The sequence below is a fragment of the Phocoena phocoena genome, chromosome 8 (genome assembly GCF_963924675.1).
Source record: "Phocoena phocoena chromosome 8, mPhoPho1.1, whole genome shotgun sequence".
NCBI lineage: Eukaryota > Metazoa > Chordata > Mammalia > Artiodactyla > Phocoenidae > Phocoena > Phocoena phocoena.
Genome location: NC_089226.1, coordinates 58,446,597 through 58,590,775, shown reverse-complemented (window position 1 = coordinate 58,590,775; position 144,179 = coordinate 58,446,597). Strand labels below are relative to the sequence as shown.

The following is a 144,179-nucleotide window of genomic DNA, read 5'->3' as shown; positions in this document are numbered from 1 at the left end:
CCTGCATCGGCAGGTGGACTCTCAACCTCTGCGCCACCAGGGAAGCCCCAGGGAAGCCCCGAGGTTGCTTCTTTTTATGTAGGTCCAGAATGTGTAATATCTGACACATTGCTGGAACTCTCCTCTCCCCACACTCTAACCCCCACAAATAATAAAGTCTCCTCTAAGATGTGCCGGAGAATGAATCACTCCACTTGCTACTAAGAGATAATCTCTCTCACAATAGAAGAGAACAACTGCTTCTACTGCTGTTTATGTAAAGAACAGAGCATCTTAGGAAAGAAAAATGAGACCAATACTGTTTGCACTGAAATGCCAACAGACTGTACAGCCAAATTGTAACTTGCCTAAGATGCTAAGAGAAACCATCTATTCGTGAACATTTCTTCAGATTTTTGAATTTTAAATAAAACTCAAAAGATATCGAAATCATTATGGTAGCTTATAGCTGAAACTATCCAGTGAGATAATAAGCTGCAACACCATTCAGAAAAATTGAACAAACTTCCAGTATTAGGATGGTAGTTTAAAGGAGTTTCTGCCTCCTTCCTTTTCTGAAATTGTTCCAAAACAAGAAGAAAAAGTAAAAACGCAAACTCTGGCTGTGACATCTCTAACCCAGACCCATAATATTTTAAGTTGGGAGACAAAGAAAGAGCAATGGTAACTGACTAAACAGAGGATAGAAAGTGCTTTCTGAAGGGGAAAGCAACAAGAAGCAAGTCAATCAGCCAAGCTGAACCCCAGAAAGGATCAGGAATGTGAAATACCAGGTACCACAGAAGGTAGGGAAGAGAAACGGGGCCCAAAACAAGGGAATTGTATCAAAGACGATAAAAACAGTAGTTATAAACCTATCCCCATCTATGGAGGAATGGCACATAAGAGGCTCTAGGCTCATAAACCAGGCATAGTAGACTACTAGGGTGAGGTGCTGTCCGAAGATATGGGGATTGATAACCAATGGTCTCTCTCCAAGCACCTTTCATAACACTGGCAGCATCTTATAAGACTGAAAAAGAGATGGAAAGATCCTTCTGTATATAAGCTGAAACATCCCAGAGAAAGGACCTGTAAGTTCTGAATATAGAGGTAACTTCAATAAAAAAGCCAGTTCACCACCAAATCATCTATAGTGAACCCTTCTAATCAAGAAATTCTACCCCTCACGTTGAGCTTCCAATTACTTTGATGCTTCTCTTAAATCTGAACAAACTGTAAAAGTTTACCATATATTTGATAAAATCTCCAATATGAAATAAAGAAAAATAAAACAAATAAGCCAGCAAAAAGAAAGAAAGATAGATAGATAGAAAGGAAAGAAAGTCTATGATAAAAGCTATTGCATTTTTCATTTTATTTATTTATTTATTTATTTTTGGCTACATTAGATCTTTGATGATGCATGCAGGCTTTCTCTAGTTGGGGAGAGTAGGGGCTACTCTTTGTTGTGGTGTGTGGGCTTCTCATTACAGTGGCTTCTCTTGTTGTGGAGCATGGGTTCTAGGCATGCGGGCTTCAGTAGTTGTGGCTTGCAGGCTCTAGTGCACAGGCTCAGTAGTTGTGACACATGGGCTTAGTTGCTCCACAGCACGTGGGATCTTCCTGGACCAGGGCTTGCACCCATGTCCCTTGCATTGGCAGGCGGATTCTTAACCACTGTGCCACCAGGGAAGTCCCACTATTGCATTTTTTTTTTTTTTTTTTTTTTTTTTTTGCGGTACGCGGGCCTCTCACTGTTGTGGCCTCTCCCGTTGCGGAGCACAGGCTCCGGACGCGCAGGCTCAGTGGCTATGGCTCACGGGCCCAGCCACTCCGCGGCACGTGGGATCTTCCCGGACCGGGGCACGAACCCGCGTCCCCTGCATCGGCAGGCGGACTCTCAACCACTGCGCCACCATGGAAGCCCGGCACTATTGCATTTTTGAAGGAAGAGCAAGATCCTATTTTTAAAAAAGGAACACTGTTTCAAAACAGGTTTTCTTGGAAATTAAAATTATGATAGCCAAAGTTTAAAAATAAAATAAAATAATTGAAAGACAACATTAAGGAAATATTCCAGAAAGCATAGCAAAAAGCTAAGAGATGAACACTAGATAATTTGAGGAGTATCTAAGATTAATCCAGGAGACTCAGCATGCAAATAATAGAAATTATATGGAGCGAGAACAAAGAAAACTTTAATGCAGAGATTATTATAAAATAAATTATATAAAATAAGTTCCCACACCTAGGAGACATGAGTTTCCAAATTGAAAGTGTATGTCAGGACTTCCCTGGTGGCTCAGTGGTTAAGAATCCACCTGCCAATGCAGGGGACACGGGTTCAAGCCCTGGTCCAGGAGATGCCACATGCCGCAGAACAACTAAGCTCGTGCGCCACAACTACTGAGCCTGTGCTCTAGAGCCCGCGAGGCACACCTACTGAGCCTGCGAGCCACAACTACTGAAGCCCACACATCTAGAGCCCATGCTCCACAACAAAAGAAGCCACCACAGTGGGAAGCCCACGCACCTCAATGAAGAGTAGCCCCCACTCTCTACAACTAGAGAAAGCCCACGTGCAGCAACAAAGACCCTGTGCAGCCAAACATAAATAAATTAAATTAATTAATTAAAAAAATCATAGATTCCATTGTAAAAAAAAAAGAAGAAGAAGAAAGTGTATATCAGAGGCCCAGCAAAAATAAAAGAAAATCCTTTCAGTTCACATCATCATGAAATTCCACATCAGAGACAAAAGAAGATCTTAAAAGTTCCCAGAAATTAAAACAGGACATATCAAAAGGATTAAAAAATAGAAAAGGGAGACTTCCCTGGTGGTCCAGTGGTGAAGAGTCCGTCTTCCGATGCAGGGGATGAGGGTTCGATCCCTGGTTGGGGAACTGGGATCCCCCATGCCTCGGGGTAACTAAACCTGCGTGTCACAACTGCTGAGCTTGGGCACCTCAAGTAGAGAGCCCACGTGCTGCAAACTACAGAGCCCACGTGCTCTGGAGCCCTTGCAACACAACTAGAGAGAGAAAACTGCATGCCTCAACGAAGATCCCACATGATGCAACTAACACGTGGCACGGTCAAAAATATAAAATAAATTAAATGGCATCAATGTTCTCAATAATAACATTGGAAATTGGGGAAAAAAACAAAGAAACTTCTAAGTGAAAAGATTTTCAAACTAGAATTCTATTCCCAGGCAAACTATCATTTAAATGTGCAGGTAGAGTAAAATATTTCCAGATATACAATGTCTCAAAAATTCACTCTTTTCCAAAAAGCTATTGAAGAAGCCAAACAAGGAGTTAAACCAAAGAGAAGGAAGTTATAGATCTAGAAATAGTAGATCTTACACAGGAAAGAAGTAAAAGGTATTCCTAGGAAAAGCAATAAAAGTCTAGAGAGTAACCAACCCAGACAGAGCAGAAGAATGTAGTTAAATTTAACCATACAGAAAATTGAGTTGAAGGAAAACTTGCCAACAAGTGCAAAAAAACTAGGCAAATGAAAAATAGCATTTTAGTACTATTAGACTTTTTAAAGCTATGCATATATACACTTGAATTAAACGTAATTGAATTTTATAAATGGTGTTGGGAAAACTGGACAGTCACATGCAAAAAAATGAAACTAGACCACTATCCCACACCATACACAAAAATCAACTCAAAATGGATTAAAGACTTGAATGTAAGGCCTGAAACAATAAAAATCCTAGAAGAAAACATAGGTAGTACTTTCTTTGACATTTGTCTTAGCAATATCTTTCTAGATGAGTCTATTCAGGCAAGGGAAACAAAAAAATAAACAAATGGGACTACATCAAACTAAAACGCTTCTGCACAGCAAAAGAAACTATCAACAAAACAAAATGACAGGGACTTCCCTGGTGGCGCAGTGGTTAAGAATCTGCCTGCTAATGCAGGGGACACAGGTTCAATCCCTGGTCCAGGAAGATCCCACATGCCGCAGAGCAACTAAGCCTGGGCACCACAACTACTAAGCCTGTGCTCTAGAGCTCGCGAGCCACAACTACTGAGCCCGTGTGCTGCAACTACAGAAGCCCACGCACTCTAGTGCCCATGTGCTGCAACTACTGATCCCGCATGCTGCAACTACTAAATCTGCATACCTAGAGCCTGTGTTCCGCAACAAGAGAAGCCTCCACAATGAGAAGCCCACGCACCGTAACAAAGAGTAGTGCCCGCTCGCTGCAACTAGAGAAAGCCTGCATGCAGCAACGAAGACCCAACTCCGCCAAAACAAAACAAAACAAACACAAAATGACAACCTACTGAATAGGAGAAGATATTTGCAAATGAAATATTCGATAAGGGCTTTATACCCAAAATATATAAAGAACTTATACAATTCAACAACAAAAAAACAAGCAACCCAATTTAAAAATGGGCAGAGGAGCTGAATAGACATTTTTCCAGAGAAGACAAACAAATGGCCAACTGGCACAGGAAAAGATGTTCAACAGTACTAATTATTAGGGAAATGCAAATGAAAACTACAATGAGATATCACCTCACAACTGTTAGAATGACTATTATCAAAAAGGCAAGATAGGGGCTTCCCTGGTGGCGCAGTGGTTGAGAGTCCTCCTGCCGAGGCAGGGGACACGGGTTCGTGCCCTGGTCTGGGAAGATCCCACATGCCGCGGAGCGACTAGGCACGTGAGCCATGGCCGCTGGGCCTGCGCGTCCGGAGCCTGTGCACCGCAACGGGAGAGGCCACAGCAGTGAGAGGCCCGCGTAACGCAAAAAAAAAAAAAAAAAAAAAAAAAAAAAAAGGCAAGATATAGCAAGTGTTGGTGAGGATGTGGAGAAATGGGAACCCTTGTGCACAGTTGGGGGTAATGTAAATTGGTGCAGCTACTGTGGAAAACAGTATGGAGATTCCTCAAAAAATTAAGAATACAACTACCATATGATCCAACTATCCCACCTCTGGGTATTTATCCAAAGAACATGAAAACACTAATTCAAAAAGATATATGCACCTCTTTGTTCATTGCAGCATTATTTACAACAGCCAAGGTATGGAACCAAGCTAAGTGCCCATCAATGGATGAATGGATAAAGAAGATGTAAGATAAATATATATATTCATATATATGTATATATATGAATACTACTCAACCATAAAAAAGATGAAATCTTGCCATTTGTGACAACATGGATGGACCTTGAGGGTATTATGCTAAGTGATATAAGTCACATGGAGAAAGACAAATACTGTATGATTTCACTCATATATAGAATATTTGTTAAAAACTCAAAACAAAATAAATGAACAAACCAAAGCAGACAAAAACAAAGTCATAGATATAGAGAACAGAGTAGGGGTTACCAAAGGGGAAGGGGCAGAGGGCAAATGGATAAAGGGAATCACCTTCTATGGTGACAGAAGGAAGTGCTCTGAGCATGCTGTGAGGTATACAGAAATAGAAATGTAATGCTGTACACTTGAAATTTATTTATTTATTTTTAAATTTTTATTGGAGTATAGTTGCTTTACAACCATTGTGTTAGTTTCTACTGTACAGCAAGGTGAATCAGCTATATGTATACATATATCCCCTCTTTTTTGGATTTCCTCGTTCCTTCTTTTTTGGATTTGAAATTTATATAATGTTATAAACCAATGTTCCCTCAATAAAAAATAAATCTAGGCCTGGTAGCGCAGTGGTTAATAATCCACCTGCCAATGCAGGGGACACAGGTTCGAGCCCCGGTGGGGGAAGATCCCACATGCCACAGAGCACCTAAGCCCGTGCACCACAACTACTGAACCTGTGCCCCAGAGCCCGCGAACCACAACTACTGAGCCTGTGTGCCACAACTACTGAAGCCTGCATGCCTAGAGCCCATGCTCCGCAGCAAGAGAAGCCACCACAATGAGAAACCTGTGCACCACAATGAAGAGTAGCCCCGCTTGCCACAACTAGAAAAGCCCGCGCAGCAACAAAGACCCAACACAGCCAAAAATAGATAAAATTTTTAAAAAATCTAAAAAACCCTCAAAATTTAAAAATGTAATTGAATTTTTTAAAGTACTGAGATGCTTCATGCCAGACCACAATGATCTTTCCTCCTCCATGACTCCTTTAATTCTTATAGTTTGCACCAGTCCTTCCTTCATTAAGCTTTAACCATATGCTACCTTCTATTGTTATTAAACTTCTTTTAGAAAACTAAATATTTTTGAGTATTTATTAAACACCCTAATTTATTTATACTTCATAATAATGCTATGAAGTAGATATTATTATCTTCATTTAAAGTATAAGGAATAAGGGAATCAATCATAGAGCCAACAAGAGATGGGAATCACTTAAATCAGGATATTTACTGTTATCCTTGACCTTTTCTTCTTCCACATCATTCATATGCAATCAGTCACGAAACCCTGTGAAAGCTATCTCTTTAAAATCTGTCTGTTACAATTAGCTCCATTTTCACTGTTACCACTATTAAGATAATCTGAATGAATATATGCCTTTATACTCCTACCACAGGCCCATTTCAGCATGGCACCACAGTCCAAAGAAACACAAAATTGTCACTCTCTCCACTCCACAATGTTCTCCAATAGAGAGTCTCATCACACCTACAGTCAAAATCAATCTGAGGAATTTGTCAAAAATAAAGATTATGGGGCTTCCCTGGTGGCTCAGTGGTTGAGAGTCCGCCTGCCGATACAGGGGACATGGGTTTGTGCCCCGGTCCGGCAAGATCCCACATGCCGCAGAAGGGCTGGGCCCGTGAGCCATGGTCGCTGAGCCTGCGTGTCCGGAGCCTGTGCTCCACAACGGGAGAGGCCACAACAGTGAGAGGCCCATGTACCAAAAAATAAATAAATAAAAATAAAAAATAAAGATTATGGAACCTCAAGCTGAAACTACTGAGTCAAAATCTCTGAAGGTATGGCCTAGGAAACTGATTTTTTTTTTTTTTTTTTTTGCGGTACGTGGGCCTCTCACTGTTGTGGCCTCTCCCGTTGTGGAGCACAGGCTCCGGATGCGCAGGCTCAGCGGCCATGGCTCACAGGCCCAGCCGCTCTGCAGCATGTGGGATCTTCCCAGACCGGGGTACGAACCCGTGTCCCCTGCATCGGCAGGCGGACTCTCAACCACTGCACCACCAGGGAAGCCCAGGAAACTGATTTTTAACAGGTGTAACAAGTGGACTTTTATGCACCCTAAGTTTGAGCATCAGTATGCTACTCCATACTTTTTCTGTGTCCTAGTTTGTCAATTAGATCATAAGCTATGCAAGGTAGGGTCGTACCTTATGTGTATAACGTACCTCCAGGGTCTTATAGGTATTTGATGCTCAGAAATATAGGTATTTTGGTACATCAGAATTACATCATGGTGCATTGTATTTATGACAAGTGTGAAATCTCAGCTGCATCTTGCCATACAGGCAGAATTTGAATAGATGGAAAAGGAGGAGAAAAAGGTAAAAGTACTGAAACTTGTATAAATAGTATCATAATAACTACAAAGAACCAGCATCAATATATATCTTAAAGTCTCCTGAATATAATTACCATTAGAATTCTCCCCTGGGGCTAAATAGTGCCAGCGTTGAGTGGTAGAATCAGCCTGAAAATTCTCATTATTTTCATCAGTAGAAGCAAGAAGTTTCCATATAGCCCTGACCCTAAAATATGTCTTCCTGGCTTCACCTGACATGCCTATTATTGTTTCTGTTGCCTAGATCTGAGACTATCAAGGTTAGTGTGCAAAGGGTCTTTTTCAGAGGAGGTTTATAAGAACATCTACGTTACAGCTGGAGTCCAACACAGACAACAGACATGACAACAGGGTCGACATGTGCTCTTTGTCCACACTCCACTGTAGTCTAATAAGGAAAAAAAACCCACATAGGTTGTTTGCTATGTTATCTGTTTACTAAAATTATTGGTTAAGATTCTTTCAACTAGGAGAAATAGAAAACTCAACTCTAAATAGTTTAAATAGTAGGGCAAGTCACATAATGAAGTCCCAAATTAAGGCACCTTCAGAGTTGGTTAATTTCCATCCAGCAATGTCGGCAGAGACCACCTTCTTCTGTCTTTCTGTTCTGCTTTCCTCGGTTTATTCACTTTGCCCTTAGATACTAGCATCCCCAGTATTCACAAGATGGCTGTCATAGTTCAAGTTGACACTTCTAGACACTATAAAGTCCAAAGAAAGAAGATGCCTCGCTGCAACTCTTTTTTTCTTTTTTGGCCCTGCCGTGTGGCTTGTGGGATCTTAGTTCCCTGACCAGGGATTGAACCTGGGCCCTGGGCAGTGAGAGTGCAGAGTCCTAACCACTGGGCCAATAGGGAATTCCCCGATGTATCTCTATTTATAAGTGAAAAACTTTCCCCAGAATCTCCCCAGCAGACTCTCCATTACATCTTTCTTTCTTTTTTTTTTAACATCTTTATTGGAGTATTCTTGCTTTACAATGGTGTGTTGGTTTCTGCTTTATAACAAAGTGAATCAGCTATGCATATACATATATCCCCATATGTCTTCCCTCTTGCGTCTCCCTCCCTGACACCCTCCCTATCCCACCCCTCTAGATGGTCACAAGGCACCGAGCTGATCTCCCTGTGCTATGAGGCTGCTTCCCATGAGCTATCGGTTTTACCTTTGGTAGTGTATATATGTACATGCCACCCTCTCACTTCGTCCCAGCTTACCCTTCCCCCTCCCCATGTCCTCAAGTCCATTCCCTGGTAGGTCTACGTCTTTATTCCCATCCTGCCCCTAGGTTCTTCACGACCAGTTTTTTTGTTTTTTTAGATTCCATATATATGTGTTAGCATACGGTATTTGTTTTTCTTTTTCTGACTTACTTCACTCTGTATGACAGACTCTAGGTCCATCCACCCTCACTACAAATAACTCAATTTCATTTCTTTTTATAGCTGAGTAATATTCCATTGTATATATGTGCCACATCTTCTTTATCCATTCATCTGTTAATGGACACTTAGGTTGCCTCCATGTCCTGGCTATTGTAAATAGAGCTGCAATGAACATTGTGGTACATGACTCTTTTTGAATTATGGTTTTCTCAGGATATATGCCCAGTAGTGGGATTGCTGGGTTGTATGGTAGTTCTATTTTTAGTTTTTTAAGGAACCTCCATACTGTTCTCCATAGTGGCTGTATCAATTTACATTCCCACCAACAGGGCAAGAGGGCTCCCTTTTCTCCACACTCTCTCCAGCATTTATTGTTTGTAGATTTTTTTTTTTTTCGGTACGCGGGCCTCTCACTGTTGTGGCCTTTCCCGTTGCAGAGCACAGCCTCCGGATGCGCAGGCCCAGCGGCCATGGCTCACGGGCCTAGCCGCTCCGCGGCATGTAGGATCTTCCCGGACCGGGGCACGAACCCGCGTCCCCTGCATCAGCAGGCAGACTCTCAACCACTGTGCCACCAGGGAAGCCCTGTTTGTAGATTTTTTGATGATGGTCATTCTGACTGGTGTGAGATGATATCTCATTGTAGTTTTGATTTGCATTTCTCTAATGATTAATGGTGTTGAACACTCTTTCAGGAGTTTGTTGGCAATCTGTATATCTTCTTTGCCCATTACATCTTACTGGCAAGAATTTCTTCATATAGCCGTCCTATATCTGTCACTGGCATGAGAAATAGGATTTCTATGATAAATACAAAAGTGTATTGCTATGTGGAGGGAGATGGGTTATTACAAAAAAAGTTACAATTTTGTAATAAGGAAGAAAAGATGGAAAATGACATTTGGTAGTCCACCACCAATGTACACTACACTAACACACCAGTTCAGTTTCAAGTATGTTCTGCCCTGATACATTCATTTATTCATTCTACAATACTTTTACCTACTTTATACCAAGCACTGTGCTTTCTTACTGGAAAGACAAAACAGAAAAAGATATGGTCCCTGCTCTTGAGTTTATATCAATCTCCTGGTGAGACACATATGTAAAAATTTAAGCTAGAATGAAGTAATAGAGTTGCAGGTACATTAAAATTCTATTTTACTTACAAGATCTGACAAGAAGAGTATATTATTGTCTATAGACTTCAGCGATCATATGTATATTTCGTATTTCATCTAGCACTTTGATACTTAATACAATATAGGTGAATCTTAATTTCCTCCTCAAAGAGGAACAGGATTTAACTGCTAATTTGATGAGTTTTCTGTTTGCATTTTATTATAGCGAGAGCACAAGAGAAGAACCACTGTTGATGATAAGTAGTTTTACTATACTATACTATACCAGACTGGAGCTCAGGGCACAAGTCTGAGCTGGAAATAGAAATTTTTGAGTCATCGGCTTACAGATGGCAGTTGTAGCCATGAAGATGAATGTAATCACTTAAGTAGGTGTAGGCTGAAAGGCCAGGACAGAACTCAGTGGAACAGCAATAGTTAAAGTAAGGCACGGGGACTTCCCTGGTGGCGCAGTGGTTAAGAATCCACCTGCCAATGCAGGGGACACGGGTTTGATCCCTGGTCCGGGAAGATCCCACATGTCATGGAGCAGCTAAGCCCGTGTGCCACAACTACTGAGCCTGCGCTCTAGAGCCCAGGAGCCACAACTACTGAGCCCGCATGCCACAACTACTGAAGCCCGCGTGCCTAGAGCTGGTGCTCCGCAGCAAGAGAAGCCACCATGATGAGAAGCCCGCAAACCGCAGCGAAGAGTAGCCCCCACTCACCACAACTAGAGAAAGCCCGCACGCAGCAACAAAGACCCAATGCAGATATAAATAAATAAGTAAATAAATAAATAAATTTTAAGTAAGGCAGGGACTTCCCACGTCGTCCAGTGCCTAAGACTCCACGCTCTCAATGCAGGGGGTTGGGGTTCAATCCCTGGTCGGGGAAACAGATCCCTCATACCGTGACAAAGATCCCTCACGCGGCAAGGAAGATCCCGCGTGCCGCAACTAAGACCCGGTGCAACCAAATACATAAATAAATAAATAAATATTTTTTAAAATAATAAAGCCTGGCAGAGAAAGTAATCTGTGAAGAATTATCAAAAAGTTAGGAGAGAAAAAAAAAAAGTTAGGAGAGAAACCAGGAGAAAGTGATGGCCAGAAAGAAGGGAAGAAAAAGTTTCAAAAGGAAAGGTATGGTCAGTAGGGCCAAATGTATTCAGAGCAGTTAGGTAAGTTGTGGTCTGAAAATCATTCATTGAATCTGTTCTCAAAAGGTGAGTGACTGCAAATGGGCACAGGGCTCTTTTCAAGGCAATAGAAATGTTTTCAGATTTGATTGTGGTGATGATTGTACAATGTTGTAAATTTAATAAAAATCACTGACTTATAATTAAGCCACTTAAAATGAGTGACTTTATCATATGTAAATTATATTTCAATAAAATTTTCCTTTTTTAAAATGTCACTGTCCTGAGTCAAAGAAGTTTCAATGGAGAGAGGAGGAGAGAAGCCACACTTGGGTTTAACAGGAAATGGGAGACTAAGAAATGGAGGGGAAAAAAAGAAATGGAGGCAAGAAGTGAAGACTCTTTCATCTAAGGAATTTTGTTCTGAAGAGAAGGAAAGAAAAAAGAAGGTAGCAAATAAAGAAGTGGGGCATACAAGGTCAAGAAAGGCAGGAAGATAGTGAGTTTAGTTTTACACATATTTCATTGAAGTAAGAATCCAATAGCTAGAGGTAGATAATTATTATTTATTGTTTTAGAAGTAGCAATTGCCATGCAACTTTCCACAATAGGTGGACATAGGATTGAAGCTGGAAAGGGAACAATACACCTCCGATACAAGTCCCCTCTCTGGTCTCCAGGCAAAGTCCTTTTCCCATAATTACTGAGCTCAGAGAAGATCTGTAGTGCTTATTCATCTCTATTGGCTTCTAGGCATATAAACATCAACTGATCCTTTAGTATACTATATAGTGAAGAAAATCTCTCCACTCTCTCCATTCCAGTTCTTCATTATCAGGAAGTTTTTCCTTGTATTTAACTCAGATCTCTCTTTTAAAAATTGAGTGTTTTAAAACACTTCATTTAAGAAAAATGTTGCATGCAGTTGTGCTTTCTGTTGTTAGTGTTTACAAGATCACCAGATATCCTAAAAAAATATTGGGTCACATCTCCAACCTCTCTAGCCTTGGTTTCTCTATCAGAATTAAATTAAATGATGTCTGTAAAGCATGTAGCATAGTGCCTGCACAGAGAAAGAACTCAATAAATAGTTATCATTTGGAGGGAAAGATGCAAAAAAAATGTTTATATAGAGATGTTACTCTTTTCCCCTTGGGATAACATCCCTTTTGTATTATTTGATAGAAAACTTAACATTAGTATCTGAACTATTAACCCATTTTACTTATAAACTCATAAATTAGAGAATGAAATTACTTACATTGCAAAACAATTCATCCATTGCAAAGGTGTCATAGGCTTCCTTTAAGTACCATCTTCTTAAGTGTTTGTTTAGAGTCATTAAATTCCATTAAATTCTTAACAGAAGGCAAACCCAAAAGTTCAAAGTATAACAAACTACTACTGATTAAATATCAATCACAAATTAAGATAAAGCAAGCTTGAAATTATAATGAAAAAAGAGCATTTAAGTGTCTAGGTTTCTAATTTTTCACTTTGCTGTATAGACAGTTAAAATATTGAACAGTCCTGTTCAATACCAGGTATTTATGCTTTGGTAGTAATGAACAGGCAAAAGTCATGCTAATTCCAAGACAGAGCTTTACTACAGGGGAGGGACTCTGTTCTTCAAATACAAATACCTGAAAGGGACCAATACTCAACATTCAAAGAAACAAACTACAGAGAGACTGACAGGCAGCTCTATATAGTAACATTACTATACATGTAGTTTTCGTTTGTTTACATGTAATTTCAGTGCTTTGCCTTATATCTTCCAATATTATAAATTCTTTGAGGACACACATTTTACCTTCGGTTTGACCTACAAAGCCTAGCCCAGTGTTTTACTCTAGGGGTGTTCAATAAAAACATATTAAGTTGAAATAATGAATGCATAATATTGGTGTATTAATTAGATTGGGTTGCCAGATAAAATACTGGATACCAAATTAAATTAGAATTTAAAATTCTATATTCAAATTTAACTGGGCATCCTTATTTTTGTTTGCTAAATCTTGCAACTCTAATTATAGTAACCTCTAGTAAGAAATCCGACCTTGCAGCCCCACAGACTGGCTAAGGGTTTCTTTCTTTAGCAGTGAGACTGCCCTAATCCAAAGTTTAGAACCAAGCAATCTCACATGCTCAACAGAGAGACTGAACTAGAAAACACATACTATAATTTTCTGATTTTTATAGAGGATAGAGTAAAATACTCACTGTAATTCCTAGTTGCAGAAAATTTGGGAAGGAGCAAAGGAGATTATTATGCCTTTTATATGTTCTTGAGAAGAGATATGCTCTGCAGGTACAAAAATCATATTTAGATACACTTTTCTTTCAGGTCTGTTTATTTTTTTATTTTATTTTATTTTTTGCGGTACGCGGGCCTCTCACTGTTGTGGCCTCTCCCGTTGCAGAGCACAGGCTCCGGATGCGCACGCTCAGCGGCCATGGCTCACGGGCCCAGCCGCTCCGCGGCATGTGGGATCTTCCCGGACCAGGGCACGAACCCGTGTCCCCTGCATTGGCAGGCAGACTCTCAACCATTGCGCCACCAGGAAAGCCCAGGTCTGTTTATTTTTAAAGGCAATTCTGATAGAAGATTGGCTCAAGGGGTGGGAAGGTTTGTGGAAAGGTTTGAAAGAGAGAACATTATAATTGGCAATTTCTGGGACTTCCCTGGTGGTCAAGTGGGTAAGACTCCATGCTCCCAATACAGGGGACCTGGGTTCGATCCCTTGTCGGGAAACTAGATTCCACATGCATGCCGCAATTAAGTGTCCTCATGCTGCAACCAAAGAAGCCCGCAGGCCAGAACTAATAGCCTGTATGCCACAACTAAAGATCCTGCATGCTGCAAGGAAGATCCCGCGTGTTGCAGCTAAGACATTGTGCAGCCAAAATAAATAAATAAATAATTTTTTTTTTTTTTTGCGGTACGCGGGCCTCTCACTGTTGTGGCCTCTCCCGTTGTGGAGCACAGGCTCCGGACGCGCAGACTCAGTGGCCAAGGCCCACGGGCCCAGCCGCTCCGCGGCATGTAGGATCTTCCCGGACCGGGGCACAAACCCATGTCCCCTGCATCGGCAGGCGTACTCTCAACCACTGTGCCACCAGGGAAGCCCAATAAAATGTTTTTAATTGGCAATTTCTTCACTTATAGAATTGACTGCTTAGTGAATGCAGCTTCTATTTTGGACAGATTCTTTTTTTTTAATTTCCAAAAGTAAAAACTTTCATATTTTTTTTAAAGCACAACATAATATGGGCAGATGGAATTGGACCCTCTGGCTTTGGTGTGGTCATGTTTCTCCAGTATTATCTCAATGAGCAGGGAGACCGGATCTATTCACTGAAGAAGCTTGACCCTATGAGACAACAGACCTGCATGGCCCATCCTGCTCAGTTCTCCCAGGCGACAAATACTCTTCACATCATATTACCATCAAGGCATGCTTTAAGGTGCTCATGACCCAGCAATTGCACCCCGTCCTCTGAGGATCTCTTAAAATTTCAGGTCTCTTCTGCTGTCTGCTCGCCCTCAAGAGACTTTCTGAATCCAAGCTCTTCAATCTGTGAGCCTTGAAGCTTTCCTACGACCCTTGCTCTTTGGAATCCAGTCTCATGATTGCCTTGGATCATGCTTGTTGTGAGGCAATCATGGTAGCATCCCCTTTAAAGGGAAGACGTTTGAATCTTCTTATACTTTGAATCACTGCCAGGTTATTAAAATGATTTGAAGAAAAAAAAACATAATATGACCCCACCAACATTACCACCTACTCCAATTAGCACAGGGTCTAAAAATCTTCCTATCCTTGTGATTTCTAATTGCTCTCTATCCCAAAACGTATAGTCTTGAAGGAAAAAAAATATGCTACTTAAAGATATCCAGAAATGAATGTGATGGGGAAGCATTGGCACTACATATACGCCACATTTCATCTTGACTTGGACACATGCTGGAAGGACTAGCCTCATTCAAGCCTTAATAGAGAGCACCATGTAAGTCTCAGAGAAAGAGAAATTCATAATATTTACTTTACAAATTAATGAACAAAATAAGAATAAAGATGGTAACAGACCTAAAGTTCTCTGTAGATATTTGTTGAATAAAATGATTTTAAACTTCAGACATATGTGCCCAATTTTTTTTTAAGTCAAATTTTGCAAGGGCATTTCTATTAATGTACACTGGTAGAAAAAAATTTTAAGCGAAATTGACATTTTGGCTCTTAGCCTGAACAGGGAGCCCTTCATGTAACTCAGCCAGTAAAGATTTAGATTTCTAAAATCTTGGTATCCCAGGCCATGAATTAAAGACCCGTTCTATAAACTTTATGTCCTGAAGTAAGCCAGGGGCCTGCTTGTTGATCCTGCTTATTTATGTTAAATAAATAAATAAAATAAAAAATGGAAAATAACAAGTTTTTGTGAGGATGTAGAGAAATTGGAACCCTTATCCATTCTAAAAAAATTTTTATTTATTTTTTGGCTGCATTAAGTCTTTGTTGCTGTGTGCAGGCTTTCTCTAGTTGCAGCGAGTGGGAGCCATTCTTCGTTGTGGTAAGCAGGCTTCTCGTTGCGGTGGCTTCTCTTGTTGCAGAGCAGGGCTCTAGGTGCTCGGGCTTCAGTAGTTGTGGCACGCGGGCTCACTACTTGTGGCACAGGGGCTTAGTTGCTCAGAAGCATGTGGGATCTTCCTGGACCAGGGATTGAACTCATGCCCGTGCACTGGCAGGCGGATTCTTAACCACTGCACCACCATGGAAGTTCCCCCTTAACTGTTTTTGATGGGAGTGTAAAATGGTACAGCTGCTGTGGAAAACAGTATGACAGGTTAAAAGTTAAAACAAAAAGTTAAAACATAGAATTACCATATGACCCAACAATCCTACTCCTAAGTATATACTCAAAAGAACTGAAAACAGGGAATCAAACAAAATACTTGTACAGGAGTTTTCATAGCAGCATTATTTGCAATAGCCAAAAGGTAGAAACAACCCAAGTGTCCATCAGCTAGCTAATAAATGCAAAAACAAATTGTGATATAACCATACAATGGAATTTTATTCAGCCATAAAATGGAATGAAGTACTGATACATGCTACAATATGGATGAAACTTGAAAACATTATACTGAGGAAGTAAGTCAGACATAAAAGGACAAATATTGCATGATTCCACTTATGGGAATTATCTAGTAAAGGCAAATTCAAAGAGACTACCAGGGGCTGGTGAAATGGGGTAATGGGGAGTTATTACCAAATGGTAGAGTTTCTATTTTAGGTGATAAAAAATTTTGGAAACAGATAATGGTGACAGTTGCACTACACTCTGAATGTAATTAATGCCGCTTAAAAATGATTAAGAAGGATTTGCAACAACATGGCTGGAGCTAGAGGGTATTATGCTTAGTGAAATAAATCAAATACTGTGTTTTCACTTATATGTGGAAACTAAAACATAAGCAAATGAATATAACAAGAAACAGAAACAGACACAGATATAGAGAACAAACTAGTGGTCACCGTTGTGGAGAGGGGTGGGGGAGGGACAAGATAGGTTAAGGGGATTAAGAGACACGAAGTAGAAGATATAAAATGAATAAGATAAAAGCATCTAATGTAGAGCCAATGTTATAACATTAAACGGAGAATAATCTATAAAAATATATAATTACTACATTGTAAACCTGAAACCAATATAACCCTGTAAATCAACTACAGTAAAATAAAAAAATAAAAATGATTAAAATGGAAGTGTTCCGTACATACACTTCAGCGTGCGCGCGCACGTGCACACACGCACACACAAACAAAAACCTGGGCCTAAGACTTGATCTGGAGTAGGGTGGCTCTAAATTCCAGAACAGTCCACATATATGACTGTTGGGCCAATGGTAATTAATAGTATCACCTTAGGCTTTCAAATCTGTGCCAGTTTTAACAATAAATTATATGGTCACCCTGCCTCTAAGGATCTGATTTTAAGTGGTTCTGAGATCCTAACCACAGGGCATTAGGACCTTGGAAAGATTTTGTGATAACATCTCCTTTTGAAAACTAAAACCCGCAGGTCTCCTGGGAACTGGAGGCAGTGAAGGAAACCTCTGCACTTCACACGAACGCCCTGCTACCAACTGGCAAACAGCCCTTTCCTCTGGGTCCTGATAACCCGAGACTAAAGAGAAACACTGGGAGGATAAAAGCGGAGGCCAAAGAGCAAAGTGCTCCCCCAGCCCGTCTCGGTCCCGCCACACTCAGTATGGCTGCTCCTGTCGGAAGTGGGGGAGGGATGCACCACCTCTCGTACGCCCCCAGAGGGGCGGGCACTAGGAGCCAAATGAGCTTCAGCGGACCAATGGGGAAAGGCAAGGGGCGGGAACTCGCCAGGGGCGTGGGCCAGAGGGCCGCCGGCTCGTCTTGGGTGAGACGGGCCTTGCTCGCATATTGTGATTGCCACGTTATTCCCAGTTCTTGTGGCTGGATTTTGCCCTGTCGTGTGCTACCGTCAGCGCTTCCGGGTTGAACTCGAACTGAGCTGATCAGCCCTCACCCTATCCAGTGCTTGTCCCTCCCCTTCAAAGCCAGCCCTTGTCAATGCCCAGCTGGCCCCTCCCTCGCCGTTGAGATGACTCATCTCTGTATCCCAACAATAAATTGGCGGCGCCAGGTGTGACCTAACACGTTTGAACTTAAAACATTTTTTTTCTGATTATAAAAATATATGCATAATTTAGGAAATTTGGGAAAGCATAATGAAAATAAAAATGCTGATATCCCACCGGCCAGAAATAATCATGACTGATTTTTGTCATTCTTCCTTTTTTTTTCCTGTGTATCTATTTTAACACAATTGGGGTAATGCTATGTAAAGTCATGTATTCTTTGTTACAAAGTAAGTATTTTTCTTCGTCATTTTAATTGAATATATAGTATAAAGTATTCCATGGATGAACGTGCCATAATTTTTGTATTTCTCCAATGGGCGATTAAATACTTGGAGATTTAAGTGAATAGCAGGTTAGGGGTGGGGCAGGTAGAGAAGGAGAGACAGCTAAGAACTGGCTACTCCACAACTTGATCTTCCCTTTGTAAAGTTGTTCCACAAGAATTACAAGATTTTAGAGCCTTTAGACACTTTACAGTCTTAGGATTCTAGAGTATTACACTCTTGAGAAACTCAGAATCATAATATCTTGGGGTGGTAAGGATCTCTGAAGAAACAAAACCAAACTTTCACCAAACGTAGGAGTATCTAATAATCAGAGCCTTCTCAAAAGTACCCTTTTCGGACTTCCCTGGTGGCGCAGTGGTTAAGAATCCACCTGCCAATGCAGGGAACACGGATTCGATCCCTGGTCCGGCAAGATCCCACATGTTGCAGAGCAACCAAACCCCTGCGCCACAACTACTGAGCCTGTGCTCGAGAACCTGCGAGCCACAACTACTGAAGTCCTCATGTCTAGAGCCCGGGCTCCACAACAAGAGAAGCCGCTGCAATGAGAAGCCCTTGTACTGCATCGAAGAGTAGCCCCCACTCGCCACAACTAGAGAAAGGCTGCATGCAGCAACGAAGACCCAATGCAGCCAAATAAATAAACACATACGTTAAAAAAAAAAAAAAGTTGGGTCCTTTACATTTAAGATGTCACCTCTTACTAGATGTACTCAATCTTTCTCCTGTGTTAAAATGGCTGTAACAACGCTTCACAGCCTGGTCAAGAAATATGTTAGATCTTCCAGCCCCAACTTCTGGTAGGAGCTTTCTTAGTTATCTAAATGTTGTCTTGCACTACAGTTTCTAATTAGGCAGATAAGCAGGATAGAGAAGGGGGAGTTTTCCATGATTTTATTCACTTATTTATTTACTTGACAGGAGAGAAATAAGTTTTGATCTGTTTTGTTCCCTCCCATGGGACTTTCCATGGGAGTAAAGGGACTGACTGCTCAGGGGGCCTGTAATAATGATAAATTGGCCTGAATGTGGGTCTCCAAGTAACAATGATCAAATGAGATAATGTTGAGAGGTAGAGGCTGGATGAAAAGAGCATTGGGCTAGGAGGCTAAAACCTGAGTCCACTTTCTAGCGGTGTGATGTTGAGCAAGTCACTTCAATCTTCTGAGTCTTAATTTCCTCATCTTGCGATGAGGATGTAAGTCCCTCTGTACTTTCTTTATAAGATTGTGGTGAAGAATATTTGAGAAAATGTCTGTGAAGGTGTTTCAGGAAAAAGAAAGCACTGTGTTGCTGTTATTATTAGATGGCATAAACATTTTTTAAAGAAAGTTTTGAAACTTTTGAAGAATCATAATCCAGAAAAATTGGGGGAGAAGATATGGCAAAGGTCAAGTGGCATAGTAACTCCCCTAGGCCTATATGACTGTGCATGTAGGGGAGTCCTTCATGAGGTCAGTGACCACTTCTTACTTCATGACAGCATTATCAACAAAGGGTGACTTCTGTTTTACTCAGAAGAATTTACCTCTTTGGCTTGGAAGGAACAGGGTTACCTCAAGTGATTTAGGGTGGAGATTTGTTGAGCATTTCATGGTAGGGATACACTTGCTGGAGGACCCTGAAATGCTGAGCAGTCCAGTCTCAGGAAGAGTTGGAATTCAGGAAGAGAGGGTGGTTCTAGATTTGAGAAGGGGCTAGGGCCCACAATAGAGTAGGAAGGTCCTCTTAGCCAGACTTGAAGAATAATCTGTTCACTTGGATTGAGTTTTAGTTTCCTCATCTATAAAGTGGAAAGAATAATGAACTGCCTATGTATGGCAGAATAATGGAATCCAAGACCATTAAAGATGGAGGGCCTTCAGAATTGTATATACGTATAATGGATTAAAAGGGAGCTGTTCTAATTAAAGAAGAAGGCAGGAGTTTTGGAGGGTAGCCCTATCTACTTGGCCTTTCCCTTGATCTTAGAGCTCCTAGGGTATCATCCTTATTGTACAGTTTTGGATATTGAAGTCTGGAGAGAAGTGACTTGCTCGGGGTCACATAAGGGTAGTGCTGGGACTTGAAAACAGGTTTCTTGAACCCCAGCATGATTTTCTTTCCCTGAATATAAGCTGCTTCCTAAAACATGATAAGAGTATGTATAAAAGGCTGAGATTGACAGGAATAAAAGTATTAAGACTCCAAAGGATAAATGGGTAACCAGCAATTCGCAAAGGAAATAAAATTATATAACAAAGCATGGGAAAGGTTCAATCATACTAACAACAGAAAATGAAAACTATGCAATTTATACTCTATCAAATTTGAAAAGATTTTTGATATGAAATTTTTTACTTAACAAAATTTGGAAAGTTTTCAAATATATTAATATTCAGTGTTTCTGGAGGTGTGGTAAAACAGGAAATATGGAGAAATAAAGTGATAGCAATTTGACAAACTATATCAAAAGCCTCAAAATGAATCTATCTGGAAGTAATTCTGCTTCTCATGATAGCTATCATTAGGAAGTAATTTTAACATGAAAATTTAGTATAATCTATAATATTAAAAGTAGACAATTTAGGATCCAATGATACATTTTTGTAATAGAATATTATTCAGCTACAATATGATATTTGCAATGAGTTTTTTTAGTAAATTAGGGTATAGATTATGTTATAATATACTGGAAACAAAACTACCTTGGATGCAGACCATATTAAAATTATTTTTTAAATACATGGATAAAAGAGAAATATAATGAAATGTTACCATACAGGCTGTCTTTGGGTAGCGTTGATTTTGTTTATTTTTTTAAATAAATTTATTTATTTTATTTATATTTATTTTTGGCTGCGTTGGGTCTTCGTTGCTGTGCGCAGGCTTTCTCTAGTTGCGGCGAGCGGGGGCTACTCTTCTTTGCAGCACGTGGGCTTCTCATTGCAGCAGCTTCTCTTGCTGTGGAGCACAGGCTCTAGGAGTGTGGGCTCCAGTAGCTGTGGCTTGGGGGCTCTAGAGCGTAGCCTCAGTAGTTGTGGTGCATGGGCTTAGTTGCTCCGCGGCATGTGGGATCTTCCTGGACCAGGGCTTGCACCCATGTCCCTTGCATTGACAGGCGGATTCTTAACCACTGTGCCACCAGGGAAGCCCTATTTGTTTATAATTTTCTATCTTCTCCAAATGTTTTGCAGTAAGTATGCCCTCCCCCCCATTTTTAAGAAACAGTCCTCAGAGACTCAAATAGGAGTAGCATATCATGAGAACTATTTATATTTAGATTAGGAAACTTGGGGGCAAAGATGTTAGTACTCATCAGCAAGCCCAGTGTTTGTCCACAGATATTTTCTGGTGCCTCCAATATGTACATGCAATAAAGATGCTGAGAGAAACACAATGCTGAATCATACAGGGATTCTAAAATCAAAGAGCATCATCTGGGGGTCAGACAAACACATCTGTAAAGAACTATAATACAAGTGGTAAAGTCCAAAAGGGAAGTATAGGAAAATAGGTTGAACGGAGTTATCAGTGTAATAGAAGCAATGGGTATATAAATAGGAGTGGTTGGAATGGTAAATTAGAGATAGATTATGAGAGTTATGAATTCCAAGGAAAGGAGTATGTTGTTAAATTGGAAGGCTATAAGTAGCTATTGAAGGTTTTGGTTTGTTTTTTAATGTTTTTTTTTTTAATGTTGTTTTTTAAATCATGATCTCCATGATATATACTTCAGGAAGGCAGCTTTTGGGAATAAACTGGAGTGGGGATGAGACTGAAGGCTGTAGATCAATTAGAAGCCAGCACAATAGTTCAGGTGAGAGACAGTGAAAGTGGATCTTGGGAAGTAGATGTGGAGGTAAAGAGGAGGAGGCATTCAAATAAAGTCAGATAATTGGAGGATAGGATAATTGGAGATGAAGGTTAGAAGCTCCTATCTCAGTAGGTCAAGAAAGTATTCCCATCTTCTGAGGAATTTATTTCAAAATCAGCCTCCACATCATGTTTTTGTAAAATCTGCACTTGTGTCTCCTATGCCAAGCTGCCAGGGAGGAAAATTACACTAGCAACTATGAGTAGGTTGCTAGAGTGAAATTACGGCTTTCCTGTTTCTGTTTTTTAGTACACATGTGATATCTGGGGCTTGAGCAGCAGCAGCACAAAGGATTCTTCCTAGTCCATAAGAAGAGTTTTTCATATGTCGAGTAATGGTGTACATTAAAAAGGTGGTTTAGTGCAGGCCAACCTGAAAGGGATGGGAGGAGGTGGGAGAGGATGGCCTCTCAGGTATCCAAGTACCCCAGTATCCCTATGCTGGAGGAGCTTCGTGCTGCAGGTATCCCTGTGCTGGAGCCCAGGCTGGACCAACCTGAACACAGGTTCTGGGCTTTTAGAAAGATTCTCAACTAAGTTGAACATGTAGCTTGCTTGCTGAGAGGTTCTTTGCACCCTCTCCCTCTCTTCTTATGGGCTTCTAAGATCTCATTAACCACTTGAGCTTCCCTCTTGCAGCCTCTTCCATCATCCTTTCTCCCTCTTTCCGGAGTTAGGTAATCCCCACTCACTCGGCCCAGCCCTGCACAAGCAGAAAATTCCTGGTAAAGTACAGGCTGGGGAGTCAGCACCATTTCTTTCTGGCTTTTTTTAGGTAGCCAGCTCTCTTCCGCCTCTGGCCTTCTTCTTTTTTTTTTTTTTTCCCCGTTCAAGTATGATTTTCTTTGTACCAAAACTATACCAAAAAATAGAAGCAGAAGAGTCCTACTTGAAGCTAAAATAGTTTTCAGTTGGAGGTAGCTTAATGCATATATTTTCACTTAAGCCAAAAATTAGAGCTATTTGACACCCTTGGGAAACTTTTTATAATAGGTACCACAGAATTATTACTTTAAAGGAAGTTTAACCTGAGATCAAACATATTCTTTTAAAGGGTCTCCCTTTATTCTCTCTTGTTCCCTAAAGCTTTCTCAGATGTGGTTGTGCTGTGGGCTGGAACAGATATTTTTAAAAGCTTTTAAAGACAACTGGCTTGTAAAAATAAAGCCAGAAAGGCAAAAGTTTCTCCATGCTTTTGTGTGTGTGTGTGTGGTGCAAGATCTGGAAAAAAAAATCTAAAATCCATAATTATATCTAGGAACCTATAAATATTCACTCATTCATTATTCCTTTTACCATTTAAGGAACCTCATTGTGTTCTACAAACTGTGCCAAATGCTGGGGTTACAAAGAAAAATGAAGAATATTCCTTTAAGAATGTGCTACACAGGACAAAATATAACATTAAGTGGACAAAGATTGGGAGACATGGGCTTCCCTGGTGGCACAGTGGTTGAGAGTCCGCCTGCCAATGCAGGGGACACGGGTTCGTGCCCCGGTCCGGGAAGATCCCACATGCCGCTAAGCGGCTGGTCCCGTGAGCCATGGCCGCTGAGCCTGCGCGTCCGGAGCCTGTGCTCCGCAACGGAGAGGCCACAGCAGTGAGAGGCCCGCGTACCGCAAAAAAAAAAAAAAAAGACTGGGAGACATCTGTCTTGAGGGGGAGGAGAAATTTACAAAGCTGAAGAAGTTGGTGCTTCAGTGCATTTAGCTTCCATTCTTATCTGGGAAAAGACTGACCTCATTGTTAGCTCCTCAGTTAAGTTGCTTGGGGCCCAAATTCATGTGTGTTGTGTAAATGCCAATTCACCAAGTGTTGGTTTGAGATTTAGGATTGGCAATGGAAGGATCTCAGAGCCTCCAGTTTGCTTTTTGCTGTTGTTGACCATAAGAATGGACTTCCAAAGCTAATAAAATCTATTGTCATTACCCTGTTTTTGTCATGTACAAGGTGTTTAAGCTTAGGCAAGCCACCTATCTTCTTCCCTTAGTTTTGTCATCTGCAAAGTGAAAAAACATACCTATCATCCTGCCTTTGATAAAACTGCATAATGTTCATGTAGGTGGTTTGATTATCTGTGAGGTGGAATCAAAAAGAATGCTCTTTAAAAATTGCTCACAATTGGGACTTCCCTGGTGGTCCAGTGGCTAAGATTCTGAGCTCCCAATACAGGGGGCCTGGGTTCGATACCAGGTCAGGGAACTAGATTCCACATGCCACAACTAAGAACCCACACGCCGCAACTGAAGATCCCACACTCGGCAATGAAGATCCTGCATGCCGCAACTAAGACCCAGCACAGCCAAATAAATAAATAAATAATGCCCACAATCTAGTGGGAAAGATATACAAGTGAGCAAATAGTTACAATATGCTGTGTTGAGGACATGAAAAATAGGCCAGAGAAGTATAGTGGAGGGACCATACCTTCCTGTGAAATGCGTGCAAGAGGCTAAATAGGAAAGGTAACATTCAACTTGTGTCTTTTAAAGAGAAGTAGGAGTTTTCCAGGTGGATGAGTAAAGAAAGGTCACTTCAGCAGAGAAAATTGCAGGTACAAAGGCAGGGAGGTGTGAGAGAGTATATCATGGTTGCAGAATTACAGGAATTTATGTTGACTGGGGAGTAATGTTTGTGTTGAAAAGGGTGGCAAATGAGGCTAGATAGGTAGACAAGTTCTAGAGAGTGAAGGACTTGGTATGTTGTATCCAGGAGTTTGGACTTAATACTATAGGCTACTCTAGGGAGCCACTAGCCATATGTTGCTATTTACATTTTAATTAAAATTAAATTAAAATCCAGTTTCTAGGCTGCACTAGTCACATTTCAAGTACTCAATTGCCATAGGTGGTTGGTAGCTACCATACTGGACAGAGCAGATAATAGAACATTTACATATTTGCAGAAAGTTCTGTTGGGCAGCACTGCTACAGGTAGTGTGTGGGGAGCATTAAACGTCCTTGGGCAGGGAAGTGACATGGTCATATTTGTTATATTTGTGATTAGAAATATCACTCTGATGGCAGCATTAAGAATGGCTTGGAGGAGAGGGAGAGAGGGATTTGTCAAATCATTTTAAAAGTGAAGTGATCATAAGTTACTATTTGGTTACCTCTTCCTTAGCCCTACTGTCTTAGCTGCCTCCCCTCCAGTATCCCCACATCATGAAGGCAAAACTATCCAGAATTTAGGCCGAAAGGATTTACTTCAGGCAGCCCTTACAGGTGGCATTCAAATGTTTCATCCCTTTTCTTCTATTTCTCCCAATGGGGAGGTCACAAGGGATTTGTTGAGCCTCAATCTATTTCCTACTCTAGGCTGATGGCCCAAGAGGCTTTTAGAAAATAAAGAGAGGGGAAGCAGCATATCATATGCCTGGGAGAATGGGAAACTGGCTTCTCTGCCACCTATTTGTAGACGGGTACTCAGTACTCATCCCAGGATATAACTCAGAATGTCCCTTACTGCCCACATCTAATCAGGCACCGTTCCTGGTCATTATACCTCCTTAACATCACTTATATTAATTCCTCTCCATCTCTATCAGTGCCTTAATTTAGGCCTTCCTTCTTCTCTCTTATATTACTCCCTTAGGGAGCTTGCAGGTTGATGAGCACCTGAAGATTTGGGGAGAGTGGTATGCTCAGAGAAAGTATGGAAGCTCCTCCTCCTTTCCCCATACTTTGCCCTATGCATCTCTTCCATCTGGGTGTTCATCTATAGTCTTTATCATATCCTTTTATAATAAACTGGGAATCCAGTTTAAAAAATTCCTCCCTTAGTCTTCTGGCTGGACTCGCTGGCTCCATTCTCTCCCCCACTATTCCACTCTTCACTGGTTCCTGACTGGTCAAAGCTTCCCCAACCCTTTAGCCTAGGATTTAATGATGTGACTCTGTTCTTCCTCTCTAGTCTCCTCTGATCTTCCTCTCACCATTTTTTCTCTATGTCTACATTTCAGCCAAACTTGAAGTTCCCCAGACATTCACCACTCCCTCTTTTTCAAAACCACATAGTGAGTAAATGGCTGAAGCAGGATTGGATTCAATACATATTCTCCCATCCTTATGTCTGCTTATGTCTCTACTATGCCACTTGTGAAAGTGCAGACAGAAATGCCATTGTAGAGATGGGTTAGAGGTAGGAGAAAAAAGAGCTAGAAGAAGAGGAAGATTTCAATCAGTTCACCAGATGCATATTACCATGGTTCAGGCCCTGGAGTAGATAATGGAGATACAAAGACAAGTCTATAGAAGGATGAAGCAAGAAGGTAGGAGCCTTAGTACCTGGAAAGTAGCCTGTGTTGAGGTACGTCTTGGTATCCCCAAGAGAGTTTTAGTTTTTAGAGTCTGGAGACAAAATAAGTCAGAGAAGTTACAAAATAATGGATAGGGAAGGATATCTGATATTTGTATGAAAGTGTCCTTCTGGGAAGTTCAGTAAGCTCATATACCTTCATAACTCATGACATAATCAACAAAGCTTGGCAACAAAAATATAGATTCCAATACATTAATAGATATTGCTAAGGTATCTTTACATCCATGTATGCTGATTTCACCTCCCTTTTGGGTCCTTGATTTCTGACCTTTTAAAGTATTCTAGCGTAAAAGGGAAGCCTTTTACTTCGATACATAGAACTAATTGTCCCCTTCTTTTTACCTCTTCCCTTCAGCTTCCTCCCTCCTCAGAGTGTAGGAACAACACAAAGATGGATTTGTATCTTACCAGATAGCATTTACCTGGACTAGACAAGGAAAAAACTCTCTGGCTTAGCCAACCTTCCCTTTTGGAAACCTGTATTTGCAGTCCTATGGAGCCGAAGGAGCACAGGTGTTGAAATTAGCCAGTTCATCGCTTACAGTGTGCCTTACTTTAGGTAACTTCTTTGTGCCTCTGTTCCTCATCTATGAAATAAGTATAATGATCCCCAGCTTCACAGGGTTATTGGGAGAATAACCTGAAAAGATCTGACCTGACACACTAAGAACTTGAAGTGTTTTGTTTTTTCGATTTAAAAATTCACTTCTGGGACTTCCCTGCTGGCACAGCGGTTAAGAATCCGCCTGCCAATGCAGGGGACACTGATTTGATCCCTGGTCCGGGAAGACCCCACATACTGCAGAGCAACAAAGCCCGTGCGCCACAACTACTGAGCCCACATGCCACAACTACTGAAGCCCGTGCGCCTAGAGCCCATGCTCCGCAACGAGAAGCCACCACAATGAGAAGCCCGCACACCGCAGCGAAGAGTAGTCCCCGCTCGCCGCAACTAGAGAAAGCCCGCGCACAGCAAGCAATGAAGACCCAACGCAGCCAAAAATAAATAAATAAATTTATTTTTTTAAAAATTCACTTCTAAATATCCCAACAGCTTTTAGATACCCATGCAGACAATAACCTATGGTGGAGCTATGACTTGTCTGCTATTTCCCCAGGAAGAATGAATTGCCATCTCTGTGCTGCCCCCAATACTTTACACACAATTCTGCTATTTCATCTGCCATACTATGTATTAATTATTTGTTACTTTCTCTTTCCCATGTTTGATTGTGAGTTCCTCAAGGACTGACATCCTGTCTGATTAATTCATTCCAGCATCTGGCACAAGATGTGTAGATCCGACTTCTAACCTCGATGTAAAAGCTGATTGACCCTAAGTGAATTTTCCAACATTCAATTGCCTCATAAAAATTGATAATAACTATTTAAAAAATTTTTTTTATTTTTTTGCGGTACGCGGGCCTCTCACTGCTGTGGCCTCTCCCGTTGCGGAGCACAGGCTCCAGACGCGCAGGCTCAGCGGCCATGGCTCACGGGCCCAGCCTCTCCGCGGCATGTGGGAGCTTCCCGGACTGGGGCACGAACCCATGTTCCCTGCATTGGCAGGCGGATTCTTAACTCTCCTGCACCAGGAAAGTCCCCAAAATAATGAAATTTTGCCATTTGCAACAACATGGATGGACCTGGAGGGTACTGTGCTTAGTGAAGTAAGTCAGACAGAGAAAGACAAATACTGTATATAATCACTTATATGTGGAATACAAAAAATAAAACAAACTAATGAATATAACAAAACAGAAACAGACTCACAGATACAGAGAAAAAACTATGGAAAGGAAAGGAGAGGAAAGGGAGGAGAGACAAAATAGAAGCAGGGGATTAAGAGGTACAAACTACTATGTGTAAAATAAATAAGCTTCAAGGATATATTGTACAGCACATGGAATATAGCCAATGTTTTATAATAATTTTTTAATTTTTTTTTTGCAGTATGCGGGTCTCTCACTGTTGTGGCCTCTCCGTTGCGGAGCACAGGCTCTGGACGCGCAGGCTCAGCAGCCATGGCTCACGGGCTTAGCCACTCCACAGCATGTGGGATCTTCCCGGCCCGGGGCACGAACTCGTGTTCCCTGCATCGGCAGGCGGACTCTCAACCACTGCGCCACCAGGGAAGCCCGATAATAACTATTTTTTATTTGAGTGGCCGCTATGTGCAATGCATTATGCTCAGTGCATCATTTAACTGTGAATTTGTCTCTTTAGGTGGTCTCTTAGCAACTCTTCTCCACAGGGGTTAAGGGCTACCTTTGGGGGATGTAGATTTACCTACACAGCCCTTTGTAGCTCCTTGGAATTTCATCATAGGAAGGATTGATAAAGCAATAGGACAAGGTACCTTGGCAGGGTTTCTGACAACAAAGGAAACTCCCTGTTACTGAAGACCTATTCATATTTACCAGTTTTTACACCTTTTTCCTTGCTAAGTACAAAACTAATAACAAAAACAGTCGCAGCAGCAATAATAACAGCAACAATAAAAATAACTGCATATTTGTTATTTCACTTGATGTTGACTTTGTAACCACGCACTCCCTTCATACAGAGTTTATATATATATATCTCTGTAACTGGAATTCCTCATTGCTTTATAATTGTTTACAACTTGGCCTCCTTACTAATCTCTATGAGCCACTTAAAAATTGTATATATTTAAAGTGTAAAATATGATGATTTGATATACATATACCTAGTGAAATGATTACTACAGTCAAGCTAGTTAATATACCATTTCCTCACATAGTTAGCTTTTTGCGTGATGAGAGCACCTGAAATCTACTCTCTTAGCCTATTTCCAGTATTCAGTATGGTGTTATTAACTATAATCATGCAGTACATTAGATCTCTAGATTTATTTATCCTGCATAACTGGACATTTGTACCTTTGACTAACATCTCCTCATCTCTCCCCTTCACCCCCACTGCCCCAACCCCTGGTAACCACCATTCCGTACTCTGCTTCTATGAGTTTGACTATTTTACGTTCCACATAGGTGAGATCGTGGAGTATTTGTCTTTCTGTGCCTGTTTCATTTAGCATCATGTCCTCCACGTTCATCCATGTTGTTACAAATGGTAGGATTTCCTTCTTTTTAAATGCTGTTGTAATATTCCATTATACATATACTGTTTATACTGTTTTTGATAGTGGCTGTATAAATTTACATTCCCACCAGCAGTGTGCAAGGATTCCCTTTTCTCCACATCCTCACCAGCACTTGTTATCTTCTGTCTTTTTGATAATCGCCATTCTAACAGGTGTGAGATGATATTTTGTGGTTATGATTTGCATTTCCCTGATGATTGGTGATGCTGAGCGTCTCTTCATATACCTATTGACCATTTGTATGTCTTCTGAGAAATGTCTGTTTAGATCCTTTGCCAAATTTTAAATCAGGTTGTTTTCTTGCTATCAGGTTGAGTTCCTTATATATTTTAGATATTAACTCCTTATCAGATGAATGATTTGCAAACATTTTCTACCATTCCATAGGTTGTCCCTTCACTCGCTGATTGTTTCCTTTGCTGCACAGAAAAACTTTTAGTTCGATGCAATCCTCTATGAGCCACTTAAGGGCAGGGACCATGTAAATATTCATCTCTGTCTTCCCAAGGTTCAAAGGATTGGCACAAAGTCATGCTAAGTAAATGGTTGATGTGTGTAAAATAAGTAAATGAATGTGTGCTGTGACATTATCTCATGTGAGAAGGGGTATGTCAGAGGGAAAACACTTTGTATAAATGAGACAGTTTGAAACTCAGCTCTGCCTCGGTCGGTTGGCCCTAGACAAGTCTCTTAACCTCCTGCAATATACTTAACATGTAAAATCCAGTGATAATATCTCACTAACAGGCTTGTTATGAGGAGTAAAGTGATGCTCTGAGCATAATGCACTGTACATAGTGGTCACTCAATAAAAAATAGTTATTATCAATTATTATGAGGCAACTGAATGTCAGAAAGGCTCACTTAGGGTCACTCAGCTTTTAAATAGAGGTTAGAAGTCAGATCTCCACGTCCAGTGCTAGACGCTGGAATGAATTAATCAGGCAGAATTTTAGTCCCTGAGGAATCGCAATCAAACACGGGAAAGAGAAAGTAACAAATAATTAATATATAGTATGGCAGATGAAATAGCAGAATTGTGTGTAAAGTATTGGGGCAACACAGAGATGGCAATTAATTCTGCCCGGAGAATTCGCAGTGATGGTGACACTTGAGCTGTAGTGGGCGATTTCTAGACACTCTCAGAAGCTGCCGGAACCAAGGTGCTGCGGGAGTTGAGTGAGTCTCGGTCGGATATTGTTACCGGACCGGATCGAGGCCGTTCCGTCAGTGTTTTCGGACGCCCCGCGGTCGCGGCTTCTTGGGTCGATCTTCAGCTGGCACAGTTACAGGCCGCGCAGCAGCAAAGGATGAAGGGAGCTCTGGGAAAGGTAACGTAGGTTCCACGCACGCTGGGCGCGGGGGAGGTGGTGAAAAGAGCTGAGCTGCCAGGTGGCCGCGGGGCTTTTACGCTGCTGCAGATATCCGGGTAAGAGACTTGGGAGAGAACAAGGCTCTTCCCAGAAGCACGTGCGGCGCCTTGTCAAAGGGTTGCGCTTAGTCGTCTGCTCCCGGGGCGTTAACCCGCGCGCCACGCCCCACTTCGCGATACCCTCGCCTCGCATTGGCCGGAGCCCCGCAATGGGAATCACAGCGGAATAGGTCCAAATAATATGTACGACCTTGAGCAGGTCATTTTATTTTTGCTTTAGGTCATCAGCTTCCAGATTTTTTTCTAAGAATACTGTTTTGACTCGCTGAACAGATTGGGATGTGAGGCTACTTGGTGACAAGGGAAGGGTAATAATAAAAAAACATTTTTACTTACAAAACCTTAATTACGTGACTGCAGTAAAACCGTGTGAACCACGTAAAGCATTCCTTGACTTTCCCTTGTTCTCTTAACAGATTTCAGCTGTGCTTTTTCAGTTGTACCATGCTGCTTAGAATAATGACTTTTTTTTTTTTTTTTTAGCAATTCATGTTAAAATTTTACTCAAGGCATTAATTTGGAGACTGTACTCCACGATACACAGCATGATCATTGCTGCTCATGGATCTACTGGTCCTAACTTTGGGGCAGCCCCTGAATGTCTCTAGGTTTGTTTCCTTAAGGTCCCAAACCTCACTTCATCCTTAATGAAGTAACTCTCAGTTGTTCACTTTAGCCAAATTGTGAGAATTTAACTAGATCTGGTGAAAAGATAATAGAAAAAAATCAAAGTTTTAAAATTTAACTGTTAAAGATGGTCAGATTGGTGGCTCCATGCTCCTGCTCTAAGAGCCTTGATTCTGAGGAATGCTGAAAGGGAGGGATCATTGTTCAGGGAATACTGTTTTTGGCCATTCTATACTCCTGAAGAGCCCATGGAAATCTGTCATAGGCTATCACCTAAAGATACAAGGGCATATAGGGCCCGTCTGGGTCTGATGCCACTGTTCCCTTCCAGACTCCTTTGTTACTGACTTCACTCTTCCGTTCTGCCCTATTGCTTTGGCCAGGTAGTCTCTTCTTTATTTACCAAATGCTGAATTCCTAATCTTTGTTCTTGTGGAGCTTTCTCACTTGGAATGCCCTCACTTTTTTCACCACCTATCCAAATGCTCCATGGTTCAAGGCCCAGCTCAGGTCTCATCTTTTCCTTAAAAGCTTTCAGACCATTCCAGCCAAAGTGCTTGTTTATTTTTTGAACTCTTAGCTGGTATTATCTTTTGGCATCTAATCATATGCAGTCCTGTGACCATCCTTGTCTCAGCCTGTCTGGAAGTGTTAGTTAATGCTTTACATTTATAAGGAAAACACATGGCATTTGCATCAGACCTGTGTTCTATCTCTTGCTAGCTGTGTGACCTTAGGCAGGTTTTTGACCTCGCTGTGCTTCAGTTTCTTATCTGTAAATGCAGATAATGGTGCCCATCATATGGAATTGTTGTAAAGATTATAGAAGATAATGTAAGAGTATTTTCTAAGTGTGAAGGACTATACAAATAGGAATATTGATATTATTCTATAGTTAATAAACTGCTTTCATTTCCATAATTTTATTTGAGCTTCACGATATGAGATAATCCTGGCAGACACAAGAGATAAGGAGGTGGAAGCTACTGGTGCAGTGTCTGATACATAATAGTTTCTCAAATGCTTTACCAAATGCCTGAATGAACGAATGCCTTGCTTATAGGTCAACAGTCTCTTTTGTGGTAGTGCTGAACTGGAGCCTAGATTTTCTACCCCTCCTAAAACCCCACTGCCTTTCCTCTTCTGAGTATTTTCCATCTCCCTAATTTGATAATAATCTTGGTTTCTCTCATCTGTGAAATGAGGAATGAAAACCTTCCTTGACCTTCCCAGTTGTCAGTCCTTCCCTTCTTTGTGACCTGTGCAGCCCATTATACTGATCTCATTTCAGTGTAATAAATAATTTTCACATCTACTTTCCTCATTAGCAAGATTGAGGGCAGGGACTTCCCTGGTGACCCTGTAGTTAGAATCCTCCTGCCAATCCAGGGGACACGGGTTCGAGCCCTGCTCCAGGAAGATCCCACATGCCGTGGATCAGCTAAGCCCGTGTGCCACAACTACTGAGCCTGCACTCTACAGCCTGCGAACCACAACTACTGAGCCCACATGCCACAACTACTGAAGCCTGTGCTCCTAGAGCCCATGCTCTGCAACAAGAGAAGCCACCTCAATGAGAAACCCACGCACCACAACAAAGAATAGCCTCCACTTGCCGCAACTAGAGAAAGCCTGCATGCAGCAACGAAGACCCAATGCAACCAAAAATAAATAAATAAAAATAAAATAAAATAAAAAATTAAAGAAAAAAGAAAGATTGAGGGTAGGCAACTGTATTTTCTTCATGTCTGTATATATGCAGCCTACAGTGTACTTGACCTGATAAATATTGAATGAATAAATGAATGAAAAAATGTTGACATTATGTGGTAAGTACACAGTAGAGCTGGGACTAGAACTTCAAACTCTTAGCTCAGTGCCTGGAACCCTAAGAAATCATCTCAAATTTTAGATGAGTGAGAAGCTCAGCTTTACTGCTCCCTCTGGGCTGGTAAGGCTAGCATATCTGGGTGGGATCACATACCTCTTTAGGTTAACAGAAGTAGTAAAGCAGCGTTGATCCAATTAACACACTAATGCTGATAGTCATCAGACTTCAGAAAACATATTTGATCAAGATGGAAGGATGGTGCCTGTGGAAGTCAACATGCACAGGGAATTGGTAGTGACTCACCTGCTGAGTTACTTTGCAGAGAAAATGGATGGTGTTGGAGTGTAAAGCTCAGGTCTGGATGTCACTCACCCTCAGATTACCATTCTTTTCGGGGATTACCATACCCTTGAACCACAAGGATATGATTAGGGGAGGGGTGGTGATCACAAAAGATATGCTAGCCTTACCAGCCCAGAGGGAGCAACCTTGGGGACTGATCACATAGTAAGATGTTTTCAAATGAAACACTGAAGGCTAACATGGAGCAGAGTTCATATGAACAAATAGCAGTGAGGATTGAAAAAAATGACAAATCAACAGACATGAATTAGGAGGACATAAGAAGATATGAAACAGGAGGACAGAAATTTCAGAGGGCCTAGCAGGGCAGGGAGTCCAAAAGCCCAGCAAAATGGTCAAGAAGTTGGCTATTTCCTGGTCACTACTAGACTGTAAGTTCTGGAGGACAGGGACATTTCTCTATTTTGTTCATGGTTTTATCTTCAGCACTTGTCACATACTAAAGTACATATTGTTTAATAAATGAGGAAATGAACAATCACCACAGTTATTGTCACTGCTCCCAATTTGACCGTTAACAATGTGCCTTGCACTTGCTAAGTCCTTTTCATATAGTATCTAATTTAATAGTATCAACAACTCTATGAGTTTTTTTTATTTATTTAACTTATTTTTTTATACAGCAGGTTCTTACTATATGAGTTGCTTTATAACCTGTTTAGAGATAAGGAAGTGAGGTTTGGAGAGATTTACTAATTTGATCAGCAAATATTTATTGAGCACTTGCTATGTGCCAGAGAGTATGCTAGATGCTGGGATGTAGTAGTTCCTGTCTTCAAGGAGCTTATATTTCCAGCAAAATAGACTAATTAAACATATAACTACCTTTTGCTGTATACCTGAAACTAGCACAATATTGTAAATCAACTATACTTCAATAAAAAAAGTATAATTACTTAACTAATTGTGATAAATGCCTCAAAAAAAAAGATTCTGTGTGCTATATGGTGTGTATAACAGCAGAATTCAAGTAAGTCTGAGCAGTCAAGAAAGTTTTCTTGGCGATGTTACATGACTAAGACTTAAAGAATAATAGAATTTAGACTGGGACAGCATGTGTGAAGGCCCTGAAATGAGAACACGTTTGGAGTTCCAGAGGGCCCAGAGGAAATTGGAAGGGAGAGAAGCAAGGGAGCTTGTATCAAGGGAGAGTGTGAGGAGAAGTATGGGGATGAGAGTTGGGGAGATGGTAGGGGATTGGGCTTACATTTCAGTGACCACAGTTGTTTTGAAACATTTTAGTCCTGGAGGAAGGTAGGGAATTGGGCTTAACAGAGCTCACCTGTGGCCTAGAAGTGCCATCCAGCAATATGGTGTGAGGCCAGATATTCCTTTCTTCCTCCCTTCCTCTCAATCTCTCTCTCTTTCTTTTTAAAATCGAGATATAATTCACGTACCATGATATTTACCCTTTTAAAGTGGATAATTTAGTGGTTTTTAGTATATTCATAAAGTTGTTCAGCCATCATCACTAATTCCAGAACATTTTCATCACTCTAAAAAGAAACGTTGTACCCATAAGCATTTACTCCTCAATTCCGCCCTCTGCCCACCCCCTGGTAACCACTCATCTACTTTATGTCTCTATGGATTTGTCTGTTCTGGTCATTTCATATAAATGAAATGATATAGTATGTGAGGCCAAGTATTTCTTTTTTTTTTTTTTTTCGCGGTACGCGAAAAGGTACGTTGTGGCCTCTCCCGTTGCGGAGCACAGGCTCCGGTCGCGCAGGCTCAGCGGCCATGGCTCACGGGCCCAGCCGCTCTGCGGCATGTGGGATCTTCCCGAACCGCGGCACGAACCCGTATCTCCTGTATCGGCAGGTGGACTCTCAACCTCTGCGCCACCAGGGAAGCCCCAAGTATTTCTTAAGTGACTTGCGAAAGGTCATACAGCTAGTAACATGGAGGAGCTGATACTCAAACCCAGGTCTGTGTGAATCTATTACCTGTGTTTCTAACTGCCGTAAAGACTCAGTGCAAAGACGGGCTTTGATAGTCACCATATTAAACACATTCAGAAGAGAATGGCCAAAGAAAAAATTACAAACAATCAATTTTGTAAGAATTTAGGAAAAGGTCAGCTTGGATACCACATATTAGCTGTGTGCATCAGACATATTAATTAACATTTCTGAGCTTTGGTTTCCTTACAGTAAAATGGGGGTAGAAATATCTACTTCACAGAATGGTTGTGAGGGTTAATGCAAATGATATTTGGCATAAAGCAGGTTCTCAACAAATGGCAGGATTATTTAGGCTATTATTATTATCATTATTATATGAATTTCACTTCTATTAAATTGGTATTGTTCTTTTGAGAGGTAGTACGGCAGAATGGAAAACATGGGTTTTAGAGTCAGATTTGGTTTGAATTCTTGGCACCTCTTACCAAACCTATAACTTTAGGCAATTTACCTAAGCCTCTGTTTTTTCCTTTATAAATAGAGGCAATTATTTCAATGCCTCTATTAGAGGATTGGTGTAAAGATTGAGCAAAGTGCTTAGTACAAAGGATGTACTCAATAAGTGATAGTAACAATGCTATTTTAAATAATATTTGTTAATATACAAATATATTCTGTTAATATTCATGAGACAGTTGCTTGCCTCATGGGCCCCTTACCCACTTCTGTCACCATCCACCCCAGGGCTCTGGTGTCTGAAGTTACTCACACACCATAGATTTTGCCCCGTGACTTCAGTTCTTAAGTAGCTGTGTAGTCCTTTTCTGGTTCCTGACTCCCGAGCTCATGGGACAAGTATTTTTGTAACCCACTGCAACAGCTCTGTCCTCATTCATTCATTCAGTAGAGTCACTGGCCTTCTCTTCCATTTGGTCCGGAGCTGGAGCTGCTCTTCATTTGCTGACTGCGGGGAGAGAGTATTTGTGGATACAGTCCCAAAATAGGTTACTTTTGTCCTGATAAATGATACCGAGCATTGCAGGGGAGAGGAAGCACATTTCCCAGAGCTGAAAGGGAGATTTCACACCACAGTTTGAATGTCTTCCAGACAGTTGTCAACCCTTAAAAAGGTTTGGCTTTTAGATAATTAAATCCATAGCTATTGTGGAGACTCAGAAATCTGAACAATTAAAGTGAGGAAAAATCAGTCTCATCTAGATCTTTCTTCCCATCCAATACCTCTTCTGTATGAAGTGACCCATTTAAGAATACATTCTGTTTACTCTGATTTCTATTCTGTTTGTCGTGGTTGATAGATCTTGCACCTGGAGGGACGTTAGAGTCATCTGTTCTAAGTCCAGAGAGGGGAAAATTACTAGCCAATCACTAGTATGGTGACCAGTGAGGGCAGAGCCAGCCAGAGCTCCTGTGTCCTGGGGCTCCCAGTTGCCTGCTCTGTCTTTTATGCTGGCCAATAAAAGGTTAAGCATATTGTACACATGTTTACAAAGTCTTTTAGTATCTGATTTAATTGTCATTTTTAGGATTGTCTGCATACTTTGTCCTTCTTTCTGTTATTCATATCCTTCCCAATCTTCATGACCTCACATTCTCTGGGAGACTTTCCCTAAACTTGATCATTTTCCCCCCTAAATTCCTAAACACTAACACATTCATTTATGGGAGAGAGGGTGTAGAATAGTGGAAAAATTATAGACTTTGGAGTCAGAGAAACCTAAGATCCTATGCTAGTTCTGATAGTAGCTGTTTGACTTTGGGTAAATTACTTAATCTCAGTTTCCCCAACTGTAAAATGGGATAATAATATTTATCCTGTAATGGAATTATGATTTAGACACATGGTAGGTGCTCAACAAACTAGATGTGGGTGGTAATAAATGGTAGCAATGATTGTCACTCATTCGCTTCTTCCTAATCATTTATTTATTTACTAAAACAACAGGAAGATGATATGACTCTTGCCCTTGAGGATCTCTTGGTTTAGCATAGTGGCCTATGGGTGATGTTAAGAGTTTCAGTGAATCTCTTGAAGTAGTATGCAAACTTTTTTCCCCCTTACTTAATTTACTTGATTCTACATACTACATTTTAATTTTGGGGGGGGCCACGGCATGTGGCATGCGGGATCTTAGTTCCCTGACCAGGGATCGAACCCGTGCCCCTTGCATTGGGAGCGTGGAGTCTTAACCACTGGACCACCAGGGAAGTCTCCACCTGCTACATTTAAAAAAGTTGAAGTAGAGTTGATTTACAGTGTTTCAGGTGTACAGCAAAGTGATTCAGTTATATATATATGTATATATACACATATTATATATATAGATTCTTTTTCATATTCTTTTCCATTATAGGTTATTATAAGAATATAGTTCCCTGTGCTAAGTATGCAAACTTTTGTATATTCGTGTCAATATTTATTTGTCTGGGGAGAAGGTTCATGATTTGGGGCAGATTATCAGCAATATCTGATCTGTAACACCCCAAAAGCTAAGAACTTCTCCTGGCCATCAACACCTGGATTCCCTGCCAGAGGTACTTGTTGTTTGTGCCACCTATTTTGACTTAATCATATAATACTGTGGTATTGCTTAGCTGTTTAATACAAATGTGTATTCATATCTTCAGCCATTCAAATTCCTATAAGACAGGGGTTGTGCTTACATTTTTTAAACAGCTTTATTGAGGTATAAGTCATATATCATACAATTTGTCCATTTAAATGGCTTTTAATATCTATAGAGTTGTGCAACCATCACTACAATCAATTTTAGAACATTTTCATCACCCCAGAAAAAAAACCCATATCCCTGAGTTGTCATCCCCAGCTCCCCAGACCCCCCCCAGCCCTAGGCAACCACTAGTCTTTCTTTCTCTATAGATTTTCCTGTTCTGGCTATTTCATATAAATGGAGTCATACAATATTGGCCCTTTGTGACTAGCTTCTTTTATTTAGCATAGTGTTTCCAAGTTCATTCATGTTATATTTTGTTTTTACAGTCCCTTTCATATTCATCACAGTAGTTGACACATAATAGGCTTTTTAAAAAATTTATTTTTATTTCTTAAAACTTTATTTATTTTTGGCATCGTTGGGTCTTCGTTGCTGCACGTGGGCTTTCTCTAGTTGCGGCGAGCGGGGGCTACTCTTTGTTGCAGTGCACGTGCTTCTCGTTGTGGTGACTTCTCTTGTTGTGGAGCACAGGCTCTAAGCACATGGGCTCAGTAGTTGCAGCGCATGGGCTCTAGAGCACGTGGGCTTCAGTACTTGTGGTGTGCGGGCTTAGTGGTTGTAGCTCGCAGACTGTAGAGCACAGGCTCGGTAGTTGTGATGCACGGGCTTAGTTGCTCCGCGGCATGTGGGATCTTCCTGGACCTGGGATCGAACCTGTGTCTGCATTGGCAGACGAATTCTTAACCACTGCGCCACCAGGGAATCCAGGCTTTTTTTTCTTAATTTAAAAAAATATTTATTTACTTATTTTGGCTGCGCCGGGTCTTAGTTGCAGCATGCGGGCTCTTAGTTGTGGCATGCAGGCTTCTTAGTTGTGGCATGCAGCCTTCCTAGTTGTGTTATGTGGACTCTTAGTTGCGCCATGTGAACTCTTAGATGCGGCATGCATGCAGGATCTAGTTCCCGAGCCAGGGATCGAACCCAGGCCCCCTGCACTGGGAGCGCAGAGTCCTACCCACTGGACCACCAGGGAAGTCCCCATGATAGGCTTTAAAAAAATAAAATTTAGAACAGTTATAGAATTACAGAAAAGTTGCAAAGATAGTACAAAGAATTCCCATATACTTCATATCCAGTTTTCCCTGTTATTATCTTACATTAGTATGGTACATTTTTCATAATTAATGAACTGATATTGACATATTATTATTAAGTCCATACTTTATTCATATTTCTTTCATTTTTTAAAATCCAGTGTCCTCTTTCTGGTCTAGGTAGGATCCCATCCAGTATATTATATTACATTTAGTCATCATGTCTGCTTAGGCTCCTCTTGTCTATGACAGTTTCTCAGACTTTCCTTTGTTTCTGAAAGCTTTTACACATAATAGGCTTTTAAGACATAAATGTTGAAGGAACTGAAATTGTTCCTCATAGTGGACAGGATTTTCTCTTTGTGTTATGGGACCTTAAGGGCATTTATTATTTATTATCTAGTTACTTTATAAAAAGAACTCCTCTATGTTAAGCACTCTCTTAGTAAACCTATAGCAGTGATCTTTTGAGTGGGTGCCAGCAGGGCAGAGTGAGATTAAAATAACTGGGCTGTTGGGGGTAAGATTGTGAAGAGTGGGGGAAGCTGCCACTGCAACTGCCTCCTCTCATTATTATTGTTTTGTTCATGTTGCTATATTATTATTATTATTATTAAGAGAGTGTGGTGTAATAGGGCATAGTCTTTGGAGTAAAACAGTCCTCTTAGCCACTTATTAGCTATAATTTCTTGGAATATAAATTCTATGGGCCTCAGTTGCCTCACCTGTAAAATTGCCTTGCAGTGTTTTGAGAATTAGAGTTCAGAAAGTCCCTTGCATGGCGACTGTGCTTGACACATACATAATAGTTGTTGATTGATATTAGAAAATATAAATTAGGGACTTCCCTGTTGTCCAGTGGTAAAGAATCCACCTTCCAATGTAGGGGATGCAGGTTCGATCCCTTGTCGGGGAACTAAGATCCCACGTGCTGTGGGGCAACTAAGCGCACGCGCCACAACTACTGAGCTCATGTGCCACAAACTACAGAGCCCACGCACCCTGGAGCCTGTGTGCCACAACTAGAGAGAGAAAACCTGCATGCCACAACTAGAGAGAAGTCCGCATGCTGCAACAAAAGATCCCACATGCTGTAACTAAGACTTGACGCAGCCAAGAAAATGAATAAATAAATAAGTATTTAAAAAATAAATCAAATTAGAAAGGGGAAATAGGGTGAAAAAAAAGCAATCCAAGTAGTGCAGGGGGCGTTGGGATTCTGTTTTTCGAGCATTTTCTCTAGTGGGTAGAATAGGAAAGAAGATGGCCTTGGTTTGCCTGCATGTTTGGTATTAACTGTAGGGCAGTTTCTTTGCTAGACAAGAGACTTTGGTTCCATTTTGTTTTGTGTACTGTGGGTTTCTAGCCTCTTTGTGAAGAGGTACTTGGAGATCTGTGAATGCTTACAATTGTTCTAACATGGCTATTTTGCTGTAGGCGCTGTGTCTGAGGAATGACACCATTTTTAAGCAAGCCTTTTCCCTCTTGAGGTAAGGATATTAATAACAGTAAAAATATAGTTAATATTTGCATTCCACTAGGTGGTTCACACAGCATTCTTCTTTCATCGTCTCCACTTACATGTTTACTAAGCATCTCAAGCATTAACTCCCCTGCAAACTTACTCCTTCCCCATTCTCAGTAAATGACAACTCCATTCATCTAGTTGCTCAGGACAAAATCCTTGGAATCATCCTTGACACTGTTGTTTCTCTCACTCTGCATCTAATTCTTAAATAAATCCTGTCAGCCTTGATTTTGAAATATGTTCGAATAATGCAGGGCTATTGCAAGAACAACTTCACTGGTCCTCTTCCCTCAGTTTCATGTCTTCCTATTCATTGCTCACCTATTGCCAGGGTTAACTTTCTAAAACTTAAACTTGATCAAATCACTTTTGTGATTAAACTGCCTGGAGCTTCCCACTGCCCACACAAAGTACAGACAAAACTCCTTAGCACAGTGTTTGAGGTTTTCATAACCTGACCCCCGATTACCTCTTTTACCCTGCCCCCTTCCCTGCTGCTTAAGTGCCACTCACATCCACCTGCTTGCTGTTCCCCAGATATACTACTTTCATACCTCTGCCTAGAATGCTTTTCCTGTGGGGCTAAATAATCGAGAATAGTTCTTAATTTTTAAAACCTCATTTCAAATAGTTTCACCCCTCGTGAGCATGCTTTCCTTTGTATTCCACCAAATCTTGTACATGGTTTTGTTCTGGATCAGCACTGTGTTGTGGCTCGCATCTGTTTACATATCTCTCTCCCAATTAGACCATAGATAGAGACATTTTACTTACTTTTGCATCCTCAGGACCTAACAGATTGACCCATAGTAAGTACTTAATAATGTTTATGGAAAGAAGAGAAGGAGGAAATAAGGAAATATGTAGCATTGATACATCCTTAATGAGGAGCATACAAGTTTTGGTAGCTTTGCAAATAGATGTGGGTATCTAATTGTATTCAACATACTTTCTTCCTCTTTTTAGGTTCAGAACCTCAGGAGAGAATCCCATCTGTTCTGCAGGTAAACAGTTATTTCCTGATGTAGTCTTCCTGCTTTAAGTGACCCTCTAACACTCTAATAATTTTGTCTAAAAAGATGCCTAACATATCTTTGAGAAGAGTGCCTGGGACCAAATCCTACCCCTCACGTGGAACAGGACAAAGGGCAAGAACATAAAGTAGTGGTTTAAGAGCAAGAGTTCTGTAGTAAGTTTGGATTCCAACTCTACCACATACTATTCTGTGACTTTTAAGTACCTCTCCATAGCTTGGTTTCCTCACTTTAAAAAATGAGAATTATAGTACAAACTACAGTGAACTATTTGAAGATTCAGTGAGATAAAACATATAAAGTGCTCAAAAAAAGTTAGTATTGGGACTTCCCTGATGGTCCAGCAGCTAAGACTCCACACTCCCAATGCAGCAGGCCCACGTTCGATCCCTGGTCAGGGAACTAGATCCCACATGCCACAACTAAGACCCAACACAGCCAAATAAATATTTTTTAAAAAGTTATTATTATTATTATTATTGCTACTATTTCAGACCTGTCTTTCATGTCCATTATCTACCAGGCTAAGGCTTTTCTTCCAGTATTTTATCCAAAATGAATGTTCATTCAATCTGGTCAACTCAATGAATTTCAATATGTTTCAACCCTATTATTTGCCAATTTTTCTTTGTCTATTATGTGATACATTTCAAAGCAGCCATTGGATAGTAATGACATCTGTTTTTTGACTGAAGAGTATCAGAAACAGGGAATTCCCTGGTGGTCCAATGGTTAGGCCTCCACACTTCCACTGTAGGGGGCACGGGTTTGATATCTGGTCAGGGAACTAAGATCCTGCAAGCCGCATGGTGTGGCCAAAAAAAAAAAAAAAAGTAACAGAAATAAAGGAATGGGAGCAAGGAAGGGAACTAACATTTACTGAGTGCCTAGTATGTGCCATGCAGTGCATAAGAAGTTTTACATCCATTAATTATTTCAGAAGATGGTGGCAATGTGCAGAGAATCACCACTTCTACCAGGCCTAAAGCCCAGCTTCTCAAAATATGTGCTTCTTTTTATTTATTCATTCTCTCAACAAACATTTATAGGACCAGGCTGTGTTTTAGGTGCTGGGGGTACAAAATTAAGATGATATAATCCTTGCCATTTGGAACCTTACAGTGTTATAAGAAATAATTTTTTCCCAAAAGAATAATATAATGAACACTTCTGTACCCATTACTTAGATTCAACTGTTGTTAACATTTTGTCATGTTAGCTTTCTTTTTTTTTTTTTTTTTTAATAACAAGTTGCCAACAGCACTTTATTTTTTCTTTTCAACATCCTGTTCTGCAGCTTCCTTGGCCCTTTCTGCCCAGATGCCAAAGTGCCGGGCATTGGCGCGGGCCATGCAGAGACTGGCGAAGGCCTTGAAGTTCTTCTCCTCCTCTGTGATAACTCCGGCCTTCTCCTTCTTGTAGATGTTCCGTATGGGAATGACTGGTCCGGTCAGCTGGGTGGCCAATTTGAGCTTTGCAGCAGAGCTGTCTCCCTTCTTGGGGGCTGAGGTCTTCCTGCGGATCTTGCGCGCCGGCTGGTTGAACCATGTGGCCACGCGCCGCTGCCAGTTCTTGTGGAAGTGGGGCTTCAGGATCATATCATTACGGCTGGGCGCCATGGCTGCGGCCGACTGGCCTGGGGAGCAGGGAGGACGAAGAGGGAGTTAGGGCCCGGGCGCAGTGGCCCGAGGGCGCACGCACGCACGTTAGCTTTCTTTCTTTTTTTTTTTTTTTTGCGGTACGTGGGCCTCTCACTGTCGTGGCCTCTCCCATTGCGGAGAAAAGGCTCCGGACGCGTAGGCTCAGCGGCCATGGCTCACGGGCCCAGCCGCTCCGCGGCATGTAGGATCCTCCCGTACCGGGGCACGAACCCGCGTCCCCTGAATCGGCAGGTGGACTCCCAACCACTGTGCCACCAGGGAAGCCCCCACGTTAGCTTTCTTGATCAGATGTTATGATACTTCACCCCGAATACTTAAGCATGCATTTCTAGAAACAAGGATATTCTCTACATTCTATTAAAGAACCACAGTAGCATTATCTCCCTGAAGAAAATTAATAATAATGCCCCAATGTCATCTAATACTCTATCCATTTCCCCAGTTGTCCCCCAAAAGTCTTTTATGGGGTTGTTTATAACAAAGAGCCAATGATGGTTCATGCTTTGCATTTTGCTATGATGTCACCTTTAATGCAGAACAGAGCTTTCACTATTTTATTTCTACAACAGTTGCTTTTTGATTAGGCTAGACCATTTGACATAAAATTTCCTCCCTTTTTAATTTGATTATTTCTGTGCGGTATTTTATAATATGTTCTGTTCCTTTCCTACAAACTAGAAGTTACATCTAAAAGCTTTTCTAGATTCAAGTTACACAATTTTAGCAAGAAAACTTAATAACTGATGCTGTGTACTTCATATTGCATCCTATCAGGAGAGGAAAAAAAAAACCTAAGAAAATCTGATCATAAAAGTGAAAAGCAGCCATTTTAGAGAATATGGAAAATAAACACACACACACACACACAATACACACATGAAGAAGCTGAAGAAAATAAAAATCACTTGTAATCCTACCATCCAGAGATTATTGCTTAACATTCTGGAGTATATCCTACCAGGTCTTTTTCTAGGCATTTCTTTCTCTCTTTCTGTGTGTGCGTGTGCATGTGCGTGTGTGTTTGTGTGTATTTTTTTGTCTTGCAGTAATGGGAACAAATTATATATAATGCTTCATAATCTTTTTTTTCTACTTAATCTATGGTGAACATGTTTCTACTATAATAAATAAACAAATATCTACATAATAATTTTGAATATACTGCCTTAAATGGAACAACTTGTAGGGTAAGAATCTGAGTCTGGTTTTGAACATGTTGAGTTGGAGTACTTGTGAGGAAGATATACTAAGTAGTCCATTGGAGACACTGATCTTGAGCTCAAAATATAGGTCTGGGATGAAACTGTGAATTTGGAAGTCATCATATTGTTGATTTTAATTGAAGTCTTGGGAATGAATGAGACTACCTGAGGAGAACAAGTAGAGAAGAGGCCCAAGGATCAGGCCCTGAGGAACTCCAACATTAAAAAATTGGGTAGAGGGTGCAAGATATGGCTAATGAGCTTGAAAAGGGAAGCCAACGTGGTAGGAGAAGACCAGGTTAGTATAGTTTCATGGCAGCCAAAAGGAGAGTGTTTCAGGAAGGAAAGAGTGGTTAATCAACGTTACAGTTTCAGCTGTGTGCTGCTGAGAGGGGATCGCAAAAGACATGAACTAACGATGTTCCTTGGTTTCGACAACATAGAGGTGACCTTAGGGAGAGTAGTATCTGTGTAGGTGTGGTGAGGTCTGTTGTGGAAATCAACTGCATTGACAGGTGAATGGGAGTTCAGGAGTTAGAGAAAGCTATTACAGACAGTACGTTTAAGAAGTTTGTCTTTGAATGGGAGGAGAGAGAATTGGCAGGAGCTGGAGAGGGATGTGGGATTAAGGAAAGACTTTTTTTGATGGTTATTTTTCTCTTAATTATACTTTTAATTTTGAAAGATATAAAAAGTTATAAAAAAGTGAAAAGGGTGATATGTCAAATAAACCCAGATTTGGCAATTATTAACATTTTGTTAGACTTTCATTTTTTTTCTTGTATATTAAAAATAAGGATTATGGTCAAGACCCATCCCTTATCCCATAACCAGAGAAAAAGTTCATTTTGAACTGGTATGTATTCCGAGGAAGGTTTAAAAAATATATTAAAATTATCAACTGTTAAAAATTATAAAAGCATGCAAATGGTAAAACTAAATATAAATTGACAAAAGGATGTATGATGAAAGATTGAATTTTTTTCTATTACCCACCTAGTCTCAATCCTCAGTGGTATGCGTCGATAGCAGTTTCTTGTATATTTTTCAGGAAAGTTTTATGCGTATATTAACATATATGTTATAATGCTGGACATTTAGCTTGTTTTTAGTTTTTGTTATTTCAAAAAATGCTGCAACAACTGTTTCTATACATCTTTATAAACTTGTTCTGTACATTTGTTAAATTCCTGGAATTGAAATTGCTGAGTCAATGGGTTGTCAGTTGAAAATTTTGGTAAGTATTGTCAGATTGCCCTTCAGAGAAGTTGTATTAATTTACATTTCTATTTTCTGGCCCAAACTGGGTTTTACAAAACATCTTACTTTTTTGCTGGTGAAAATTATGTCTCATTTTAATTTACATTTCTTGAGAAAGTTTGTCATCTTTTCATATTTTTTTGGCCATTTGTATTTCTTGTGAACTGCCTGCACATATTTTTTGCCCATTTTTCTTTTGAATTATTTGCTTTTTCATTTTTGATTTGTAAGAACTTTTTATATAGTTCCTTTTTTTAATGAAAGTTCTTTTTTAAAATTTATTTAATTAATTAATTTATTTTTGGCTGCGTTGGGTCTTTGTTGCTGTGCGTGGGCTTTCTCTAGTTGCGGCATGCGGGGGCTACTCTTCGTTGCAGTGCGTGGGCTTCTCATTGCCGTGGCTTCTCTTTGTTGTGGAGCACGGGCACTAGGCACGCGGGCTTCAGTAGTTGTGGCATGTGGACTCAGTAGTTGTGGCTCGCGGGCTGTAGAGCGCAGGTTCAGTAGTTGTGGCGCACGGGCTTAGGTGCTCTGCGGCATGTGGGATCTTCCCCAACCAGGGCTCGAACCCATGTCCCCTGGATTAGCAGGCAGATTCTTAACCACTGCACCGCCAGGGAACTCCCATAGCCAGTTGTTTTAACATTTATTGAAACATCCATCTTTTCCCCATAGATTTGAGAATGTCACCTTATCATATACTAAGTTTCCATATGGATCTAGAACTACTGTATTGTAACTTAGTATTGTTTTATAGATCTGTCTGTATATTTGATACCAGTACCAAGCTGTTTTAATACTACTGGTTACTGTAGTTTTGAGGTATATTTTAGTATCTGATTCCGAGGTAGTTTTTTGTTTTATTTTGCTTTTGAAACTGGATTAAATGGGGCATGTTAAATGCTGTTGAAAAAAGTCCAATTGAATAAAAGATCCTTTTGAAAAGAGAGGTAGGGACAGTAACAATTTACTCAAACAGCTTCCTATTTGGAGATATTTAAGTTGTCTCCAAAATCTTGCAATGTAAACAACACTATGATAAACATCCTTGTACATTAGTATTTCTGCCCTTCTATGATTATTTACATAGGATATATTTCTAAAAGTCTAATTGTTGGGTCAAAGGAAATGCACATTTTCATTTTTTTTTTTGGCTGCACTGGGTCTTTGTTGCTGCACGTAGGCTTTCTCTAGTTGTGGCGAGCGGGGGCTACTCTTTGTTGCGGTGCGTGAGCTTCTGATTGTTGTGGCTTCTCTTGTTGCCGAGCACGGGCTCTAGGTATGCAAGCTTCAGTAGTTGCAGCACACAGGCTCAGTAGTTGTGGCACGTGGGCTCAGTAGTTGCAGCATGCGGGCTTAGTTGCTCCACAGCATGTGGGATCTTCCCGGACCAGGGATCGAGCCCATGTCCCCTGCATTGGCAGGCGGATTCTTAACCACTGTGCCACCAGGGAAGTCCCAAAATGCACATTTTTAAAGCTATTGATGTGTATTGCCAAATTGCTCTTTGGAAAGATTGTACCATTTTATAGTTTTTTGGTATTTAAGAATCCCTTTTTATACACTCATCAACATTGTTATTTTTTTAATATTTGTTAATATTAATAAGTAAAAAATGCCATCCCTTGTATTTGTTATTTGCATGTCTTTGATTACTAGTTGGTTGAACATATTTTCATACATTTACTGGCCATTTATCCTTTCCTTTGCCCATTTCAATTGTGGAATCTCAGTGCCTAGAAGGCTTCAAGACCCAGGGTAACTCACCAATATCAGCATGCCAAAGTAATTCTCTTTGAAAGGACACAGCTTTGTTGGCATTTTTCATGTGTCTCTGAGATTTCTTTAAAGTCAGAAATTTCAAAATTGAATTATAATGGTGTTCGGAAAAGAAGAGTAGGAAGCAGTGTCCTGTTCCTACCTTTACACATCATACTCTCTGTGGGCCCTGGGTACCATCCCAGCTGCTCTCTCTAAGGGATGGGCCTCATTGTAGTAACCATCTTTTTCTTACTGATTTAAACGTACATGGAGAGGTAGAAGTAAATATATAAAGAGGTCTAAAGAGGTTAAATGAAGGGAACTCAGACTCTTCTTATTATAGCATGAGCAAAAAGGTGGAGTCATCAAAACATGGTACATTCAGGACTTCCCTGGTGGCTCAGTGGTTAAGAATCCGCCTGCCAATGCAGGGGACGCGGTTCGAGCCCTGGTCTGGGAAGATCCCACATGCCGCAGAGCACTTACGCCCGTGCGCCACAACTACTGAGCCTGCGCTCTAGAGCCCGCGAGCCACAAGTACTGAGCCTGCATGCTACAACTGTTGAAGCCCGCGTGCCTAGAGCTCATGCTCCGCAACAAAAGAAGCCACTGCAATGAAGCCCGCGCATCACAAAACGAAGAGTAGCCCCCGCTCGCTGCAACTAGAGAAAGCCCACACGCAGCAATGCAAACCCAACACAGCCAAAAATAAATAAATTTATTTAAAAAAAAACCATGGTACATTCAAGTCCAAATAGTTCAGTGTAATTAGAAATTCTAAATTGAAAGAAGTTTGAAAAGAGATTTTGAAAAAAGTGGGTAGCCGCCAGAGCCAAATCATTGCAGATTGTCTTGGTAAAATATCTCTAGAATTTCAAAACAAAACAAGCAAACAAAAACACCCCAACGCTTACTGAGCACATACCATTTGCCACGTGCTGGGGTGTATCTGTCCTTCAGGGATGTGTATTGGATGGAGAAAATATCCTGTAATTAGACTCTTGGCTGGGGTTACCCCAGCTTCTTCCTCTTTCCCTCCTGCATAGCCCTGCCAAAATGCTTGTTCTAATTTTGAAGGAGAAATAATTAAAATGAAGTTGTTTATCCCTATCCTGGATTGATGGGTTTAGTTCCCAGTTTAGTAAACAAGGACATTGAAGGACAGTTGGCTCTGGCATATATAAAGGGAAGGGCTGTTTTGTGGGAGAAGTCAATACATGATTACATTCTATAATTGTACTAACTGAAAGATTTTCAAAGCCTCCTTTTGAAATCATGGGGTTTTGTATCTTCTTCAACAAAAAGAGTTGCCTTTTCTCTCAGAAGGCTGCAATGTTAATATGACAGCAGGAAACCAGCTTGATGACACAAGCAGGGGAAAAAATTCAGTTGAACTTAATGGAAATCAGAAGCTTTCAAACTTGTAAATTTTATAATTAAAACAACTAATTAAGCAGTTTAACCACTGGTAATTTGACCAAAAACCTTTCATTTAAGAGAGAAAAGGGTTAATTTAACAGTAGTTTGAACCAGCTTCTTAGTTAACCAACTGCTCTAATTATAGAAATTGCCCCAAACTAAATTTGAAAATGCCTCCGTGCCAAGGAATTCCAGTAGATTAGAGGCTGAGGCAAGCATTTGTGGCATTTTCACCTAAGATGTGTCATCATCTCAAAGATCACTTTTGGTTCTGCTACTTGAAACCACTGGTGGGTGATTGAATTTCTGTGTACTTAAAGATGGTGACGAGTGCCTGGGTTGTTGTTTTTTAATTTACACAAAATATTTTACTATATAATGGAGGCATGGGAGAGCTGCAACTGTAAACTCTTGATGATGTTTGTATGTTTAGGGCAGCACAGAGACAACATTTAAGCTGGCCATGGAGGCTGTGAAGGATATCACCAGTCAGAGAGGTGCAGTCCCAGCATGGGGGACAGCCCAGCACCACACAGAGGCATGAGAACTGCATGGTTTATACAGAATGGCAAGTGTAGCTCTGTGGCTGAGAAGCAAGGTTTTAAAAGCCTGGAGGATGGAGAGTGAGGACGTGAAGTGGTTGGAACTAGATTATAAAATTGAGACTCTTAAATGCTTGCCTAAGGAGTATGAACTTCAGGCAGTGGAAAATCATCAAACATTTTGAAATATAGCAAGGACCTTCCTTGTCTCATTTATTGGTGTTACTGTAGTGCCTGATACAGTGCCTGGCACAGAGTAAGTCCTTTTTAAAAATTGTGTGTGTGCAGTGAATAAATTGTTGAATTAATGAAAGAGAATAACATGATTAGGTTTGTGTTTTAGAAGGATTAATTTGTCAGCTTTAAAGGATGGAATAGAGGGGGAGGGGTGTGGATACAGGAAGACTAACAGCAACAACTCAGCCAAGGATACTACTTGAATCTTTGCTTGAACTTCCATCCACACTCCCCCTCCAACCACCTTCCACCACAACAACCAAAGTGATCTTTTAAAAATACATTAGACATATAATTTCTCCGCTGTTCAGCATGAAATCCAAACCCTTAACATGGCTCAGAGTGGTGGGTTCCAATCCACTGCCCAAATCTCTGGTGCACTCAGCCCCTCTCACTTTGCTTCAGCCACATGGACAGTCTTTTTGTTCCTTGAATGTGCCAATCTGCGTCCCCCTCTGGGGCCCTTGCACACGCTATTCCCACTGCCTGGAATATTCATTCTCTATCTTTTTACCTAATAAACTCCTATCTGCCTTTCAAGTCTCAATTTATTTAATTTATTTATTTGAGTAGATAATGCATGTACATGGAACAAGTTTTAAAAGATACATGAGTATAAAGTCAACAGTAAGTCTCTCTCTCCTGCCGTCTAGCCACTTCTCCCTGGGGATAGCCACTATTACTATTTTCCTCTGAAATCTGGTTTCAGTTCACATGTCATTTTTTTTAAGAGGCCTTTCCTGATATTCCAATCTAAAATAGATCCACTGATTGTATTGCCATAGCGCTTTTTATCATTCATCACAATTTGTAATTTCATATTTATTTATTTATTTATTTTTGCGGTACACGGGCCTTTCACTGTTGTGGCCTCTCCCGTTGCGGAGCAGAGGCTCCGGACGCACAGGCTTAGCGACCATGGCTCACGGGCCCAGCCGCTCCGCGGCATGTGGGATCTTCCCGGACTGGGGCACGAACCCGTGTCCCCTGTATCGGCAGGCAGACTCTCAACCACTGTGCCACCAGGGAAGCCCTCATATTTATTTTGTGACTATTCCCTCCTCCATTAATGATTCCCTCCTCCTACTAGACTATAAGCTCCATAAGCTGAGTTTTGTTGGCCTTGTCCCCTGTTATATCTTCACCTCATTGCACACTGTCTGGCACATCGTAAGTGCTGAATAATTAAGCCCTTCCTAAATTTTTTGCCTGTTTCTGTAAGCTCATCTCTTGCCACACTGCTGCTTATACTCTGCCTTGAAATTCTCTCTCTGGGTCTTCCCCTCCCCATACTGTGTTCTCTCTAACTCCTAGTCATCTGTCAGGTTTTACTTAAAAGCCACCTGCTCTAAGAATCCTTTCCTGACACCACAAGTCCAGCCTTAGTGCCTCTCTCATGTATATAGCCCTTATTGTATGTAGCCCTTATCACCTGCATTGATATTACTGTCTCGCCACTAGATCATAGATTCTGTATTGCAGGGACTTTGTCTTTGCCCATTGTTACAGCTCCAGCATCTAGGGCAGTGGTTGGTACCAACCCGGGCCTGCCATGGATATTGGGTTGTTTGTACATTGCACAACTCTAGTGTGTGCCATTCACATGGTTGTGAGGCTATAATTGTTTCTGGCTACCCCAGTGGGTAGCAATAAATATTTGTTGAATGAGTAAACATGCTTTGGAGAGTTCAGTGCTTTTTAGGAGGTCATGTTTTAAAGTCATAATAAAATCTTTTGGGATGGATTAATTTTCAAGGCTCTGATCTGAGGATGGTTGTGTACCCAATCAAGGGGATTTGGATATCAGCTGTTTGGGCGGGGCCCCAGGTTGCAGAGTCTGGAACCTAAAGCCTCAAAGAGTCAGCTGGGACTGTGGCCAAGAAGATACCTCAGTTATGTTCAGTGCTCTTTGGAAGCCTCTGCCAAAAATACCTCCTTCTTCCATGCGTGTTAAACTCTTACTCCTCTTTCAAGAATGCAGCTGTTGGGACTTCCCTGGTGGTCCAGTGGTTAAGAATCCGCCTTCCAATGCAGGGGACATGGGTTTGATCCCTGGTCAGGGAACTAAGATCCCACATGCCTCGGAGCAACTAAGCCTGTGCGCCAGAACTAGAGAGAAGCCCATGCGCTGCAACGAAAGATCCTGCGTGCTGCAGCGAAGATCCCGCGTGCCGCAACTAAGATCCGAGGCAGCCAAATAAATAATAAAGTTGAGAAAACTGACTTAAAAAAAAAAAAGAATTCAGCTGTTACCTCCCTGAACCTATTCCTCTGTACCGTCTTCCACTTATCCCTGCTCACGCCTAAGGTGGAGTTAGTGGTTCTTTCCTCTAAGTTCCTTGCTCTCATCTCCATTAAAGTATTTTGTACACTATAAGGTAATTATCTGCTTTCCCATCATCCTTCCCCAGTACACATTGAGTGTCTCTAGGGAAAGTAGTATATTTTAGTCATCTTTGTAACTGTCCCAGTATCTATTCAGTTGTTGGCATATAATAGTAAATGCGGACTAATGCACATCATGGAAGGGATCCATGATATACCAGGGTTGTCTTGATGAAATACTGTGGATTGTAAACATAGGGAAAGTCTCTGAAGCCACGATTCTTGATTGGCCTGGCACAGAGCAGACCTGCATGGAAGCACATTTTAGAAAAGAGAAGCTTAAGAAACATTTCACTTGATGTCATTAGACTTTTCCACACCATTTTGTGTTTAGTCCCCCACAAAGTGGTGGCCCTGGGGAGATGCAGGACCACAGGAGCTGGGAGGGAAGGGAGCAGAACCTAGGACTAGTACTTTTCCAGAAGGTAGGGAACAAGCAAGAGAGACAGACAGACATAACAGAGCTGTGTAGGGCTGGTTCCAGTGAAGGGTAGAGATAAGGAGCTGATATCAGATATGGAAACGATCAAGTCTAGCTAGATTTTGTTTTTTTTATTTGGCTGCCTTGGATCTTAGTTGCGGCACTCGGGATCTTCGCTGTAGCATGTGAGATCTTTCGTTGCGGTGCGTGGGCTTCTCTCTAGTTGTGGTGTGTGGGCTGTCTAGTTGTGGCACGCAGGCTCCCTAGTTGTGGCTCATGGGCTTCAGAGTGCACGGGCTCAGTAGTTGTGGCGCTTGGGCTTAGTTGCCCCGCGGCACGTGGGATCTTAGTTCCCCAACCAGGGATCAAAGCCACATCCCCTGCATTGGAAGGTGGTTTCTTAACCACTGGACCACCAGGGAAGTCCCTAGCTAGATTTTATATTCCAGAAATTCAGATGTTATAACACATCTGAGAACAGGCTGTTCAGTCACATAGACCTGGGTTTAAATTGCAGTTCTGCCTTTTACTTGCTGGTTGACCTTGGCCAATTCCTATTTTTTTGAGCTGCAGTTTCTTTATTTGTAAATGAAGATAAAAATAATGAGGATTAAAGGAGAATATGTATATATCAGCAAGTCCTTCTTTGAAGGGAATGGGGGTGGCATATCTCTGGGTCTACCACAGTGAATATGTGTATACAGATCCTATTTTTTACATACACACTGTTCTGTACCTTAGGTTTTTAGTTTTTATTGTTATTCACTTAACAAAGTCTGTTGGAGATTATTACATATCAACACAAATAAAGCAAATTAGATAGTTTAAAAAACTGGAAATCTGTGATTGTCCTTTTTCCTGGTTGTATTTGCCACCTGTCTCTTTCTCTGAACAATCTTCATTGGAAAACTTCAAAAGGATTATTGCCTGTTGAGGAACGGAGAAAATGAGAGCCCTGTGAGAATGTATTTTGTCCCCCTACCAGCAGTGGCTCTAGCAGGAGAGAATTTCTCAAAGAAAGATGGGTGGTGGGGATTAGATATAGTCCAGGGGCCAAACGGAGAGAAAAATGGGGTAAACCGAGTGTCAGATCAGGATCAAGAAATAGCTCTGGTTCTTTAAACCAGCAAGAGGCTCACTACCCCCAAATATTCCATTTCACGATGGAGAATTTGTCTCCTCATGTATGATCTATCTGTCCCTGGAGGAGCTTTGAAACAGGTTTGTCTTATTTCCTCTCTTTTAGGTGGCATTCTGCTGAGCATCAGGCGGCACTACAGGTCACAGCCCACGCATGGCATTGGAAGATACAAGCACCTAGTTAAAGCACAAGAGGTAAGAGGGGCAGGGGTCCTTGAGAAAAGGATAGTGTGCAGCTTTTACAAAGACCCTGAAGATCAGGCGTGCATAGGTTGGATTATACTGGAGCTAGAAAGGATAGAGGGTTGTCCCTCAGTCCTCTCCAGTTAATTAGTTTGGATATGATCGAGAGTGGAGATGTTTTTGCCAGTTCCTAATCTTGTCCCTAGGCCAGGTTATCCCAGTGAAAAGCAAATTCTTTGGTTTTATTATTTGTGACACGTAAAGAAAATATCTTCTTAGTACTTAGTTCAATAGGGACCTCACAATGGAAATGGTATGTTCAGTTCAGTTGAATGAATGGTTTGTGGCACATAGAGGTGGATTCACATTTTCAGCCAAATAACTGATTTTTACAGTATTTACAGATTTAAAATATGTATGTGTTTCTTTAATCCATTATCACAGATAACTGGGAGTTATTTCTAAGCATTGTAAGATTATTTAGCCTATTTCTTTGGCTCCAGCTGAAGGATTGCTTCTGTGGTGGTTGGATTTTTTGTGCATTTGCAGAGGATTTTGTAGTGGGATGGACACAAAACTGGCTTGAAAGTCAGACAGTCTAGCTTTGAGTCACGATTCTATCACTTCCTGTAAACAGTATAGTTAGGAAGATTTTGCTGTTCTACTTGGGGAGATTTCAACATCGCTTTTGGTTCTTTGGCTTAGTTCGATGCTCCCATGCAACCCCGCACATCTCCCATTGCCTCTCTCACCTTGGCAGAAGTCCAGTACCACTGCATTTGGGCCTCAGAAGCCATTAAAATTGCCACGTTCTCCTGAGCAACATCCTTATATCAAGGAATTTCATGACAGCAATGTTGCCACACCTGAGGCTTGTATCAGGCACCTTCCCAGCAGGAAACAGCCCTACTAAAATTGTTCCTTTGTAATGAGAAGAGTACTGAATTGGGAACCAGGAAACTTGTGTTCTAGGCTTGGTTCTGCCAGTTATTAGCTTTGTGATTTGGGGTAAGTTAACCTAACCTCTTTGGGCATGGCAGGTCCTGAAATTCTATGTAAAATGTTTTCTATGTGTGACTTTTTTTGGGAAGAGAGTCCATAGCTCTTGTCAGACTCTTCACAAAGTTTGAGAAACTCTGGATTAGAATATCTTCAAGAGTCTTTCAGCTCTGATATCATGTAACTCCATAATGCTATGATACATTTTTCAAACATCTATTATGTGCTAGGTACTGTTGGGGGTGCCTTGCCTTTTCAGACTGAGTTGCAATAAAATTTTATAGTATGAATGAACAAGACCTGGTTCATGCTCACAGGGAGCTGATAAACCACTAGAGATAAGACACAAATAATTATGCTCCCAAGCAGAAAGTGACAAGTGCTGAAAGGAAGATACAAAGTGCTATTTAAAATTCAGAAGAAGGAGTGATTTACACCCTTTCTGAGTTGTGACACCTCAGAGTAAGTTCTTGGAGTTGTTTTATTTTGCGATATCCCCCTTCTAAAAGTCTCACATAAATTAGCAGAAAATAAAATTAGTTTTGTTTGGGTGTGAGTTTTTTGTTTTTTTTTAATTTCTTGGGATCCTCCCTCATAGATAATTTTCTGTATATACCATGCTCTGGCCCACTCCTTGGCTTGTTATAAAAGGAAGCTTAATGGCATGTCTAATGCCATCTGTCCCATCTTTCTCTCCAGCCTCCTATCCCATCTCATGGATACCATACTCAAATCATCATACTGGGTTTTTTTTTTTGCAGTACGTGGGCCTCTCACTGCTGTGGCTTCTTCCCGTTGCGGAGCACAGGCTCCGGACGCGCAGGCTCAGCGGCCATGGCTCACGGGCCCAGCCGCTCCGCGGCATGTGGGATCTTCCCGGACCGGGGCACGAACCCGTGTCCCCTGCATTGGCAGGCGGACTCTCAACCACTGCGCCACCAGGGAAGCCCCATCATACTGTTTTGAGACCTCTCACCTGCTCTTCTGTCTACTTGGAAGACCTGCTCTCCTTCTTCACTTGGCCAATACATTCTGAACATCTAAATCCCATTGAGGAAGCAGGATGAGGAGGGGAAGAACAAATCTCTCCTTCTGAGAAACCTCTGATTCCCTGCACTGGGTTACTTGTCCTACCATGAGCTGCTGGAGTTCCTTGTGCTTCCTCTATCCTAGGACTTGCTGCTCTGTTTTAACCACCTGTTTTGATGACTGTTTCTCCTCCTAGATGATGAGCATACTCAGGGTAGAGGCCATGACTCATATTTTTTCTGTATCCCCAGTGTCCAGCACAAAGCCTGACATCAAGTAGAGGACAATAAATATTGACTGAGCTGAACCTAAATGTGGTTATTGGAGCTGCCCCGAGGTTTTGTAAACCAGAGCTGGCAAACAACCCATTCTCTGCAAACAGCTGCCTCCAGATGACCTTGGTTGCTTGAAGGGAGTGATGCTCCCTTTTGTTAGGGCTGTAGGCTTTTCTCAGATGTCATTCATTGTTCCAGGGTGGCTAGCACAATAGGGCTGGATGGTGATGGAAGCTGCTAGAGGCTCCTCACTTCCTGCACGGAAAAGCACAATGAAAACTTTCATCCGCCAGCTTACAGAGGCTCTGTCCCAAGTCCCTGTCTCTTTTGTACCCCTGGGGTACTGGACTGGAAAAGCTAGAAGTCATCTTTTGGCTTCCTTTCTTCCCTGAACTTAGAACCTAGAAAAAACAATAAACAGCCATTTTCCCATTTTTTCTTCTCTGACTCTCAGGCTGGCTCCTCTACTCTCTTGAGCCCTACATCCCTGAGACAAGAGTTAATTCTCATGCACAAAGTGGCCAACCCTTGTCCCTTTTCTGCTGGTATAATCTCTTCACTCCTCCTTCCAAAGGTTCCACACTCAGCCTTATGACTCCTGAACCTTGGGAAGGAAAAGGCACATCTACCTCACCTCAGCTTTCCTTGTCAATACTGGTTTTATCTCTATCTTGCATGGCCTGGTTTATAGGTTGGTTTCCATCCCTCCATCCTGTGCCCTTGTCCTTGATGCTTCTCTGAGGAGTTAGTGAGAAGAGAGGTGAAAACAAAGCTTCCTCTTGGGTGGCAGCATGGGGGATGATAGCAAACCATTTTTTCTGTATCCTCAGTGGGATTTCGGGTCTCTCAGCACAGACCCGATCTCCTTCTCAGTGATTTCCCATTTTGCACGTTATACTTCAGGCACATTTTCTCATACACCCATTCTGTCTCATGCTTCTGTTCTTTGTACATGCTCTTTCTTCTTTAAGACATGATATCTTCCTTTTTCTTCTCTCATCATGTAAGACCCACCTTGACTCATGGCAGTGGGGGATCACACTTCAGAGCATATTTGCAGCCATAGCACTGTGTCTCAGTGTGTAATCTCATTATTCCTTCAAGGGCCCTGCATCATTCTGTTAAATTTAAAAGGCTTCAGATTGTTTGGAGTGATTTTTATTTGATAAAAATAAAAAGAATATAGTCCTTCACATTTGTATAGTGCTAGGTCATATCTCCCAAGACCACTTACTTACTTGCCCTCAGCTGTTGTTCAGCCTCCAATTTTAGGGTAATAGCAGCCCAAGAATAAAAGCATTGCCAAGAGGAAGATTGGGAGGATGAAATGGAGACAACATAAATTGCTGTCAGTTTTAGCTGTTATATGTTCTATTTTTCAGGCTCTGGGGCAAGAGAGTAAGGTTTTTGAACTTAGACAATTTATTTCCTCTTTGTAGAAGGGCAACTAGGAGTCAAGATACCTTTTCTCTTGGAAACTTCATGCTGTTCTGACTGTTGACATAGAGGAGGTGTTTGTCATTTCTGACACCTACTTATTTTGTTGTAGCACTCATAGATTGATCAGCTCTAACAGCCACAAGTCTGTGAGGAGACTGTGACATCATTCCCAGAAAAATCTGCAGATCAGAATCACTTTGTGGTGATAGTCCTAGCTTCCTGGAAACAGAAAGATTGGTTTTGCTGGCCTGGTGACTGTAGGGCTAGACATGGATTATAGGACTGGCTTATAGAGAGTTGTTTTAAACTAGCATCCATGTTTTCCCTCAAGTCTGCCTCTTGTAACTCATTGAAAAGAACAACCGTTATTGAGTGTCTGCTATGTGCCAGGCACTGTGCTTTGCCCAGATGATGCTGTGGTGAGTGGGACACAGTCTCTTAACTACAAAAAGTATGAAGTGGCCTGGAAAGGATAGTGTTCAAAAATGTAACTAAAGTACACGTGGGAAGTGCTTTGCTTGGGAAATGAACTAAATATCAAGAGAGCAAAGTTAAAGATGCAGTTCTCCCTGAAAGTGTCAGTGGAGATGTTATAGAGTTCAGCTCAACAAACATTTATTAAATACTACCTGTGTTCTTACATTGAGTATGTAAAGTGAACTGACCCTCATCTAGGAGTATGCAGTTGCTTAGCGTAGCTGGAAACACTGGGGCTGTAAAAACTATAAAAGGGTTTCCCAGAGCTTTTCCAGGCACAGAACAATTCCTGTGAAGACCTGACTTTTAGCCTGTGCCATTAGAGCACCCTGGTCTCCAACCCACTGGGCTCTCATCCTGCCTTGCCTGTTCTGCTAAATTACAACAGTGTCAGAGTTTTAGAGAGATTCATTTTTGATATGAGTAAAAGTAATGATCTCTTTCCATTTTCAAAGTGTTTTTCCATCCATTATCTCAGTGCCTCTCAAACCGTAGGCCCTTGGAACACTGGTGATCCTAGAATGGAACCTCTCCTCAGGTTTAATAATGGCAATCTTCCACATTTTAGAAAGACAATTAAGTTAATGGATAGAATTTTCTAAATTACAAGTTTTTCTTCCATCAGTTTTACTTGATGAAAATAAATGTTAACAGAGAAACTCATATGTTTTCATATTTTTTGAAATGCAGAGAACTCCATTTATATAATCTAACCATATGTTCTGCTAGTTAAGTCATTCTTGTTTTATACAGTGAAAGCACACTGATGAGTGTTTCATGTGCTTCACAAAGGAAAACGTGATTTTTTCTTAGGCCCTTTGTAACCAACAGATTTGAAAACCATGCCTTTTGCTTCACCAACTATCCTGTGAGGTAGACTGGGCAGAAAAGGAAACTGAGGAGCATAAGTGATTTCTCTATGACCATATGGCTAGTAAATAACAGAATTAGAACCAGAATTTAATTCAGCTCAACTCAACATTGAATATTGCTGGGCTCTAGGAATAGAGAAATGAATGAGACATAATACTTTCTTATTGAGGTAGTGGTTTGGCTGCCATAAGAGGGAGATCCACTCAGTCAAGGGGCTTAAACAAGATAGAGTTTATTTTCTGTCATATAAAGTATAGGTAGATATTCCCGCCTTTTGTTTTGCAACACTTATCATACTGCTTCTATCTCATAGTCTGAGATGGCTGCTTTCCTTAAGCCTTCATGTCCACATTCCAACCAGCAGGAAGGGGAAAGGGAAAGCAGTATGTGTGAGCTTGTATCCCACTGGCCAGAACTTGGTCACATAACCATACCCAGCTACAAGATTGGTTGGGAAATGTAATTTTTATTATAAATGGTCATATGCCCAGGTAAAATTCAGCAGGTCCGTGATTAAAGAGAAAAGAGAGAATAGATATTGAGAAAACTGACAGGCTCTGCATACCTTCCTTAAAGAGAAAGACGGAGATTAAGAGAAATGTTTTAGAATTAGGCAGACCCAAGTTAAAGATTCAGTTCTTATGCTTACTAGTGTATGTCCTTGGGTAAGTTACTTAACTTTTACAAGCCACAATTTTCTTGCCTTTAAATAACCATGTTATTTAAATGGTTTGTGAGAAGTAAGTTAAAAAAGAAAGTTTTAAGTACTTAGCACAATGTCTGAAGCATGGAGCCCATAAGTAGTTACTGGTGGTGATAATGATGATGCTGATGATGGCATTAGTCCCTCTTTTTTACAATCCCATAGCACTCTATTTTCCTCCCTCAAAACATGCAACTTCTTATAATTGTTCCCTGTATGCCTTTCCCAATAGATTGCAAGTTTCAGCAAGCAGAGACTATGGCTGTCTTATATACTATCATATCCCCAGTGCTAACCCTGGTCTGGCTTATCACTATTGGTCAGAAAATATTTGTTGAATAAATGGATACATGTGATAAGTGATAGTGGTGTATAATGGGGAGGGGGTTGCTATGGGAACACATAGGTGTAGTACCTAACTCAGCATGAGGAATGAGGGAAGTCTTCCTGGAAGAGCATGAACAGAGTCTTAAAAAATGACTAGGAGGGGAGCTTCCCTGGTGGTGCAGTGGTTGGGGGTCCGCCTGCCAATGCGGGGGACACGGGTTCGTGCCCCGGTCCGGGAAGATCCCGCATGCCGCGGAGCGGCTGGGCCCGTGAGCCGTGGCCGCTGAACCTGCGCGTCCGGAGCCTGTGCTCTGCAACGGGAGAGGCCGCAGCAGTGAGAGGCCCGTGTACGCAAAAAAAAAAAAAAATGACTAGGAGGGACTTCCCTTGCGGTCCAGTGGTAAGATGCCGTGCTTCCACTGCAGGGGGCACGGGTTCCACCCCTGATCGGGGAACTAAGATCCCACACGCCGCGTGGGTGCCGCAAAAAGCAACAACAACAGCAACAAAAAACTACTAGGAGTTACATTGAGGATGTTGGATGAAGAGTCAGACTCTGCAGGGAGGGGAAACATTCTGGGCAAGGGTGGAAAGTCATTGATCCTGGAGATGCAGTTGGGAAACTTTTAGCAGTTTGTTAATCCTGGAATCTCAAGTGGGCACTAGAGGATGATGGTACATGAGACTTGAGAAGTAGACAGGTCTAGATTAACTTTTTTTAAAGTTGCCATTTATTGAGGAACTACTATATACCCTTATATGTCACGCAAAACACCTAGGAGTACTGACCTGCTCGTTGCACTTTCAGCTGCGACCACCTGAGGTCATTGCTCTTGGGTTTTAATTGACATGGTGCAGCAAGGTAGCTTGTGTTGAACTTGCCATGGGAGGTGGGCTGCTTGTTATGATTAAATTGAGAGGATTGGTTCTTTTTCTTCTTTTTTTTTTTTTAAATTAATTAATTTATTTATTTTTGGCTGCATTGGGTCTTTGTTACTGTGCACGGGCTTTCTCTGGTTGTGGCGAGCGGGGTCTACTATTCGTTGTGGTGTGCGGGCTTCTCATTGCAGTGGCTTCTCTTGTTGCAGAGCACAGGCTCTAGGCGGGCGGTCTTCAGTAGTTGTGGAGCGTGGGCTCCGTAGTTGTGGCGCACAGGCTTAGTTGTTCCGCGGTATGTGGGATCTTCCTGGACCAGGGCTCGAACCCATGTCCCCGGCATGGGCAGGTGGATTCTTCACCACTGTGCCACCAGGGAAGTCCTGAGAGGACTGGTTCTTTCATGTGTGTCTTCTCTCTCTCTCTTTCTCTGAACTGTAAGCCTCTTTAGAACTGGGACTGTGTTTTCTCTTTCTTTGGTCTCTTTCTTTAGAGTGGTTGAATCAGCACTTTGCACACAGCAGGTGCTTAATAAATGTCTCATTCTGTACAGCATACTGATAGGATACTAGGAGCACGCTTACCTCAAATTTGTAGTAAAAATAATGTCCTATCTGTGTACATTACTCAATCTTTCTTTAAAGATACCACTTATTGAGCAACTACTATATACCAGACGTGTAACCACTGTGTGCCAGGCTTTAAAAGCATTATTTCATTTTACAGTATTATAAATGGTATATTTTATTTAATCCTCAGATATGCTGTGGTTATTAAGGACCCTGTTTAAGGAATCTAAGGCTCATTAAATGACTTTCCCAAGTGGCTAGTAATTTCTAGAGCCATTATTTGAACTGACAGTGGTCAGAATCCATCTAATGTCCATGCCATTTCCATTTCACAGAAATTCACTATTTTGAGCTTCACAAGAATCTTAGGTGTTACAGATGAAGACACTGACACCTAGAGAGGTCACTCAATGTCATGTAGTAACTAAGACAGTACTTGAGCCCAGATTTTCTTTTTTTTTTTTTTCAGCCATGCTGTGCAGCATGCAGGATCTTAGTTCCCCAACCAGGGATCAAACCCGTGCTCCCTGCAGTGGAACCGCAGAGTCTTAACCACTGGACTGCCAGGGAAGTCCCCCAGATATTCTTTGGCTTCCATCTTAGTCTAGGGCTCTTTATGCAGCACCAGACTGAGCCTCTCTGCCATCCCAGTCAGGGTCAGGCCTTCTGTCTGGTGTACATTTCTTGAGTGTGCTACACTGAGTTATAAACATAACCACTTGATTTCTGTGCACCCTATGGCTCATTATGGACTGTTCAGAGTACCATCACCAAATCATTTAAGTCCCCAGGTGTAGCTTTTAAATTTTCCATCAGCAGAATTTCTGGAAGCTGTATATGCTGCAGGCCTGTCAGCTTTTCATTTGAGGATTCAGATGATACAATTTCTTCCCAACTTTCCCACCCTAGAGAATGCCACCTATAGTGATAGGCAGCTACTATCATTACTTTTGCAGAATCTAGAGGAGAGAGCCTGGGTTTGGGGCCACAGAGTCAGCTTCTAGCCATGGCTAGACCCAAAGTGGTTGCCTTTTCCATTTCCTTACTATTGTAACCTTTATTTTAACCTTTCTGGACTTCGACTTCCCCCTTATATAAAATTAGGGGAGGAAGGAAGGAGAAACTAAGTTATCTCTAAGTTACCTTGCAGCTATAACAGTCTGTGATTCTAATCTGAGTCCTTTCTCTATCTGTTCTTTGCCAGCAAAGTTCCCCAGTAGCCTTGGCCAAATAACATCCTTCAGAGGACCTCAGTTTTCTGTCTGTAAAATAGGAGTAATATGGATATTTCTGTACAAAAATGGTTTAGTGATTTATCCCATGGCCCATTTTGGGCATCATATTGTAATTCTACAGGGATCCAAGGATGGCCGCCCTGGGCCAACTCACAGTGAATCCAGGTCAGTCACAGGAGTACCAAAGTTTGATGGTGGACAGTAGTCCCTCTTCCCTGCCATCTTTCTCGTAGCCTCCATTCCTTTCCTGCCTAGCTCTCCTTCATGGGCAGTCAGGGTGGCCTTCCCGAAACAGAGCCCTAGTCATGTACATCTCTTGCACAGATATCTTTAATAGCTCCCCATGGCAGTCATGAAGGTCTGAACTTACGCAGTAGGAATAAAAAGGAGGGGATGAGAAAGATTGAGCAGGTAAAATTACAGGAACTGGTGTCTGAAATCTCATGCACTCAAGCTCTTGCTAGCTATGCTGTGCCCTGGCTCAGAACTGAAGTATAATATCACAGTGGACTCCTGATGGTGTGGATTGGTCTAGACAGATCTAGGCCAACATGGAAAAGCAAGTGAGATGCCAAGAGGGATACTAGAATCAGCTTTCTTCCTTTTGTTCTCCTAAAGCGACACCTTTGAAGAGCCCTGGCATTTTCCCTGGTTAAGAAAAGCTTCCTGCAGGCTTCAAAGAAGCTCCTCCCTTCCCTGCTGGAAAATTTCAGCCACTCCCCTTTGCATTCTGACTTTAGCATTCTTCACAGCTCTGACTGCAGTGCTGTCATGATGAGAAGTCTGGATCACTGCATTTGGCCTCGGGTATGGTGGGCTCTGCAGGAGAGCCAAACCCCTGCACCTTGATGGTTGGTTATAGAAGTTGGCTTCTCACTCATAGCAAAGTCTAGGACCCTGGGGTGACTACCACTGTTAAGAACTTTAATAATGCAGAGGGTTCAGTGAAAAAATTTCTGCATTGGGAGTCAGGAGGTCTGGGTTAGTTCCTAGGATCTGTCCGGTGTGGCTGTGTGACTCTGGGGGACATATTTAATCTCTCTGGGCTTCATATTCTTCCCCTGCAAGGATGAAGAACTGGGAAAAAGTTATCTCTAAATGCCATCCTATTCTAAAATTCTAAAATAGTGATTCACTGCATGTTGTCTCTCTGCTGGGCCCTGTGCTAGATGTGAAGAATATGAAAATGAAAAAATAATAATAAAAGTTAATGTTTATTGAGTGTTTAAATATGTGCCACAGATTGAATTAACTATATACAGTGTTTTGTTCAGTTCTCAGAATATCCCTGTGAGATCAGGTTTGTATCAGTTTTACCGGCCTTGTGAAAGGACCATTTCTTGGTCCTCCCCCTGTTTCCCCAGATTGGGCCCCTGCTGTCTTAGACTGACCTGGAGAGCATTGATGTGAGAGAACCACTCTAGGTGCTCTGCCAGGAACACCTCTGCTATGGCAGTAACTAGGCTATTGGCTGTTAGATAGGGGTGACTTAAGACATGTAAATAGATCCCCACCTCATTTTTTTCTTTAAAAAAAATTTCTACCAAATAGCAAGATTTATTCTAAATCTCCAATAATTAGGACAGTGTGGTATTAGCTCAAGAATAGACAAATAGCCCAGTGGAGCAGGATAAAGAATACAGAAACAGATCCAAGTATCTCTGAACATTTTTTTTTTTTTTTTTTTTTTGCGGTATGCGGGCCTCTCACTGTCGTGGCCTCCCCCGTCGCGGAGCACAGACTCCGCACGCGCAGGCCCAGCGGCCATGGCTCACGGGCCAGCCACTCCGCGGCATGTGGGATCCTCCCGGACCGGGGAACGAACCCGCGTCCCCTGCATCGGCAGGCGGACTCTCAACCACTGCGCCACCAGGGAAGCCCTCTGAACATTTATTATATGACATAAGTGACACTGCATTGCAGTGGTGCTGGGGTACTTGGGTCAATTGGATTGAACAGTCATGTGAAAAAAACTGACTTGACTCCTATTTCACACTGTACACAAAAAGCACTTAAAATGATTGTAGATCTAAATGTAAATATTAAAATAATCAAACTTTAGAAGATAACATACAAGAATATCCTCATGATCTTAAGGTAAGCAAAGATTTCTTAAACAGGACACAAAAGTCACTATAAATATAAAAGAAAAAAATGAGTAAATTGGGCTACATTAAAAATAAGAATTTTTGCTCATCAAAATGCACCATTAAAAAGTGAAAAAGGAAGACACAGGGAGGAAGAAGATATTTGCAACATGTACGTTTAACAAAGGATCATGTCTAGAATATAGAAGGAACCTCTGCAAATCAGTAAGAGAAAGGAAGGCAACCCAATCTAAAAAATGGGCAAAATATTTGAATAGGCAGATTATAAAAGAGAATATCCAAATGGCCAGTGGACATATGGGAACATGCTCAGGTTCAGTAGACTTAAAGGAAATGCAAGTTAAAGTCTCAATGCATTACCACCTCATACCAACCAGAATGGCTAAAAGAAACCGACCAGAAAACCTGACTATACTAAGTTTTGTAAGTATTGGCAAGAATGTAGAGCAACTAGAACGTTCGTGTACTGCTGGTGGGAGTCTAATTTGGAAACCACTTTGAAAAACAGAGAACTTATTAAAGATGAACCTCTACATTGTCTGTAACTCAGTAGTTCAAGTTCTGGGTATATCCCCAACAGAAATACATACATATGTTCACTGAAAGATACATGTAAAAACATTGGTAGCAATACTGTTTATAATGGCTCCACACCGGAAACAACTCTAATTTCCACCTACAGTAAAAAGGATAAATAAACTATAACATATTCATATAATAGACTTACTAGGGCAATGAGAAGGAAAGAATTCCTGTTTCACCTAAAACACGATGAATCTTACAAACATAATGAGTTAAAGAAGCTGGACACAAAAGAGAACATAGTATATTATTCCATTTTCACAAATTTAGAAAAAAGGCAAAATGAGCATATGGTTCTAGAAGTCAGACTAGTGGTCACCAATTTGGGAGGCAGGAGACTTTTGGGGGTGCTGGTAGTGGTCTGTTTCTTGTTCAAGATACTGTTTATACAGGTATTTTCACATTGAAAATTCATTGAGCTGTGTACTTATTTATGCATTTTTAGTATGAACATTGTAAAAACATTTTTACTAAAAAATTTTAAAAAGCAAGGTAGATTTTAAGATTCTAACTTTGAATTGATAAAAGATTCATATTATTAAAAATTCAAAAAATATAGAAGGGAAGTAGTTAAAAAGTCTCCTTCCCATCCCTGTGCCCCAGCCATACAGTTCCCTCCCTCATAGGCAGCCAATGGTATTAGTATTTTTGTGTATCCTTCCAGAGTTAGTTTTTGATATGCAAACAAATAAATATGTAAGTAATTAAACACACACATCTATTCTCCCCCACCCACCCTTTGTATATGTATGGCAATATTCTGAAAACATTATTCTACAGTCTGCTTTTATCATTTAATTTATCTTGAAAACCTTTCTGTATCAGTACATAAGGAAGTTCCTTACGTCTTCTTACAGCTGCATAATGTACTATTGAATGGATGTGCCATGTTTTATTTAACAAGTTCCCCTCCTGATGGGCATTTAGGTTAAATTATTTCTGGTTGAGAAGCTTTCTTGATCCTGTTCTATGTCGTGTTACATATCTGTTTTCCCAGGGCTCATACTTTTTACAGCACTTTGCACAGGTTGATATGTAGTGAAGCAATACTTTATATGAAAGAGAAGGGTAGAAATAAAATAATTTGTCTGCCTCTAAGTTTTTAAAAGGAAGGCTGTCTAAATAATTGGACTGCAGAATTTCAAAGCTAGGAGGGCTGGAAGAGAAGTAATTCTGCACTTTCTTGTGATTAATTTCTTTAAGATTCCGATGAAAGTTAAGATTCTCTCCTTAGAAAAAGTGTGCACCCATGTAAAATTTTGCATATAAGTTTTGGGGTTGACACACCCCTTGAAATTCCTTTATGGATTCTAGATTAAGAATCTGTTGGGAGGGCTTCCCTAGTGGCGCAGAGATTAAGAATCTGCCTGCCGATGCAGGGGACACAGGTTCAAGCCCTGGTCCGGGAAGATCCCACATACCACAGAGCAACTAAGCCCAAGCGCCATATCTACTGAGCCTGCACTCTAGAGCCTGTGAGCGGCAACTACTGAGCCCGCCTGCGCGCATAGAGCCGGTGCTCAGCAACATGAGAAGCCACCGCAATGAGAAGGAGCCCGGGCACCGCAACAAAGAGTAGCCCCCGCTCACTGGAGCTAGAGAAAGCCCATGCGCAGCAACGAAGACCCAACGCAGCCAAAAATAAATGAGTAAATAAATAAATTTATTTTTTTAAAAAAAAGAATCTTTTGGGAATTCCCTGGTGGTCCAGTGGTTAGGACTGTGTGCTCTCACTGCCAAGGGCCCAGGTTCAATCCCTGGTCAGGGAACTAAGATCCCACAAGCTGAAGCAGCCGCATAGCACAGGGAGATCAGCTCGGTGCTTTATGACTACCTAGAGGGGTGGGATAGGGAGGGTGGGTGGGAGAGAGACGCAAGAGGGAAGAGATATGGGAACATATGTATATGTATAACTGATTCACTTTGTTATAAAGCAGAAACTAACACACACACAAAAAAAATAAAAAAGGATTCTTTATTTCCTGTAAAAAAAAAAAAGATCCCACAAGCTGTGTGGCATGGCCCCCCCCCAAAAATCCTCAAGAATCTGTTATCTAGCATAACCCCATTAATATAAAAATTGGGAAACTGAGGGCCAGATTTGGAAGGTGAGTCTCAAAACTAGTTAATGGCAGAAGACAGTCACATGTATTTATGTTAAATAATGCCAGCAATATTCCTTCTCCTTTCATTGACTGATGCTACAGCCCAGTGTCAAGGGAGGCTGCCCATTCCTTCCCAGGAAAAGTTCAATTTATAGGTAGGGTAACCTGAGAGAAAAATGGTAAACAAGTTTAACTGAACGATTAATTTTTTTAATGTATATATATATCAAGATGGTATGGTTAGAATTTCTTGTACAATACTTTGATTTAGTTTCTTTCTCTTTTGTTTCCTGTTTAGCCCAGGAAGAAGAGGGGAAAAGTGGAAGTGAGACCCATTAATTTGGGGACAGATTATGAATATGGGGTTTTAAACATTCACCTGACTGCATATGATATGGCCCTGGCAGAGAGTTATGCCCAGTATGTTCACAACCTCTGCAACCATCTCTCCATTAAAGTCGAGGAAAGGTATGAAAGATGCCTTTGCATGGGATGTTCTTGCTGTGGGTAGTATGCTCTGCTTTGTTATTGTTAAATGAAGTTTTGAGATATAATTTACATGTAGTAAAATTCACTCTTTTTACATATATAGTTTGCCACCATCAAAATATAGAACAAGTCCATTAAGTTCTTAAAACAAAAAGTTCCTGGGTGCCCAAGGTATAGTCAATTTCCTCTCTCTTTCCTCTCAAGTCCCTGGCAACCACTGATTGATTTTCTGTCCCTATTGTTTTAAGTTCTCCAGAATATCATATAAATGGAATCATACAGTATGTAGCTGTTTGTTTCTGGCCTCTTTCACTTAGCATAATGGATTTAAGATTCATCTGGGGTTTTGCAAGTATTCTGTTGCTGAATAGTATTGCATTAAATGGTGAACCTTAATTGGTTTATGCATTCACCAGTTGATATACATTTGGATTGTTTCTAGTTTATTGGTAATTATGAATAAAGCTGCCATAAGCTTTCTCATACCAGTTTTGTAGGGGCATGTGTCTTCCTTCCTCTTCAATAACTACCTAAACCTGGGATTGTTGGGTTTTATGGTGAATGTGTGTTTAACTTTATAAGAAACTGTCAAACTTTTTCCAGAGTGGCTGTCCTATTTTGTATTCCCACCATCAGTATATGAGAGTTTCAATAACTCCTTACCCTGGTCAGCACTTGGTTTGTCACATTTTTTTAAAGTTATTCTGGGAGATATATGGTGGTATTTCATAGTGGCTTTATTTTCTTCTTCTTTTTTTGGCTGCACTGCGCGGATTGTGGGATCTTAGTTACCTGACCAGGGATCGAACCACTGCCACGGCAGTGAAAGTGCCGAGTCCTAACCACTGGACCGCCAGGGAATTCCCCATACCACACTATCTTGATTACAGTAGCTTGATTACTGAAAAAGCAACTTTGTTCTTTATTCAAAATTATTTTGGCTATTTTAGGTCCCTGGGTTTTTCATTAAAATTTTAGAATTAGCTTGTTGATTTCTACAGAAAAGAGCCTGATGGAATTTTGGTGGGGTGTGTTGAATCTGAGGAGAACTGACATCTATTTTGAGTCCTCTGATCCATTAACATGGTATATCTCCCCATTTATATAGATATTCTTTGCCTCCTCTGCTTTTTACATACTCTTTGGGTTTCCTGGAAAACTGTAGGGAAGGAGAACTAACATTTACTGACTATCCATGCCAGGCCAGGCACTTTACATATCTTATCTCAATGTTTGAGAAAGTGTGGGATGCCCTGTGGTTTGCCTTAAATAACATTAAATCACATGGTGAGAAATTTCTTCTCTTTTTAATTCTTTTTAAACCTAATTATGTGAAGGAGAAATTCTTGGTGTTGTGCTGGTATGTCCTTAACACCGCTGAAGTACTTCCTAATCTTTATAAGAAAGAGGGGACCTCAGGCTCAGAGTCTTTGGCAAACACCACCATCTAGCTAGAATTTTATAACACTGTTTTGTTTTCACTGTATTTATTTTTAGCTTAACTTCTTTTTTTTTTTTTTTTTTTTTTTGCGGTATTCGGGCCTCTCACTGTTGTGGCCTCTCCCGTTGCGGAGCACAGGCTCCGGATGCGCAGGCTCAGCGGCCATGGCTCACGGGCCCAGCTGCTCCGTGGCATGTGGGATCTTCCCGGACCGGGGCACGAACCCGTGTCCCCTGCATCGGCAGGCGGACTCTCAACCACTGCGCCACCAGGGAAGCCCTTAACTTCTTTATATGTCAACTGATACTCTTTTTTCTATTTACTATAGTGATATAAAGTCAGGCTTATTGAGGTATAATTTACGTTAGTAAAATTCACCCTTTTAGTGAACAGTTTCTGTGAGTTTTGACAAATGCATGCAGTACAATAATTACCATCATAATCAGGATATAGAACATCTTCATCATCCCAAGAAGTCCCCTCCTCCCTTTGTAGTCAACCCCTTGTCCCACCCCCAGTCCCTGCAACTATTGATTTATTTTATGTCCTTGTAGTTTTGCCTTTTCCAAAATGTCATATAAATGGAATCATACAGTATTTTTCCATTTGAGTCTGGCTTCTTTCACTTAGGATAATGTATTTGAGATTCATCCATGTTGTTACCTGTGTAAAGTAGTTTGTTCCTTTTTGTTGCTGAGTAGCATTTCATTGAGTGGGTGTACCACAGTTTGTTTATTCATTTGAAGGACGTTTGTGTTGTTTCCAGTTTCGGGCAGTTACAAATAGAGCTACTATAAACATGTACAGGTGTTTGTGAGAACAGAAGTTTTCATTTCTCTAGGAGTGTGATTGCTGGGTCAAATGGTAAGAGTGGTGTATTTTTATTTTTATTTAGTTTTAAAATATATTTATTTATTTATTTATTGGCCTCGTTGGGTCTTCGTCGCTGCATGCGGGCTTTCTCTAGTTGTGGTGAGCGGGGACTACTCTTTGTTGTGGTGAGTGGGCTTCTCCTTGTGGTGGCTTCTCTTGCTGCGGAGCATGGGCTGTAGGTGTGCGGGCTTCAGTAGTTGTGGTGTGCAGGTTCAGTAGTTGTGGTGCGCAGGCTCAGTTGCTCTGCAGCATTTGGGATCTTCCTGGACTAGGGCTCGAACCCGTGTCCCCTGCATTGACAGTCAGATTCTTAACCACCGCACCACCAGGGAAGTTCTGTACTTTTAAATTTGTAAGAAACTGCCAAGCTGCTTTCCACAGTGGCCATACCACTTTTCACTCTAACCAGCAACATGAGTTCCAGTTGTTCCACATCTCAAGTTTCTTTTTAAAATTAATTTTTAAGTGAGTTGATTTAAAGAAAAATATTTAATAAATAATAGTTTGGGTGGTTGGTTTGCCATTGTAGCAAGGTAATACGTGGCATCATATGTGGATATGGCAAAAATTATACTTTCGTACTCACTAGATATTAGTGTATTCCCATTTTATAGATGAGTAAACCAAGGCTCTGAAAGGCCAAAATTCACAGAACCAGTAAGTTGCCTGGATTTAACCCAGTTCTCCCTGACTCCAGTATTTTTAATTATATAGTATTTTAAGTCCTTAAGCCAAATTTGAACTTTTAAACCTTTATTACTTAGAGTATAACTGTGCTAAATGTGCTTCTTAGAAGATTGGATAATCAGCTGTGACTTTAGCTCTCACAGCTGATAGTACTTCAATTGTTTTAGGCCTAAAGATGTACTTTATCTTTTTCTGATGCCCCAGAGAGTTGGTTGCTCTTTCAGCACTTGACACATACCTCTGTCATGTCACTTAGTGCTCTGGGCTGTAATCATCTATTCATTTGCCAGCTCCCTTCCCCCCTGACTTGTGTTCTTCTTCATTTCTTCAGTACCTAGCATAAAGCCTGCCACATGGGGAACATTAAGCCATTCTTGAAAGAATGACAGGTTCTTGAATATGACTAAACAATCCAGTTGTGTAGTATACATTTCCTAAAGTTTAATGAAAGTGCTTTTAAGTACTTAATTAAAGAACTGCTGGTTGAGCCTCTTCTTGCTCTGTGGTAGGCATTGGACTAGACATTCTGACTGGAGGATACAAAGGTAAATGCCCGATTTCAAGGAGAGTGTGTGTATATGTGTGTGTGCACACATACACACACCAAAAAAATAATTATAACATAATGTGGAAGTGATAAGTGAAAGATAAAGTTTAATATCAGTTCAAGAAGGCAGAGTAGCATAATAATTTAGAGCAATGCTTCTCAAAGTACCACTCTGCGAAGATATTAGGAGCTTATGCCAAAATGTACATTAACGCTTTGCTTCCTTCATCAAGAAACTTGCTATTGAAAACAAAATGTTGATTGAATTAAAGTGTGTTTACTGACTGGTTCATGCTTCTTATCTTGTCTTGAACTGATAACAAGCAGTTTGCTTACCAGCAGCTTGTCTTTGGATCACACTTTGAGTAACAAGTGGTTAAGAGTAAAAGCTCTGGAATCAAACTGTCTGCATTTAAATCCTAGTTCTACCAGTTATTAGCAATATGACCTTGAGAAATTCTGAACCTCAGTTTCTTTGTCTTCATAATGGGGATGGTAATTTTCCTATTTCTTTGAGTTCTGAAAATTAAATAAGAAAATATATAATAGCACTTAACAGAACGTTGTAAACACTCTGTAAATAATATTATTGTTATTAGTAATTAATGAGATGTTTTTCAGCTGGCAGGGATTAGGGGCAGCATCTCAGACATGGTGGTGGCAAAGAGGCATTAAATGCCATTTACAGAATGTTATCATACCTACAGTGGATCAACTCCTTGGAATAGTGTTTTAAATTTTCAGAAGGACTTTTTAAAATATTTTGCTTTTAATACCCTACTGTGAAAAGCTCTGGCTGCATTTGAGTAAAGGCAGGCAGGCAGTAACATTTGTTGAGCACCTACTATCATAACAGCCAGCCACTCTGCTAAATACTTTTTTTGTATATTACTTTACTTAATTCAGACAAACACCTTGCCATAGTGTATCAAAGCATTGATTCTGGAGCCAGACTGCTTAGGTTTTGCTCTTGTTCTGCTACATTCTTACTGTGTGACATTGGGCAGTTTCCTTAACCTCTTTGTGTCTTGGTTTCCTCATTTGTAAAATGAGGTTAATAAAAGTACCTATCTAATAAAACTATTGTGAAAATAAAGGGAGTTAATATATTTAAAATGCTTACAACTAAGTCCAGAAACTTTGGCTGCTATTATTGTTGTTATTATTATTAATAATATAATAAAAGCTTGCCTATAGTTGTAAATGGCAAGGTCTGGATTTGAACCCACTTCTTTTCCTCCAAATTCGTAATTCCCTCTAACTGGTTCTCCACACTGCTTTTAGTGTAATCTTTCTAGAATGGAAATATGATCATGTCACTCTCATGCTTAAATTCCTTCCATGGCCTCCCATTCCTTTAGGATCAAAATAAAAGTTTCTCACATACCTTGCTAGGTGCTCCATCGCCTGGGCTTGCCTCTCTCACCTTAACTCACACTTCTCTCTCCCTCTCCTTCTATCTCCAGTTACACTGACTTTGTTTTTTGTCCTTTCCCACCTCAGGACCTTTGCATATGCTCTCTGAAGCCTAGAATACTCTTTCCCCTTCAGCTAATCAGCCCCTATTTTTTTCTTAGGCTTTATTTTAAATGTCACTTCTTCAGAGAACCTCATTAAGTTAGGTCTTTATGTTATATATTTAGGAGAAGTAAAGGGTATATTCTTCCCTGGTGGTGCAGTGGTTAAGAATCCGCCTGCCAATGCAGGCGACATGGGTTCAAGCCCTGATCCGGGAAGATCCCACATGCCGCAGAGCAACTGAGCCCATGCGCCACAACTATTGAGCCTGCGCTCTAGAGCCCTTGAGCCACAACTATTTAGCCTGCGTGCCACAGCTACTCAAGCCCGTGCACCTAGAGCCTGTGCTCTGCAACAAGAGAAGCCACCGCAATGAGAAGCCTGTGCACCACAATGAAGAGTAGCCCCTGCTCGCTGCAACTAGAGAAAGCCCGCGCGCAGCAATGAAGACCCAACACAGCCAAAAATAAATAAATTTATTTTTTAATAAAAAGGGTATATAACTTCCCTTTCAAAATGCTCATTCCTTACTCTCATAATTACTTGACTATTATTAGACTCTAAGATATGTAAGGCAGGGATGGTTTCTGTCTTCAGTCACGCTAAGACCTTGCCCAGTACCTGACACATAGTAGGCACTGAATGAATATTTGTTGACTTGGATTGAGTTCCAGTAGGCATGAACATGAATTCTAGGATAACAAAATGAATAATGTGCTGCTTTTTGCCTCTTTCCTGGTTCTTTGCTCCAAATAGTAGAGCATAAAGAGATGTTCATTTTTAGCAATTCACTTCTCTGCACTGATTGAGGTTTTCAGACCATCATATCAGGCATTCTTACTGCCCAGCTTTTCAGAGATAAAATGATTTTCTTTTCTTCTGATTTTCATTTTATCTTGATCCATTTTTCCTTTAGTAGTTGGGGGTAGGGCTCTGACCTTGAGATGGAATTGAGCAGGGAAGCTGTGTGCTAGCTTTTGTTCTATAAATGGTCTGCCTTGCTGCAGCTGCAGCTCACCCAGAAGATGAGAGGAAGGGGCCTCTCCTGTGGGTCCTTTAATTTGCCTACATCCCTTGCTGAGCAGTTGTCTGGAGAGATGGAAATCTTACTCATCTGGGAGCAGTTTCCAAGCCTGAAGCTGACCCAGCTCCTGTTCTCTGTGGAGAGTAAAAGCATCATTCATCATCATTCTCAGTAAGGCTTTTCCTTTTTTTTTTTTTAGTCTACTTACATTTTTTTAAATGGAGGTATAACTTATATATAGTAGAGTCCACAGATTCTAAGTTCCCTAGCATCCCAGCAGGGTCCCTTGGGTCCTATCCCAGCAGTACTCTTAAAAGCTAGCACTATTTTGTCATGTTAGGTTGACTTTTGAAATTCAACTACTTCATTTCTTCCCTTCTGTTTTTTTAAAAAATATTTATTTATTTATTTATTTAGGCTGTGCTGGGTCTTGGTTGCGGCATGTGGGATCTTCATTGTGGCCTGTGGGATCTTTTTTTAGTTGCAGCGTGCGGACTTCTTAGTTGCAGCATGCGAACTCTTAGTTGCAGTACACGTGCGGGATCTAGTTCCCTGACCAGGGATCAAACCCGGGCTCCCTGCATTGGGAGTGTGGAGTCTTACCCACTGGACCACCAGGGAAGTCCCTTCCCTTCTGTTTTTACTATCTGATCATCCAAGTAATGTTTATTGCAGAAAATTTGGGAAGTACAGAAAAGAGTAGATACTAAAGAAAAAGATACCTATACTCTTACTACTCAAAGGCCTATTATACTTTGAAATGCCTAGAGTTCTCAGTATTTTTTTTATCGAATTATGTCTGGTTTTTCTGTTGGTTCTCTTCGAGGGTCTCATGCCTCCTTGCTTTTGTAGAATGCCGTTTTTTGGAATGGCAAACATCTATGCTCATTCTTTACATCTTGATAAAGCCCTACCTCACCTATGAAGCCTTCCCCAAGCTCTCCCCCTTCTCTCCCTCTTGTCCCTGTAACGTTTGGTACGTACCTATATTGCCTTTGTCTTCCTGTGGTGCGGATGTTTGTGTACATACCTGTCTCTCCAAAACACTCTTAGCAAGCTCCTTGAAAGCATAGACTGCATAGTGCCCACCAGACTGCCTAGGACAGACAGGATCTCAGTAAATGTTTGTTGAAAGAGTGAATGAATGAATAAACAAATCAATGGAATCTTGTAAGTGTTGAGGAATAAAATGCATGTTTAGTGGCAAGAATGAACAATTCTCACTTTATTCAGTCTTATCTGTGGAATGTCAAAAAGGAAAAAGAGCATTTTAGAGTGCTGTTTACTTTTCTGAAAGCTTTTACATAATTACTTTATTTGATTTTCCATAACAAGTCTATGAATGCATCCCAATTTTTTTTTTTTTGTTTTGGCTGCACCACGTAGCATTTGGGATCTTAGTTCCCTGACCAGGGATCGAACCCATGCTCCCTGCAGTGGAAGCGTGGAGTTTTAACCACCAGACCGCCAGGGAAGTCCCCAATTTTTTTTGTTGTTGTTTGTTTGTTTTTTACTGTACGCGGGCCTCTCACTGTTGTGGCCTCTCCCGTTGTGGAGCACAGGCTCCAGACGTGCAGGCTCAGCGGCCATGGCTCACGGGCCCAGCCACTCCGCGGCATGTGGGATCTTCCCGGACCGGGGCACGAACCCGTGTCCCCTGCATCGGCAGGCGGACTCTCAACCACTGCGCCACCAGGGAAGGCCCCCAATTTTTTTTATATAAGGAAGTTATTACCAAAGGTAAATTTGAAGAGATCAGAGATTGTGCTATAAAATGGAAGGGGATGTTATTTAGAGAGGCTATCTGGAAGTTTGCAATACCTAGCATTTACTCACTGTTTATAGGGGCAAGGGAATTGGCATTTGTAGGCACAGTATACCTGGCAAATTACTTATGTAATCTTATTTAATTATTGCTACAACCCTATGAACTAGGTAGTATTATCTTCATTTAATAGCTGAAGAAACTAAGACTCAGAGAGCTGAATTAGTTTGTCCAAGGTCAAATAGGTAGTAAGTGTCAAAGCCAACATTTAAATCCAGTACTGACTCTCATGTTTCTAATCCATTTTCCGTTACGCGCCAAACTTCTTTTCGTAGCAGTCCATCTGTAGAGGGCCATACTCCTTACTCTTAATTGATGAAGCTTTGTGTGGCATGAAAATTCAGCAATCCTACTGTTGTTATTATTATTCCATTTCTCTTCAGTTTGAGGAATTTTTGATAAGATGAACACAACACTAATACCATATTTCTGTGTAGCCATCAGTCCTATCTCATCACCATATCTGATTCTCACAATAGTCTATTGATATAAGCCTAGATTGTAATCCCCTTTATACATGGAGAAACTGAGGCCCAGAGTGGGAAGGGACTTGCCTAACTAAATATCGCTAATAAGTGACAGGACCAAGACTTGACCCCAAGTCCAGTACTCTTTATTGTGGCATGTAGATCTGCTGAAGCCGATTGTAGTGAGCAGAGACGCTACAACAATGGTTCTCAACCTGGGGACCTTTAACAATGGTGATAATTTTGATTGTTATCACTTCGGGTGTACTACTGGCACTTTCTCGGTGTAGAGGTTAGGGATGCATACTCCAGCCCCCACAACAAGAATTATCTGTTCTAAAGGGTCAGTAGTGCTGATGTTGAGAAATCCTGCTCTAGAACTGGAGCAGGGGACTTCCCTGGCGGTCCAGTGGTTAAGACTCCGCGCTTCCATCGCAGGCGGCACGGGTTTGATCCCTGGTTGGGAACTAAGATCCCACATGCCGCACGACACGGCCAAAAAATTTAAAAATAAAATAAAATAAAATAAAAATAGAACTGGAGCAGGATTGGGTTTCGTGCCTCATTTCTTCAGAAGAGGTGAAATACCCAAGGTTAGCCTCCAAAGTGTACCTAGTGATGAGCTTGATTCTTTTAGAACTGGCTATTCTTTAGTAGCAGTTAATACTTAGTAATCACCAGGTTTTATTCAGAGTGTTATATTAGGCATGACTGGGGGTGCAGAAAAGTATTAGATATGGTCTGTCCCCTCACGGAGTTTAGAGATTTCTGGAGGAGGCATAAGAGGATCTGGTTACTTTGCTCCTGGATGAAGATAAACAGCCCTAGATTGCAGGAGCTACTGCATGCAGTAGTGGCTGTACTCGGGGACTACCTTGACTGAAGTGGTGCTGCTGGCTTAAGAGAACCCTCCCAATAGCTGACTCTTCCTTCCCACAGTTATGCGATGCCCACCAAAACCGTGGAGGTGTTGCAGTTGCAGGACCAAGGCAGGAAAATGCTCCTGGACTCAGTTCTTACCACCCATGAGCGAGTGGTTCAGGTAGGTACTCTGGGAGAAATTTGAAATGTATTTGCCTCTCCTGGTTCTTTTCTCTATCCTGATCTCTTGGTTGAGCTTCAAACCTGCTATCCAGTTGTCTACTGGGTTTCTCCGTTAAAATGGTCCACAGGTGCCCTCACTCAGTGTATACAAAACTAATTGTAGAGGGACTGATGTTTTTTTCCTGTAATCCTCCTCACCTTTGAGCTTAATGCTTGACCCTTCTTTGCCCTTGGGTATCCATTCATTCTCCAAATTCAGTGGCTTCTACCCCTAAAAATCTTTCAGATCCATCCACTTTGCTGTATGATCATATCAATGTGATCGTGTCATTGTCCTGCCTAGAACGCCTCAGTGGCTTCCCTTTCGCTCTGTACCCATTAGCAGTCACTCCTCTTTCCCCATCCCCCCAGGTCCTGGCAACCACTAATCTGCATTCCACTTCTATGGTTTTATCTCTTCTAGGCATTTCTTCAAGTAGAATTATATAAAATATGGCCTTTTATATCTAGCTTATTTCACTTAGCATAATGTTTTCAAGGTTCATCCATGTTGTAGCATGTATCAGTATTTCATTCCTTTTTACTGCCAAGTAATATTCCAACAAATGGACATCACCCCTTTTTGATCCACTCAAGAAACATATCAGGAAGGTAACCAGAGGTATGTTAAGGTAGTAAAACCCTAAATTTGTGTTAAAATTTTAAATAATTAAAGTACTTACAATCTTGGTTCTTTAAATATTATCAGGAATAAATTATTTGAGCTACATTTTATGACAGCTCTAACTTGCCACTGAGGCTCACAGGATAAAGTTTGAACTCTTTGATTAGCACCTAAGTGCCTTCATGTTACTCCTCCTGCTTTTCTTCTTCACACCCCCTTTCATTCCAGCCACACATGTCACTAGTTTCAATTCCCTAGTACTGTACTTTTCCTCCACATTTTACTGAATATTGCTTCCTCTGCCTTAAAAAAAACTCCACACTACTGCTGAATTCTCCCAATTTAGTCCTGTATTTCAAGACTCTAACCAGATGTTACCTCTTTTGGAAGCTTTTTCTGACCCTCCTGACTGTTAGGTAGGTGTTTCTCTTGTGTGTTCCCACAGCCCACTGCATGCCCTTCTACCACACATCTGATTTAACTCTGGATTCTCAGCACAGGGTCTGACAACAACAGGTCCCAGTCTATGTGGGTAAACCTGAGTTGATTCAGAAAGTCATCCTGGACTTGACCTCTTGATCCAGTTATGACATTCATTGCCTACAAGAGCAGATATTGGCCATGACCATCTTAGTAACCAGACAACTTGGCAGATCAGCAAGAGAAATCCTGGAAAGTCTGGGCTCCAAAAACAGCTCTGGATGTTAATCCTTCACCCAAAGGCCCTCTAGCTCTGCTGGAGCTGACATTTGAGCCCTTGCCATGTCTGCCCAATCACCTAGGTTTCAGTGCCTCTCTTAGAGCATCTTCTTTCCTTTTGCAGATCAGCGGTTTGAGTGCTACATTTGCAGAGATTTTCTTGGAAATAATCCAAAGCAATCTTCCTGAAGGAGTCAAACTGTCAGTGAAGGAGGTATGTGCTAATATGAGAAGAGGCCTGCTGGTGGGCTCAAAATATGGAATAGAAAATCTGAACTGGCTGGCTTTAGAAACAAAGACATATGAATAATTTAGCCCAGATAAAAATAATAAGGAAAGGTGTGCAGGCTGCTTTACCGTGATCATTTTTCTGGCTTTCGCAGTGCATCAGGGATGATGCTTTATAGACCATGGAAGTTGAACTCCATCACAGCATCCTGACATTAGGCATGAGCCCATTACACCCACAAATTCCCTCCCTTGAGGCAGTTGTATAGCAGAAAGAACATGATTTACGATCACATACAGTGTAATTAAACAGAACACAAATAGGGAAATGTACTTAAGGCAGGGAGAAAGTCCAATTCAACTTTGAATCCTTGATACCTAATATAAGTCTGGTACATAGTAGCTACTCAGTAAAAGTTAGTTGAATCTAAATCATTTTCTGCAGAACTGACTGATGGATCCTTTTCTGATGCTGGGCATATTTGAGTAACTCTGTAGTAATTCCCTCTTATCTTCTTTTTCTTCTCCTCAGCACACTGAAGAAGACTTCAAAGGAAGGTTCAAAGCTCGGCCAGAACTGGAAGAACTGCTAGCCAAGTTGAACTAGCTCACTGTAGACCCTTTCATGCCAGCACTGGTGATACTGAGTGGCAATGGAAAGAGCTTCCTGGGTGGCCAAAGTTAAGAAGGAGACCCTGACCCTCAATATCATAAGTACCCATCTCCACAGCCAGGAGTGCCTCCTCTCCTCTGTGAAGGAGTGCTTACCGATTGTCACCACTTTCCTTTGAGCCAACCCTAGGTATCTTCCATCTAATAAAAATCTGCTAATGATGGATGTGTGTGTATGTGAGAAGTCAGTCCATCCTGTCGAGTATATTTAACTAAGGGATTCAGTTTCTCTTTGCCTGGTGCTTTAGCACATAAGCATGTCCCCCTTCAGTATTTCTCCAATTAGAGTGAACTCATCCTTTAAATCAACCTGGCATGGAGTCCCTTTAGTGAAGCAGACAATCATAAGTAAACTCTCAGTGGATAGGAGGCATAGGGAGGGAGATTTTGTATATGAAAAAAACCCTCCAGATAGGATCAGGGTCTGTCCATAAGTGAAAAAAAAGTACTTTGTGGGGTAGTGAGTGACCTGTCATAAGTATGCAGGCAGATGTTACATAACTGCAAATTAGGGTTGCCTGGAAGGAGTTTAAGCAAAGAATTAAAGGTTGATCTTGGTCACGTGTCAGAAAACTACTACTTGTGAGCCAAATCCCAACAACTGCCTATTTGCATTTTTTTTTTTTTTTTTTTTTGCGGTACGCGGGCCTCTCACTTTTGTGGCCTCTCCCGTTGTGGAGCACAGGATCCGGATGCGCAGGCTCAGCGGCCATGGCTCACGGGCCCAGCCGCTCCGCAGCATGTGGGATCTTCCCAGACTGGGGCACAAACCCGTGTCCCCTGCAGCAGCAGGCAGACTCTCAACCACTGCACCACCAGGGAAGCCCGCCTATTTGCTTTTTAAAAATAATTTATTGAGGTGAAATTCACATGTCACAAAACGAACCATTTTAAAGTGAATAATTCAGTGGTATTTAATGCATTTGCAGTGTTGTGCAACCTCTATCCAGTTCCAAAACCCCATTGCCTGTTTTTGTAAATAAAGGCTCATTGGAATAGAGCCCTGCTTATTCATTTACACACTGTCTGTGGCTGCTTTTATGCTACAATGGCAGAGTTGAGTAGCTGTGACAGAGACTGTTATGCAAAAACATTTTTACATGGTCCTTTATAAAAATAGTTTGTCAAACCCTGATCCAAGTCATTGGTTCTCAAACTTAAGCATACATTAGAATCACCTGCAAGACTTTTTAAATTTATTTATTTATTTATTTATTTATGGCTGTGTTGGGTCTTCGTTGCTGCGCGGGCTTTCTCTAGTTGTGCTGAGTGGGGACTACTCTTCATTGTGGTGTGCAGGCTTCTCATTGCGGTGGCTTCTCTTGTTGCGGAGCATGGGCTCTAGGTGCACGGGTTTCACTAGCTGTGGCACGTGGGCTTCAGTAGTTACGGCTTGCAGGCTTTAGAGCGCAGGCTCAGTAGTTGTGGCACACGGGCTCAGTTGCTCCGTGGCATGTGGGATCTTCCCAGACCAGGGCTGGAACCCGTGTCCCCTGCATTGGCAGGCGGATTCTTTTTTTTTTTTTTTTTTGCGGTATGCAGGCCTCTTACTGTTGTGGCCTTTGCAGTTGCGGAGCACAGGTTCCAGACGCACAGGCTCAGCGGTCATGGCGCATGGGCCCAGCCGCTCCGCGGCATGTGGGATCTTCCCAGACCGGGGCACAAACCCGTGTCCCTTGCATCAGCAGGTGGACTCTCAACCACTGCGCCACCAGGGAAACCCCAGGCGGATTCTTAACCGCTGTGCCACCAGGGAAGCCCCTGCACGGCTTTTTAAAACACAACTTACTAGGCTCCATCCCCCGATTTTCTGACTTAGGAGATCTTGAGCAAGGGTGATGCTGCTGCTGGTCCAGAGTTACCTCTTTCAGAATCACTAGTCTAAGTTGACCTCTAATGTTTTTCCTATTCTGAGCATTAGTGCATTCCTACTTTTGTACAGAATAGCTATAATTTATTGAGCTAGACCCTATGCTAGGTACTACCATTAGCTCTAATCCTCACACCAGTTTTTTAGGGTGTATATATGTGTGTGCGTGGTATCTGAGTGTGAGTGTATCACACTCAAATTTATTGAGCCCTAATTTGCTATGTACTTTATACAGATTATCCTTGAGATTGATGGTATTATCTCAGTCTTACAGGTGGAGAAACTGAGGTTTGGAGAGATGAAGCGACTTCCTAGGGTCACACAGTTATTAAGTGGCAGACCCTGTCCCCCCCTACTTTTCTGGGATACCCCTGCATAGAGGTCTGTGGGACCTTAGAGCATTCTTAGCATTGTGTGTACTTTTCTGAAACTCATCAGTTTCAGTACTGAAGTTATTTTGGTTTTTTTCGAGTTGGTTTCCAAAGGCAACAAGAGGAAACTCAGATTTCCTCTCAAGGTGTAACACTAAGGGAGGGCTGTCAAGATAGCAGGTGCCTTCAATTAAAATGCTTTTCTGAATTCAAATTGAAAGCTCAGCAGGCCAGGACTTACAAGTGAACCCCACTGGGAGTGTGGGCAGAATTTGCCAGGTGAGGACTGATATTTTGGTTGCAGAATTGCTCATTGCTGAGTCTCCTTTAGGGAAGATGAAAGAGCAGCAGCTAATGGATGAGTGTAAAGTTGGAGGATGTGTAGTGACTTGAAGATAAAAAGGTGAATAAACGCATGTATACACACAGATACACACTGCCTCCATATCATGTGGGCAATGGGCAATGTCATGTGGACCCCATTTAGGAGTCTGGAATACAGTGGTATTTTCCAGTTGCCCACCTTTCCTTGTTATTAATTTGTGAAAGCAAGATGTAAGGTTTCATAAATTGACAAGATATTAGAGCTAAGGGACCTTGGAACCCAGCCAGCCTAAAGCAAGTGCAGGTTAGGGGCCCAGGAAGGGCAGTGCTTTACTCAAGGTGACAGGGCACCTCGTTGGCAGAGCTGGGAGCAGGATTCAGATCTCTTGATTCCCAGTGCATCACTTTCCATTACATCACTGAGGGATGAGTCAGGCTTATCTCTTAAACTGGAGGCTGCTGGGTTCTGTCACCTTGGAGCTCTTGTGTCACTGACCTAGTTGATTTATCCTCTGACCAGAGCCAAAGGGCTTTTGGTGCTCACGATTAGTCTGACCTGAAACAAATGGAAATTGCTCATAATGCCTTATCCTGGTAAGAGGGACAGATATTCTGATTGCTAGAACCTCAGAGTTACAAAACAATTATAAGCTTCATTTGATTTTCCAGAGGGAAATGAACTTCCCTAGGATCACATGGCAGTGAAATCAAATGGAATGCAAATCTCTGGGCTCTAGGTTGAAAATACCGTCCCCTCCCTTCCTGAGACAACCTACAATATTATAAAGAAAAGAGGCAGACAAACCTGAGCTATTCCTAATTTCTACATTTATTAGTTTTGAGGCCTCAGGTGAGTTATTTGAACCTCATTAAGCCTCAGTTTTCTGATCTGTAAAGTGAGGATAATCCCTTGTAGGAGCTTGAGATGGAGATGATGAACACAATGGGCAAGCATGTGCTCAGTAAATGTTAGATTGCCTTCCCATCTAAACTTCATTATACAGGTTTTTTAAAAAAAAGTTTATTTATTTAGGCTGCGTCGGGTCTTACTTGCAGCACACGGGATCTTCCTTGCAGCATGTGGGATCTTTGGTCGCGATGTGCGGGCTTCTCTCTAGTTGTGGTGCACAGGTTCCAGGGCATGCAGACTTCAGAGCACGCAGGCTTAGTTGCCCTGTGGCATGTGGGATCTTAGTTCCCCGACCAGGGATAGAACCCGCGTCCCCTGCATTGGAAGGTGGATTCTTAATCACTAGACCACCAGCGAAGTCCCTCACTATACTTTTGTAAAAGACTATTTTTTCATTGAGGTATAATTTATCTATAGTGAAACACACAGATCTTAAGTGTATATTTGATCAGTTTTGAAAATGCAGTCACCTATGAAACCTACACTTATATCAAGTTAAAGAACATTTCCATCTCCCCAGAAAGTTCCCCTACATTCTTTCATAGTCATTCTTCCCAGAAACAACCACTAATCTTATTCCTATTGCCATAGGTTAGTTTCACCTATCTAGAACAATATATAAATATCATAGAGTTATAACCTTTTGTGTCTGACTTCATTCACTTACCCTGATGTTTTACCCACATTGTTGCATGTAGCCATCGTTCATTCCTTCAGCATACTTTTAGTTTTGAACCCAGTTAGGGTTAAATTATGCCTAGTACCGCTGCAAAAACATGAGAGCTAGGCAAGAGAGAAGAAAAGGAAGGTCAATGGATTAGGAATCAGGGTAGCTGGGTTCTAGTTTTGGCTCTATCAATGCATAACCTTTGAAATAATCTGTTTTGATCTTCATTTTACAGATGACTTAACTGGCCCAGGAGGGAAAGAAACTTGTCCAAGGTCACTCACAGGGATAGCTCCAGGTCACTTGATTCCTGGTTGAGTACACATTACTGAGATTTTTAGAAATGGATTTTTATGTGGGTCAGTAACTTTCAAGAAGGACCAAATGTCCAGGTTAAATGGGCAGTTTTCCTAGTGAAGGCCAGTGGATTTCTCAGCTTGTTAGTCCCTTTCTTCTGGCTGGGGATGCCTTGTTCCTCCACCATCGAGCCTAAAAATTGCCAGCTGTGGATTCTGAAAGAGTATTTTTTAGTTGGAGAGAAAGAAATGGAATCTGGATATTCTGGCCATTCAGACAATGTAGCAACACTCAGAGACCCCCGTCCCCACTGTTCTAGGATCTAAAGTATATTTAGGGAAGGAAAGCTCTCTGAGCATGCATTGGGTTATGTCTGGAACTAGACCTGCTGACAAGGCACTACAGACAGAAGCAGCCAATGTGTCTTGTGCTTGTTTAATCTGTACTTTAATCTTCGTGCCATTTTTGTCTTCAAATGTCTGATCTCCCTGGAGAATTTGAAATGATTCATTTAGTTCTTATACTCCCCCTGGAATAACTTTTATTCTCAGACACTTCAGATTTAGAGAATCAGCTCCATGTTTAGACAGAATAGCCAGGCTCTGAAAGATGTCCAGGCTCTGAGGAATGACAACTCTTCAGAAGATAACTGCTAGAGAAGGAAAGAATCCCTCCTGCATCCTCTGCCTGTTTTAAGTCCCTGCTGGAGCAGAGCACGGAGCCCTAGCATTCCATACAGTGGAAAAGTATATAAGGTTTCAACTTGGACTTCCTCCAGTTCTCCTCGGATTTCTAAAGTCAGCAGCCCAGGATTTGGTCTGGCAACTTTACCTGAGGGAGGAAGAGTGGGAGGAGTATCTCATTACTCATCTAGTAAAACACTTTACAGTGCACCTTTGTACTGAGCACTGGCCATATCTCCAGCCAAGGAACTTGCAGAGAAGAGCCAAATCATGAGTCTGCCCTAGGCCTAGCCAACGGTGGCACCCAGCCAACAGATCTCTCCACTCATCCCTGGCACCAGGCCTCTCTGCAGAGGTAGATGTAGAGTGTATAGGGATAGGTATGGACCACCCTAAACTCCAGGTCCATGGCTGTGGGCTACAGAGCCGAGAGACTAAAAAAGCGTACTAATCTAGAACACTGTGGGGAACTTGCACTGGTTAGTTTCCTTTTTTATAAAGCACTAAAAAAAAGTAAAGTAATATGTATTTACACAGTAAGTATGGTTACTTACTGTGCGTTAAGCACCGTACTAGGCACTGGATGCTTGTGAGAGAGAACAGAGCTGAGAATAGCATAGGCTTTAGAACATACACTTGGAGTCTGATGCCCAATCTGTCCTTTATTTCCTCCTCTGTAAAGGAGAGTTAGTAGTGTTATGAGGATTAAATGAGATAATGTAACTCAGGACAATGACTAGCACACAATAATAATAATAGCTAACATTTAGTGAATGCTTACTATGTGCCAGATGCTATTTCTAAGCTCTTTACCAGTATTGACTCATTCTTTCGGCAACCCTGTGAGGAAGATCTACATTTATTAGCTTTGATGCCTTTGAGGAAGGTATTATAACTGCATTTTTACAGAAGAAAAAACAGATCCTGAGATGTTAAGTAGTTTGCCCAAAACCACATGGCTAATAAGTGGCATAGTGGAATTTGAAAGCAGCATATCATAGGGATTGAGAGCACAGACTCTGGAACCAGATAGCCTGAGTTAAATGCTTCATACATATTAGTTATAGTAGTTCAATAAATACAACTTTTATTACCAGGTATTTATATATTACCTCTCATTTAATTCTTTTAGTGTGCCTATTAAATAGGAATTATCCCCATTTATTGATACTTGAGGAAACAGGCTTGGGTGGCAATAGAGCCCTCTTTGCCCACACACGTTCTGTGACCGTCCCAGTGTTAGCTTCCTGTCAACTGGAGTCCTTCCAATCCTGCTCCCTCCACTTAGCTGGTTTGAAAGCCATTCCTCCTGCTGAGGTCCTTCCACCCTTTCCCTTTGCTAGAATACCCTGCCCCCCATGACCTATTATTTCTATTTTAATTATACAAATTAATATATAGGTACATTTCTGTTGTAACATATTTGAATATATAAGAATACAGTCCTTACTGATGGGACTTCACACTATGACCACTTATTCACTATTATAAACAATGCTGCAATGAACATAATAGATGTTTAAGCGGATTCCTAAAAGAGGAATTGCTGTTTAAATATTTAAAACATTTGTAGATCTCACCAAATTGCCCTGAAAAGCTTTACTAATTTATGATCCCTTCAACAGTGGAATGTGTCTGTTTCTCGCCATCCCCACCAACACTGGTCATTATAAATACTTTTAATTTTTGTCAACAGGATCATCTAATAGTACTGTTGTTTTGTTTTGTTTTGCGGTACGCGGGCCTCTCACTGTTGTGGCCTCTCCCGTTGCAGAGCACAGGCTCCAGGCGTGCAGGCTCAGCGGTCATGGCTCACGGGCCCAGCTGCTCTGCAGCATGTGGGATCTTCCCAGACCGGGGCATGAACCCATGTCCCCTGCATCAGCAGGCGGACTCTCAACCACTGCGCCACCAGGGAAGCCCTACTTTTGTTTTTAAGATCTGTATTTCTCTGATTATAAGTGATGTAGAATATATTTACATTTTCCTATGTTTTGGGGGCATATTTAACTTTGTTCACTTTTCAGTTGGGCTATTTGCTTTTTCTTACTGATTTCTAGTTTTTTTGTTTGTTTGTTTTGCCGCACCATGCAGCATGCAGGATCTTAGTTCCCCGACCAGGGATCAAACCCGTGCCCCATGCAATGGAAGCAGTGTCTTAACCACTGGACCACCAGAGAAATCCCTCTAGGGACTTTTTATTTGTTGCAGATGGTAATCCTTTCTGCTATATATGTTATAAATATGTAGTGTCTACTTCATCTTTAATGGTGTCAACTCAACTACCTCCCTTCTCTTTGAGATTCTTGCTGCAGTCCACACTGCTACCTCTGATGACCCACAGCATTGGGTACACATGGCCCAACAGAGATTCACTCATCCTTTTATATATATATATATATATATATATATATATATATATATATATATATATATATATACACACACACACACAATCATCCCCTTCTGCCTGAAGGCTGAAATTGGATTTTATTGTTCTTTGAACTCACATTCCTCATATCTTCTCCCCTTCTCTCCTTCCCAAATACCAACACAAAGGCTCAAAGTAGTTTTAAGGCCTACTATATTTCAGACTTGTGCTTCTAATATATATATATATATACTTAAGAAATGTTACTGATGATGATGAGAACATATGCCCCTTTGCATTCCAGTTCTATAGCAGGGGTCACCCACCCAACTCCCTTCCCACTCCCAAATGTCAGACAGAAATAGACTGGGTAATGCAGTTCCATGGAAGAAAAATGAAAAGTGGTGGCAACTGTTGTGAACTGGAAAACACATCCACCTAAAAGAGAAATTGTTAATTCAGCTCCAGCAAATTGTTAAGTAAGAATATAAGCTCCATGTTGACAGCTTCTCCACTTTTCAAAAGCTGAAAATCTGTATGTTAAATGTACTTTTGAAATGTCAAGCCAACATTGTGTGTTTTTTTGTTTGGGAACATGTTGAGGTCAGACTCTTTATCTGTTAATGCAACAGAGTCTGGCATATGAGAGGCACTCAGTATTTGTTTTCCCATTTGCCTTCTTCCTTCCATTAGACTGACTGAAACATCCAGAACAACTGATGAAAAAGAAAGTCATTTACATCATTGTCAGGAATTAATTAGTTGCTCTAGTGTTGTTTTGTTTCTCTCTTAAACCAGACTAAATCAACATAAAGGCAGAGATCATATTTTCATCATATCAATTTCCTACACAGTGCCTGGCATATGAGAAGGTCTCAGAAAAACTTGATATTTTTGAACCAATGCCTGAATAAATGAAGAACTGACTAGGTAACCAATTTACCTTTAGATTGTAAATTTACTTTAAAATTAAATGTCCATGTAATCAGCGCAGTACTTGGCGCACTGACCCAAGATGTAGCGTAGGAGAGCATCCCTTAACCCATTTCTTTGTTTTACATGGCAAATACTGGTCAATATTTAATATCGGTGACATAAGATGGGTGAGGATGTGTGGGATCTCAACACGACAATATGACTGCTCTTTATGGCAGTCATGTCCAAACCCATGGCTGCCTGGCTCTCAACCCCAGGCCCAAATACTATCCCCAAGTCTTATACTTCTCGGCCCACACTTCCACTGTGGAAGGATTTCTTTCTCCCATGATCTCTCTGGGTGCTAGTTTCTGCAGGGCCATCCTCTGGGGACAGGTGGTGTGGGGTCTCAGCGGTGGGCACTGCTTTGCTCTTTCTTCCTCTGCAGCTCCTCCCGTCGCTTTGCCTGCTGTTCACTCATGCAGTCCCTAAAGGCCTGCACCTGTGGCTGGCACTGTCGCCAGTCCTGGTGCTGGGCCATGCACTCCTGCACTGCATAGTGGGAAGCAGCACAGCCAGAGCGGGAGATCAGCTGGTCCAGTGGGTCCTCTTCTTCATCTTCTTTCTTTACCTGTCGGGACCAGGTATGGCCTTGAGCTGACATCTTTAGGAGTCTCTAGAACATCAACGGAGGCAAGGTTAGAGTAGGGACATGATTATATATGACACTGTTCCTCTGTTATAAATAACATTGACCACTGCACTGTTATAGCCTATTGAAGCATATGTCTCCCCTTGAAGGTTGTAAGCTATTTGAGGACAGATACTGGGCCTGATTCACCTTGGTACCCCTAGCACTAGGCCTGGCAGAGAACAGGCCTGCAAAATGGTCTGAACTGAACAGAATGAGATAAAGTATATGAGAATGCTTAGCACAGCACTAATAAGCTCGAATGGATTCTACAAATGGAATCTGAATTAAGTGAAATGTTTCCTTTCTGGAGAAGCTATGTTCTTTTCTCCAATTAGCCTTATTCTATGGCTGGAGAAGAACAAAGTTGACCACTTGGGAGAGTATCCAGATACGTGTAGAGTTTGACATATGAGAGAATGGAGAGAGTTGTGTGGCTGTAACATAGAGCATACAGGGTCCAGGGCAAGAAATGAGTCTGTGAGGTGTGAGAGTATTTAACATGAGGTGTATCTGCCCAGACTGCCTTCCTACAATCATCTGCTTCAGAACACCCAGCACAAGGTAGCATACAGAAGGAACTTAAGAAAGGTTTGAAGATAAATGACCTCAGCCTTTGTACAAATTTTACCATGACAGACTGTAAATGAGCTAAGACTACTTAATGCTTTTCCTGGGTCTCTGATTCATTCAACAAATGATCACTGAGTACCTATCATGTACCAAGCACTATGCTAGATTTGAAGATACAGGAGTGACCTAGACAGACACATTTTCTGCCTTCACAGAGTTTACAATTTAGATAAGTAAATAGGCTGTTTACTTGTGTACAGTGTGTACAGACAGCTAAGATTGGGAACAGTGGAGGAATACCTAATCCAGACAAGGGCAGGAACAGGCAGGGAAGGCTTCTTGGAGAAAGTGATTTCTAAACTGAGACTTAAAGGATGAAAAGGAGTAAGCCAGAGATGTAAAGAATATTCCTGATCAATGGAACAGCAAGGTGGGGGTTTGAGACAGAATTTGACATGAGAGGAACTGAAAGTTCTACATGACTGGAGAACAGAGTATGAGAACAGGAAAATTAATGAAATTGATGAGTTGAGAAAGTATCTGATCATAGGAAGGCCTCATATTAAGGCATCCAGAGGGTAATGGGGAAGTCACAAGAAGGATTTAAGAACTCTATAGACCTACACAAAACTCATTTGCTTTAGAGGCAGTATAACCTAAGGGAGGAGGGGGAAACTGGGCTTTGAAAATAGACTTGGATTGGAAACTTAGCTTTGTCACTGACTCACTGGGTGACTTTGAGCAAAGCACTTCATAATCTCTCTTGAAAAATAGAGATCAAATCTACCTCACAGGATTGTTGAAGACTAAATAAGATAATGCATGTAAGGAGCCTGGCACGTCCAAAGAGTCGGATAAGTAATAGCTCCTATGTTTTTCTCTTCCTAAATACACTGTGAGCTCTTTAAAGACAAGGGGAGGGACTTCCCTGGCGGTCCAGTGGTTAAGACTTTGCCTACCAATGCAGGGGGTGTGGGTTCGATCCCTGGTCCGGGAGCTAAGATCCCACATGCCTAGTGGCCAAAAAACTAAAACAGAAAACAGAAACAATACTGTAACAAATTCAATAAAGACTTTAAAAATGGTCCACATCAAAAAAAAAATCTAATAAATAAATAAATAAAGACAAGGGCAAACCTCTTGGAACAGTGCGGTGGAAAGAACAGTGCCTTGGATCCTAAGCCAAGAAATCTGGGTTCAAATACTTTACTCACTTTACTATGCACACACCTTAGCGTGCAGTCTTTTTTAGTTTCCTTCTTAAGGTAATATTTAACTCTTAGAATTACTGTAAGGATTAATATCCTAGTAAGTCACAAGTGAGTGCATGGGCTACAACAGGACTCAAGTAAATGCTGCCGTATTCTTTCCCCATTACAACCTAGCTTCAGTCTTCCCTAGAATAAAAAAAGGAAGACCCTCGCTCAGAGATCAAGACAGGATAAATGGTCGGTAGCTGGTTCGCGGAAACCGGAGGAAGGCACGGAAAGGACGGGAAAGCAGAGAAACCCAGGTGGCTAAGTCACCTATGGCTCCTCTGGCTCCTCTCCCACCTTCAGAAAAGGACGCATGCGCGTCCGCGGCCGCTTGGCACACCTCCAGTTGTGCCAGCTAGGCTTCACGGCGCAAGATCGCGGCACACAGTGCTCACCGAACACGCGGACAAGAGGACCCGAACGCGCGGTCCTGCACAGCTGCGTCGGTTTTGCAGGCACTTGTAACTCTTCCAAAACTCCTGTCAGGAACCAGCCTCCTGTAGGAAGCGCGGGCGCACAAAGGGGCGGGGAGGGGAAGAGGATCCACCGCGCATTTTCATTGGTGGCCTCTCGGTGTAGATCCCGCCCTTCGTTTCGACGCAGCGCCTAAGCGCGGACCCACTTCCGTGAAAGAGCGGAAGACGCGGGCTGGTGGAGGCGGGACCAAGATGGCGGTTCCTTTGAGGATTCAGAGCGACTGGGCCCAGGCTCTCAGGTGAATCTAGGTCCAGAACCGGGACGGAAGAGGCGGGTAGCGGATGTTGTCTTTACGTTAAGGAGAGCCATGCCCGATCCAAGATATCCGTAGGGGTTACTTCATCAATTGTTGAGGGAACCCTGGGTCTAGAAAATGAAGTCTGAAACCCACATGGTCATTGTTTTTCGTTCTCGCAAGAGCTGGGCTGAGGCCGAGGAAACACATATGCGCCGTGTGATTTCAGAGACAGAATAGGATCAATGAGTTGGAGAAAGAAAAACTGGGAGGCAGGAAGACTTTTGGCCAAGTAGTCATGGTCATTTAGCAAATATTTATTGGTCCTCAGTTATTTGCATAAGTCCCAGTACTCTCCACCACCACATTGTCTTTGACTGTGTGATGGAGTCTTTGTATGCTCCTCGATCCCTAGTGGTATATTAGTCATATTGTACAGTTCTTTTCAGGAAACAGTGTAACGCCTACCATGTCCAGTCTCTGACCTAGATAGATGCTCGGCGGAGTTCAGATGTGTACTCTAAAGTTAAGGGGTGGTTCCTGCCCTCCAAAAGGAAACAGTTTAATTGGAATGCACAGCAAACCATTCATTTATTTAACAGGTATTAATCATATACTGTGCAAGTTATTATCCTAGGCACTAGAATGAGTACAGCAGTGCCATGAATGGCAACTATTATACTAATACGTTTTTCAAATTGAAACAATGGTGACGATGAATAAAACATAGTCTCCTGCATTTAAGAAACTTACACTTTTCTCAGTGGGCTGAAATAAAATACACATTGCTTACTACAACACAGAATGTGTAAAAGGAAGACCAGTGACATTTATTGAGGGCCACACCAAGTGCCTTTGAGAGAATGCAAGACCAGAATCAAGAAGTAACTTTGACCAAGATTGTGCAACTAATAAGTATTTCATGAAATGTGTTTTTTTTTTTTTTTTTTGCGGTACGCAGGCCTCTCACTATTGTGGCCTCTCCCGTTGCGGAGCACAGGCTCCCGACGCGCAGGCTCAGCGACCATGGCTCACGGGCCCGGCCCAGCCGCTCCGCGGCATGTGGGATCTTCCTGGACCGGGGCATGAACCCGTGTCCCCTGCATCGGTAGGCGGACTCTGAACCACTGTGCCACCAGGGAAGCCCCTTCATGAAATGTTTGATGAAATACTTGAGCTTCATTTAACCAGCAGATCTATTCATTAAACACTTAATCCACAAATATTTCTTCAACAAATAAAATTTGTCTGTGCCTGGATGAGATGTTAGACTAGATCATGTCTAAGTGCTGTGGCCAAACTAGAAATTATATGATCTTTCTCCCTTGCATCAGTACCATCCTTTTTTGACATTGAGTGAGCCTAATTAGGTTTTTGTCTCTCTTCATAGGAAGGATGAAGGGGAGGCCTGGCTGAGCTGTCACCCCCCAGGTAATGTCCTTAAATCTATATGCCTTCTCTTTAGAGAAAGAGGATTTACTACCCCTAGGAGAGAGCTTTCTTTCTCCTAGCCCAAAGTTCTTGCATAGTGCTAAGAGTCTTCAAATGTTCTTGACCACTCTGCTGTAATGATTCTGCAACTCCATTCTAGGGGAAGACCTTCAGATTGGTTTTCCATTTGGAAGCCACAGACTTATTTATGGAGACGTTGCTGATGCTTCTTAATCAGTCTCTTAGCCATATATTATTGTATTCTAAGCAGTTCTATAGCTTCAGTTGTGACCTTCCTGATTATGATTCCTAGATCTATAGCTCTAGTTCTGACCTCTCTTCAGTTTCAAGCAGACATTGAGTAGTTGTCTGCTATGCATTTCTGCTTAAAGCTCTCACTGTCATCTTGAGTTTATCAAATCCAAAACCTGAAGCTGAGCACTTCTGTTGTCAAACAGGTTCTCCTTGATTTTCTCAGTTCTTAAGTTACCACCTTTCTAGGCATCAGAGTAAAACACCTGGTCACCTCACCCTGCCATTTATCATTCCCAAGGTTTATAAATTTTCCTTTGTTTTACTGATTATTTGTCATTTCAGAGACCTTTGATATCTTTTTATAATAAGATATTTTATTTCTGTGAGAACTAGAGTTTTAAACAGAATTTTCTTTTGAGGAAATTGATGCTGCATCGAAGAAGACAGGGTAGCTAGAAGGTTTACAAATCAAGGGTTTTTGTTTTATTTTTAAAGATGGGAACTAATTGGAGAGCAATTAAAATATAGGTTGTAGGTAGAGAAGAGAAGGACTAATGGAAAAACCATTGTCTTAGAGGAGAGAGAAGGAGATTGAATTATGTCTAAAAGCCTAAGATGAAAGAAGGTGAGGGTAAGTGTAGATGTAGATAAATGCAAATACATGAATATGGATATGTGAGAGTATCTTATAGCCTCAGTTTTCTTTGTGATGTTGGAGGTAGGGTCAGCTTTTTCTTCGAAATAAAATATGCGCTATCTATGTTCTAGATGCTTTACATGCATTATTTCTGTTCCTCACAACCGTATCAGGTAGGTACTATTAGCATTCTAATTTTTTTTAGATAATAGCTGTATTGAAATATAATTCACATATGATAAGGTTTATCTTTTTAAAGTGTACGATGCTGTGGATTTTAGTATATTCATAGAGTTGTATGTCTGTCACCATTAATTCCATATGTTTTCATCACCCCCAAAAGAAACCCTGTGCTCTTTAGCAGTCACTCCACATTTTGCCCTCCTCCTAGCTCCTAGCAACCACTAATTGACTTTCTGTCTCTATGGATTTGCCTGTTCTGGACACTTCATATAAATAGAATCATAATATGTGGCCTTTTATGTCTTTCATTTAACATAACATTTTCAAGGTTCATCCATTTTGTAGCATTCATTTGTTTTTGCGACCAAGTAATGTTCTGTTGTAAGGATATATCACATTTTTTGTCCATTCATCAGTTGATGGACATTTGAATTGTTTCCAATTTTTGGCTGTTATGAAGGAAGAAGGTTTTGATGGCAGGCTAGGTGTTATAAGAATTGGCTGCTCTGGGGAACAAAAGGGGCAAAAGGACTGCAAAACTGTGCAGAGTTTGGAAACTGGTAAATTGTAGTGGTGCCAGTCTGTACAGTTGTGTCCTTTTCTGTATTTGCACTCAGCAGCCTACATGTAGAAATGTAGAAGGTGAGTAGTTGGATCATTCACACTTTTGTTATATAGACAAAATACTGAGACTGAGATCATTTCAGAGACTTTACAAATGTAGAGAGGTCATTGAGGGTGATGACAGGGGATTGGTTGAAATAATGTACCAAAAGGGCTAAACTTCATAGGATGGTTGGTGAAGTCAGGAGGGAATCATGAAATGTGACACAAAGCAGAGTTCACTCAATCCTATTTTTGTGGCATCTTTCTGAACTAGAATTTCATGCCATTTCTCTGCAAAACCTACTTCACTAGATCTTCTCTAGTCCATACTTCTACCCTAGATTGTGAGTTACTCCATTAGTATCTTTCAACTACCAAAGTGGTATATTAATTGATGCCTCCTTCCCCCTTGTTCTTTGTGACTTTTTCTTATTCTTGACACACCCCTCCCTGACTTGGGGTTTCCATTCCCTTATCTTTGGCCTACTCCTATCTTTTTTCAAGATCCTACTTAAGTCCCACCCTCTCTGAGAAGCTCTCCCTCTCTGCATGAATCCATGATGGTTTTTACTTCCCTCTTACTCCTAGAATTTCAGTTTGGTGCAAGTTACTTAACTGAATAATTTGTAGCACCTTGCTAGTTTCTGAGCTCAAGGACTTCACAGTCTGGTGGGGAGGCCGGAAATGTAAACAGCGTGTTATGGGCTGTTGCGGAAGTGTATATATAAAGTGCAGAAGAAGAATAGAATGTTTTTAATTCCATTCTACCATCTACATATGTTTATGTGTAGGATAATATCTTATTTAGCCCATATCACTGCAAAAGCAGTGTCCTACTTAAGCAAATTTTCCAGTTATTGAAGCTTAACTCTTTACTCTGTATTATGTGTATATACTGTGGATAAATGCATATGTTCATGTTCATCTTCACCTTTCGTCCTGGTAGAATTCCATTTCACAGCCAGTAAAACAGGTTGAGATTACTGTAGTAGTTTTCTCTACAAATACTATATTGTATCTCAAAATCTTTGTTCCTGGCTTTTAGCCCTTGAACATATTTCTTCCAAATTAGGTTTGCCTAGACTAGTGCTCTTTCTACTTCACCTCACTTTTAACACAAGTGCCTGCTTTCCTTTCATGAGCCAATTTCCTCGCATTTATACAGATGCCTGAATTGGGTCTTCAAGGAGAAAAATGTTTAATTCTTCTTATTTTTTTGAGACATGCTTTTTTGTGCTATATAGGGAAACCAACTTTGTATGGCAGCCTGACTTGTCAAGGAATTGGCCTTGATGGCATCCCAGAGGTTACAGCTTCGGAAGGATTTATTGTTAACGAAATAAACAAGGTAGGTTTTTATGTCTTCTAGGTAGCACTGTGTCCAAAACTATGGTAGTACCTATATATATACTTTAAAGATTTATACTGTTATCTGCGTATCAGTGTCGTCTCCATTTCATTTGTATAATAATCATAGCTTTTACTGCCTTTGAATGTCAAGAGTTTTCTTTTTCTTTTATATATACATATGCTTTTAGATGCAAACTTCCTCTTACTTCCCTTATACCAGTGCTGTCCAATAGATGAATGTGAGCCACATATGTAATTTTTTTTATTGAAGTATAGTTGATTTACAGTGTTTCAGGTGTACAGCAAAGTGATTCAGTTATGTATGTACATATTTATTTTCTTTTTCATATTCCTTTCCATTATAAGTTATTACAAGATATTGAATATAGTTCCATATGCTATATAGTAGGTCCTTGTTTATCTATTTTATATATAGTAGTGTGTATCCACATGTGTAATTTAAAATTTTCTAGTAGCCACCTAAAAAAGGTAAAAAGAAACAGGTGAAATTAATTTTAATAATGTATTTTATTTAACCCAGTATATCTAAAGTATTATTTTAACCTGTAATTAATATAAAAAAGTATTAGAGATAGTTTTTTTTTTTATTAAGTCTTTGAGATCCTCTGTATATTTTACACTTAGAGCACATCTCAATTCAGACTCTAATTTTTTTTTTTTTTTCTAATTTTTTTTAATATAAAATTTATTTATTTATTTTTGGCTGTGTTGGGTCTTCGTTGCCATGCACAGGCTTTCTCTGGTTGCAGCGAGCAGGGGCTACTCTTCATTGTGGTGTGCGGGTTTCTCATTGCGGTGGCTTCTCTTGTTGCAGAGCACGGGGTGCGCGGGCTTCAGTAGTTGTGGCACGCGGGCTCAGTAGGTGTGGCTCGTGGGCTCTAGAGCACAGGCCCAGTAGTTGCGGTGCATGGGCTGAGTTGCTCCGCAGCATGTTGGATCTTCCCAGACCAGGGATCGAACCTGTGTCCCCTGCATTGGCAGGTGGGTTCTTAACCACTGTGGCACGAGGGAACTCCCAGACTCTAAATTTTTATTGGAAATACTTGATATGTAGGTTTTAAAAAATTTACAGTTGAAAACAGATTCACATATCTAAGTAGTTCCAAATGTACTTAAAAAGTTTTCCAATAACTGAATCAAGTGTGTTTTTAAACTAAACTTTAAATAAAATTAAAAATTCATTTACTCATTTGCATTAGCCACATTTTAAGTGCTCAGTAGCTTTATGTGGCTAGTACCCACCATATTGTACAGCGTAGTTTTATAATGTGTCTGGGCACACCTTGGTGAAGACCTGTATTAGTAGTACTTAATTGTTTTTCTCATTGGTCTTTGAGGTGAGTAGGTGGCCATGTAAGTTGCAGAACTCATGATCTGACTTTCCTTCCTCTTTCTTTTTTTTTAAAATTATTTATTTTATTTTTATTTATTTTTGGCTGTGTTGGGTCTTCGTTGCTGTGCGCGGGCTTTCTCTAGTTGCAGAGAGCGGGGGCTACTCTCTGTTGCAGTGCGCAGGCTTCTCATAGTGGTGGTCTCTCTTGTTGCGGAGCACAGGGCTCTAGGCATGCAGGCTTCAGTAGTTGTGGCTCGTGGGCTCTAGAATGCAGGCTCAGTAGTTGTGGCACATGGGCTTAGTTGCTCCGTGGCATGTGGGATCTTCCTGGACTAGGGCTTGCACCCATGTCCCCTGCACTGGCAGGCGGATTCTTAACCACTGCGCCACCAGGGAAGCCCTCCTTCCTCTTTCTGATGGCAGCAGTCAGTGTGCTCTGGTGAGATGATTCCCAAAGGGTGAAACGGCCTTTTTTGGTGTGTGTATAATTAAGCTTCTTTACTTGTAAAATATTTCAGGTGTACTGACAAGAGTAGGGAATACTTTGTTTTTTACATAAGATCTTTAGCAGATGTTCCTTCATTACCCTCTGTGCAAAATAATAAGCTACATGTTATTCTATATTTTATATTTGTTTTTCATGAACAGTATTGTAGAAAGTACCAGAAGATCTGAGTCCAAGTCTTAGTTACTGTGATACTTACTAGCAATATGGTTTTGGACAAATAACTTAGTTACCTGAGCCTTAGTTTCCTCATCTATAAAACAGAGACAGTATTCTACCTCATAGGCTGATTAGTGGGGAGTGAAATTGCATATGAAAGAAACTAAGATATTAAAAGTGAGTTATTGTTTATCATAACAATCCTGTGGGATTGGCATTTTAAATTTACATTTTGCAGATAAGCAAACAGATTCAGAGAGGTTAATTAACCCCTAATAATCAAAGCTAGTTAGACTATGTCAGAATTAAAACCCAGTTCTGTTAACTTCAAGTATGACACCACCTTGCAAGCATACATTTTTTCCAGGTGTTTGCCAGTATCCATCCACAGCCTGGGCACTGACTTCCTTTCTTCCCTTTGTACTCAGGCTGTGATACAAACCTTACCTTTTCCAATATCATTACTAATTTCTGCAGTGTACTTGCTAAGTCAGACAGTAAATGCTTATGGTTGAACGTTCATTTGTTTCCTAACTGCCATGAGTCACTTTGCTGTTTGATGTTGCTACAGTGTTCTATTATACAGATTTGTCGTTATGCTTAAAAACCTTACTTGGAAAGATAAAAAGTTTGACTTTTAATTTTATCTTAATGTGGAATATTCACACTTCCCCCTCACACTGAATTTTGTCTGTTTTGATATCTCCTGCAGCTTTTCTTTAATATCTTTTCATTAACAGCATGATTCTCTACTGCTGGAAGGTAACTCAACTTTTATCTTCCTTCATAGTCTGTTTACGGTTAAAGGGTGATTTGCAGGATCGATAAGCAGGAGAAAACCACTGATTCTTGAAATCATTTACATAATTAGCCCCAAAGAAATAGTCTTCTGAGAGCAAACACAGTTCTTACAGAGGCTCGAACACTAAGCTTTCAGAGCTCCTCATATCCTTGCTTGGTATGAATATTTAGCCAGGAAAGTTTAGCTGACACTTTAGTTTTGGGTACAGGAAACAATTCCAAATCCGGGTCAGCTCTCTTGCAGCTGTATGGGCTTTGTCATGTGGTTAGAAACAAAAACTCATTTAATGAAAGACCTGCAGGCAGCCAGGCATAGATACACTGGCTAAGAAAGTACTGTTTGTATAGATAATCTAATTCTCTTTTTAAAGGAGAAGACCTGTAATAAGAATATATTGATTTTCAGTGATGAGAATAACTTTGAAACTGTTCTTTCTAATGAACTATGAGGACTGTGCTTGTTGTACATAGATTAGCTTTATAAAGAGGTTCAGAAAATCTTGATTATTGAAGGCATTTTCATTGTTCAGCAGAATTTCCAGAAACTTTCAAGTACTACTGCAGAAGAGATAACAGGTTAGGGGCCATTTGGTGAGAGCAGCTCCTCAGCTCTGTGTAGGAGATATACACTTAGGGGATGGTGTTAGTATTCTGCAAATTAGAGTAAGGGATCGTTGTACTGCAAGAATCCTTGAGGCGATGTTTACCAAGCCTTTTATACCTCTGCCTTGAAACACCAACATACTTACCCTAAATGGTTGCAGTCTGCCTTCAGCAAGTCATGTCACTTGAATCTAACATCTGGTTCTAGGTGTAATTTCCTACTACGTCACTAGTGTTATCTTGCTATAGTAGCTGAAATATATGTGATAATGACTAGTCAAAACATGTGTGAAATCATAAGACAGCTATTTGGTGATGACCAGTCTATGAACATGTAGTCAGTTTAAGTCCTAGTTGGGAATGAGCACCACAAGCCTGACCAGGGCCTACACATTGTGTGAGTGTACCGTAATTTACTTTACCTACTTTCTTACTCTGGTAACTATACATGTCAGTAGTCTAACATTTTTTCTGAAAATTCTTTTATAGGCAGCAAGTTTACTTTTAGACTAGTCTTTTCAGCCCTAGGCCCGGGAGCTGGTGCTGTTTTTTCACAACTCTTGGTACTGTTCCTTGCCACACTGCTGACTGAGAGTACTGGTATTAGAGTTTCTTATGAAAATTAATGTTCTCATGTTTGTCATTTGTATCTTATTGTTGGTTTGTCTTCTATGGAACAGTTTTCTTCAACATAAAAGCATAATGGCTCAGCAGTACCAAATTACATTGTAGCCCTCTGCAGTAAAAGGACTGCTGATCTGTAGGGGAGTGATAGTGTCTTGGGTTGGGGAAGGAGGATTAGGGTACACTTAAAAGGTAAGAGTGTTCTTTCGTCCTAATGTTTTCTTTAAGAAGCTTTAATTCCATTGGAGTAGCTTTACTGATGGATTTCATTTTTCCTTCTCTGTTTAGAAAAGCATTCATATTTCGTGTCCAAAGGAAAATGCATCTTCAAAGTTTTTGGCACCATATACTACTTTTTCCAGAATTCATACAAAGAGTGTAAGTATTCTGATAAAATGAGAAAATATAATAACATGTTAATTTTTCATGCTTGTCTAGTGCTATAAACATATTCATAATTAATGTGTTTTTCATTTACTTTGCATTATAAGATGACACAGCTGATAAAGTGTGATAGGTTTGGCAAGACTGGTACTTGGGTCCACTTAGAATAAATATACAAATCCACTCACTGGTAATCTCAAATAAAGGAATTGTATGAAATTTCCTTATATATGTTTTACCAGAGCTACTTACCCGCTTTTGGATAATGATGATAGTAGTTGATGTTTGAGTAATTTGCCACTGCTCATATTTCTGTCCCTTTGCCTAACGGAAGGGGCATTTTCTCAAAATTCCAAGTACAGCATATTGAGGGATAATTTTCAAAGGTCTTTGTGATAAAGCCCTTTCTACTACCGTAAGCTTTTTAGAAACAGAAATGAGAAATAGGTGAATAAACTGATTGTATTAAAGCCTACTGCTTCTTAGTGTTTGGTACATTTTCAAAAATAGCTGTTTTTATCCTTATTGCAAAACAAATATATATTTAGTGATGAAAATTTAGGAAATGTAAAAGTGAAAATCACTCATTTCTATAATCTAAAGATAACTATTGTAAGCTTTTGTTATGTAACACTTAATAATAATCATAGTAATCTTGCCATTTGCAGCAACATAGGTGGACTTGGAAGGCATTATGCTAAGTGAAATAAGTCAGAGAAAGACAAATACTGTATGATGTCACTTATATGTGGAATCTGAAAAATAAAACAAACTAGTGAACATAACAAAAACAGACTCACAGATATAGAGAATAAAGTAGTGGTTACCAGTGGCGGGGGGGGAAATAAGGAGGGGCAAAATAGGAGTAGGGGATTAAGAGGTACAAACTGTTATGTATAAAATAAATAAGGTACAAGGATATATTGTACAACACAGGTAATATAGCCAATATTTTATAATAACTATAAATGGAATATAACATTTAAAAAATTGTGAATCACTATTTTGTACACCTGTAACTTATATAATATTGTATATTAATGTATCTCGATTTTAAAAAGTTAAAAAATAATAATCATAGTAGTCATAGCTGACATTTATTGATCACCTGCTATGTGTCAGCACATGGTAAGCTTTACATATAATTATTTTACTTGATCCAGTCTTTTTTCTTTAAATATTTTACCACAACAGGTTTTTACAGTACATGTTGTTTTATAAGTTACTTTTTAATTCTTTTTTTTTTTTTGCTGTACGCGGACCTCTCACTGTTGTGGCCTCTCCCGTTGCGGAGCACAGGCTCCGGACGCGCAGGCTCAGCGGCCATGGCTCATGCGCCCAGCCGCTCCGCGGCATGTGGGATCTTCCCGGACCGGGGCACGAACCCGTGTCCCCTGCATCGGCAGGCGTACTCTCAACCACTGCGCCACCAAGGAAGCCCTGTAGGAAGATTTTTAATCACAGTCTCAATTTCAGTGCTTGTGATTGGTCTGTTTATATTTTCTCTTTCTTCCTGGTTCAGTCTCAGAAGGTTGTGCTTTTCTAAAAATTTGTCCATTTCTTCCAGGTTGTCCATTTTATTGGCATAGTTGCTTGTAGTAGTCTCTCATGATCCTTTGTACTTCTGCAGTGTCAGTTGTTACTTCTCTTCTCCTTTTTTCATTTCTAATTGTATTGATTTGAGTCTTCTCCCTTTTTTTCTTGATGAGTCTGGCTAATGGTTTATGAATTTTGTTTATCTTCTCAAAGAACCAGCTTTTAGTTTTATTGATGTTTGCTATTGTTTCCTTCATTTCTTTTTCATTTGTTTCTGATCTGATCTTTATGATTTCTTTCCTTCTGCTAACTTTGGGGGTTTTTTATTCTTCTTTCTCTAATTGCTTTAGGTGTAAGGTTAGGCTGTTTATTTGAGATGTTTCTTGTTTCTTGAGGCAGGATTGTATTGCTATAAAATTCTGTCTTAAGAACTGCTTTTGCTGCATCCCATAGGTTTTGGGTCGTCATGTTTTCATTGTCATTTGTCTCTAGGTATTTTTTGATTTCCTCTTTGATTTCTTCAATGATCTCTTGGTTATTAAGTAGTATATTGTTTAGCCTCCATGTGTTTGTATTTTTTACAGATTTTTTTCCTGTAATTGGTATCTAGTCTCATAGCGTTGCAGTCAGAAAAGATACTTGATACGATTTCAATTTTCTTAAATTTACCAAGGCTTGATTTGTGACCCAAGATATGATCTGTCCTGGAGAATGTTCCATGAGCACTTGAGAAAAATGTGTATTCTGTTGTTTTTGGATAGAATGTCCTATAAATATCAATTAAGTCCATCTTGTTTAATGTATCATTAAAAGGTTGTGTTTCCTTATTTATTTTCATTTTGGATGATCTGTCCATTGGTGAAAGTGGGGTGTTAAAGTCCCATACTATGATTGTGTTACTGTCGATTTCCCCTTTTATGGCTGTTAGCATTTGCCTTATGTATTGAGGTGCTCCTATGCTGGGTGCATAAATATTTACAATTGTTATATCTTCTTCTTGGATTGATCCCTTCATCATTATGTAGTGTCCTTCTTTGTCTCTTGTAATAGTCTTTAACGTCATTTTGTCTGATATGAGAATTGCTACTCCAGCTTTCTTCTGATTTCCATTTGCATGGGATATCTTTTTCCATCCCCTCACTTTCAGGCTGTATGTGTCCCTAGGTCTGAAGTCGGTCTCTTGTAGACAGCATGTATACAGGTCTTGTTTTTGTATCTATTCAGCCAGTCTGTCTTTTGGTTGGAGCATTTAATCCATTTACATTTAGGGTAGATATCAATATGTATGTTCCTATTACTATTTTCTTAATTGTTTTGGGTTTGTTATTGTAGGTCTTTGCCTTCTCTTGTGTTTCCTGCCTAGAGAAGTTCCTTTAGCATTTGTTGTAAAGCTGGTTTGGTGGTGCTGAATTCTCTTAGCCTTTCCTTGTCTCTAAAGGTTTTAATTTCTCTGTCGAATCTGAATGAGATCCTTGCTGGGTAGAGTAATGTTGGTTGTAGGTCTTTCCCTTTCATCACTTTAAATATGTCCTGCCACTCCCTTCTGGCTTGCAGAGTTTCTGCTGAAAGATCAGCTGTTCACCTTATGGGTATTCCCTTGTATGTTATTTGTTGTTTTTCCCTTGCTCCTTTTTTTTTTTTTTTTTGGTACTCGGGCCCCTCACTGCCGTGGCCTCTCCCGTCGCGGAGCACAGGCTCCGGACACGCAGGCTCAGCCGCTCCGCGGCATGTGGGATCCTCCCGGACCGGGGCACGAACCCGCGTCCCCTGCATCGGCAGGCGGACTCTCAACCACTGCGCCACCAGGGAAGCCCTCCCTTGCTCCTTTTAATATTTTTTCTTGTATTTAATTTTTGATAGTTTAGTTAATATGTGTCTTGGCATGTTTCTCCTTGGATTTATCCTGTATGGGACTCTGCACTTCCTGGACCTGATTGACTATTTCCTTTCCCATATTAGGGAAGTTTTCAACTATAATCTCTTCAAATATTTTCTCCGTCCCTTTCTTTTTCTCTTCTTCTTCTGAGACCCCTGTATTCAAATGTTGGTGCGTTTAATGTTGTCCCAGAGGTCTCTCAGACTGTCCTCAATTCTTTTCATTTTTCTTTATTTTGCTCTGCAGTAGTTATTTCCACTATTTTATCTTCCAGGTCACTTATCCGTTCTTCTGCTTCAGTTATTCTGCTGTTGATTCCTTCTAGAGAATTTTTTTTTAATTTATTTATTTTACTTATTTTTATTTTTTGACTGTATTGGCTCTTTGTTGCTGCTCACGGCTTTCTCTAGTTGTGTCAAGTGGGGGCTACTCTTCATTGTGGTGCACTGGCTTCTCATTGTGGTGGCTTCTCTTGTTGCAGAGCACGGGCTCTAGATGTGTGGGCTTCAGTAGTTGTGGCTTGCAGGCTTCAGTAGTTGTGATTCGTGAGCTATAGAGCACAGACTCAGTAGTTGTGGCACATGGACTTGGTAGCTCCATGGCATGTGGGATCTTCTCCAGACCAGGGCTCGAACCGATGTCCCCTGCATTGGCAGGCAGATTCTTAACCACTGTGCCACCAGGGAAGCCCCCTTCTAGAGAATTTTTTATTTCATTTATTGTGTTGCTCATCATTGTTTGTTTGCTCTGTAGTTCTTTTAGGTCCTTGTTAAACATTTCTTGTATTTTCTCCATTCTATTTCCAAGATTTTGGATCATCTTTACTATCATTACTCTGAATTCTTTTTCAGGTAGACTGCCTATTTCCTTTTCATTTGTTTGGTCTGGTGGATTTTTACCTTGCTCCTTCATCTGCTGTGCATTCCTCTGTCTTCTCATTTTGCTTAACTTACTGTGTTTGGGGTCTCCTTTTCACAGGCTGCAGGTTCGTAGTTCCCGTTGATTTTGTTGTCTGCCCCCAGTGGCTAAGGTTGGTTCAGTGGATTGTGTAGGCTTCCTGGTGGAGGGGACTGGTGCCTGCGTTCTGGTGGAAGAGGCTAGATCTTGTCTTTCTGGTGGGTAAGACCGTATCCGGTGGTGTGTTTTAGGGTGCCTGTGGCCTTATTCTGATTATAGGCAGCCTCTCTGCTAATGGGTGGGATTGTGTTCCTGTCTTGCTAGTTGTTTGGCATAGGGTATCCAGCACTGTAGCTTGCTGTTCGTTGAGTGGAGCTGGGTCTTAGCGTTGAGATGGAGGTCTCTGGGAGAGCTTTCGCCATTTGATATTACGTGGAGCTGGGAGGTCTCTGGTTGACCAATGTCCTGAACTCGGCTCTCCCACCTCAGAGATACAGGCCTGACACCCGGCCGGAGCACCAAAACCCTGTCAGCCACATGGCTTAGAAGAAAAGGAAGGAAAAAAAGAAAGAAAGAAAGAAAAAATTAAATAAAGTTATTAAAATAAAAAAATTATTAAAAATAAAAAGATTAAAAAGTAATAAAAAAGGGGGAAAAAAGAAAGAAAGAAAGAATAGAGCAAGCAAACCGAAAAACAAATCCACCAATGATAACAAGCACTAAACACTATACTAAAAAACAAACAAAAAAAAACAGACAGAACCCTAGGACAAATGGTAAAAGCAAAGCTATACAGACAAAATCACACAAAGAAGCATACACATACACACTCACAAAAAGAGAGAAAGGAAAAAAAAATATATATCTTTTGGGAAGTTTGAGATCTTCTGCCAGTGTTCAGTAGGTGTTCTGTAGGAGTTGTTCCACATGTAGATGTATTTCTGATGTATTTGTGGGGAGGATGGTGATCTCCACATCTTACTCCTCCACCATTTTGAAGGTCTCTGAATTGTCATCTTTATCCAATATTTAGGAATGCTCCATTTATCTGTCTGTTCTTTTGCTGTAACTAAGGAATAGATCTTTAGCTTTAGGCTCTGACCTAGGTTTGTATCCTGGCTCTGCTCTTTCACCTTGGGGAAATTAAACTACCACTTAAACCTCAGATTTCTCACCAATACTTAAAGATTTTTGAGTGGATTATATGAGAGTAGTGTCTGTTACATGTCTGGCACATAATAGCTAGCTATTCAGTAAATGTTAGTTCTCTTTCCTCTTTCTCTTTAATAAAAATCTGGAGGAAGGAGACAACTGGTATGATGTATAATCTACTTTTCAGTGTTCTGTCACTTTGGAAGAATAGATAGTTCAGACTTAATTACTTTTTAGGTCTAGGAACTAGGGACCCAAAGATATGTAACTGAGATAAACAACACAATATCCCTATCCTTTCCAGGAAGAGTATATTAACTGAGAGGGTACCAAATCATATATCAGAGTTTCTCAACCTTGGCAGTATTGACATTTTAAGCTAGATAATTCTTTTTTGTAGGCGGCTGTTCTATGCACTGTAGGATGTTTAGCTGCATCCCTGGCCTCTAGCTACAAGTTGTCCATTGGACACTGCCCCCAGTTGTGACAACTAAAAATGTTTACAGACATCACCAAATGTGCCCCCAGAAACAAATTGCCCCTGGTTGACAACCACTATGATATATTGAGTTGGCCAAAAAGTTCATTTGGGTTTTGCTGTAAGATGTTATAGAAAAATCCAAACAAACTTTTTGGCCAACCCAATATAAACATAGAAGCTGAAGACCACTAGGGGAGGAAGTGGTGAACTCCTTGGGGAGTTGGGAAAACCATTTACCTTTTGAGGAGTGGGTCATTTTAAAAAAAATCATTAATTGTTCATTTATTCTATTTCTTATTCTCCCTTTCTCTTATTTGAGCTCATTATTAGGTGATTCACCCATTTATTAATCACCTACTACATTCCAGATACTCTTCTGGGCACTGGGGCTATATAGTAATGGATAGAACTGTGGTATAGAGCCTGTATTCTAGGGTGTGGGTCCAGAGAGGATTTGCCAATGACTTGGATATAAGATGTGAGTAAATGAGGAGTTGGGATAATTCCAAAAATTTTGGCCTGAGAATTGGGTAAATTCTGGTGTCATTTACTTGGGGGACAAGTAGTTGCATTGGTAGGGAGCAGGGGAAATAAGGGTTCTATTTTGGGCATGTTAAGTTTCAGGTGTCCACTATACAGCCAAAGATAGATGCCTAGCAGGCAGTTGGAAGATGGCACCTGAGTCAGGAAAGAGGTTGGGCTGTATTGCTTTAGGGATTAAATTGATTTCAGAGTGAGTAGGAAAGTGTTTAAATATGTTTTGTTTCTGGGGCCCTTGAATGGGGACAGTAGCTGGTCTCATTGATATAGGTCAAATGGCTTTACTTTCTTTTCTAGTGTTGATGAGCTGCTTCATCCCTCTTCCCAAACTGTTATTAGGTATATGTTAAATAGTTACTGTGTACATAGCCTGTGATTTGTGTGAGAAAGTGCTGGACATTGTTCTGACACTTATAAAGCTCATCATGTAGTTGGGGAGCCAGAATAGAGTTGAACTTGACAGTACTGGTAGTCAGATTTAAGGCCCAGGATTAGGGTGGTAGCAGTGGTGTTGGAGAAGAAAGATAGATCTGAGAAATGTCTCCTACACTAGAATGTGAAAGCAGTATCCACCGATGAGAAGCTAGGAGCAGAATGGGATTATTATGAGGATCAAATGATTCAGTGTATTTTAAAATGTTTTATAAATGATAAAACATGATATAAATGTTAATTGTTGTCATAATCCTTAAAATTAAAAGAACTGCAATTAAGTTAATGGTCCTTTTATTGAGGAACCAAAATAAAGAAGAAAAAGTCTTAGAAAGTGTTAGAGTTGACCCATATATCCCTTTAGTTTTTGCCAAACCTATTCATTATGGCTTAATTGGCATAGAGATGTAAAGTGGAAGGTTGAATAATTAAAGGCAAAGTTCCTATTTTTTTTTGTTTTTTGTTGTTGGAAGTTCCTACTATTTAAAAATAATTTAGGTCATATTGGAATCATAGTTGCTGGGAATATGACTGTGATTATATATCTCAGTCTTACATTTCTGGAATATTTGTAACTGAGTGTTTTTTAATAAAAAGGGGATATTATGTATGCATGTATTGATTTATGAAAGAGACTTGACATTCTGATCATGGCTTATTCATGAAGTGATTCCTAATATTGAAATTGCATAAGTGAATTTGAGAATTTTTCTATTACTTATTCTGAAATACACACACAGACAGTTACGATTTTACAGAGGGAATGTAAAGTAGTAAATTGGAAGCATCTTTACTTTTCCTTGAATCCTGGTGCATCTTGGAAATCTGTCTTTTTGTGTAAGTGGGTTCCTAGGAATTAGGAGAAGTATCTTAATTTTAAAATAAAATAGCAAAAGATAGAAACTATGGAAATGATATGGGAATAAGTAACTTTATAGCTGAAGCAGGAGATTATAGATGACTACAAGAATAGTTTTTTGTTTCGAGAAATAAAGGGTTTTGGCTCCAGCCTTGTTGGGAGATCGGTGATGATAACTCAGCCTTCATATGAAACACATGTCCTTTGTGTTGGGAAGCACAGGCTTGAAGAAGTCTTAGAGGAGTGTGAAATGAGAGAGGTTTATAACATATTTCAGGGGAAGAAGAGCATTTCGTTATTTGTAACACTGGTTGTTTTGTCGTTTAAACAGATAACATGCCTGGACATTTCCAGTGGAGGAGGCCTTGGTGTGTCTTCTAGTACCGATGGGAGCATGAAGATCTGGCAGGCTTCCAATGGAGAGCTCAGAGTAAAGGCTTTGGGTACACTTTTAGGGTGGTCTGAGAAACCTTAGACTGGGCCATGGAAAGAAGAGTGGCCCATTCTGAAAATGTAGGAACACTGCACATCAATTGATCTTTGTTCTTCCATTTGTTAATCTGAGAACCATGCTCAAGTTTGGTGATTTGTCAGAACAAATTGGGGCTGGAACAGTGGAAGAGCCAGGCTAGTGAATGTCTGTGAGTGGATGGTATGAACTGCCTTCAGTAACCCATTTCTAAGACAGAGTAGCTAGGCTGTTAAACTGACTGTATGGCTGAGCCCCCCAACCTGTACAGAGGATTTTAAGAAAAGACAAGTAAAAGAGCCCTCAAGCCTCCTCAGCTCCTTATATGTAGAACTAGACTTAGGGATGGCTATGAGAGCTATGGAATTCAAATTCACAACATTTGCAGCCAAAGCCCAGGAAAGGGAGCCAACAGCTCTAAGGACATTACCTGGTATACAGATGAACTAAAGAGATTCTTTGGACCTCTTTTGTTTTAAAATGCAGCATGTAGGTATATCATTTACGGAACTAAGGATATGGGAGGTAAGAGAACATCAAGGGACGGACAAGAGAACTAGCATGGAATTTTCTTTTGTTTTTCCAGAGAGTATTGGAAGGACATGTATTTGATGTGAATTGTTGCAGGTTTTTCCCATCAGGCCTTGTGGTTCTGAGTGGGGGAATGGATGCCCAGCTGAAGATCTGGTCAGCTGAAGATGCTAGCTGTGTGGTGACCTTCAAAGGTCACAAAGGAGGTATGAAGAGGGATTTCTCTTAAAGGTTTCTGTAATGATCCCCAGAAATGAATCACCAAAAAGATAGAAACAGAATCTAGTTATCCACAAAAACACAAGTAATTCATCCAACTGGCCATTTAAATGAACTGGTATTTCCCCAAGGATTAGAAATTCCTTTCCTACTCAGTCTTATTATTGCTATCTAGAATTCACTAACTTACATAGATCATTGTTTTCCACAATTGATAAGGGGAAAAAAGGCTCCATAGGAGATCATCTCCTTGTGTGCTGGGAAAAAAGAGAGAGAGGTGTGCCCACTATTTCACATCAGTCCTTTGGCTGAGGTGACAGTAAAAGCTGTATTGCAAACAGCTGCATCACCAGACATCAGATAGACCTTGGTATTGATGGTCGATTCCTGTGGCTTTAAATCACAGTTCAGTTTTTTAAAATGGATTAACCACATAACCTGTTGATATTGGATTGTAGAGACAGAGTGAGAACATCTTCCCTCTGTAACTGATTGGTTGGTTTGTTGGGAAAAAAGTTAATTTAGAGATGTTTTATCCTTAATTTGGAATGTTTAAAAAAAATGGTAAATATGTCATTCTTATTTTTACAAGTTTGGATTTTTTTTTTTTTCGGGTATGCAGGCCTCTCACTGTTGTGGCCTCTCCCGTTGTGGAGCACAGGCTCCAGACGTGCAGGCTCAGCGGCCATGGCTCACGGGCCCAGCCGCTCCACGGCATGTGGGATCCTTCTGGACCTGGGCACGAACCCATCTTCCCGGCAGGTGGACTCTCAACCACTGCGCCACCAGGGAAGCCCCAAGTTTGGATAATTTTTGAAAATGTAATAACATCCTCAAATAATTTCTTACCTTGATCACTCCTTTGGGACCATAATGCACATCATCTACACCACTCATTTGGGAATTTATTATGTATTTGTCCTATACTTATGGTATTTAACCCAGTGTTTTTGCCTTGTCTACCTGACTATATTATAAATAGCTTGTGTGTAGAGTTGATTTTTTTAAGTTTTAGTATTTCTTTATAATGGTTTGTCAGATTACATACAGATCATCTAGCAAACACACATGTTAACCTTAGCAAATAAATGGGTTTTCTTCTGAAACTTGAGTACATGGATGCATTGAAAGGGAGTAGAAGGGATATATAGAGCCTTCTTCACGTTCAGTCCAAAGAACTGACAGGTCTGAGGAGTCAAAGCAGCCTGCACTGTTGGGGAATCCAGGAGCCAAAGGAGTCTAGAAGAACACTGAGGGATTCACCTTAGATCTGGCCACCTTGAAGATGCAGGGCATGGGGGACCTTTCCAGTGAACAAGGCATAGCTCTGCATGTTGAACTTAAGAAGATGCATATTTAACATCCATGCACACTTAACTTCAGATTACCTTTGGATTACTATAGTTATTGACTGTGCCCTCCACATGAATCCTAAGTCTCCCAGTGTTCTTCAGTTCTCCTTAAGAATCCATGTGTGTCACTTAGCTTAGGTTGAACTCTAGAGTGTTTGTTGATCTGATTTAAGCTTTTATTCATATAGTTGTTCCATTCTTTTGGCCTTGTGAGAAAGTTCTGGGGTGGGGGTAGGTGCTTCTCCAGAATATAACACCCTTACTTTTTTTTCCTTGAGAGGGTTTGTTGTTTTTTTTTTAAATTAGATTGAACAGAAATGATAAGCTTTAGGGGAAATTGCATGAAGTCAGATCCAGGTTAATGTCTGTCAGGTCTTAAATGCTTCTCTCCAGTTAATTCTATAAAGGAGCCCCGGGTTTGGGGTTGCCCATTCTTCAAAAGTATGGAGCCAAAATCAAGATTAATCTCCAATAAAAGCGGCATATATGGGTCACTGTCTTTACCTAGTTGACTTCCAAGTTGCTTTGTGTGGCTCCTTTTTTACAATCTCTTTAGTTCTGAGATTTTGAAGCATTTTAATAAAAGTCATGAACCACATAAAAAACAATAAAGAATTATTATTTGCATTTGTGATCTTTAGTGTTTTCACAAGTGGTGACTAAATAAGAGAAGCAGAAGATAGTGTTGAGGTGAACATGGTCTTTTATTGCCTAGGTAAGTCTTGGCAAGCAAGACATAAAAGGAAGACTGGATTGAACATTACCTGATGCTTATTGCAAAGAATCATCTGGACACTAATAGAGCAGCTCTGTATAAAGATCTGTTATAAAGAATAACCTTTCGTTAGCTTAATTAAGTCCCTGGCTTGCTTACTGCTTCTAGTATATGGAAACATGATAGTAAGGGAGCCAGTACGGTAGAGTGGCAAAACATAGGATTTGGAGACATACAAATCTTGGTTTAAATCTTAATTCTTCCATTTAAAGTCTGGGAAGCCTTGGAAAGTTGCTTAACTTTTCTGAGCCTTAATTTCCTCATATGTAAAATGGGGATAATAGTATTAAATGAAATGGTGCATATGAGAGATTTAGTATAATCCCTGGTATGTAATAAGTGCACATTGAATACTATTATTGTTCATAAAAAATATGACACTATACTTTAAACCCTGCCAGGGAAGTTGAACCTTGTGATGTTTTAACCTACTTGTCAAATGTGAAAAGCAGAAATTGTTATTTCTAATACAGTAGACATTTTTGATCTTAGTTGATATGTAATTGGTCTTTTCTAATGCTTTTAGATATATATTTTATACTTATTTAAAGGATTAGTGTGTTCTTAAGCAGAGATAAGATTTTTGTAAATCTGTCTAATGAAAAGATAAAGCAGTGTTCTATTTGTAATATATGAGTTTACTAAGTAGCTCTAAAGTGTAATTTAATCAGTTTGAAAATTTTTAATTGACCAGGCCATTTAATTAAGGTTGGTGAATTTGGAGATATATATTCATAATCTTAATTCTTTGTAATAAGCACCAGGTCTTTCATAATCTGTGAAAACACTGAGACCAAATGAAACACCATTTCAGTTGATTGGTTGAGGTTTTTTGCTCACCAAGGTAGGAAAGATGCTTACATTTGAGAAACCAGGTTGCATTCTTTTCAAACTCTTATATACTTTCTCTGAAATAGGATATGCTGCCTCCAAGTAATAGGTGCTTCAAGGCTCATTATTTTCTGAGATCTGAATAGAGTAAACTTGTTAAAAAACCTGCCTAGAAATATGAAATTTGCTGTTTCTTACTAATACTTATTTCAGTCATAGTTTCATCTAACATTATTCTTATTTCCCAGACTTTGGCTATGATATTTATCTGTAAATCAGCTGAATCTTTTCTTGAATGCAGATTTTTTTTCATCTTGGTTTATATGTTGAGGACTTCTGTCTGTTCGATTTGATATCTAAAGCCTTTGCAGCTCTGCTAGGTCTTAGCTATGGCTACTTCTCTTACAAAGGCATTCCTGCTCCTTTATAGCTTCTTCTTAAGGTAATTCCTCACAGATTCCTGCTCCTGTAAGGCTCCTCTTTCTTTTATTCTTGTCACCTAAGAGTAAAGAGACCCACACTAGATGCCACTATGTTGTAAGTGACATTTTATTAGAGACGGAGTGATAGTTTTCCACTCTACTTTCATAAAAAAGGAAAACTTCCTAGATGGCAGCTCTTTACTGAGTATTAGTTGAAATTTGTACACAGTTAATACCATTCGTAGCTCCCTAGCCACAGCTGTAGCATCCTGTCTTGGATACATATTTTTCAGAACCTTTTTTTTTTTTTTTTAAGTTTGCATCACTTCCATGGAACTCAGCATTTTTAAATAGTGGTTGGAACTTCCCAATAAAGACATAAACAGATCTTTGATGGCTTAGTAAGAGTTGAAGCCCCTTCCTTATGTTCCTATTGGTGATTCCTTAAGATTCTTGAAAGATCTAAGATCCTTTTCTAGCTAGAATGCTGAGTGTGTTATGGAGATAGAGTGGAAAGGTGGATTTTCTAAACTCAGGGTACTTTATGATTACAAAATATGTTGTAAATAAGAAACATAAAATAGCAACAAGATATGTTGCCTCCTTAGATCTGCTTCTGAGGGAAAGCCTACTTTTAAAAGCTTATCTAGGCTAACACAACATTGTAAAGCAACCACATTCCAATAAAAATGAATTTAAAAAACCAACATATAACCAAAAATAAATAAATAAATAAAAGCTTATCTATATGGCCTTTATCCAGTAGATATATAAGTACAAGGATTACATTTTATTTTTCCAACCACTGTAACCAGCTATATAAATTGTATTTAGTTTTTATTTTAAATTGGATATATTTGGAAACTTACCCTGTGAATTAGGTCCCACCTGAGAAAATCATATTTTATCAAACAGGACCTAAATTGGCTACTTTTTAAATTTGTGGCATTTTTATGAATTCATCTTTTTTCTGAAAAAGGCTTTCAAAGTGAAATTTCCACTGAGAGTTGAGGCATGTGGTTAACTGCATGGCTCATCCATCACTTGTACCTTATATTGAGTTTTTGTAGAGTTTTTGTCAAGGTTTATATATCTGAAGTCATCTCATCTTGAGCAGAATAGGAGCAAGCCAGGGCACTAGTTTACTAAGTAACCTTTGGTCAGGTACTCTTATTACTCAGCCTGCAAGTGTTTATTGGGCACCTATAATAGGATAATTAAATGGGTTTTAATAAAGCAAGTAGTAGCCCTGCCTGTATCACCATAGGGCCAGACTCCCTTTCTACTCTACAGTCCTGTGTTGTCACATGTATGCCCCTGAAACTCTTTATGTCCTTGACTGTCTCTACCTTTTTACACTGGGTGCTCCTGAAGCCAGGGATCATAGCAAATAGTAAGATAAGGGATGACAAAGGGCTTCAAAAGTCATAAAATCTGTGGACATTTTGGATATTATAACACTCTGCATCTTACTTGATCTTTTTTAGCAGGTGGTCCCCTGTCGAGGTATGGTACAGGGGCCCAGGAGATGTGTATACTCAGCTTCCTGCTGGGCTCCTCTAACACTGCTCTGGCAAAACTGGAGCACTGGCTCACGCTACCTGTCTGCAAACAGGTGAGGTAGAAGCTCAGCTTCCCCTTGACCTTGCTGACGGCTTCCTGGTAGAAGTGGGGCACCATCTTGCATCACCTCAACTTGCACCACTTCCTTTCCTCCAAAGTGGGCTTGTAAGCTCTGTTTCCTGCTGACTGACACCAGGGGATGGGTTAGGAAAGTGGAGTGCTACTTCCCTGTCCCTTATGTTTTACCTCTTTCCCCTGTTGGTGCTGGGTGAGAGTAGAGGCCCAGCTCCCCGCTGACAGTACCCTGCTGGGCCTGGTCAGCGTCGCTGGGTGGGGGGAATTGGAGAGCTGTTTCCTGCTTCCATGGGGGTTGAGGTAGAAATCACTCCCTGTTCAGCCCCACTGAATCTTTGGGAGAGGGGAGGTAGCAGTTTTTCTGTTGCTGTTTGAGTAAGATGGATATTGCCAAAAAGCTTTTCTGTACTGTTAGGCCACCCTTTTCTCAGTCTTCTGCCTAGAGGCAACAGACTGTTCTTGGAGTTGTTTGGTTGTTGTTTTTTGTTTTTAATTTGTGCCCTTTTTAAAAAATTAGTTCTATGTTAGAGGCTTCTGCAGTGTCCTGTCTAGGATATATGGAAGGCAGTAAGGAAATCCAGGGAATTCATTGCCCTGTTGTTCTTCAAGTCCTGAGGTCCCTAGGTGGACTACTTTCTTCTTTACATCTTTCAACCTTCTTGTGCTTGTTTGTTGTCTTATGTCCAGGTTTTTTTCGTTGTAAGGAGAGGACCTGGGAGCAATGGGACTACTCCATCTTGGCCAGATGAGAAGTCACTCCATTTTTACGATTAGTTCCCAATGGAAGCAGCAGGATCTTTTAAGACAGTGATTTACACACTGAACTGTCTAGGATGTCTACTTAATTTTTGTTTAAAAAACAGCTTTTGTACGACCCAGCAATCCCACTACTGGGCATGTACCCTGAGAAACTGATAATTCACGAAGAGTCATGTTGGGCTTCCCTGGTGGCGCAGTGGTTAAGAATCCGCCTGCCAATTCAGGGGACACGGGTTCAAGCCCTGGTCTGGGAAGATCCCACATGCTGCGGAGCAACTAAGCCCATGCGCCACAACTACTGAGCCTGCACTCTAGAGCCTGGGAGCCAAACCAATGAGTCTGCATGCTACAACTACTGAAGTCCATGTGCCTAGAGCCCGTGCTCTGCAACAAGAGAAGCCACCGCAATGAGAAGCCCGTGTACCACAACGAAGAGTAGCCCCTGCTCGCCGCAACTAGAGAAAAGTCCTAGCGCGCTGCAACTAGAGAAAAGCCCTCGCGCAGCAATGAAGACCCAATGCAGCCATAAATTAAAAAAAAAAAAAAAAAGAGTCATGTACCACAATGTTCATTGCAGCACTATTTACAATAGCCAGGACATGGAAGCAACCTAAGTGTCCATTGACAGATGAATGGATAAAGAAGATGTGGCACATATATACAATGGAATATTACTCAGCCATAAAAAAGAAGTGAAATTGAGTTATTTGTAATGAGGTGGATGGACCTAGAGTCTGTCATACAGAGTGAAGTAAATCAGAAAGAGAAAAACAAATAGCGTATGGTAACATATATGGAATCTAAAAAAAAAAACATGGTTCTGAAGAACCTAGGGGCAGGACAGGAATAAAGATGTAGACGTGGAGAATGGACTTGAGGACATGGGGAGGGGGAAGGGTAAGCTGGGATGAAGTGAGAGAGTGGCATAGACATATATACACTACCAAATGTAAAATAGATAACTAGTGGAAAGCAGCCACATAGCATATAGAGATCAGCTCGGTGCTTTGTGACCACCTAAAGGGGTGGGATAGGGATGATGGGAGGGAGACTCAAGTGGGAGGAGATATGGGGATATATGTATGTATATGTATAGCTGACTCACTTTGTTATACAGCAGAAACTAACACACATTGTAAAACAATTATACTCCAGTAACGATTTTTTAAAAAAATAAATTAATAAAAAAAAAACAGGTTCTAAAGCCAAAATAATAACTTGAAAACCACTGCTCTAGAAAACCACATGCCACTAAAAATTAAATCCAAAGCTTCTTTTCCATGTCTGTCTCTTGCAGCTAGTCATTGGGAAACAGGGACTCTGTTCTGTTTATTTCTGTTTTTCTGGCACCAGCCTGTAGTACATATCCAGTACTTGTTTGTGAAGGAATAGAGTCATTTATGCAGATATGTCTTCTCTGCCCTTGTAGTTCCTTTACTACCTACTCCATTTTAGGGTCTTTTTTTTTTTCTCTTGCCAGGTATCCTGGATACAGCCATTGTTGATCGGGGGAAGAATGTGGTATCTGGTTCTCGAGATGGGACAGCACGACTTTGGGACTGTGGGCGCTCAGCCTGCTTGGGAGTCATTGCAGACTGTGGGTCTTCCATCAACGGAGTGGCTGTGGGTACTGCTGACAACTCTATAAACCTCGGCTCCCCTGAGCAGATGCCCAGTGAGTTGATAACAGTATATGAATTTATTTTGTTTCCTTATATTCCTTCAGTGTTTGCCTTAGTTTCTCCTTTTCTTCCTTGTTCTCTCCTGCTCTGTAGCTGGTATTTCCATTTTTACCATAAGATTAATATTTGTTGCATATCTACTATGTTCCTGTTGCTTTGGAATCTACAAAGGAAGTATATGTCACAGTTATTGCATTTGAGTAAGTACAATTTAATTTAGCAGATGAGACTAATGCCTGTAAAACAGAGAACAATAAAATTTTGGCTGAAGTAACTTAGTGATTCACTTAATGCAAATATAATGTTTTTTTGGAAGAAGAGAGTGTTTTAGGTTAGTATAGATGAGAGATGTCACAAAAGAAGTTGAACCTTGAAGGATAGATTCAAGTTGAACAGACAAGAATGGGAAGGATGGGAGAATGGGAACTAGGGCAGGGATAGGGGTAGGGGCAGTTCACATTAAAATAGTGTGGAGGTAAAATTGACTGTTGGGTAGAGATATGCTTCTTTGGGCCAGAAGTTGGCGTAAGCATAGTAGGGGGAAATAGGTGAGTAGAGCGATAGCTCTGGTTGAGTCAGAATGATAAAGGTCCTAATAAGGCAGCTTGCATTCTTTTCTTATTTTCCTATGATTATAACATACTTGCTTCTCTGTTTCCATAGGACTATTTTTCTACCATCATCTCTGCTTCTCGTATCTTTTTTTTAAGAGGCTTTATTTTTTAGAGCAGTTTGGTCCACATGAAATTGAGCAGATAGAGTTCTTGTATACCCTTTGTCCACATACCTGCACACCCTCCCCTGTTATCACCATCCCCCACCAGAGTGGTACTTTTGTTACAGTTGATAGACCTAAACTGACACATCATTATCACTCAAAGTTCAAGGTTTAAATTAGGATTCATTCTTGATGTTGTATATTCTGTGGGTTTGGACAAATGTATAATGACATGGATTTATCATTCTAGTATCATGCAGATTTTTCACTGCCTGAAAAATCCCTTTTGCTGCACCAATTCGTCCTTTCATCCCCTATAACCTTTCGCAACTGATATTTTTACCGTCTTCATGGCTTTGCCTTTTCCAGAATGTTGCAGTTGAAATCATAAACTATGTAGCCTTTTCAGATTGGCTTCTTTCACTTAGTAATATGCATTTAAGGTTCCTGCATGTCTTTTCATGCATTGATACCTCATTTCTTTTTTTCCATTTATTTATTTGTTTATTTTTAAAATGTTTTTCAGGGGGGCTTTCTCTAGTTGTGGCGAGTGGGGGCTACTCTTCGTTGCGGTGCATGGCCTTCTCATTGCAGTGCATGGCCTTCTCATTGCGGTGGCTCCTCTTGTTGCAGAGCACGGGCTCTAGGTGCGCAGGCTTCAGTAGTTGTGGCGTGCAAGCTCAGTAGTTGTGGTGCACGGGCTTAGTTGCTCTGCAGCATGTGGGATCTTCCCGGACCAGGGCTCGAACCCATGTCCCCTGCATTGGCAGGTGGATTCTTATCCACTGTGCCACCAGGGAAGTCCTTGATACCTCATTGTTTTAAGCACTGAACAATATTCCATTGTTTTAATGTACCTCAGTTTATCTATTCATTCATCTACTGGAGGACATGTTGGTTGTTTCCAAGTTTGGACAGTTATGAATAAAGCTGCTATAAATATCCCTGTGTAGGTTTTTGTGTGGATATATGTTTTCAGCTCATTTGGGTGAATTTTGCCCCTCACTGTGGACACACTGCAGGTACTCTCCTCACTCTCTTAAACTTCCCATGTAGATAAACTGTGGTCCAAGAATTAAAATGGTTGCGACTACCACATGTTGCCTCGCCCCTCTTTGGGAATTAATCGATTAATAGGAAGAGTATTTCCCAAAGTGTGACACATGTGCAGTGAGTAGTAAACAAGATCATTTCAGACAGTACACATTTTTAATAGTTATATATTAATGCACACATACGTCACTTCAAACCTAAGATTTCACAGATACTACTTAAAATAAGGTTGAGTTTTTAAAAATTAGTTGGTTTAAAGTAATTTAAATGAAAATATTCTTGTTTCCTCTATTTCCTCACTTCCCACTTACTGTTCAACCCGCCCTAGGATGGTTTGTGCCCCAGCTACTTAACCAGCAGGAGCTCTTGTCGAGGTCACCAGTGACTCCATGTTGCATAATCCAGTGTTACTTCTCTGTGCTTATCCTTCCAAATTCTCAACAGGATACAACATAGTAAACTCTTCTCTTCAGGACACTTTGCTTTCTTGGCTTCTGTACTACCACACTACACTGCTTTTCTCTCTATCTCATTGGCTGCTGCTTCTTAGTCTCCTTTTTAAAAAAAAACATTTATTTATTTATTTGGCTGGGTTGGGTCTTAGTTGCGGCACGTGGGATCTTTTTTAGTTGCAGCATGTGGGATCTAGTTCCCTGACCAGGGTTTGAGCCCGGGCCCCCTGCATTGGGAGCGTGGAGCCTTAGCCACTGGACCACCAGGGAAGTCCCAATCTCCTTTTACATGTCTCCTTTATTCTACCTTTAAATATTGGAGGGCCCCTCAGCTCTACAATTTCTCTCTTAGGTGATCTCATCATTTCCATGACTTTAAACATTGTATTTAAGCTGGTGATTTCCAAAAGTATATCTAAAGCATAGATCTTTCACTTGCATTTCAGACTCTATTTAGATGTCTAATAGACATCTTGAACTTATAACACGGAGTGTTTGATTTCCTCCCACCCCAAATCTGTTTTTCCCCATCTCAGTAAATGGCACCACCATCTTCTTGCTCAAGCCCAAAGCCTGAGATTCATTCAAGATTCACCCCCACCGTTCCTCATGTCCCGCATCAGCAAAGTCTGTCATCTCTACCTTCAGAATGTTGCTCATTTTTCCACCTCACGTTCTTCCTCCAGCTCTCCCTTCCTCCTGCCAGCATCCTCATCCATTCTACCATCATCTGTTGCCTGCACTATTCTATAATCTATTCTCCTCAGAGGAACCATCGTGGTCATTTAAAAAACATAAATCAAGGGACTTCCCTGGTGGTCCAGTGGATAAGACTCCGTGCTCTCAATGCAGGGGGCCCGGGTTTGATCCCTGGTCAGGGAACTAGATTCCACACGCATGCCACAACTAAGAGTCCGCATGCCGCAACTAAGAGTCCACATGCCGCCACAATGATCCAGTGCAGCCAAAATAAAAAAATTAAAATTAAAAAAAAGTAAATAAATAAAAAACACAAGTCATATCACTCTCCTTTGTCTCTACTCTCCTCTAGCAGCCTCCTTTTTGTATTTTTTTGTTTGGTTGGGTTTTTTTGGCCATGTGGGATCTTAATTCCCAAACCAGAGATTGAACCTGCATCCCCTGCCCTGGAAGCATGGAGTCTTAACCACTGGACCGCCAGGGAAGTCCATAGTGGCCTCCTTTTATACATATGTTTGGCCCTCCATATCCATGGGTTCCTCATTCAGAACACAATCTACAGTTGGTTGAATCTGCGGATGTGGAACCTTTCGATATGGAGGGCCAACTCTGGGGACTTGAGCATCTGCGAATCTTGGTGTCTGCGGCGGGTCCTGGAAGCAACCTTCTGTAAATACCGAGGGACAACTATGTATTAAAATCCTAACCCCTTACCATGGCTTATTACAAATGCTTACACTTTCTAACCCCTGCAGTCCTCTCCAGCCTCAAGTCACACCACCCTCTGCCAGTTCCACTGTGTCCCAGCCATAGGTCTCTGTTCTTTGAGCACAACAGACTGCCAGCCTCCCGGCTTTTGCCTTGTTCTTCCCTTAGCCTAGAATATACCTCCCAAAACTTTTCACATGGCTGGCTTCTGTTTACCATTCATGTCTCAGTTGGAAAATAACCTCCATGAAACCTTTTAAAAATTGAAGTTTAGGGCTTCCCTGGTGGTGCAATGGTTAAGAATCCACCTGCCAATGTAGGGGGCACAGGTTTGAGCCCTGGTCCGGAAAGATCCCACATGCTGCGGAGCAACTAAGCCCGTGCGCCACAACTACTGAGCCTGCGTTCTACAGCCCGCGAGCCACAACTACTGAGACTGCGTGCCACAACTACTGAAGCCTGCCCGCCTAGAGCCCGTGTTTTGCAACAAGAGAAGCCACAACAATGAGAAGCCCATGCGCTGCAACGAAGAGTAGCCCCCGCTCACCACAGCTAGAGAAAGCCCACATGCAGCAACGAAGACCCAACGCAGCCAAAAATAAAATAAAAAATATTTAAAAATAAATAAATAAAATTGAAGTTTAAAGTTACCTTCCCCCACTCATTTTCCCACCATCTACTCCCTTTTGGTTATATTTTCCTGTTTTATTTCCTTTGTGGAACTCATCACTGTCTGAAGATATCCTACTTGTTTATTTGCTTATTTTACTATTTCCTATTTCTACTAGAATCTAGAATCTAGAATCTACTACTCCTTGAGAGTAGGTACCTTGTCCCTCAGTAAATATTTGTTTAGTGAATGGATAGATCTCATTTCCTTCAGACCATAAGAGCCTTGAGGGCAGAGACTGTCTACTTTGTTCAGCCTTGTACTCCTGCTCCAAGTATGGTATCTTTCCATATTAGAGATGACTTAATAATAATATTTTAAAGTTGGGTTTATTGAGATATATTTTACATGTAGTAAAAGTTATCCTTTTTAATTGCACAGTTCTGTGAGTTTTGACAAATATGTACAGTCATATAAACAATACCACAGTCAAGATATAGAACATAATGTTTTTTTAATATTAATAAGTGAATCACTAACAGAATAACTCAGTAAACAGCCATCAATAGTTGTGCTTTCTGGGTACTGCCAGCTGATCAGCCTAGCCCATTATTGACATAGCTTATCTGTCATGCAGGTGAACGGGAGGTTGGAACAGAGTCGAAAATGCTGCTGTTGGCCCGAGAAGATAAGAAACTTCAGTGCTTGGGACTGCAGAGCAGGCAGCCAGTAAGTGGTTCCTCTAAGACCTTTGAACTCTGGGGCAACCTGGGTCACTCTGATTCTTGGAAAGCTGTTTTGAAAACATTTCTGATTTCTCTGTATGTTCACCTTTTGAAGAAGCTGCATGAGTGAGAGGCAGTACAGTATAGTGATTAAGAGCATGGGATATGGAATAAGGGCAACATTTAAATCCTGGTTCTTCCTAATGGCTGTGACATTGGACAGGTTACTTAACCTCTCTGAGCCTCAGTTTCCTCATCACTAAACTTGTCATAGTAGGATTTACCACATAGTGTTATGTGATGAGATTAAATGTCCTACTGCTTTGTGACCTTTATCAAGTCACTTTCCCTCTGGGCCTTAGTGTGCTGTATGTAAAATGATAAGGTTCTATAGATTCCCTTCTTCCTCTAAGGTAATGTGAAGATTTTCTGAGTAAAGGACTCACGCATTCAGGGCTCTAGATTAATTAATGACCAGAATATCTTTCATAGAAGAATTGAATTTTCTTCCTTCATTTGCTGAGGTTTTGCCAAGCAGACTCTGCTCTTAATTAAACTCTGAGTTTCTTGAGATTTTCTAAATTTCTTTCCAGCTCCTGTCATCATCACCCAGACAGCTTGAATGATTTGGTTTGACCACAGGCTTTGTATTTTCATTTCATCTCATGACTTCAGTGTGCTGGTGATGTTTCCATTTTCAAAGTTTGTTCTGGGAACATCACTATTTTTGAGCATATTGCCTTTATACTCTGAATTTCCATGCTGGCTTTTACTTCCAAAGGGAAATCAGGGGTTTTTGTTTGTTTTGTTTTCTTTTTTTAGAACTTTCAAACTTTACTGTTTGAACTAACACTAAGGAATAAATAAAAGTCTAATAGTTTGGGTTTTTTTTTTTCAGGTACATGGGTGACTTGTGATTCTTTAAATTGCCACTTTGTTTCTTTCCCTTCAAAAGGTTGTCACAAGTGCCTTGAAGCAAAACTTAAATGTGTGAATTGCAAGTGTTTGTCAAATGGAGGGTTGTGCTGGAAAGAGGGTAAAGGAGACTTTTTAGTTTCAAGGATCCCATGAGTCAATGTGTTAAGGGGAAATCGTATGAAACCTGCATCTTTGTCTCCTACTTGTTCCAGGTGTTCCTCTTTATTGGCTCAGATGCCTTCAACTGCTGTAGTTTTCTTTCTGGCTTCTTGCTGTTGGCTGGGACACAGGATGGAAACATTTATCAGCTGGATGTGAGGAGTCCAAGGTGAGTCCCCATTTGTTTGCATGATGCAGGTCTTCTGCAGAGTGGAAATTTTTATTGGCTTTCACAGTGATTTAGTCTGGCATACAAATGGCTATTGAATCAAGAGTATGTTTTTCCGTTTATAAAGGTTTTCCAGTGTGAATTGTCTGATTGTTCTTATTATTCCTGGAATCACATTAAAAGGTAATTTGATTCATACTGTCATGATTGTCATGATTGCTTTGGAAATTAAGCTTAAATAATGAACTAACATTTCACTTACAATAATTGTGTAAAACTTTTCATTTTAAGGAGCTTAGTAATTTTCTTCATGGTATTAGATCTGGGTTGGCCTAAGATTGATCATTTTTAGTTCAGGTAAGCCAGCTCTGATTCTTTATTTGGCTGTGATCATAACCTATCTAAAATAGGCTTTATCGTGGTCTTAAAGATATCCAAAGGGAATCCACAACCTATTTGTCCCAGGATTTAATAGTTTCTACAATTCTGTCCCTTCCTCCTTCTGTTTCCTTCCTTTGTTCAACTGATATTTATTGAATGGCTTCTGTAGGCATTGGGCTTTGTGCAGGGCAGTGAAAAACAGGAGTAAAAAATAAAAACTCTGCCTTTGAGGCATTTGGAGTCTAATAGTAAAGATGAACAAGTAAAAGACTGTTATGACACAGTGTGATCAGTGGTCTGACAAGGCTATACACAAGAATTTGAGGAACCATCGAGAAGGAGAGGGAAGAAGGTGAGACTACTTCTCCAAGGAAATGAGGCTTTAATTGGATCTGGTCTAGTAGAAAGTTACCAAGTAAAGAAGAGAAGGACCTGCCTTAGGTAGAATAGCATATAGAGAAGCATGAAGGCATGTAAAAGTATGGCACTTTGGGCTTCCCTGGTGGCGCAGTGGTTGAGAGTCTGCCTGCCGATGCAGGGGACACGGGTTCATGCCGCGGTCCGGGAAGATCCCACGTGCCGCGGAGCGGCTGGGCCCGTGAGCCATGGCCGCTGAGCCTGTGCGTCCGGAGTCTGTGCTCCGCAACGGGAGAGGCCACAACAGTGAGAGGCCCGCGTACCGAAAAAAAAAAAAAAAGTATGGCACTTTAAGGGACCTCTGTGTAGTTTAATACGACAAGTATGTACCCTGCCGATGGAGCAATGATGAGAAGTGATGCCAGACAGGAAAACAGGAATTTGCTTAGAAAGAACTTACATACCCTCCCAAGGAGTTTGGACTTTATTCCAAGAGCAGTGAAAAAATTTCAGCTGAAGAATGACTAGCTTATACCTTTTCTTCCATAATTTATTTTCGTTTTGTACTTGTTTTTGCCTCCATGGAGATAGGGAACCTGATTATTGTTATAAAGTCACATATATGTAATTGATTCTCACCTTCCTTTTTCATTTTACAGAGTCCTGACAATTTTAATATTTCACAATTGTCTTAATTCTGTCTATAAGTAAAACGATTAACATATTGTTAACATTGTTATCTTAAACCCTTGTCAGGCGTCCCCTAAAAACTGGAAATATCAGTGGTGACTTAGTTAATACAGCTCAATAACATGTTTAGATTCACTCCAAGGTGGTTTTGAACAGACTACCTTGATCTACCATTCAAGGATTTTGCCAGGAAAGAAACCATATGAATGTTTAATTTCTGTCCACATTTGTCCTTTGTGCTGTTATGCAGTTAGTGCTGTATGTTGAATATAGTCAAACATTGCTTCTGAAGGAAAAAAAATTGTAAAATTGCCCCATTTATTCTGAATCCTAGGGCTCCAGTACAAGTCATCCACAGATCAGGAGCACCAGTTATGTCCCTGCTGAGTTTCAGAGACGGATTCATTGCTAGTCAAGGTGGGTCCAGGGGCCAGTTGAGGGAGGTGATTTTATATAGTTCAACTAAACATAGGTTTAAGTTCCTGGTCTGTGGCAGGGCTAGGCTCATAGTCCTACACGATTCTTTGTCGTACTGTACTTTTTATATAGTGTTTAATACCCTACTTGTAATTGTCTCTGCCCCCTCCAATTTGAGCTCCTTGAGAGTAATGACTGCGCTTTATTCATTGTGTTATCCCCAGCATTTACTTCAGTGCCCACTATGTAGTTGGTGCTCAATAAACATTGTCAGAGTAAACGTACTGGCCCTTATTGCAAATCATTGAGAATTCAATAACGAATCAGTTACAGTCTCTGCTCTAAAGGAGCTCACAGTTAGTAAGACAGACAGACATGTGGACATGTGATTGAATACCATTTGATAAGTACTGCAGCAGAAGACTATATGGGAACATGGGGAACAGCTAACTCGAGTGGTAGGAATGCTGCTGGGATGTCTTCATGGACTGGGTGATGTGTAATCCAATAAATATTTTACCAACTGGAGATGTAAAGATGATGCACATTGAAGGCCAAGGCTATAGTGTGTACAAAGTCATAAATAAGTGAAGCGGGGCAGAAAGGAGGGATCTATCATTTATTAGGTGCCTAGCATGCAGTAGGTACTGTGTTTGATGTTTTACATGCATAGTCTGGGTAAAGTGAGTACCTTGGTGTAACCAGTACAAAATATTTAGAATGGAGTTTGGGAGTGGGGTTGGGGAAAATACATGGAAGAAGGTGTCTATTAAGGGACACTGAATCCTCATAGGAATGTGTAGGTGAGGAGGACTGGTCTATAGGCCTGAAGGGACCACCTTATGTGAGTATTTTGGTGTATCAGTTAGGATGTTTTTGGCTGTTAGTAACAGAACACCCAACTGAAAATGGCTTCAGTAATTAGGAAAATGTACTACTTCACTTAAGAAGACATTCGGGTTTATGATGGCTCCACATTAGATTAATTTAGTGATTTGAAAACAAAGTCAACAGAGAGACTAAGAAAAGTTAACTCAGTATGGTATCCTGGATTGCATCCAGGACGTTAAAGACTGGTGAAATCCAAAAAATTATAAATTAAAACTGGCCGAGGGGCATATGAGAACTTTTTGAACTATCTTTGTAACTTTTCTGTAAATGTAAAATGATTCTAAAAATATTTTTTTAATATTTTAAATTTTAAAAATGAATAAAAGTTTTAACAAGGAAAAAAGAAATAATATCAAGAACCCAGCTTTGCTTCATCTTTTGGCACTCTCCTCCCTAGCATGCTGACTTTTTCCCTCAGGTTACAGCGCAGGATAGCTGCTGCAAGTCTTATCTTCCCATAACATACAAATTGTTACCCTTTTTAAGAATGAGGAACATTTCCTCAGGAGCAGCCCAGCAGACTTACTCTCCTGTGTCATTGGCCAGAATTATATAATATATGACGTGCCCAGAAGACCTAAATAGACATTTCTCCAAAGAAGACCTACAGATGGCCTACAGGCACATGGAAAGATGCTCCGCATCACTAATTATCAGAGAGATGCAGATCAAACCCACAGTGAGGTATCACCTCACACCAGTCAGAATGGCCATCATCAGAAAGTCTACAAATAATAAATGCTGGAGAGGGTGTGGAGAAAAGGGAACCCTCCTACACTGTTGGTGGGAATGTAAATTGGTACAGCCACTATGGAGAACAGTATGGAGGTTCCTTAAAAAACTGAAAATAGGGCTTTCCTGGTGGCGCAGTGGTTGAGAGTCCGCCTGCCGATGCAGGGGACACGGGTTCGTGCCCCGGTCTGGGAAAATCCCACATGCCGCGGAACGGATAGGCCCGTGAGCTGTGGCCACTGAGCCTGCGCGTCCAGAGCCTATGCTCCGCAACGGGAGAGGCCACAACAGTGCGAGGCCCGCATACCGAAAAAGAAACCAACTGAAAATAGAGTTGCTGTATTAGCCAGCAATCCCACTCCTGGGGATGTATCTAGAAAAGACAAAAACTCTAGTTCAAAAAGATACATGCACCCCAGTGTTCATAGCAGCACTATTTACAATAGCCAAGACGTAGAAACAACCCAAGTGCCCATCAACAGACGATTGGCTTAAGAAGATTTGGTGTGTATATATGTACAATGGAATATTGCTCAGTCATTAAGAAGAATGAAATATTGCCATTTGCAGCAACATGGATGGACCTAGAGAATATTATACTAAGTGAAGTAAGTCAGAGAAAGACAAATATATGACATCACTCATATGTGAAATCTAAAAAATAATACAAATGAATCTATATACAAAACAGAAACAGGCTCACAGACATTGAAAACAATAGGCAACCGACAGTATCCAGATTTCCATAGTCATCTCTCTGATATAGGTCCCTTTCATCCCTGTCAAAACTGGTGCCTTATTTCCCTAGCCCTTTGATGTCCAGACCATAGCAAAGAGTAATCAGGAAGAGATATGGGAACATATGTATATGTATAACTGATTCAGTTTGTTATAAAGCAGAAACTATTGTAAAACAATTGTAAAACATTGTAAAACAATTATACTCCAATAAAGATGTTAAAAAAAAAAAGTAATCAGGAATCTGTACACCTAAGTTTTCTAGCTGTCTGTGCTCCCCCTCTCTCAATCTCTTTCTCCCACATGTCTGGGCATCAGTTAGTGATGCAGTGGTACTCTATATAAAACCTTAAAAAGAATACAGGGCTTCCCTGGTGGCACAGTGGTTGAGAGTCCGCCTGCCGATGCAGGGGACACGGGTTCATGCCCCGGTCTGGGAAGATCCCACATGCCGCGGAGCGGCTGGGCCCGTGAGCCATGGCCGCTGAGCCTGTGCGTCCAGAGCCTGTGCTCCGCAACGGGAGAGGCCACAACAGTGAGAGGCCTGTGTACCGCCAAAAAAAAAAAAAAAAAAAAAAAAAAAGAATACAGCTGGCATAAGCTTGTGACAGCTTCCCTTGATGCTGCTGCCAGCACTCATGATCCTATTTTATTTTATTCCTTTTGCTGCCATACCACACTCTTCCCTTGAAATCTCTGCAGTATGCCCTGCATCCCCATCCTTCTGTTCAAACTGCCCTCTTGAAGGCCACCAATCATGAGCCCCTTGCTAGATCCAGTGGCCTTTTATGTGTACAATCCTCTCTTGTCCACTAGTCCCTAAGCTTCCTTGAGGACAGGTGGCACGTCTTCTTCGTCTCTGTAACCCCAGCTCTTGCACAGGACTGAAGAATCTCAGCAAATGTTTGTTGAATGAGTGAGTACATATGTTTCATCTTTCATGATTCTTAGTGGTAATGGATTCTGTTACGTTATTTCTTTCTGAAAACTATGAGGTCTTTTGACTTTGGTGATACTAATTAATCTCCTGATCATTCTCTTTCTCCAGTTACTGCTCCTTTCCCTGATTTCCCTGGTATTGTGCCTAGCATGATTCATGGTTTACTGTAGGTTCTCTTAATTTTTTGTTGACGTTGAATCCTTTTGCCCTTCCTAGTATTGTTGCCGTCCCTAAACCAGAGATACTTCCTGAGTTCAGCCTTTGTCCTTCTACCTTTTCTTCTCCATGCTTCCTCAAGGACCAACTGTTCTCATGGTGTTAGCTGTTAATGATTGGAATCCATAGCTCTAGCCCTGATCTCCTACTTAGCCTTTATTTTATTGGGCAGTTGCATAATATAGAAAAAGCATAGATTTTGGATGCAAACTGACAACCTAATCAATGAATTTATATCCTCACTCCATCACTTACTATTAGATTCAGCTCTATGAAATTCCTAATATATGGCCTTTTTTTTTTTTTTTTTTTTTTTTTTTTTTTTTTTTTTGCGGTATGTGGGCCTCTCACTGTTGTGGCCTCTCCCGTTGTGGAGCGCAGGCTCAACGGCCATCGCTCATGGGCCCAGCCACTCGGCAGCATGTGGGATCCTCCCGGACCGGGGCACGAACCCGTGTCCTCTGCATCGGCAGGCGGACTGTCAACCACTGCACCACCAGGGAAGCCCTATATGGCCATTTTTGATTTATAAAAATGGTGGTTGTATATGGTTTAATCTAATAGTCCTATGACCTTTGTAAACCACTTCACTTTTCTAAGTCTCAGTTTACTTAGAGATAAAATAGGTACTCGACATAAAGTAGACATTCTATAAGTGACAGTTTCTTCTTACTCCTGTAACTACCCCTTGCCCTATAAGCCCTCCTAAAAAGTGTTTCTTCTCATCATGATCCAGTGAAAAAGCACACACTCACAAAAAGTAGAATTATGCTATAGGGAAAGATATGTGGAAGTATCAAAGGAATAATCAGCGTTACAAGAGGTTGATGGGAGGAAGGGTTTACTATATGGGGTGGTTAGAAATGGCTTCCTAGAGGGAATGGGAATAGAGCTGGGGCTTATCAAGTAGATTTGTGTATAGAAACCTGAGTGCAGAATAAGAGCTATGGTAATCAGACTTTCTTATCTCCCCTGTCAATATTTCTATATGTATCTCTAAAATATATATGAATCCTTTTTTGGAAAAGATTATTTTTAATAATAATAATGCAAGAAATGATAAATTCCTCCTGTATGCTGCTGGTTGCAGTATAGATTAACAGATAAATTAAAATTGATTAACAGGTAATTTGGAAAGCAGTTTTTCAGATTTCCAAAAATTTCAAATGGTTAATTAATATCTTTTGATTCTTTTCCAGGGTTCTAGACAAAGTCATAAGCTTAATATAGAAAAAAACCTTATGCATAAAGATATTCTTTTATGCAGTATGCTCTCAACCATGTAAAATAAAAATTTACACAGAAAAGGTTGGAAAAATACATTAAAATGTGAACAGTAATTATATTTAGTGGTAGATATGGGTGATTTTTTTGCTTCTGTTTCTTTACTTCTATTTTTAATTTTTTTTCTTTTTGGCTGCACCGTTCAGCATATGGGATATTAGTTCCCCAAACAGGTATTGAACCTGTGCCCCCTGCATTGGGAGTGTGGAGTCTTAACCACTGGACCACCAGGGATGTCCCTGTTTCTTTATTTTTAAAGTTTTCTTCAGTGAGCACGTGCTACTTTTATATTAAATAAAACAGGAACAAAAATGTCACCCATTCAGCAGTTTATAGATCATTCCAAGTTTCATTTGAGCATACTCTTCTGAGAAAATTAAGTTTAAAAATTAGATATACTTTTATTTTCTTGGTATAACTTTTCTCCTTTGCCTGATTTATGTGGTCAAGTTTATAGATTGAAGAATAATTTGGGAGCATAGTTGTTTTATATATATATTTATTTATTTATGTATGTATGTATGTATGTATGTATGTATGTATGGCTGTGTTGGGTCTTTGTTGCTCTGCGTGGGCTTTCTCTAGTTGTGGCGAGCGGGGCCTACTCTTTGTTGCGGTGCACGGGCTTCTCATTGCAGTGGCTTCTCTTGTTGCAAAGCACGGGCTCTAGGCACACAGGCTTCAGTAGTTATGGCATGCGGGCTCAGTAACTGTGGCTTGTGGGCTCTAGAGCGCAGGCTCAGTAGTTGTGGCGCGTGGGCTTAGTTGCTCCACAGCGTGTGGGATCTTTGCGGGCCAGGGCTCAAACCCGTGTCCCTTGCATTGGCAGGCGGTTTCTTAATCACTGAGCCACCAGGGAAGTCCTGGGAACATAGTTTTCTTAAAGAAAACATTTATACAGGCAAATTCCCTGTTAAAAATCATTGTCTAGGATAAGTTTGCAAATATATGTATAAGCCTACAGTTGCTTGCTCTGTGCCCTTAGCAGTTATTGCTAATCAAAGACAACTCTGAGCTTGCACTTGGCCTTCAGATCCTCTCAAGGCCAGCATTTTAGGCAGTCACTGTAGGTCCTCATATTTGGCCCACATAATGAGTCCTGTCTACCATTCTGTGTCTTAGGACAATCTTCTTTAGGCTAGTGACGTACAGAAATAAACTAAAATGTTGAGGGGTTTGGTTTTTTTTTAACTTTGCATGCAGCTTTCTCTTCAGTTAAGTTTTTTTTCTGCCTTTTAGGTGATGGAAGCTGTTTCATTGTCCAGCAAGACTTAGACTATGTCATTGAGCTCACTGGGGCTGACTGTGACCCTGTGTACAAGGTACAGACCTGAGAGGAGACCAGGCCTGGGTGATTCTCACCTGGGACCTAGGGCTTTTGAGGGGACTGAATCCAGATACTTTGTGGTTATTAGGGGTAATACAATACTAAGGGGTGGGATAGGAAGAAATAATTTTGAGTCAGAAGTGACTTCATCACTTACTGGCTCTGGAAACTTAAAAAATCACTTTACCTCCTCAGTCTGTCAATTTGTCTGTAAAATGAGGATAACAGTGAGATAATGCATATGAAATTTCTTTGTATATTTTAAATATTCTGTAAACATTAGCTATTATTACTATTGTTGTTGTTATTATTATTATTTAAGTTCAAGACTGATTTGGTTAGAGTGAAAAGAGAAAAATGAAAGGGGAAAGAATATTTGTTGACCAGACATTGTTCTAGATGTTTTTACATATATTATCTTATTTAATAGTTGTTATCATCCCTTGAGATATAATATTATTATTCCTATTTTTTCTTATAATTAAAAAAAATTTTATAATTAATGCATACTTATAAAAATTCAAACAATACAGACTGGTACAGACTTCAAAATCTGCTTTAAGACTTTTTTGGTTCCACTCTTTCCTGAAGTAACTAGCATTAATAGTTTGACATGTATCTTTTAAGACTGTTTTTGGAGAATTTGCACTTACATCTTTGTGTATTTATAAATAATATAGTTTTGTCTTTACTTTGTACATAATTGGGATCATTCTATATGTATTGCTCTATGACTTGGGTTATTTTACATGACATTTTGGAGCTCTTTCCAGACAAATAAATATATAATAGATACATTTCATTTTTTTAAATTCCTGCATATTGTTCTGTCTTGTGAATTAAAGTATCATTTTCATTTTACAAATGAAGAAATGGGCCCAGAGGGGTTGAGAAAGTTGCTCTGGGTCATGCAGCTACATATTAGCAAACCTGTGATTAAGCTAACTCCAGAAATCATGCCATTTCCATTAAATTAGTGGTGCTTAGCCTTCTTTGAGTCTCAGACTACTTTGAGAATTTGATGAAATCCTCCTCAGAAAAAAAAAAAGGCACATTTTGAGAACTCCTTTGCATATAATTTTATGAGGTTCAAGGATACCCAGGCCTTTCTATGGACCATCTGCTCCCCCAGTACACACTGTCTGCGCTAAACCATGCACAATGCTAGTGGGTTTGTTCTCCACTTGGCCACTTAGTTTCTCTGTTCTGTAGTCATGAGCCCCCTTGATTCTGGCCAGCTATTTTTTTTTTATATATATCATGGATGTAAGTCTTGTCTTTGGAGTCAATAAAGCTTCTCAGACTCATTTGTACTAGTAGGGGTCAATGACAAGGCTCTATTTTTTTGAAATGGAAGAATCCCAGGCTTCCTTTGAGCTATGAACTCTTGTGTTTCAGGTAGCCACATGGGAGAAGCAGATCTACACGTGTTGTCGAGATGGTCTTGTGCGACGCTATCAGCTCTCTGACCTCTGACCCCTTGGGAAGAGGAGTCCCAGTTAATGAAAAAGATTGACTCTGACCAGCAGTGAGCAGAAACATCATCAAGGACCATGGAAGGACCATGGGTGCCCTTTATTGTATTGGGTACCCTTTGGAAGAAACAAAAAGTCAGCTGCATTGGCCCATGTGGAGCTATCATTCCATGACAGGACCCACTTTGAAGTGAGTAAGAAGCTCACATTTGCTCGCTGCATTTGTCCCAACTTCTCCCTTAAACTCACCCCAGCAACATAGGACAAGGATATGGATGCTTATAGTTTGTCACACTGATTGTGTTAAATGTTTACAAGGACCGGAGGACTGAAGCCTGTTCTCTGGAGGAAATAAAGAAAATATGTTTGGAGGAGTCTGAATTTGAGAATCTTTGTTAAATACTGCTCTAGCAAAATGTCAGTCACTGGTGATGGGATTCCCTTCTCAGGCACTTCCTGTTATCCTGGCTGTAGGGTAGGACTACTTGACAGTAGCAGTAAATATCCCATACGCAACCTGGGAAAGATTCTTAGACAGGTAGGGTAACCAACCTTCCCAGTTTTCCTCGGACTGAGGGGTTTTCTGCTACATGCCTTCTGTCCCAGGCAAACTGATATGATTGGTCAACCTTAATACAGGTGATGAAGTTGAATCATATAATTGTAAAGGCAGCGGCTGTCAAAGTGTGGTCCCTTTGGACCACATAACAGCTGTATCCGATCACCTGGGAACTTGTTAGAAATAGAAATTCTTGGAAACCACCGCCCCCCCGACCCTTTCAGACTTAAATCAGAAATTCTATGGATGGGGCCCACAATCAGTATTTTAACAAGACTCCCAGGTGATTCTGATTCTTGAGACCTAGAGAAAAAAATGGTGAAGGGCAATTTCGTCATAGGTGGAACTCAGGGCTCAAGGGATGGCCAGGCCGGTCTATAGGAGATGAGGCTGGAGAGGTTGACAGGGTCCAAATAGTGAACGGCCTTGAATGCCAGGTAAGGAGCTTGAACTTCACTTGATTGGCTATGGGGAACCACAGAAGGGTTTTAAGCAAGGATACAACATGGTCACCTCTTTTTTTTCCTTAAACATAAAAATGGAATCATAATGTATGTATTCCATGGTTTATTTTCACTTAATATCTCTGAGTTCTTTCCATCTTAGTACATTTAGACGTTCCTCAATTTTTTTTATTTATTTATTTTTGGCTGCGCTGAGTCCTTGCCGCTGTGCATGGGCTCTCTCTAGTTGTGGCGAGCGGGGGCTACTCTTTATTGCGGTGTGTGTACTTCTCATTGCAGTGGCTTCTCTTATTGCAGAGCACAGGCTCTAGGCACGTGGGCTTCGGTAGTTGTGGAACACGGGCTCTAGAGCACAGGCTCCATACTTCTGGCACATGGGCTTAGTTGCTCCGTGGCATGTGGGATCTTCCCGGACCAGGGCTCGAACCCGTGTGCCCTAAATTGGCAGGCGGATTCTAAACCACTGCACCACCAGGGAAGTCCAGACCTTCCTCATTCTTTTTCATTTTGAATTTTATTTTATTTATTTTTTTATACAGCAGGTTCTTATTAGTCATCAATTTTATACACATCAGTGAATACATGTCAATCCCAATCGCCCAATTCAGCAGACCACCACGCCCACCCCCCACCGCTTTCCCCCCTTGGTGTCCATATGTTTGTTCTCTACATCTGTGTCTCAATTTCTGCCCTGCAAACCGGGCAGAAACCATTTTTCTAGGTTCCACATATATGCGTTAATATACGGTATTTGTTTTTCTCTTTCTGACTTACTTCACTCTGTATGGCAGTCTCTAAATCCATCCACGTCTCAACATATGACCCAACTTCGTTGCTTTTTATGGCTGAGTAATATTCCATTATATATATGTACCACATCTTCTTTATCCATTTGTCTGTTAGTGGGCCTTTAGGTTGCTTCCAGGACCTGGCTATTCTAAATAGTGCTGCAATGAACATTGGGTGCATGTGTATTTTTGAATTATGGTTTTCTCTGGGTATATGCCCAGTAGTGGGATTGCTGGATCATATGGTAATTCTATTTTTAGTTTGTTAAGGAACCTCCATACTGTTCTCCATAGTGGCTGTATCAATTTATATTCCCACCAACAGTGCAAGAGGGTTCACTTTTCTCTGCACCCTCTCCAGCATTTGTCGTTTGTAGATTCTCTGCTGATGCCCATTCTAACTGGTGTGAGGTGATACCTCATTGTAGTTTTGATTTGCATTTCTCTAATAATTAGTGATGTTGAGCAGCTTTTCATGTGCTTCTTGGCCATCTGTATGTCTTCTTTGGAGAAATGTCTATATAGGTCTTCCCATTTTTGGATTGGGTTGTTTGTTTTTTTAATATTGACGTGCATGAGCTGTTTATATATTTTGGAGATTAATCCTTTGTCCATTGATTCGTTTGCAAATATTTTCTCCCATTCTGAGGGTTGTCTTTTCATCTTGTTTATGGTTTCCTTTGCTGTGCAAAAGCCTTGAAGTTTCATTAAGTGCCATTTGTTTATTTTTGTTTTTATTTCCATTACTCTAGGAGGTGGATCAAAAAAGATCTTGCTGTGTTTTATGTCAAAGAGTGTTCTTCCTATGTTTTCCTCTAAGAGTTTTATAGTGTCCAGTCTTACATTTAGGTCTCAAATCCATTTTGAGTTTATTTTTGTGTATGGTGTTAGGGAGTGTTCTAATTTCATTCTTTTACATGTAGCTGTCCAGTTTTCCCAACAGTTATTGAAGAGACTGTCTTTTCTCCATTGTATATCCTTGCCTCCTTTGTCACAGATTAGTTGACCATAGGTGCATGGGTTTATCTCTGGGCTTTCTATCTTGTTCCATTGATCTATATTTCTGGTTTTGTGCCAGTACCATATTGTCTTGATTACTGTAGCTTTGTAGTATAGTCTGAAGTCAGGGAGTCTGATTCCTCCAGCTCTGCTTTTTTCCCTCAAGAATGCTTTGGCTATTCGAGGTCTTTTGTGTCTCCATACAAATTTTAAGACTTTTTGTTCTGGTTCTGTAAAAAATGCCATTGGTAATTTGATAGGGATTGCATTGAATCTGTAGATTGCTTTGGGTAGTATAGTCATTTTCACAATATTGATTCTTCCAATCCAAGAACATGGTATATCTCTCCATCTGTTGGTATCATCTTTAATTTCTTTCATCAGTGTCTTATAGTTTTCTGCATACAGGTCTTTTGTCTCCCTAGGTAGGTTTATTCCTAGATATTTTATTCTTTTTGTTGCAGTGGTAAATGGGAATGTTTCCCTAATTTCTCCTTCAGAGTTTTCATCATTAGTATATAGGAATGCAAGAGATTTCTGTGCATTCATTTTGTATCCTGCAACTTTACCAATTTGTTGATTAGCTCTAGTAGTTTTCTGTTGGCATCTTTAGGATTCTCTGTGTATAGTATCATGTCATCTGCAAACAGTGACAGTTTTACTTCTTCTTTTCCAATTTGTATTCCTTTTATTTCTTTTTCTTCTCTGATTGCCGTGGCTAGGACTTCCAAAAGTATGTTGAATAATAGTGGTGAGAGTGGACATCGTTGTCTTGTTCCTGATCTTAGAGGAAATGCTTTAAGTTTTTCACCATTGAGAATGATGTTTGCTGTGGGTTTGTCATATATGGCCTTTATTATGTTGAGGTAGGTTCCCTCTATGCCCACTTTCTGGAGAGTTTTTATCCTAAATCGGTGTTGAATTTTGTCAAAAGCTTTTTCTGCATCTATTGAGATGATCATATGGTTTTTATTCTTCGATTTGTTAATACGGTGTATCACATTGATTGATTTTCGTATATTGAAGAGTCCTTGCATCCCTGGGATAAACCCCACTTGATCATGGTGTATGATCCTTTTAATGTGTTGTTGGATTCTGTTTGCTCGTATTTTGTTGAGGATTTTTGCATCTATATTCATCAGTGATATTGGTCTGTAATTTTCTTTTTTTCTACTATCTTTGTCTGGTTTTGGTATCAGGGTGATGGTGGCCTCATAGAATGAGTTTGGGAGTGTTGCTTTCTCTGCAATTTTTGGTAGTTTGAGACTGATGGGTGTTAGCTCTTCTCTAAATGTTTGATAGAATTCACCTGTGAAGCCATCTGGTCCTGGACTTTTGTTTGTTGAAAGATTTCTAATCACAGTTTCAATTTCATTACTTGTGATTGATCTGTTCATATTTTCTATTTCTTCCTGGTTCACTCTTGGAAGTTTATACCTTTCTAAGAATTTGTCCACTTCTTCCAGGTTGTCCATTTTATTGGCATAGAGTTGGTTGTAGTAGTCTCTTAGGATGCTTTATATTTCTGCGATGTCTGTTGTAACTTCTCCTTTTTCATTTCTGATTTTATTGATTGGAGTCCTCTCCCTCTTTTTCTTCATGAGTCAGGCTAACGGTTTATCAATTTTGTTTGTCTTTTCAAAGAACCAGCTTTTAGCTTTATTGATCTTTGCTATTGTTTTCTTTGTTTCTGTTGCATTTATTTCTGCTCTGATTTTTATGATTTCTTTCCTTGTGCTAACTTTGGGTTTTGTTTGTTCTTCTTTCTCTAGTTCCTTTAGGTGTAAGGTTAGATTGTTTATTTGAGATTTTTCTTATTTCTTGAGGTAGGCTTGTATAGCTATAAACTTCCCTCTTAGAACTACTTTTGCTGCATCCCACAGGTTTTGGATCATTGTGGTTTCATTGTCATTTGTCTTTAGGTGTTTTTTGATTTCCTCTTTGATTTCTTCAGTGAACTCTTGGTTATTTAGTAACATATTGTTTAGCCTCCATGTGTTTGTGTTTTTTACGTTTTTTTCCCTGTAATTCATTTGTAATCTCATAGCTTTGTGGTCAGAAAAGATGCTTGATATGATTTCAATTTTCTTAAATTTACTGAGGCTTCATTTGTGACCCAAGATGTGATCTATCCTGGAGAATGTTCTGTGTGCACTTGAGAAGAAAGTGTAATCTGCTGTTGTAGGATGGAATGTCCTATAAATATCAATTAAATCTATCTGGTCTATTGTGTCATTTAAAGCTTCTGTTTCCTTATTTATTTACTTTTTGGATGATCTGTCCATTGGTGTAAGTGTGGTGTTAAAGTCCCCACTATTATTGTGTTACTGTCGATTTCCTCTTTTATAGCTGTTAGCAGTTGCCTTATGTATTGAGGTGCTCCTATGTTGGGTTCATATATATTTATAATTGTTATATCCTCTTCTTGGATTGATCCCTTGATCATTATGTAGTGTCCTTCCTTGTCTCTTGTAATATTCTTTATTTTAAAGTCTATCTTATCTGATGTGAGTATTGCTACTCCAGCTTTCTTTTGATTTTCATTTGCATGGAATATCTTTTTCTATCTCCTCACTTTCAGTCTGTATGTGTCCCTAGGTCTGAAGTGGGTCTCTTGTAGACAGCATATATATGCGTCTTATTTTTGTATCCATTCAGCAAGCCTGTGTCTTTTGGTTGGAGCATTTAAACCATTCACGTTTAAGGTAATTATCGATATGTATGTTCCTGTGACCATTTTATTAATTGCTTTGGGTTTGTTTTTGTAGGTCCTTTTCTTCTCTTGTGTTTCCCATTTAGAGAAGTTCCTTTAGCATTTGTTGTAGAGCTGGTTTGGTGGTGCTGAATTCTCTTAGCTTTTGCTTGTCTGTAAAGCTTTTGATTTCTCCATCAAATCTGAATGAGATCCTTGTGGGGTAGAGTAATCGTGGTTGTAGGTTCTTCCCTTTCATCACTTTAAGTATATCATTCCGCTCCCTTCTGGCTTGTAGAGTTTCTGCTGAGGAATCAGCTGTTGACCTTATGGGAGTTCCCTTGTATGTTATTTGTTGTTTTTCCCTGGCTGCTTTCAATAATTTTTCTTTGTCTTTAATTTTTGCCAGTTTGATTACTACGAGTCTTGGCGTGTTTCTCCTTGGGTTTATGCTGTATGGGACTCGCTGCGCTTCCTGGACTTGGGTGGCTATTTCCTTTCCCATGTTAGGGAAGTTTTCGACTATAATCTCTTCAAATATTTTCTCGGGTCCTTTCTCTCTCTCTTCTCCTTCTGGGACCCCTGTAATGCGAATGTTGTTGCGTTTAATGTTGTCCCATAGGTCTCTTAGGCTGTCTTCGTTTCTTTTCATTCTGTTTTCTTTATTCTGTTCTGCAGCAATGAATTCCACCCTTCTGTCTTCCAGGTCACTTATCTGTTCTTCTGCCTCAGTTATTCTGCTATTGATTCCTTCTGGTGTAGTTTTCATTTCAGTTATTGTATTGGTCATCTCTGTTTGTTTGTTCTTTAATTCTTCTAGGTATTTGTTAAACATTTCTTGCATCTTCTCGACCTTTGCCTCCATACTTTTTCCGAGGTCCTGGATCATCTTCACTCATCTTCACTATCATTATTCTGAATTCTTTTTCTGGAAGGTTGCCTGTCTCCACTTCATTTAGTTGTTTTTCTGGGGTTTTATCTTGTTCCTTCATGTGGTACATAGCCCTCTGCCTTTTCATTTTGTCTGTCTTTCTGTGAATGTGGTTTTTGTTCCACAGGCTGCAGGATTGTAGTTCTTCTTGCTTCTGCTGTCTGCCCTCTGGTGGATTAGACTATCTGAGAGGCTTGTGCCAGTTTCCTGGTGGGAGGGACTGGTGGTGGGTAGAGCTGGCTGTTGCTCTGGTGGGCAGAGCTCAATTCCTCATTCTTTTTAATAATTTCCAAAGTTTGGACTTCCCTCGTGGTCCAGTAGTCAAGACTGCACTTCCACTGCAGGGGGCATGGGTTCAATCCCTGGTCGGGGAATTAAGATCCCGCATGCTGTGCGGCATGGTCATTCATTTCCAGAGTATGAATACCATATCAATTACATTATTAGAGAAAAGCAACCCTTGTGCTGGGCCATGTAGGCTAAGATCAGGATTTATTTAAAAGAAGAAGGTAATTCCTAGCTGGGGTAATATTATGGTTTACAGAGTTCTTAAAGGCTGGTGGTAGGGAGTTCCCTGGTGGCCTAGTGTTGGGATTCCGGGCCTTTGGTGCTGTGGCCCAGGTTCAGTCCCTGGTCAGGGAACTGAGATCCTCTAAGCCACACAGCGCAGCCACAAAAAAATAATGCTAGTGGTGAGACTCAACGAGATCTAGTGATTTGCCAAGGGTCATAGAGAGTAGGAACTTGAACACAGTTTATCTTAACTTTAAATCCCATATTTTCCTTCCGGTTGCTTTTGCCTAAACCAAATCGAAAATAAAATAGTATAATTCATTGAGTATCTACTGGGTATCTACTCTGTTCTAGGTACTGTATGTAAATATTTAATCCTCATAACACTCTTAAAAAGGAAATGGTATTATTCCTGTCTAAAGGATAAAGAGGGACTTTCCTGGTGGCACAGTGGTTAAGAATCCACCTGCCAATGCAGGGGACACGGGTTCGAGCCCTGGTCTGGGAAGATCCCACATGCTGCGGAGCAACGAAGCCTATGCACCACAACTACTGAACCTGCACTCTAGAGCCTGCGGGCCACACTGCTGAGCCCGTGTGCCACAACTACTGAAGGCTGCGTGCCTAGAGCCCGTGCTCCGCAACAAGAGAAGCCACCGCAGTGAGAAGCCTGTGCGCCACAATGAAGAGTAGCCCCCGCTCTCCACAACTAAATTAAAAACTGAGACTCAAGGAATTAAGTACCAGAGCCTTGATTTGGACCTTGCTCAGTCTGTCTCCAAGGCCCATGCTCCTTCCACTATACCATGTGGTCACAAGACCTCTGGGACTAGAGCAATTTCATTCAAGGAGTGATTTGTGATAGGGTCAGGTAGACCCAAACAGACATATTCCAGAGCTCAGAAACATTGAGTCCTAGGAAGTCCAGGTGGAACCTCTAAGAAGTCAGACTAACAAAAAAGGATGAGGAAGAATATAGCTAAGTTCACACAAGTATGTCTCTGAGTTCCCATTCCAGGACTCGTTCTTCTCCATTGCCATCATATTTACAAGCCCCTTTTCACAGGTCTCCAGAGTTGACATCCTGATTGTGATAGATGCAGTAACCCTTGACAGCTGTCCTGAAGTCCAGACCCAAACAGAAGGAGCAGAGGCTAGCTCTCAGGTACCCCAAAGCCTTATCTACTGTGAATGGAATAATCCCCAGTTTGCAGCAGACAAAGCTTTTTTTTCCTTTTGGGTTGAGGAATGCATTCTGGGTAAGGAAGGGTTGACAACCCCCATCTGCAGCACTGCAGGCCCAGGGAAGCTCTGTGCTAGACCTTGTTTCTTGGCTTTCAGATGCCCCCTTGTGACTTCTTGTGAGAAATGCCTCTATTTCTCAGTCCTGAGAAGTTGGCAGTGGCAGCAGCTATTGAGCATATACTGTGTGCCAGGCACAGTCCTCACAATAGCGTTGCAAAGCAAAGGTTTATTTTTCTTGAACAAGTCTCTTTGTGGATATATTTTATATATTTTTCTAATTTACTTTTTATTTTGAAATAATTTCAAACTTGCAGAAAAGCTGTAAGAATAGTTCAGAGGATTCCAGTATATTCCCACCCAGATCTCCCTGTTGTTAACTTCTTATGTTTGCTTTGTCATCCTCTCTCTCCCTCTTTATATATATATAGATATATTTTTTACACAGGTTATATATGCTGTATATAGTTTTTCTGAATCACTTGTGAGTAATACACAAATTTTATGTCCTCTTACCTTTAAATACTTCAGTATGCATTTGCTGAAATCAAGGACACTCCTGCATAACCACAGTACATCTGTCAAAACAAGGAAACCTGCATTGATACTATACTATCATCCAGTTTGCCAGCCCCATTCAAGTTTTGCTGGTTGTCCTAACAATGTCCTTTATAATCACTCTTTCCTTTGTGGTCCAGGGTCTAATCCAGGATCATACGTTGCATTTATTTGCCTTCTGTCTGGAGTACTTCCTCAGTATTTCCTTTTATAACCCTGATATTTTTGAAATGTAGGCCACTTTGGGTTTGTCTGATGTTTCCTCATGATTAGATTTAGGTTATGTATTTGGGCAAGAATACTCCCGATGTGATTCTCCATCCTAAGAGCATGGTATTGGGAGCCACACAATGTCGATTTGTCTCATTACTGGTGATGTTAACCTTTTGTTTTGTTTTTTGAGATATAATTCACAAACCATAAAATTCACCCTTTTAAAGTATGCAATTTGGTGGTTTTTAGTATATTCACAAGGTCGTGCAGCCATCACCACCAATGCCAGACCATTTCATCACCCCAGAAAGAAACCCCATATACTTCAACAGTCACTCCCCATGCCCCAGCCCTGGCAACCACTAATCAGATGACTCTCTGTCTCTGTGGATTTGCCTATTCTGGATGTTTTATATAAATGGAATCATATGTGGCCTTTTGTGTCTGGCTTCTTTCACTTAGCATAAAGTTTTCAAGGTTCATCCATGTTGTAGCATGCATCAGTACGTCATTCTTTTTTGTTGTCAAGTAATAGCCCACTTGTGACGGTTAATTTTATTTGTCGGGCTTCCCTGGTGGCTCAGTGGTTCAGAATCCGCCTGCCAATGCAGGGAACACGGGTTCGAGCCCTGGTCTAGGAGGATCCCACATGCCGCAGAGCAACTAAGCCCGTGTGCCACAATTACTGAGCCTGCGCTCTAGAGCCCTCAAGCCACAACTACTGAGCCTGTGTGCCACAACTACTGAAGCTCGCGTGCCTAGAGCCCGTGCTCCACAGCAGGGGAAGACACTGCAATGAGAAGCCAGCGTACCGCAAACAAGAGTAGCCCCCAGTCGCTGAAACTAGGGAAAGCCCACGTGCAGCAACGAAGACCCAATGCAGCCAAAAATAAATATAAATAAATTTATGTAAAAAAAAATTTATTTGTCAGTGTGACTGAGCCATATTGCCCAGATATTTGGTCAAACATTCTGGATGTTTCTGTGTTTTTTGGATGACACTGACATTTAAATCAGTGGACTTTGAGTAAAGCAGATTACCTTCTATAATGTAAGGCCTCATCCAATCAGTTGAAGGCCTTAATAGAGAAAGACTGACCTCCCCCAAGCAAGAAGGAATTCTACCAAAGGATTGCCTTTAGACTCAAACTGCAACTGTTCCCTGGGTCTCCTGCTGTACCACAGGCCTACCCTGCAGATTTCGGACTCTTCAAGTCTCCATAATTGCATGAGCCAATTCCTTAAAATAAATCTCTACACACTCACACACACAACACACACACACACACACACACACGCACACACATCTTATTGTCTCTGTTTCCCTGGAGAACCCTAATACACCATTGTATGGATATACTACAGTTTTTTAATCCATTCATCAGATGATAGACATTTAGATTGTTTTCACTTTTTAGCTATTATGGATAATGCTGCTGTGAACATTCGTGTACAGGTTTTTTTGTGAACATATATTTTTAGTTCTATTGGGTATATACTTAACAGTGGAACTGCTTGGTCATATGGTAACTCTATGTTTAATGTTTTGAGAGACTGCCAACTATTTTCCAAAGTGGCTGCACCATTTTACATTCCCACCAGCAATGTATAAGTGTGCTGCTTTCTCCATGTCCTTGCCAATGCTTGTTTTTGTCCATCCTTTTTATTTTAGTCAGCCCATGTTAACTCAGTTAAAATGGTATCTACCAGGTTTCTCCACAGCAAAGTTAATAAGTATTTTGGGGGGAGCTACTTTGAGAGTATATAAATATCCTATTCCTCATCAATCTTGTATGAACTAGTTTTAGCATTCTTTAATAATTTCTGTCTGAATCAGTTATTCCTATGATAATTGCCAAATGGTGATTTTCTAATTCCATTATTCTTTTTACATTTATAATCAGCATTCTACTGTAAGGAAGAACTTTCCCTTCTCCCTCATTTATACATTCATTCACTCATTCATTCGTCAGATATATTATTATCGATTACTCATGGTTTCATCTTTTATTCTATGGATTATAATCCGTTATTACTATTATTTATTTTGCTATTTAGAGTGTTCCATTTGGGTCAATGGGAGCTCCTTCAAGCTGGATCCTGTGTCCTTTTGATGTGTTTCCATCATTCTTTGAGCACTTCCATATTCTCTGGTACAACAAGATATTCAAGCCTCAACTTATACTTTCCAGTCCCAGCCCTGGAATCAGTTATTTGTCTAAATAGCCCTGGTTCCTTTTAGTGGAGAATAGTATTCAGAAACCAAAACCTGGGCAATAAAATGCTCTTTACTAGTGGGGTATTATTGCTTCTTGGCCCTATCAGTAGATAGTACATATACACATCTCTCTTTCTGCATCCATCATTCTATATATATATTAAAAATCATGCATTCACACTGATGTCACCAATTCCAGTCCAGCTCCACCTTTTACGTATTTACCTCCTTTCTCCAACAATGAGACGCTTCACTCTCATAATTCTTAGTATATTCACTTATTTGCTCAATACCTCTGTGAGTAACCAATCTTCCAGCCACACAGGTCATACAGGCCATCTCCTCCCCTTTTACTATGGCCTTTGCACACCTGGTGTCCCTCAGATAGAGTCACCTCCTTCCTCTCCATTCACCTCAGCCAGTCCCAGACTAAGCAAGGCCTTCTCCCAACCCTCTGAG

The 144,179-nt window shown here is 40.7% G+C and overlaps 3 protein-coding genes and 2 pseudogenes across 3 annotated transcripts; 3 read left to right on the top strand and 2 right to left on the bottom strand.

Annotated features, from left to right (window-relative positions):
- Nucleotides 1-14,446: 14,446 nt before the first annotated feature.
- Nucleotides 14,447-14,640, top strand: LOC136127598 (H/ACA ribonucleoprotein complex subunit 3 pseudogene; annotated as a pseudogene).
- Nucleotides 14,641-30,616: 15,976 nt separating this feature from the next.
- On the top strand, nucleotides 30,617-80,067 carry MRPL48 (mitochondrial ribosomal protein L48). Its single transcript, XM_065882312.1, has 8 exons — nucleotides 30,617-30,736; nucleotides 40,790-40,842; nucleotides 41,847-41,884; nucleotides 54,049-54,137; nucleotides 68,022-68,191; nucleotides 77,534-77,636; nucleotides 79,126-79,215; nucleotides 79,762-80,067. Exons 1-8 carry the CDS (start codon nucleotides 30,716-30,718, stop codon nucleotides 79,834-79,836), a joined length of 639 nt encoding a protein of 212 aa, XP_065738384.1. The 5' UTR covers nucleotides 30,617-30,715; the 3' UTR covers nucleotides 79,837-80,067.
- LOC136127471 (large ribosomal subunit protein eL13 pseudogene) lies at nucleotides 43,180-43,533 on the bottom strand (annotated as a pseudogene).
- Nucleotides 80,068-88,332: 8,265 nt separating the features above from the next.
- Nucleotides 88,333-91,396, bottom strand: COA4 (cytochrome c oxidase assembly factor 4 homolog). The gene is made up of 2 exons (XM_065883164.1): nucleotides 91,225-91,396; nucleotides 88,333-88,985 (listed from the first exon to the last, which is right to left on the bottom strand). The coding sequence occupies exon 2, from the start codon at nucleotides 88,971-88,973 to the stop codon at nucleotides 88,719-88,721; it is 255 nt and encodes an 84-aa protein (XP_065739236.1). The 5' UTR covers nucleotides 88,974-88,985; nucleotides 91,225-91,396; the 3' UTR covers nucleotides 88,333-88,718.
- An 84-nt stretch (nucleotides 91,397-91,480) lies between these two features.
- PAAF1 (proteasomal ATPase associated factor 1) lies at nucleotides 91,481-132,924 on the top strand. Its single transcript, XM_065881485.1, has 12 exons — nucleotides 91,481-91,544; nucleotides 92,932-92,972; nucleotides 95,898-96,001; nucleotides 100,338-100,427; nucleotides 108,538-108,636; nucleotides 109,262-109,412; nucleotides 116,683-116,877; nucleotides 121,762-121,853; nucleotides 122,980-123,095; nucleotides 124,858-124,940; nucleotides 130,981-131,063; nucleotides 132,467-132,924. The coding sequence occupies exons 1-12, from the start codon at nucleotides 91,498-91,500 to the stop codon at nucleotides 132,542-132,544; spliced, it is 1,179 nt and encodes a 392-aa protein (XP_065737557.1). The 5' UTR covers nucleotides 91,481-91,497; the 3' UTR covers nucleotides 132,545-132,924.
- Nucleotides 132,925-144,179: the final 11,255 nt, after the last annotated feature.

Excerpts from the sequence above, each read along its gene's own strand:
- MRPL48 (XM_065882312.1), top strand. The coding sequence starts at position 30,716 with ATGAAGGGAGCTCTGGGAAAG. Across the intron at positions 40,843-41,846 it reads CAAGCCTTTTCCCTCTTGAG|GTTCAGAACCTCAGGAGAGA; the intron begins GTAAGGATATTA and ends TCCTCTTTTTAG. Across the intron at positions 54,138-68,021 it reads ACCTAGTTAAAGCACAAGAG|CCCAGGAAGAAGAGGGGAAA; the intron begins GTAAGAGGGGCA and ends TTTCCTGTTTAG.
- PAAF1 (XM_065881485.1), top strand. The coding sequence starts at position 91,498 with ATGGCGGTTCCTTTGAGGATTCAGAGCGACTGGGCCCAGGCTCTCAG. Across the intron at positions 96,002-100,337 it reads TTGTTAACGAAATAAACAAG|AAAAGCATTCATATTTCGTG; the intron begins GTAGGTTTTTAT and ends TTCTCTGTTTAG. Across the intron at positions 108,637-109,261 it reads CTTCCAATGGAGAGCTCAGA|AGAGTATTGGAAGGACATGT; the intron begins GTAAAGGCTTTG and ends TTGTTTTTCCAG.
- COA4 (XM_065883164.1), bottom strand. The coding sequence starts at position 88,973 with ATGTCAGCTCAAGGCCATACCTGGTCCCGACAGGTAAAGAAAGAAGAT.